Source organism: Acipenser ruthenus, chromosome 4, assembly GCF_902713425.1.
Source record: "Acipenser ruthenus chromosome 4, fAciRut3.2 maternal haplotype, whole genome shotgun sequence".
Taxonomy (NCBI): domain Eukaryota; kingdom Metazoa; phylum Chordata; class Actinopteri; order Acipenseriformes; family Acipenseridae; genus Acipenser; species Acipenser ruthenus.
In genome coordinates this window covers 104,317,159-104,461,337 of record NC_081192.1, presented here as the reverse complement: position 1 = coordinate 104,461,337, position 144,179 = coordinate 104,317,159, and the positions used below count along the sequence as shown (strand labels likewise).

Below are 144,179 nucleotides of genomic sequence, written 5' to 3'. Positions count from 1 at the left end.
ATCAGACTGTAGATATATATGTTTAATTCACAGCACTGATCAGACTATAGATACAGTATATGTGTTTAATTCAGGACACTGATCAGACTGTAGATATATATGTTTAATTCACAGCACTGATCAGACTATAGATACAGTATATGTGTTTAATTCACAGCACTGATCAGACTGTAGATACAGTATATGTGTTTAATTCAGGACACTGATCAGACTGTAGATATATGTGTTTAATTCACAGCACTGATCAGACTATAGATACAGTATATGTGTTTAATTCACAGCACTGATCAGACTGTAGATATATGTGTTTAATTCACAGCACTGATCAGACTATAGATACAGTATATGTGTTTAATTCAGGACACTGATCAGACTGTAGATATATGTGTTTAATTCACAGCACTGATCAGACTGTAGATATATGTGTTTAATTCACAGCACTGATCAGACTATAGATACAGTATATGTGTTTAATTCACAGCACTGATCAGACTGTAGATATATGTGTTTAATTCACAGCACTGATCAGACTGTAGATACAGTATATGTGTTTAATTCAGGACACTGATCAGACTGTAGATATATGTGTTTAATTCACAGCACTGATCAGACTGTAGATATATGTGTTTAATTCACAGCACTGATCAGACTATAGATACAGTATATGTGTTTAATTCACAGCACTGATCAGACTGTAGATATATGTGTTTAATTCACAGCACTGATCAGACTATAGATACAGTATATGTGTTTAATTCAGGACACTGATCAGACTGTAGATATATGTGTTTAATTCACAGCACTGATCAGACTGTAGATATATGTTTTGTTTTCTTCTCAATGAAATATAAATACAAAGTTACACGGATGAAGGCAACACTAGTTTTGCATTAAGAATTCTGTTTGGGTGTTAGGGGTTCAAGAAGTGAAAGAGTAAACACTGTTACAAGTAAATCACTTATACAGGGCTTCGAAGAAAAAGAGGAAACCAGAAGATCAAGATATTGCATTTAATGTATTGTTATTCTTTCAGTTTGCATGCATTTTAATTATTTGTTATTTTCCTGTATTTAGAATGTAATTGTAAATAGTTTTATATTCATGTTTTGTATATATCGAAGTAAGTACCTATATATGATTTAACACTGCGGTGCATCATGGGTATTTTACATACCATGTGAGAATTTCCACAGGTATGGCAAAGATCATCTGAACCCGTTAAAAAAATAATTTAAAAAAAAGCTATTGCAGTTTTTGGGACATCTGATCCCTTAGCCAAAAAAACAAAACAAAACGAAAACAAAAAAAAAAAACACTGTATTGTGTTTGAGATTACATTCTTCCTTCAAGATTTAGACATCCAAACAGGGATTCTGTTTTTTTTTTTTAAAGACTTGCATTTAACGTATCATTACGTATAATTATGATACATAATATACAGAACATTAAAAAACAATCACAATGCACATTCATTTGCCGTGACAATGAAACTATATCCCCTCACAATTAGTACGATTTGCTCTAATTATGCTGCTGTTGAAAAGTGCTATTAAAATAGCCTGCTGATTTAAATGGCTCTCTTCACAGTATGAAATGCTTTCCTAGAATTACAGTCACAATATATTTAACAAACATGAACCAATGGCAGTAAAGAAAGAATGTGACCTTCTCTTGCAATACCAGTAGACTACCACTAGGGAAGAACCGTACCCCGTACTGTTCTGGTGTACTGGCATCTAAAAACGTTCTGTCTCAGCTTTCTATATCAATCCCATACTTTTGAATCTCATGTGTGTACACACAGGGGTGTGTTATTAAGGGGGAGATTAAGGCCTGCATTTAATATTTTGATTTAATCTAGGCCCAAATCGAAATGATGCTGCTTTAGCTAAAGTGGAATAGATGTTGGTTTTGAAGCAATATATGCTTATTCACAAAGCGCCATAGAATGGGAGGAGAGCTATAGCGCGGTATGCTTTGTGCAGGGACAGGAGTTACCATTCCAATGAATCAGGCCAACTTTTACTGAAATAAAGAATGGGCTTGAACCCCGTGCAAACACCCACGTTAATAAAAGCAGTTCACCCAGATACGCATATAGAAGCATATAGAAGTCTACTAGCCCTTTCCTGCTGTTATGGATAGGGTATTGGCTAGTTTGCGCTTAAATTGTATATAAACACTAGCAATTAATATTTTAGCTCTGTGTTTATATATATATATATATATATATATATATATATATATATATATATATATATATATATATATATATATATATATATGGTCTCAGTCACTATTTACGCTCTGTTAAAATAATTATTCATGTGTCTTTTTAAAGTGTTTTTTTTTTCTGCAGTTTACAATTGGATAATCTATAGTTGTGTTTCGTGTACAGCGGTGTGGGATAGGCTTAAAGCATGGCACACCAGGGGAGACTTGGGGTTTGATACAGTAAAGTTCCCTTAGATCTCCCGGTCTCCTGCAGCCAGGTTGAAAAGGTGGCGTCTTTTTCCCTCAGCTTAATGTCCATTTTATATGTTGTTTAAATGCTGCGTTTTAATTTAACGCGAATCTATTCAAGTGAGCCACCTGAGTGCAGCCTCGCACTGTCTTTACAAAAAAGGGCGTGCGTTGCCTAATCCGGGTCATATAACGCAACAAGCAAGGAACTGCAAAGTATAATTTGTGCTTTGGCTTAAATGTTTGATTTAATACCGAGGCATTATGCTGCTTTGTCATTTTGTTGTTTTAATACTACATTCATCCCACATTAGCTATGGGGATACACATCATTTAGATTGAATCTGCCCCACATACATCTCGATTACACGTTTAGCGATCAAACACATTTGTACATGTATTTACGGAACAGTTTATAAGCTGAACATTAATAAAATACCACATCACATCTATGTAATTATATGTGTCGTTTTTAAACACGCACCTAAATACGCCTAATTTAAACAATGTACAATATAGTTCTATACATCTGTCGAACAATTTGAAAGTTGTAAGAATACCCCTTTTCACTCTCTTAAATAATGACAGCTAAATGTGCAAGTCATCTGCGGATTAACCATACAAAATAAATTACATTTTTGTTTTAAATAGTTTGAAACAATACTATAGGATTATGTTGTCAAAACATCCATGCATGATCCAGTAGCTGGTATGCAATGAGTGTAACGCATTCCTATACAGTGTCTTATTATGGATAGAAGTGTATTTTGGGAAGGCTAAACAGATGTAAATGAAACCATCTCATCACTAGGTGTTACAAAGGAGACGCAAGGTACACAAACGTTCTTAGAATCTAAACGCCGTTTTTACTTTACAGTGTATCTCCATCATTTTCAAAACGTGTAAACAAACCCTTTAAAAACGCCACGTTTAATTGCAAAGTATTCTGTACAAAAAAAAAACTGCATTTATTTCGACTTAGCCAACTCCACATAATTATAAAAGTAATCCCCACAGTTAACTTGTCAAAGTGCTGAGATAACATCTCGACCATCCTTTTAGATTATGCCCATAGGCAAGAAAACGTATAGAACAGAACTGTGACGAATCTGATGAATGCTTAGAACTATGCAAATCACAATTACAATAAAGCGTTACATGGGTAAAATAATGATACAAAAAAACATAAAAATGTATCCACTTGTCAAAACAGTAAAATACATATTAAATATTTATTTTCTTTGTGTGTGTGTGTGTGTGTGTGTGTGTGTGTGTGTGTGTGTGTGTGTGTGTGTGTGTGTGTGTGTGTGACTTTTTTGTTATCTTTCCTTGTGTTTTCAGAATTAATTAACATTTGTGTCTCGCTGTGTGTATTTCAAGCGTTAAAAAGCTATTTGCAACTTTAGTTACTTAACTTGAGCTCTGACTCGCCTAATCACTTAGCAGCATTGCCTGTATACGGTATGCTGACATAGAAACCAATACAGGCCAGCACTTGAATTGCATTTTACCACTTCTCTTTTTCTCCATTAAAGTGAGGATTATTGAGACCTTTAATCCTCAGCGTGCATGTTGATGCTAATAAATACGTCCCTAAGGTTATATTAACTATATAGCTATCCCCATGTGAAGCAAAATACAGGAATCATGGCTTCACTATCTGCTTTATGTGTGTATCATCTGTGCCCACGGCTTGGAAAAAAGACTGCGCAACTGAATGACGTTGACACGCACGCTGTCATATTTTGGGGGAAAAATGTTTTCTTTTTGACAGGATAACTATCCAAAACCATTGCGTGGGAGTAAAAGAAAGTAATTGATCTCAAAAGACATTAAATATTGTCATTCTTTTATTTGTAAAATAATTGTTATGAGTAACGGTGTATATTAACAGGAACCCCCTGTTGTAAAGATAAATACACAAAGGCTCCGCTACCGTTTAGACTTTAGGATTGCTAAGGGAACTTTGACAGTATCGCGGTAATTACATTTTAAAGGAATTGACCTATTTCAGAAAGGTCAATTCCAGAAACCTGTCCGCTATAGCCTCTCAGGCCCTCTTCTTGCAGAGCTCCTAGCTCCTGTGGTAAGCACAGTACTATGTACAGCCTGGTCTCTGCAGGGATACTGTAATACACATTGCCCTCCATGGCTGTGTTTGAGTTTGGCATTTACACGAGACTTTGCTGATGTAAAAGTATGACATTGTAGGCTGCGGCTATAGGTAGCGGGCTAATATAAGAACACATCCCTACATAACGGGTATATTATTGGTGTTATAAGTTAACCATTGACCATATGCACATATATTTAACACTGAATATTGAATATAACTAAGTGCATCAGATGTTTGCTGCTATAGTTCTGTAACATTGACAGTTTGTGTTTGGAGAAAACTTAGCATGGTAGTAAACGCTTTGTAAATATGGCCTACGTCAAGGAGACAAACGTTTTGGGTCGTGCCTTCGTCGTTTCAAGTAAGTTTTACCTTAGACTATATGACTGTTCTTGAAGGCACGGGTGAAAAGCATTGTGTTACAAGCATATAAATGAAGAATGCCTAGTTACAGTTTAATTTGAAATGTATTTATTTTTTTAATTCTACACTGTTTTACAATGTACAGCTTATATGGGCAAATGTTTTGCATCACCATATACCGGTAATTAACTAATTTTGCTTCATAAAGGTGAATGAAACCTGCTGAATAATGTTACATTAACATATTGAACTACATACAGTTTTGTAGTTTTCCATATAGGCCTATTTAACGAAAAACTGGCTTCCGGTAGACTTTGAGATATCACTTTGTAGTTTATTGATTACATGATGTTAAATAAAATATCTAAATTATGTTCATAATATATATTGTTTTAATGAGTTCTCAATCTTAAAATTCTAGGTGATAGCATGACAAGATGTAATGGATCATGTGGTCTCCTCTATTGGTGTTAACAGCGGATGATCAAAATACCGCCATCGAGATAATTCAAATGTGTGTACCATGGTTATTAAAATGAAACATCTCACACTGCAATCTCAGTGCATTTCTGTCTGCAAAACATTGAAACCGGCGGGAAGGTTATTAGTGATTTGAAGGACGGCGGTGTGTAGATATTTAGGCAGATGACGTTTATAGTTATATATATATATATATATATATATATATATATATATACATATATATATATATAAATTGTCCGTTAATGAAGATGAACTACTTGCCTAATCGATGAAAATCCACGGTTCAATACAACCCAGTAAATTATTTGACATCTCAATTGCGTATAAAAGTATACTGTTATAATGATCAACTGAAAATATCATCCATTGGTAAAGCAGGACAATTAGTAGTACAAGCGTGTTGCCTTTTATTTGGAAAGTGATTGACAGTCAGGCACGAGCATATCAATTAAACCAAATTGCAATTGACGTGGAATGTGAATGAAATATAATTATGAAGGCATCTTCGCTGACACACAGCCTAAAGGTATTATTCATTGCAGTAACATTTTAGCAAAGGGATTTTCAAGAAAATATAACCCATGAGAATCACTTTGAAATCACATTGATGTGCGGCACAACCAGCAGTCTTCTGTATTTTCCTTTTTAAGTGAACTAATATCAAGCAACTGAGATCGCAAGAAAAATACATCGTTATTCTTTGATGTTATTCAGTGTGGAAATAGTTATCATTTGTATTATTTATACTTTCGTATTAAATATTGTTGGCCACTATAAGTTATCCAATTAGGAAAATCACAGTTCTGGCTGACTACATTTTTTGGGTGGTCAAAGTTTTATTTAAAGATTATTTTTTACAAACATCAATCATTAAGTTTGGAGTTAATGTAAGGTTAACTTCAAAATATTCGGTATTTTGCCGGCAATCCCACAGTGTGACGGAGGTATGTACAGCCTTTATTTACTCGGAGAACCAACACAACATAATTCAGTTTCCATTATATTATTACAGGGGGGAAACCGAGTCATGCATTATTCATTGAGAAACATCTGTGGTGTATGTATGATGACACAATATGTGGTGTTCACAGAAATCAAATAAACAAATCATAACAAGATTTTAAAAGACAAAGTATTTATAACCATTAAAATATGATGTATTTTAAACCCATATCTACCAAACAGACATCATTTAAACAGGATCAACGTAATAAAAAAATGAAAATATCACATACAAATTTAGCTAAATTGTTTATCTTCCTGTTGTTCTTGCCACAGTACCCTTTACAAAAAAAAAAGGAAAAAATGACAGCAGCATAAATGACCAGGCTTTTGGCTGTCAATGAAGCCATTTCACTAAACAGCGTCTCCATAGACAGAAGCTGCATTCAATTAGGTTTATCTACAGAGCCCTTAATTGCGGAGATACAGCCGCGTGTTAGCAGCGCTGAGACAGGGTCGATTAGAGTCTGTATAGTTGCATCCCGCAGCAGCCTTTGAGAGCGGCTCCATTCAGAAGGGGTTTATCTACGCCAGGGCGATCAGGGGGATTAAAGAGTAATTAAAACCTATAAATTATCTCCCCCAAACATTTTTCAAAGTGTCCACTCTGCTGAAGACAAGTCTCCGACGCTTCATTTACCTTTTCAAAGAAAATCGGATCACAAAAGGGACAGGTTTCGGAATTGGAAACCGATACTGTCATCATTAACATTTAATTAAGAAGACAGTAATGCATCTAACAATGGAAAACATTAACACCAGAAAATACTTTTTTATTCCTCTTTTCGTAGACACGTGTTTCAAATTTCACTGGCAACTCAAAGGCTAAACGTAGAAATAGTATATATTTTAAAGAAATGAATTCTGATTCAGATGTGTGCACTGCTCGTTGTAAATAGCACGACCCATGTACCCCGAAAACATTAGCTTTTTTTATGAGGTCTGTACCTGATCTTTCCCAGCCTGTCTCCTTGCAGCAGAATTATTTGGGCAGCAGAACCTACATGCTAGAAAGATCAGAATGCACCACAGGATAACTCGTTTCATGAAACCGTTCGTGCTCCACTAGACCCTTTGTTATCGATGGCAGTGTCATAGGGGTATCGGGGCTGTTTATCTGTTTTCTGCTTAGGTTTTGTCACTGCTGTTGTTGGTGGCGGTGTTTGGTGGTTTTAGGTTAGACTTGTATCATATTTATAATTTAATATATTAGTAACTAAGGATGAAATTGAAAATATTGTGTCCACTTTTACATTCTTTTTGTGTGTTTGGATTCGTTTTTCAAACACTACTCAAACACAGGATACAATTTGACTTACACGCCCATTCAAAATACAATAAACAGATCATGCATAACAATACAACTACGACGAGAGATTTGTAAATTACAGCGTATACCCTGCAAGGTGCTTTATTGATAGCCTGCATTTTGAAAGTACACCAAAATCAACTAGCCACTACCCGTCAGGAATCTATAGACCTACAACCTAAATAAATACTGTAAGGTCCTTTGAGGTATTTATTTGTCACCTCTTTTCAAAATGTACCCAATAACTTCCTGTTTAGTAAACATAAGATGCAAACGGATCCAATTAAAGAGAATTGCGAGAAGGCTTCAGCGGGATACTGAAATTAGCGTAAACGCCGGTCAAATTATATCTAATTAGTCTATTAATTTCCTTTCCAGACAAATGCAAATTGGCCCATACATTATTCTCTAGTTATTAAGAGATGTTATAATCTGTATAGTTCAGAAAAACTACCTTAAATCATTACAAAATTACAATAAAAACTGTTCTTCCTAAGTGATAATATCGATCGATTATAAAAAATAAATAAAAACATTTTTAAAAAAAATCCATCAAAACACTCGGGGAAATCGTAACCTTTTAAATTAAACTCTTCGGTCCAGCTTTGAAGTTCCTGCCTTTTTAAAAGGCCTACGTGTGAAGTTGGCAGGTTTTGAATGACCCCTGCATTGTAATAAAGCTGATATACAGTGACTCATTGGACCAGATCCGTGTAGTGATCTCAGCGCTATGATCTGTGAGCTGGCAAAAGCAACAGCGTTCATTCACAAATCCTCTTGAATGCTCAGCCTGCCATCCTGGAAGCCCGAAACCTAAAGCGCGGAATTGATTGTGACGTTTTGCATGAATATTCTATTAAGTGTTTAGGAGTTTGTGAATGTGCATCAGTCACTTGTATTATAAATATATACGCTGACTGATATATTCTACGTTATATATATATATATATATATATATATATATATATATATATATATATATATATATATATATATATATATTATATATTTCTTAGCAGACGCCCTTATCCAGGGCGACTTACAATTGTTACAAGATATCACATTATACATTATTTCACATTATACAGATATCAGATATCACAGATATCATGTATATATATATATATATATATATATATATATATATATATATACAATAAAATAATTATACTGTTTTACAGCAATACATTTGCAACAATATAATTATACTGTTTTACATCGGTATATATACAAAACAGTGCTATACATGTGACATTGATTCTGTGAATTTGCAATATAATATAGCTGATTTTATTCAGTATTTGTAAATAATAATAATAATAATAATAATAATAATACATACATACATACATACATACATACATACATACATACATACATACATACATACATAATAATAATAATAATAATAATAATAATAATAATAATAATAATAATACATACATACATACATACATACATACATACATACATACATACATACATAAACATACGATAGGCATTATTTATTACTGATAACACCATTTGACAGGCTCCAGTCAAATATCCACATTGCCTCGAGGGTGATACATATTTATAATGCCCCTGGAGGTATGCGCAATAAAATGGAAAATATGATTCCTGAATCAAAAAGTGTTTTACTTTTGGAAGTGTTGTTGATAGTAATTGATTGCATAGTTTCTGACTAAAACATGAACATGAAGTGTCCTATCTCCAGTCCTTGCTCTACTGTCTAGACAAAGAATACATTTACAGTCTTGGAAGATGTTACTACCATTTAGGCAAAAGTAATGCCTTGTGCCACTTTCAAACAACACACATACAACCGACGGAAACTTAAAGCAAAGGCTTTCAACAGCATGTCGTTGACAGTTGTATGAATGAACATGCTCTATGGTTTGGAATCTAAGGTGAAAAGCACCAACCCATATTTCTACATGTTCACAAACTAGATAACATCACAACTCTAGGCCATTCTTTTCTCGCGTGATTTATCGTTGTACAAACAGTTCATTGTATTTAAAGTGGCGAGAGATCAACACATTGGGTTGCTGTTCTACCAGAGCCATTAAACCAATGTAAGTGTTTCCATTGATTTCTGGTCTGTGCTGGGCATTGTTTAGAAAACACCACCCTGAACGTTGTTTTAAGCAGCAGGGGGTGCAGCTTGAGTTTTCAACATGTTCAGAGCTGTGTTAAGGACAGGATTCATGTGTTTTTTCTTGGTCTGGTCTATACCATGGCATGAAGTTGTTTTCATTGCTTGAGTAAGATAATGCAAATAAAAGGTAGCAGGGTGTTGACAGTTTCACTGAAGTGCAGAACTTGGTATAGGCGACTCAGCCAACAAAGAGAAACGATGACTGAATGCACAAGTATCCGAAAATGTACCAAAGCAAAACGTCAATGTGCCAGTCTTGTGAAAACTTTAGGTTTGGATTATCACTGCCTGCGACCCAACTTTCCTGGTTCAATACACAAAATAGCTTTGTTTCGCTTTAAATACAATGTCATTTTTAATTTAAAATGTTTGTCTGTTTTATAAAACTGATCTCCAAAAAAATGACAAAATAATTGTCATCATCCAAAAGGCTTTTATACAATAGATAGAATTTACTATCAATCACAGAACACGGTTGTTGTTTTTTTGTTTTGTTTGTTTGTTCTTAGGTTCAGTATATTTAGGCCTAACCATTTAATTCATGCCCTTTCCAAAATAATGTTATTTTCTTACTCCCTCTAGCCTGTACTCAGAATATAACTCTATTTGTTGTCATTTTCTACTATCATTACTATAGAAGCTACGGCATGTGTGATATGAAACTTGTAAGAGTATTAGTAAACTCAAACACAGAAACATTTAATGGAAAGCTGTGATCAGATACCACATACTTATTTGACAGATTCAGAGCAGTAGGCTATTATAGGAGGACAAACTTGTATTTAAAAAAATACATATATTGGTTTTCAAACTGAAATGTAAGCGTTGGCCACCTACTTGGGAAGTTCTGAACCATGAAAGACAGCAGTGAAGTTAGCGTATCCAGACGCGGGACAGACCGTTCATTCGAGGAGGCCTGCTTGCTTTCGCTTGTAAACGACTCTGAGGTGTAAATCCCCGGAATTCCGCAGAATGAGCTGGCTTTGGGAAACTCTGCTCGAGGGATCTAATTTCTATCGTCTGCACTGTCTAAACACCCCGAAACGTATAGAGTTGCTCAACTCGAAGCCACAGCGGACATTGCTGTGTCTAGAAGGATTAAAAAGCTCGGAAGTGTGAAAAACCCAAGAAAAGCTTGTGTAACTTAAGTTAATAAAAATAAAATAGCTTACCAAAACTTCGACTTGACTGCAGATACGCCCTGCTGTACACCCGCATACGCTATGTCTTGACTGATGTATGTTTAAATTGTAGTGATTGAATTTAAAATGTTAAATAATAATAACACACGGTTTTGCAATAGCTCATTACACGTGTTACTGTGTATTAACAAGGGTAAGTATACGTCTTTTAATAGCGTTTAATAAGCAATAATAGGCAGCATCTTATAATATGTGTATGTATTATGGGCACATACATTTCAGAATGGAGGCATGTTTGCATTCTGATGTAGAAATCTCTTCTCTTTCGTCGCATTAAGATCAATGTTAGGAACATGTTTGTGTGTGTGTTTGTTTTAGTGTCTGCTGTTTATAAATTTAGTACAGGTGTTGAACCGTAAGTGTACTTTATTTCAGTGTTGTTTTTTAAGTTTTTGTTTTTTTTTCCTGGAAAGGTAATGGAACGGGTACGATTTCTAAGAAAAATCACACTTGCGTTTTGTGCGATTTGACTATGGCATTCTGCAATGTCTAATCAATCAAAAACATTTTTAACATGTAAGTGAACACAGGTAGACATAAACCCTACCATATGTATTTAGACAAGCACTAGCCCGTGTTAATATTGCACAAACATCACGCTACACCCTGCTTAACAACCTTCTGGCTTACCAAAAAAACAAACAAAAACACCTAATGACCGGTAGACTTATTCATATGTAGAGGCCTATTGTAAAATGTCCGATCTGTTTTCATCTGAAAACGCTCCAACCCATCCAATCCAAATAATCATTCATTGAGTTCTACAAAATGGCAGCCACCTTGACTAGCACCCGTGTTATTGTTTTTACTCTATTTTTATTTTTTTATTTATTTTTTTGTATGTTGTTATACCGTACTACGGTATACGATGTGCAATGAGTTAAAGAGAATATACTATCTAAACCGTGTTAGGAGACCCACTGCTGGGAGGGCCTGGAGTGGAAGAGATTTCAGCTCTCGCAAAAAAAACACAAAAGTGATAAGGCGCGGTTTCGCTCGATGTGTTATTATTTTATGAGTTGACTATTTATATTTAAACTATTTTGAGGAACTTTGCAATTATTATTTGATTTTATAAAGACACATTAGAACAAGGGTCGTTTAAATATATATATATATATATATATATATATATATATATATATATATATATATATATATATATATATATATATATGGATCGTTTTGCTGCTTTGAAAATGTACACAAAGTAAGAGAAACACATTGCTTCTCCAAATGCCTTTTCAAAGACATGGGACAATTTGAACGCCAAAGTAGCCTACTGTTGGTAAGATGGACACTATAGGTGTATGGTAGTGTACTGTAGGATAGTTCTTATTGTTTCCTGTGTGTTTAGGAGAGGGATGGCGGATAACCAGCTACAACAGATGCTTTGAAGCTGCTTTTATGCATATGTGGGTGACATCCCTTAAATGTGTGTTATAATAATTAAGTAACTGTTTGATGTGACTGAAGCGCTTCTCAATGAACACCTGCGCTGTAACTTGTCCTTAGCCAAAGTGGTTAGGAAGTAGGGTTATATCGGTCAAGCAACCCAGCCATGCATCCACCTGCACTAAGACCGCTAATGACATGGGTTTCATTCAACTGAAGTGACAGGGATCATGTCCATTTAAATACGCGACAGGTATCATTTCCATTCTTTGAAAATGAATCATCACAACGTCTATATTCAAAGACCTTTAAGGGTTTCTATAAGGCCAGCTAATATTCACAGATGCTTAGGATATTATAAAATAATGTATGCTTTATTAATCCCGTGACTTTAGAAGAAATGCTATTTAAACAAGAAGGACACGCTTTTTTAGTTACCGTTTCAACTATTATAGAGAACAGTTGACCGTCATATAGTATATACTTAGTAGGCCCTACCGATACATGTTATTTGTTGCAATGTTGTTAAATTGTCAGATATTCTATGATCCAGCGATGTGAATATATATATATATATATATATATATATATATATATATATATATATATATATATATATATATATATATATATATGAATGGGCTATGCCATAATGACCCTAAAACATGTAGAGTTTTTGTGCGAACAGAAATATGTAGGCTATAGCCATGCGTTTCTCTATATACGCACATACATAAGAACATAAGAACATAAGAAAGTTTACAAACGAGGAGGCCATTCGGTCCATACATACACATGCGTTGTTTGTGTGAATTGTTTTTGTTGTAGGTTGACCTAAATTATTATTTTTTGTTTTACTATATAATTAAATATAATGTATATTTATCACTCCAAAACCCCAAAAATAAACGACTGTTAGAAACACAACTTTGATTCTAGAATACTGTAATATGAAAAAGTGTTGATTTTCTTTTCTTTACTACACACTACACCTCTGCGACTAAATAGAATACAATCAAATAAACAGTTAAACAAACAACAAAAGAAATGTTATTTTGTAAAGAAGTCGAGAATATTCGAATAGATCAAGTACCCAAATATTCGTATTGCTAATTATTAAAATGCGTGTTCCTTGAGCCAATTGCAATTCTGGATTCAAAGTAAAAATGCAAGTTGACGTTCCTTTTGAGTTTTCCCCCACATACAGAATGAAATGAGTGTAGAACACCGATAGTCTAACTGAGAAACGGTGCTGATAACTTTATAAACTGTGATTGTATACGTCGTGGAATGATCAAAACATTTCATTTAAACTGCGCAGTATGGCAGGTTATACTTTCCTATAATTGCGAGTGTATCCACAGGGCGAGGCAGGACAGGGTTAGAGGGCAGGTCTTACACAGGGCGGCTTGTCTTTACAGATATCTAGCATCAGAGCAACAATCACAGCGTGATAATGGCCTGTCTAATTACCTTTCTTACTTCCACTTTCCATCCACTATTTACAGATACAGGTAGCCGAGTTCCGGGGTAATAACTCATGTGCTACTGTGGGGATTTTCTGATAGCAAACACAGCTCCATGTGTCTTAAAACGCTGTTGTGTTTAACACAAGAGTCTATTTAAACACTAAGCTGTGTAGTGTTTATAAAGCCTACGACATCTATGGAAAAAACACGAGTTAGACATAAAAGAGTTACAATACTAAACAGTTTAGCTGCCTTTAAAAAATTATTACACTTGCCAGCACATTTTTTTGGATTTTTTTCTTTAAACGTTACCAACTTAATGTGATTTTGTTTCCATGACTTTGAAGTGTGTGCCAATTAAATATATATTGCAATTAAATGTATTATCTGAATTTTTAAAAAATATATATTTATAAAACTCAAATGTATTTTACAACTTGACATATAGGCAACACACATTTGATTAAATGAAACATTTCTTTTAATTAAACCAAATGTTGTCGTATTTAAAATTTTATTTGCGTAACTAATACCAGAATAAATAAACAAACAAATAAATAGCTTAATAATTACTCGTTTATAACATATACACTCATTTTGAAATAAACCAGTAAATGAAACCTGTACTATTAAATATTTCATATGAACAGGCCTGATCACTGATCCGCACTGCACAGGGCAAACGGCAAACTTCTTTGTTTGAAAATATATTAACTCAATGTAAAGAAGCAAAGTCCCGCAAGGAAAATACCTGATGTGTGAACACTTCGCAACAACTCCAAGAGGTTTAATTATAGGGTTTTAACACGCTAGAGCAGCCAAGTAATTAAAAAATGCCACTTTGCAGTCAGCCTAAACGCATAGGAGCGTCTTCAATTGCAGCACACCATTACCTCATGGTATAGCCTGTTTACAAATACATACTGATTTAGTTTCACTTAATTCCTTCTGGTATTTACACATTATTTAACCGAAAATATTTTTTTGAAACAAACATGATTAATCGCCAGACTTCGTTTACAATGCCGTTGATGTGTCACTGCTGAGCGCTACGGATATAAACCATGAGAATTGAAAAGTAACTTATTTCATATCTAAGGTCTAATCAATTGTTAAAACCCCGATAATGTCATGTCAGGTGATGATACAACCTGTTCGTTTTTGTAACATTTTAAAAAATATGCTGCTGTTTGTGTTTACATTTTAAACGCTGCGAATCATGGCTTAGTCATAATTGCAAACATAATATCGTCATCTGTGGTCATCATACATTACTGTCGGGTATATATCGGAGTGTTGCGCGGTGTCCCTTGGGTCTCTACGACTGCAGCAGTCCGAAAAATCCTGTGACTGCATTCACATTCCGAGTAACACCAAGCAAGTGGTGAGGCAGGTTGGTCAGATGTAAAAACAAAGAAGTCATCATCTGTCCATTAAAAAGCATTCCTCCTTCTCAATTAGGCACCCACGCCAGTCCATCTGCAGTGTCTTTAACAGAGAATGCGCATTCGAACAGAACACGTCACATACAGCCGCATGGCTAAACATGGATCTAATTCATATCATTATTGATGTTGTTATGTGAATGAGTGTAAAATCCCGCGTACAGCCGGAGTGTAAATAAGGCTAGTGCTTTCTTCTAAGTTGCTTTCTGTTTTGTCTTTGGCGCTGCGCTGTATCATGTGCACCAATATCACAACGGTGTGTTTGCATCACTGGTTTCTATTAAGGAAGCACGGGCCCCTTTTCGTCACTTTCTCAGATTCAAGATCAACCAAGCACAGATTCCCCTCAGCACAAAGTAGTCTTATCAACGAGCAAATATGCTTGTGTTTTTGTTTTTAAAGAGTAAGAGAGGGAATTTGTGGTTGGATAAAAAAAAAATGCTTTAATGACACTATAATAGTGTCTAAATCAGAGCGCGGTTTGCAGATGCCCATACACGATCCATAAGTGGTAGAGGAACAATTTTGGATAAGTATGAAACTGTTAATTTATAGATACTAATTTGAAAGGAATTGGTATAAAACAAAATATCAAGGGTAGCGATCAAAAAAAAGCTGGACAAAGTTCCAAGCTGTCCCCATGAGCGTTGTGTTTCAATAGACGGTGTGAGCGATAGCAGGAATGCTGCTTCATATTGGAAGAGTGAACGATCAAAGGCTCCTGTCCAGTAGTTTCCATGGGGAACAACTCCAGTGTGAATTCACCACATTTGTTACCGTATTTATTTCTAGTCTTCACCCTTTTATTTGGTAGTATTTGTATATTTAAAATAAAGATGGCTTAAAAGAAACATGCAGATATTATCATAACATTTGGGGAAAATTACAAAAAAAGAAAAAAAAGAAGCAAAATGAAGATTGTAAAATATGCCCCCCCCCCCCCCCCCCCCCCTTGCTGCTCTCGCTGTGTATTCCCACCTCATTAAATAATATTTATGCAATATATGTGCAGGGGATTGTGGGTATTCCCTATTCTAAACAACCTGATCATATTCGGATTCTGTTTTGCATCACTGCAGTAAATAAGACACATATATTTAACTAACGATGGGCTTGAGAACAGAAAAATGCAGACCTGCAAACGTATTATTGTTTAGAAGAACGCTGTAGCTTTAAAAAAAAAAAAAAACGGGGGGAGGGATGCGACGTTGAGAGTGCTGTCATTTACTTAAGTGTCATTGTGTCACGTGGTGAAATCCTTTCGACTCTATTGGCTAAAGGCACGTGTCTAGGATACCGGAGTGCAACGTCACCTGGGGGACTCGTATTAGAAATAAGAGCACAAATCCAGAGTGAAAGTATTTCAGGATCAGTTAGCACCTCTTTATTTATCCTTAGTTTAGTAACTGCAGCTCATCCATTGGATTGGTTCAGAAAACGGTAGACAGACTTGGCTTTACTGAATGGTCTTTCTAAAGCAACACATGAAGGGTTAGTCCAGGTTGGGATTGGAAGAACAGAACTATGAATGTTCTTTGTGAGAACACTTTGAACGGAGTGACCGGTGCATAACAATACTATTCCACGGGAAGGAGTATTTTGTTGCTTTGCTGAAAAGCGAAAAGGTGTAAAAAAAAAAAAAAAAAAAAAAACCGGACGGAAACTGCATTTTTACCGAAACTGGAATTTGATTGTGCACTTCAAAATCACGAAAAGGCTTAAAGAAAAGACATTGAAAACTGTAGCAGTATGGAAGAAAATGATCATAATAACCGAGAAGCGGACCGGCAGGAGTCGGGCGATGAGTCCAACAGAGCCATCATTCCACTTCTGCAAGCGCCTGGGAACATGCAGCTCCCGCACCGTATTACCAACTTTTTTATCGACAACATCCTACGACCAGACTTTGGGCGGAGGAAAGAGGGGACCTGCACCCGTGATGAGAGTAACCTCCCGGGGAGAGAGAACCACAGCCCCTCGGCTCCCGGATCTGGGCAGATAGGACTAGGGACTGTAGCGGGTGAAGGGACCTCTAACCCACACTATGTTAACGGGGCAAAGAAGGGCGAAACAATGAGCGGAGAAGCCCTGAAAGCCCGCGGTGAAAGTGGTGATCAGTGCCAAAGCTCAGACTCGGACAGCTCCCAAGCCAGCTCGACTACTCCTTCGCAACCCATGCTCTGGCCAGCCTGGGTCTATTGTACTAGATACTCGGATAGGCCGTCATCAGGTAAGAGTTCTACATACTGAACACAAGCAACTATGGAAAGCTGGCATTGAGTGTGTGTTACCACTTCCTGACAATTTTAATACATTCCAAAAAAATAAAAAATAAGAAAAAAATAAAAACTCAGCCAAACACGGATTTCCTGAAAACGTGAGTTGTTGTTTTTCGTATGGTAGTTTGCTAGTGCACCTGACAAGGAGCGCTGTTAACATAGAAACCTCGCAAGTGTTTAAACATATAGCCATCACACTCGGGATATATATATATATATATATATATATATATATATATATATATATATATATATATATACACACACATACTCACAAATTAGAAAACACACCACATTTTACCACAAAAAAAAGAAAACAAATACTACTACTACTACTACTACTAATAATAATAATAATAATAATAATAATAATAATAATAATAATAATAATACATTTTGAATTGTATTTGTATTAATTAACAGCCATTGTTTAATTTGTAGCCTATTGATATTATTTGGATTATTTTTTAAGCTAATTTGGACAACGCCTTCTAGGCAATCGTGAATTGTAAACATACCTTGTTATAGGTTAATGTTCCCCATAAACACATGGGCAGGGATATTTGAATTGTATTTAATGTTAAAAGTCGGTCCGCCATGTAAAGAATAAAAGTGACTCCTAAGAGCGCGCCAGTTTGTCTTGTTGAAACGTAGCAGTTTTTTCAAATGATTTGAACAGTTTTGCATATTTCAATAGTACACGCTGCATGCTTTCTGCTTTTCGTCGGAGACGTGCATTGATAAAAATCACCCCGTTATTCCCAATAGGTGGATAGTATTCTAATTACTTGTGTGTTTTTGAGCAGACTACTAAATTCAGTGTGAATAACAGATACCACAAGCAAAACTTATCGATTGATTGATTGATTTAGAGACACTAGTTCGTATACAATAGCCAATAACAAACATATTTTAAATGTTTGATGCTTTATTTAAAATATGTTTTCCTTATTATATCGTCTTTTTTCATTTTATATAAAACATCTGATAGTTTTAAGTTGGTTTTCAAATGTATTTCAATCAGAAATAGCCTATACATGTTTTTTTTTACTAGCAATACATCCAGCGGATTCTGTGTGTATATAATAATTAAAAGAATGGTTATTTCTTAAACAGACATATTAGCAATCTTTACAGTATACGTGTTTCACTATTTTGGATAAACTTATGGAGTTTTAAAGGGGAATTACACATTTGCGCCATTGTTCTCCTTTATCCTTTGTTAATATTTAATTAGCATATTTTGTGACAATAGACTGGGCCTTCAACTAAATATATGTTCATGTATTTAAAACAGATAACCCGCAAATTATAAATGAACCTGATCTTGCAATGTTACATTATCTATTTATTTAAAACAAAAACACTTGCGTGTTTTTTAAGGTTACATAGAAAATAATAACACTTAACGAATTACCGAATCTGCTCCAAATATTTTAATTCAAGGGGGTTCATGTGGTATGTTATCACATACATTAGATAAATCGCAGTTGATCGTATTATATTTTCAACAGAAAACATCTCACTTTGATGTATACACCCCCATCCCCTCTGGTTTGGAAGCAGAACTTGTTCCCCTCGATTTTATTAGCCGTCCTTTGCAAACACGAGCTCGAGGATTAGGTGTCAGCATTTCAGAGGTTTGACAAATGCTTAACAACCCTTACAAGAAGGAATCGTTTTCAGTTTATTTGTTTTTATTGAAATCAGCGCGTCCTAATAAAGACAGCATTGAGGTGTTTGCCTTGTGTGTTTATGTTTTACACCCCCCCTCCCCCCCCCCCAGTTCATATTTAATACGCGTTTATAATTTACATGTTATATTCTTGTTGTATCAAAAGATGGTGACTTTCAATACAATTTTGAAAACAACACGTACTTATAAGAACAATGTCTAAAATAGGCACTGTTATAAGGTAATGTTACAGCGAATTCGTTATTTAAAGAACACAATTTAATAAATATTTATTATGCAATAGATAGATAGATAGATAGATAGATATATAGATAGATAGATAGATAGATAGATAGATAGATAGATAGATAGATAGATAGATAGATAGATAGATAGATAGACAGACAGACACTTATTTACTTCCACTAAAAACATTCGAGTCGCTCTACAGACGGGCTTTTTTTTTTTTTTTATTGTTATTCATTTCTGTACAAATGGTTCTATATTGTCTCCCAAGTTTTCCATGCGAAATGCAAGCTTCAAATTTATACAGCGATACGTCTTAAAGGGAGTTGCAAGCCCAGCCTTTGTGGAAGCCTATGTATAATTTAGGGAGCTCTTTTAACCCCCATAGGCCTGCTAAATCCACAACTAAACATACGTATTTCTACTTTCCGTCTTACCCTGCAAATATGTCAGGAAAGAAAAATATCCCAAGTATAGAGACTTTGGCAAATAAAACAATGAACAAGGCGGCATGTGAAATTAAAATTTGTAATCTGTTTTCAAATGACAAAACGTTTACGTGTTATTTGTGTACGTCTTTATTCAGTACAATCACATAATTAAACAACTGTATTGTTCTAGTCATAAAATGTAAATATTATAATAGTATATGAAGGAGGGCCTACTATTTTTAAATCACTAGGTTTTTGTAGTATTCATTTATTTCTTAGCTAATATTATGCATGTGTTGGTTTATTTCAATTTAATTTCACGCCAGGGTAGGGCGGTGTGTAGATAAATATACATTTAGGCCTACTACAAGTTTACATGACCAGAGTGACGTAAAAAAATACAAACGTAGTCCGAATTAGTCGTATATGCTCTGCAACATTAAATATTAAAGATGTGTTGCTGTTAACGGAATAGTTATAACACACGTTAATAATAATAATAATAATAATAATAATAATAATAATAATAATAATAATAATAATAATAATAATCACGTATTAATATAGCTTAACTTGTGTAAGGCTGTCCCAAACAAAGTGACGGCAATGTAAGGCCCAACAACGAGACCGTTTGTAATTAAATAATAGAAAAAGAAACATTGACATAACTGTTAGACACATGTAAAACCAACAATGAAACATGCTTTAACATGTATGTTAGTTTTCAAATGACCGTTATCTATCCAATTATATTGATGCTGAGTAAAAAGCATAACTGACTTTGATCTGCAGTAGCCCATTATTTAATTACTGTATTACTGTGTTTGTTTATTGTTGAAAAATAAAACCCTAAAGTTTATTGTGTTTTTAACCACAGGGCCCAGATCTCGTAAACCAAAGAAGAAGACCGCTAGCAAGGAAGACAAGCGGCCCAGGACTGCGTTCACAGCGGAACAGCTCCAGAGACTGAAGGCCGAGTTTCAGACAAACCGGTACCTGACCGAGCAGAGGCGGCAAGCTCTGGCGCAGGAACTCAATCTGAACGAATCTCAAATCAAAATCTGGTTTCAAAACAAACGAGCCAAAATCAAGAAATCCACGGGCAACAAGAACGCACTGGCACTGCACTTAATGGCACAGGGCCTCTACAATCACGCCACATCATCAAAAGAGGACAAATCAGATAGCGATTAATTTAAAAGAAGAATGACAATATACAATGCAATAATTTAATAAAATAAGGGCCAGTGTACAAAGTATACCAGCATTAATAATTACAAAAATAAAGTGTATTAGATATAATTCTGCAATATTCTGTATACAAGTATATCATTGCAGGTAAGGTGTTGTTAAAAAAAAAATGTTTTCAATATATGATTTTTTTTTTTTTCCAGAAAGTGTACATGTTAAAAAGTGTTTTAGTTGCATTTTATGCCAAGCGCGTTTGATGGGCGTTATCGTTTAGCCACATGTTTGACAGTAAAAAATGAAAAAAATAAAATAAAAAATAAAAAACCCAATATTGCTAAAGTCCAAAGAATTGTCCTGCTGCATCCTGGCAAACTGTGAATCTAATAGAATGCTAATGTTTGTTCTGCAATGTTGTTGTTTTTTTTTGTCTGTGTTTTTTTTTAAGGACTTAAGCAAGAAATATGATATGATTATGATAAATCAATATTTGTGATAACCCCAGACTTAAACAAAATGTTTTTTAAAAAAAGTGTGTCCCATATAAGAGCGATTATAACTTTTTAAATCTTTATAAACATATTTTGTATTCCAATAATATGGTAAAAGGAAAGAGTTTGGTTTGTAAACTAGTTTAATAATGGAGTAAATAAGACTTTGCTACCAAATGTATACGTTACAAATTCGGTGATAAACATATATGTTATTTTGATCGATTTCATATTTACACGTCTGTACATCTTGTTTACAATAGAAATTGCATGATCGTCCTATAGCTTCAATTTCCAATTGCCCGATTGACGTGCTTATTTCTTATGAAATATCCGTGGGCCAAGCTTTTTCTTGTCCCACAGAACGAGCAGTGATAACATTAATAATATAATGGTCCGAGGCGCGCTACAATAACTATTTATATTGCTTGTCAGCAATTGAAAACAACAGGAAGCACAAAGGAACGAGGGCCTGGAAAGACATCAGCGCTGTCTCTGGTTACTTCGACAAGGATAAACAGCGTTAAACGCCCCGAGTCACGTTTTCAATGTTACATAAACTGCAATGTACAGGAAATCAAACTTTTTTTAAGAATTAAAATACTCACTGGTCTTCGGAACACACTTCACTGTAAGGATCGTTTTAAAATCAATGTGTGCAGTATTGCTATAGACAACAAGACAGCACAGTCATTTACTGAGGAGAGATAACATTAACAGCGCGCAGTCCAAGTGAGCCTTCCTGTTTGTTATAATGTATTTTATTCTGGGGTGTTTGACTGATTATTTATCATGCAATAAGAACTTCTTTCTGTGAATGAAGACGCTGGGGCCTTTGCATGGAAGCTGCATTTTGTTATAGCTGGGAAAAAATGAACGTGTTTATGAATAGGATTCTAGGTATTTATGATGGTAGTCCAGATGAAGGTTTAAATTGCTAGACTATCCATACCAAATTGTGGACGTTTTGTGTGTGTGTGTGTGTGTGTGTGACTTTACATGTGTTTGTATATCTGAAAAGTGTGTATGAACTTTAAATCCACCAAACTAAACACACTTTGCCTTAAAGGTTCCTTTCAAAGACGAACTTTTTTGTATTTCTTTACCATACCGAACTGTGCTAAGAAAACAAAACAAAACAAAAAGTATTCTGTTAAATGCATACTTGTAAGAACAAATTGCCTTTTATTTTAATAGCTGGTACGACGGAAACGAATACAGTGAAAAAAAATCTATAGAGAAATATGTTAAAATATTTGTGTTGAATGAAACGCAAGGACATTTTATTTTATGTGTTTATGTTTTAAAGTATGCCTTCTTATAAAAAAATATAATAATGTACATAATTTGTATGATGTATGTTTTAATTGTGTAATGAACTGCCTCTCATAACTGGACTCGCAAATAAAGCTCGAACGTTATTTGCAGTACATTCCTCTCTGTATTTTCTTGCAGTGGGAAATACATTTTGATAACAGTTCAGCCCTATGTGACAAGCTGAAAAACTATCCGTGCTTTAAAATGTACTTTTCCTACTAAAAAAAGCTGTAACGCGCAGTAAAGGTGCTATATGTAACGCTATTGCTGTTCTCGAGTACAGATAGGACGCTATTGTTTGTTTGTATAAAAAATGTATAAAATATTAGGAAGCAATTGTAAGAAAATATCACGAATTTGTACAATTGTTTCGCCATTATCAAAATATCAAGAATTTTACAATTGTTTTGCCAAGAGTTTTAAATACATTCCGTAGTTCCTATTTAAAATTTCAAACGTGATTCTTTATTGCCACAGTTTATATTTATAGCATACAAACATGCAAGCAGCGTTTTTTTTTTGTTTGTTTGTTTTTTGAGAGTGCATAGTTTCAGGTCATCTATATTCACAACTCCCCTCGTTACAAATAATAAATCATAAATAGACTACTGTTGTTTACGTACGTATTTACCATTACAGCTAATGATAGCCTATTGTATTGGTAATTACGTAGGTTCTTGGAACCTTCTATACAGTATATGTAATGGTATAACCATATAGGCAATTCATGGATAGTAGATCTAATTAATATGTTAACCATTGTGTTACAATGTGACACGCCATTGCTTACTGGCGGCTTTAATGTGATACGGGTTCTACCTATTATACCTAGTAGGAAGTGTTTACATTGAAATATCTTACATAATATCAGATTCAAACATAAATATAGGCCTGTAAAGTGGTGTCCAAGGGAACAGTGATACATGCCTCGTGTTTAGCGTCCCGTGACAACAGCGTACTTGAATAGGGAAGACACAGTCGTCTATTGTCACACACAGTAGTACTATTTTTAACTTAAAATGTCAGCAATCTATTACTTGTTGTTAGCAGATTGTTTCTGATAGGTCCATGCAGTGAAAACAGAAGAACGGCACATATAGCACGTGTTTTAATAGGCTGTGAACAATTATAAAGAGCAATTGAAGGCTCCAGTTGCATTATGTAATTAGGCTATTGTAATCTGGAGCTGCAAATCATCTTATCGAAAACAAGTGAACATAAAGAATTACTCTTTTTTCTCATTAAGAAACATTACAGAGTGACCTATATACCAACTCTGTGTAGGACCACAACAATATACATACATACTTATACAGAGAGACAAGACAGATAGACATCAAATATAACAAATATATGTGCAAATGTTATTGTTGCGGTTCATGATATAGGTTATACAATATATGTGGTTATTGAAAATACATCTACAAACACATACATGCAACATAATAAGAATAACAACTTCGGGCTCTATGATAATAGGCGAGACTAGTAGTGTGTAGCATACCGCATTTATTTAGTAAAGGCTTTGTGAACACTTCCGAAGGCAATAGGCTGGGATATTCTGCTTGCGTTCTTATTATACACTTAAGCTGCGGGCAGGAGTTTCGCGTAATGTATACTTGTTTTTCTTTTCAAGTCCTATACATTCTCTTGGTATATAGGACCCATGGTTTGTTTTTGTTGATACCAGCGAGCAGCTTTCCAACTGTTTTAAAAGCAAGACTGAAACGATCAAGTTGACAATACTGTATAATCAATAACATGTTTAAAACACAGGATTCATTAAGTAATTAAAACGTATGTTCTTGGGTCCAGTTAGTTTTGTAATCAGTTAATAAAGAAGTGAACCCCTAAATGAATTTCCTCATGCTGTTTCCCTCCTCAATAAACACGAAGTAAATAGTAGCTCCAGGAATTTTGCACTTATGAGAATATGTATCTCATGTGCGGACCGATGACGAGTTGAATCAATAGGCCTACATAATTGTCATCAGAATGACAACGTCCGATAAACTATATTTAAACACTGAAAGCCAAGTGTGATGATTTCGTTCTCATGACAAGTGAATTATACCTTAGCATCTTATGTGGTGTCAAGTGTAAGATATATTTAAAATGTGTGAACTAAACGCCGCTAAACATAAACACGCGCCCGACAATTCATTGTTTGTAGCCTATGTGATAACCTTGCAGGTGGATGTCGCATTTACAGAACACAGTGTGAGTCTTGTGAAGGAAACCAGAAATGAACGTGCACCGAAATAAAGTTTAAACAACAGGCAAGCATGACCTACAGCTTTCGGTACAGGCATGTTAACGTTATGATATATTTCAAAGACATTAAGAAGTATTCAATAATCCATAAACTCAAGAAACTTGGGAAATAGGCACCAAAATCATGAAAACTTAACAACCACAGCATTGAAGTGACCGTTATAAAGCTATACCACTATACCAGAATGTACGTCCAGAATGGAAAGCCTATCTCTGGAAGCTTTGCCAATGGTTATTATTAAATCTAAATACACGTGACCATGTTTACTCATTACTTTCCATTCATTTAACAATTTCAGTGTATGAACTTGTTTTCACTTCATGAGCAAGAACAAAGGCGCAGCTGTGTGTATACAAACGTACATTTGAATGTAGATGCAACATACAAAAGTTATTTCAACCACCGCATTCATTCCAAGCGTTTTAGAAGTACAAGCGGCAAGCCTGTTATAAATTGCACGGACATTATTTTTTACCTACAACAATACTGTATTTGAGGCTTTATTATTTCCTTGCTTAGAGCAAGAATATTATGTTTGATATCCCTGCACCAAGTTCAAGTTTTATTGGCAGTGAATCTGAGGAAAGTTAGTAAACTGCATGCAGCGGGTCTGCATGTTCACTTACGAAGCTAATTACCGGCAAAATATGTCATCCTATTTTGTCAATCGCGTTGTATATTACATTTTAAACAAACGTAATTGGCCTGTCTTCAGTATAGTGTTGTTTATTATGTGCTAAATTGTTTAACAAGAACATTGAACTTAAGCTACCATATTGGTGTTTTTGTTTGTTTGTTTGTCTGTTTGTTTTTTACAAATTACACATTAAATTAAAATTAAACTGAAACTATATTAAATCCATCTATAAATGAACTGGTATTATTACTATTATTATTATTATTATTATTATTATTATTATTATTATTATTATTATTATTATTATTAATAATAATAATAGTTTAACAAATGTTGTACAATCAAACATGTCTGGATCTCAATAGGGTTTGTTTATTATTGTCGAAATGTCTTCAATAAATGTATGCCAAAGCAACATAAGTGGCTGAGTTTATTATAATAGTGTTAGCCAGACAAGTTTACCTGCCCGTTGTACAATTTGGAAAAGTTGTTAACGCAGAATAGATCTGCAACAAAAGCGGCAGCCTGCGAGTACCATTTCCCAGCATTGACCTGCTCTTCAATGCTAAAAAAAATCTGATCTGCATTTCTATTCTTGCCCAGCTTGTATGTGGAAGTAACGCCCAACGGCCACTGACTTGAGGAGCTCCGCAGAGAGAAAGGCCTGTGCCGCTCAGACACTCCACTCTATGCGGAGTATGAATGGAGTCTGTGGCCTGGAGACCCTGGTGAAGGTCAAAGCCTTCTGTCACAGCGGCAGGTGGTTCATTTCCTCTCCCGCCGCCCGACAGCTCGACACCTCTGAATTCAACACTGGCTTTTGAGGAATCTCATTAAAACCGTATTTTAAAGTTTTCAACTCAAAAACATGTTTTCTTAAAAACGCGATTAATTAGCTATGGCAAGTTTATAAGCCCAACACGTGTGAAATTGATATTGGTGGAAATTATTTGGATCCCCCCTCCCCTCCCCCCAAAAAATTTTGGTTCAAGCCTAGTGGCTTTCATGTTTGTTTTGTTTAGTTTTGCGAGGTATTTTCATTCTCCACTGTTTTTGAAATATTTTCTCAGATGTAAGCCAATATTGATTAGCCACAGCCCATTAAAACGTTCTATCAACACCAGTTCTTTCTTGGCATAATATCAGCATAGGGGGTAAGAATCTTTACTCCTAGCCTACATACCTAAGTAACTTTACCTACAATTAAAAAAACAACATCAGGATGATTGATGGCCTGCTTTTAATTTTATACATAGTGAAACGTTACAAAGGGGTTTATTTAATTCCCCTACAACGATGTTTACAGGCTTCATTATGTACCAACTGAGATACTCTGTTTCTAAAATCTTTTCTTTTTTATTTCACATAGAAGTGCTGAAGTATGAAATCTTTTCTACAAAATTATTATTATTTATTTATTAGCAGACACCCTTATCCAGGGTGACTTACAATTGTTACAAGACATCACATTATACATTATTTCACATTATACAGAGATCACATTATTTTACATACAATTCCCCATTTATACAGTTGGGTTTTTACTGGAGCAATCTGGGTAAAGTACCTTGCTCAAGGGTACAGCAGCAGTGTCCCCCACTGGGGATTGAACCCACAACCCTCCGGTCAAGAGTCCAGAGACCTAACCACTACTCCACACTGCTGCCCACTATCTACACTTTAAAATAAAACAAAAACCTGAAGAATTTTTACACGACAATTCCACGTTATCATGAACTCCATATAAAAACTGTTGTCATTAGGTAAACTGAATAGAAATGTTTTGCAGAAAAAAAAGGTTGTGAATCAAAAACATCTTATCAGAAAAGCACTGATGTCTCTTGTCTGCTTTGAACACAAAAAGCCATCCTGTCCCCTCCCCCACTGAGTTATTTATCCATAGTTTTTAAATGCTTCCTAGTCAAACTTGAATATGCAATGAAGCGCCGGAGCTTTGTGGCGGAAATATAATTAAACTGGTGAAAGATGTAAAAGGTGAAGAATGGGGATGACATCAGGCCAATTTCACACTTGGCACTCAGATGGCCGGGCCCAAGCCAGGCTCTTGCCATGCAACACAGATCAAAGCACACTGCCACTACCAAAAAGGCAAAGGAGATTTAAGTATGCTAATCCCCAGGACAAATATATTTTAATCTTGTTAGAATACAAGTTAATGCTGCAGCTCAGTGGCTGAACTGTGTCAGAGTAGAGAGATCCACTTTCCAATAGTTCTGAATGAGGTAGACCTCCTGGTTCATTCATATTGAATTTAGGTAATTTTTATTAAAAAACAAAATAGTCCACCATCCAGTCCACATCCCCCTTTTAAAGAATTCATTTCATTAAAAACACCAGCAGGCAAGTTAAGTGCCTTGTTTGAAACCCCCACTAAGGCACATAACATGCATAGGAAATGAGTGTTTAGTGGTCCAGTTTGTAGAGCTCATACCAGCAGCACCCTGGCAACCCTTGATCTGTCATGTATTTACATTGAAGCCCCGGACTTTGAGAAGAGGCTGTGCATACAAGGAATTATCTAAAGTTACACATACAACATTGTGAAATCAACAACAAATCACAATGCAAGTTTATATGGTCACATTGATGTGTATCGATAATAACATTGATTCACATGCATATAATAGAATATTCATTTGGTTGGGGTGTGGGGGCACAGCTAATGCTTTTTCTTGCAACAGATACATGCACACAGCTCCATCTTTAAATTCTCGTTTAGCTCACTATTTTAAGCAACACAATTTCAACAGAAGAACAAATGATGTTAATGCAGTCAGCTTTTTTGACAATCAAGAGCAGTTAAACTTTGAATGCAGATTTACTACACTTACAAACCAAATCCTGCTACAGTACCTACACTTTAAAAGCATTGATATATTTGTAATCTTGTTTTTTGACAATTGGTATTTCTTCAATGCAAATGTTTCATTTTCATTAAAACTAGTGTTCAAACTCTAAGAATCTGTAAATGAGTTTACTTTTTATACAAGTATGGCTAGATCCTTTATAATACGTGTATATTTTCTGTTCAGTTATTACCTGATCAACTCATTTCTCAACTGCAAAACCAAATAGTTTTTATATCCTCCGTCATCGCATGCACAATTGTACCATGTTAAGTTTCCTATCTATGTATCTATTTTATAATGCATATATGTTTTTTTTTTCAGTTATGGCAGGGCAACTTCTCGAACTCCATAGTTAACACAATCTGATTTAAAATTTCAAAAAATAAAATATAAAATGTGTGACCGAAGGGGTTACATCAACAGCATCTCAAACTAGCATGCCATATTCATCATCAACCCTAAACATTTTCTGATCTACCTTCGAAATAGGATAAAAAGTGATGAAGCGAACAGTTGCAACCTCTGGTCTTAGAACAATGCTTTATAACTAAATTAAAACATTTGTTGAAGCACAATATCCTAATGACGTTATTTTCCCTGATGATTTGGCTTAAGATATTCTACAGGGAAATTAGGCCTACCTGAAGAAGCAGAGCAAGTAAAAAGGCTTCCAGAAGAAACAGAAGCCGTGTCAGTATTCCTATGCAGGCACAGACAGGGACAGCCACGTGAACACAGAGCTGTGTGTTTGTAGTTTCAGTAAATGACCAGGTCCCATCCAGTTAGCAAAGATCATTAACCCCTTACTGTCTTTGGCAGTTTGGGGTTCAAATATATTAAAGTACATACTTTCGAGATCTAATTCAAAAGTCAAGATGTTGCATCTTATTTGTTTGTTCTTCTGCCTGCTCGTTTTCACTGTGGTGTATGAAACACGGCTATAATGCACAGTCATGTAGACTTCTGTGTAACAAACCTCTGTTAAAAGCTTTCCCCCGGAAGTTCTGACAGGCAAAATATACCATTGGCTTTTTAGTTAGAATCTTACACTTGTTTACAGGCCTTATTCAAAGGAATACACTTACAGTGGAAGTGCAGTTTTGTACTAAGGGTTTAACTTACTACTCTTTTAGAAAGTTTAGAAAATAAATTTAAATATTTTATTCTAAACATATTGCAAGTCTTATATTAACATTTACACACAGGGAAATGAACCTGATTGAAAACAAAGTTATATATAATACACTACAATGATAATGTATTCATTATAAAATTTATAAAATGTGTTCTGGATTTTAACAGCTGTTGTAAATTCCTGCTAGCTAAATTGACAACCAAATTCTAACCACTAAACTAAAATGAATGCATTATGAAAACATAAAAAGGAAATGTCTACAGATCGTCTTACAGTCTACCTTGAAATATGATTTATTTTTCAAAAAGAAAATAAAGCTTAGAACACAATCACGATTTCTCAAAAAATACAAAGAAAATCACATTTTAAATTAGAATTGTATTTAAAGGTTTTTTTTAAAAAATAACCATTTGTTGTATCTTTCTTAAATTTGTCATGTTATGTATGGCACCATTTTATTAACTTAAAACTAAATGCATTCCATTCTGGTATTTGAAGGTTCTTTAAAACACTAAAGCATTGCCAATTGGTTAAATTATTGCAGCCTTTTAAACTTAAATGAAAGATGTTTTACGATTAATGGACTTCCATGAATGTAAAGTTTAAAATGTCCAAAGCTAGCAATCATTCCAAAGCAGCAGTGTTTTGTGAACAACGGGATGAACAAGTTAACCTTTGCATTGTTATTATTCCTCACCTTTCTTCTACATTGCCCTTTGTTCCTCGACTATGACCTTATGAGGACATACTGTGTCAAGTTCAAAAATAATAGGATCGTAGTTTCCCAGCCTCTTCAAATCAGCTTTTGTATACAGAAAATAAAATGTACATTTATTTATGTACAAAATAAAGGTTAGACTTCTTTTCTACAGTATTATAATCTCAATCTTTTTTTAAACACATATACAATTAACAGCGTTTATCAGTACAACTAGTATACTGCTTTATTTATAATGATTAAATTATTCACAAACTAACACTCCTTTGCTATTGATAGTATGTTCAATAACTCTTGGCAAGTAGGAAAATGCTACACTGACTGAATACCAAAGCCATTTATTGAATTAAATAGAGCTCAATGATTTATAAAAGGATAGTAAAATAGCTCTGGCAAAATTATATATCCAAGTAAAGCACAGCAAATAAATTAAATGCAGCATTCATTCATTTATTATCACGGTACTAATAATGTTTATTGCGCAGTGTAACAAAGTTTACTACAGTGAGCATCATTTTAATATTCTCAGGCTAAAAATGATGGCTTACAGTTTCAATTTATCCATGTAATCCAGTTAACTATAGTCTCTAAATTAGCTCACATCATGGGCCCTATTAAAAAGATATCCTTAAATGAGAGTGCAAGTTAAATGCTTTTTGATAAGAAGCTGTAAAGTTCTCTTTTGGATGTAGGGTCCCTGTTTGGTAGATGCATTTAATAATTAGTTTAAACAATCTTACTTGCAGGCTTACAATATATTAGTTTAATGTCTCATATTTTTCATCAATACTAGAGATTTAAATAAATACCTGTTTAATAAGGTTTATTAAATCGTAAGCATTAGTATGGAATATACAGTTAATAAAAAAACAAGCAATCTAACAAGTAACATCAGTAAAGACGAAAGCCCCTGTATTTGTCTAGTATTTTTTTTTTTTTTTTTTTTACTTAAAATAACTGTTTTAAACCCCTAATCATTAGTCCTAGACCATCTTATAAGCTGTATTGGAAAAACGATAGTTATACATAATTCTTTATGTCATGAAACATACAGGTTAAGAATTAAAATCCTTTAAATATTATGGCAACTACAGACATAAAACAGACAAAAAAAAAAACACATTTTAAACTTTTATTGCATGAACAAATCCAAGTTCTTTATATTTTTGGACATTACATACAAGTCTATAGCCATATGATGTATCAACTAGGTCAGCAATGACACTGTTTTCATGGTCACGTTGCTTCTCAATATCATAATCATAACCTAGTGGCTAAGTTTAAAAGCAGAAAACAATCAGTTTTTTAAAATTAAAATTATTTGTTAAAAAAAAAAAAAAAGGGGGGTTGGTCATCATTGGAAGTCCATTTATTTCTCTTTGCAGATATTTCTGCTTAAATGCTCGGGATCATTTCCAGTACAATACCTGTGCATTACAGTTCAGTGTGGAAGGCAAGAGAGTCTTTACATAGATCTGAAAGAGGAGAAAATACACATAGATTAAATATATGTTAATATGAAATAAATAAATAAATAAATAAATAAATAAATAAATAAAAATATTCACAGGGTTAATAATGAAACAAATGATTCTCTATTTTGTTCTATTTGCATTTTGTTTGAGAACTCAAGCTGCATCAGGTGCAAATCAAGCGCAGTTGGACTTTCTTCAAAGATATTTTCAAATAAATTAACCATCATTAAATCAATTTAATGAGCTTTGAGTTAGTAGACAATTGTGTAAAACCAGGCCTTGTACAAGACAACACCCACAATGTAAATATGGCCAGGAAAAATGTAAACACAAATGCATGGACTAGGCATATTTAAAAAGAGTGGCACTATCAATTTACCAATGTGCATCAACCAGAGCACTAAAACACTGACTGGATACTAAAAGTCATGGCTCCCAAATGTTTGCTCTTTGATTTAACCATTCATAAGATAAATCAAAGCTCATTGCATCAAACACCAATGACGAAATAACACATATCTTGAACAAAAAATATTGATTTTGTTACCCCCCAAAGAAATGCATGATATTTCCATAGAGATAAAATATTTACAAGCAAGTCCCATATAGAGTGCTACAAATCTTACATGTAGATTCATATTGTTACAGCATATGTTTTAACACAATATTAAAATGTTAGAGTTCAATATATTAAGCACAATTAAAATATGAAAGACGACTGTTTACAGAATCCTATTGAAATATATAAAAAAAATTACACAGGGTTCTCCAACAGACTAGAAATATAGATTTTCATTTCTTCTGATAATCTGTGGACCTTTACAATGTATTGGTTTCCCTCCCAATTATATAAAACAGTTATCTGTGTACCTGGTATGTCTGAAACTTGAGTTCCCTCCCCCAACAGTACAACACAACTACACTGTGACAGCAGTGCTTGTCACTTTGAAAACCCTACTTCTGTAGACTACTCTAGAGAAGATGCATGTTAAACACAATATAACCTCCCTTCTCTCTTACCCGTTTTGAAGTTTAACATGTTCATTTAACAGCAATATGTTTTATCACTGTTTTACCACCAATAATAATAATAATAATAATAAACAACAACAACTTCAGGCAAATATTACATCTTAAATGTTATTGAGCATATCTATTTTAAGATTGTGTTTTACAGAGTAGAGGAATTTGATTACATCCTGGGTCTCAAAACAAATTCTATAAATTTTTTTTTAAAAAAACCCACCACACAAGAATCTACAACCCTGTACAATCACTATGCTAACTGGTATTCTTGTGTTACTACAGACCCCTTTTCATTTTAATGTATGAAATGTTTTTTTGATATTATAATACCAATTGTGATTCAATAAATGTATATTTTCCTATAAACTTTTTTTTTTCTTTTTTTTTTTTTAAAAAGGTGTATTTTTAAAATCTCGCTGGGGCAAGAATTTGGGCATTATGCTAATCTGGGTTGTTTACAAAAAAATGTTATAATATATATTACACGCACTGTATTGTTGGTCTCCTAATTTTAATTAAATGAATTGTGTATAAGATTGATTTCTTTTTCTTAATTTACTAGGACAGATGGTCATGGTTTTAAACCAAACACAATAAGCCAATATTTGGATTCCAGCATTTATAGAGACTGGTTTCTGGTATGAAACTGCTAGTTCTTTCTCCATAGCAATACTGCAGCAGGGAAAAAGCACAGAGCTCAAAGAGAGCACCACCATTGCATCTGAAACCGTACCTGATATATCCCTGCACAGCTTATCCACCACATGGTCTGCCTCTTGGGCGTATAGTGAAATGATATCATCTTCATACTCTTCTACTATGCTTTCACACTGTGAGGGGAGAATACAAATAGACAGATTTACACACTGCAAACCAGTGGAGGCGAATCATCTTCACAGGGTTACTCTGAAGTGCGCCATTGCACACAGAGGGCATGTCTTTGCAACCCGCTGCCATTTTATTTATGGAGGAATGACTCTGCAGCATCAACAGCGTGCTGCACAAAGTTTTCTAAAACATCTGAAATAAACGTGCTCAAAAAAAAAAAACACACACACACACACACACACACCTTAAATAAATAAAACCATTAAATCCAGAAACAGGAAAAACCTCAAACTCAAAACGAATAGGGCATCATAGTGTATTCTATTGCATTGACTATTACTGACATTATCTTGAGAAATCGGTCTAGTCTGAAGAATGAAGTGAAAATGAAGTGAAAGGCCCTGAGACACAATCTTGTATGCAATTAAAGGCTGGTTGAGATGTTCCAGTTTCCCAGCATTAACAATGGTAAATTACAGCACTCTTTTTGACTGTTATCCACCATTTAAACTAACCAAGAGGATATCGAAACAATTCAAGAAGAGTTCTCAAATTTGTGTAAATGCTGAAACAAAACAGCGTATCCCATTTTAAATTTCTTTAAGTTTCAAGTGATAAGTAATGGTTTTATTCCTATGGATGTCTGCTTAAATAGTAACTATGGTCCTTATTAAAATATATACTTTATCAAATTAGCAAACAGAAAAATCTTTATAAGACCACTAGGTTAGTGGACAAGAATTTCCTCAAAAATCTAAAAGTTTCTTGTTCTTTTGGAATGCATATTTTATGTTATCTTATGTTTATAAAAGTTAAATTAAATTCACTTCTTATAATTAATTTAATATATTATCTTCCCGATTTATAAATCAGATTACAATTGTTATTTAAATTAAATTATTTTAAATATATGCTAGATTCAGGAACACATTTTGTAATAAATGCTTGAAATTAGAAAACTCAATTTACCCATGTGTTATTACAAACAGTGTATTGTTTTACTCAACAGACGTATGTTTTGCAATGAAAGTTTGTCCTCACATTAACAGAGCTGTACCCTTATACCATGGTGCCAATATGGGTATTAGAAATGGTGTATTGCTTGTTCAAAAGAAAGCCAGAGTTATATAATGGTTACATTTGGTCATAAACATTCTTAAGAGTAATACTGTATTGGAAATGCATGTATAATTTAGATCCATCAAACAGTACAACTAAATACTAAAGACAATGTATATTTTATCAAGCCACATTAAATCAGTCATTTGAAAAAAAAAAAAAAAAAAAAAAGGATACAGTATTAAAAAGATGCATACTCAATATAAAATCAGGGGTCTCAACCCAAAAACAAGAAAATAAATAAACAAACATCCTTACCGCAAATTTCAAAGACTTTGAAGAATCTGGTCCATCACCAAACTGAAAATGTTGCAGGTTTCCCAGCATACTTTTGTCAGGATCACCATCCCTTGGAGCAAATCTCTTATACAGTTTTTCTTTAGTCTCCGGGTCAACATACAAGGAATAATCATTCATATGATTGCAAACCTCTTCCATCAGCTCAGTTAAATGAGTCTCTGACCTTGCAAATGGGACCTTGGCGGAAATAAATATATATAACGATTAATAAACAAACACATCATTAGAATTAAGATTTAAAAAAAGACACTATTGTTCCAGTCATTTTGTAAACATATATTTATAGATTATATAACTTTAAAATCCATCACTATGAATTGTATGTTCTACCTTGATCTAAAACTGTTGAATATAACAAATGAATGCTCAAACGTCCAGAAAGAGAAATTATTATTATTACCTTAAATTAATTCTCTACACACTTTTTTTTTTTTTTATTAAAGAGATGTGATCACTCCCCAGGGTTAGCACAAAGAAAATAAGTTTCCAAAACGTCACTTCTCACAGCATCTACCAATTCAGTTTGCATTTCTGAGCAGCTGGGTCATGTCTCTGCCCCCTCTCTTTTTTCGCAGAATTTGTGTGAAACATCCAGATACTACCTATACTCCCAGTGTGACTCTCTGAGCCAACTGCACCAAAGGTCAAAGTGCACCCCTTCCCCTTGGTAGCAGGACAAAAAAGTGTTCTGTCGTCTAGACGGGTCAAGGTGCAAGATGCCCTTGCCCTGGTGTCTTCCCCCCGGAAGGGGGTGTCAACTGGAGCAAAGTGCAGGGTAAACAGCAGAGATGCATCCGCTGGCCTTTGAAGGGGGTTCATCTCAACCCTCCAGTGATCAAAGTAGGAAGTTCTCATGTCAACCCTGGTCACAGGGGCTGGATTGCGGATGAACTATTTCTGCAATGTAGATATATCTAGACTCCATTGTCTTCTTTCAGACACAGTATGGACCCTTCCGGTCCCAGTGATTACATTATGGGCGCATTTTCACATGCGAGCCTCATTTCACAAAGAGGTCTCTCCTTGCTTCACTACCATCTGGTCACAAATCAGATAAAGACCCCAGCTTCAAAAATAAAGCATTGAGTCCGAAATTTAGTTTTATTAATTAATTATTATTTATTCTTTTTGGCAGCAATGAAACAAATAATATTTTACACTTTTTTTACTGAAAGATGGAAATTAAATTAAAAGACAATTCAATTAAATTGAAATTGCGATTCATTAACAAACAGATTAAATTGTTTAGGATATGGATATATGCATAACCAATTTAAAAGATACAAATGTTTCTTAAATACGGCACATTTTGTTAAAATTAAAATTAATTTTCATACGCGGATATACAGATGCAGTGAATGTTTACATTTTCCCAGATCATAAATTCCTATAAATTGTTAACAGCATAATTTCATATTTTCCTTGCAGCTTCCAATTTATTTGTACTGCATCCTCTATTGAATTTTTAAGATCATGAAATCCGGAAAATGGTTGTGAATTAAATTCTTCTCCTTAACAGTCTGAAGGTTTTGAATAGGACCTGTCAATAAAGAATTTCCAGAGGAATAAGAAAGGGCTTGGATGTCCTCACACAGCAGAAAAGGCCTCTCTGAGATACTACCCTCCATTGAATTCTCATTGGAAAGGCAGCCATTATTGAAACACAATAAAACAATCCAGAAGAGCATTTTATGTAAAATGCAAACCCCCAATATAAATGTGTTTGTTCTGATTAGGAAACATATACAGAACGGTTTTACATAGATTGCAGATTAGTAACTACAAATTAATAAAAACAAAGACGTTGGTAGAGTATTATTTCTGCTTCAGAACGAGTGGTTTTTATATACATATGCCAGATTTAATTGTCTAGTCAATTTTAGCCATTTCTCCCACAATGTTATTTTAATATGAGTACTAAAAAGAAATTCAGTAATAAATTAAGAAAGCTTTAAAACAAACAAAGAAAAGTTTTTGGTTATGTCCTTAATATAACACAGAAAGATCTCATACAAGAACAGGGCATTCATATTTATATTACACTCTTACATGCCAATATAGAAAGAATATTTGCTGCATGTGTCAACAATGAGGATATTTAGGGATGCATTGCTGAAGCACAACTACTTTGCTGTAGGGTAATTCATGTGGAATATATGAATACAGAGTCTCACTCGGGGATTTTGGGAACTATAATTAGCATTTATTTCAAACTAATCCACTATGAGGAACAGTGTATAAAATGTCCTCATATAATATGCAAATCAGATCAAGTTTATTTTTATTTATTTTTTTATTGGCTGATATAACTGGACAGAAATAATGTTTAAATTCCAGAGAGACGTATATAACATTTAAAGAGATTTCAGTCTGTGCGTGAAGTTAACAAGAACGGATGGAAACGCCTGGTGCTACAGAAGAAGATTAGTTTATTACATATAACATACTATACAGATATATAACTAATTTCATTGCGTTTGCTGAAGGGATTTATGAGCAATACTTTTTCTCCAATATACATTTATGATCAAACAAAATGCAATAGTCTCTTGGGATACAGTCTACTGTACAGAAGTAGTACATCACTTTATCACCGATACTTCCTGACATGAACTACAGGGTCCATCATCTAAATGAAGTGTCACATTCTATTTTCATTCACAATGATTCAAATATTTAAATAATAAAAGCAAGTCAGCACTATGGACTGAACACACTCTTCAGTATTGGGCAATGCAAACAGGAACCTGGTCCACTCATATAGCCTGTGGTTTCCAAAGTAACGGTCGTCAGCACTTGTAGTCTGCTTTTAATGAAACCCCCTGCAGCCTTGTAAGCATAGAATATGGACAACAAATCACAAAACCCTTCATATTGTATCATGCCATAGGTACATATAGATCTCATTTTAATGACATTGCCTTGTTGATTTATAACCTCTCCATTTTTCTTTCTTGCAGTGATAGTCCAACAACTACTGAAATACCAAAAATGTAAACTGAAATACAAGCACCTGCGCTTTCCAATAATATCAAAAGAATGGTGGCATAGAATCATCTATCAGTTCAAATCAAAAAGGGATTAGCGCCACATCCAACAGGAAAGACCATTCATTTGTCATCAAGGGCTCTGCCTCTTATTTCATTCACCCTTATCTTCTGGCACTACTTTATCAGTAGTTTCAATAAGAAAAATATATAGAACTGCACATTTTAGACTTATTCAAAATGTTGTTTTTTTTTGTTTTTTTTGTTTTTAAAAAGGGAGCATTCAAAGTCCAAATCTTTGACTCCCTTGAATTTTTCTGCCAAACTTAAGCGCAGAAAAAAAAAATAAAAGGTTTAGAGTAGGAAATGTGACCATGGCGAGAAATTCACACTTGTCCAGAAGCCAGTCCTAGGTTTCAGAACTCCACTTGTTTACGTATATGATTGAAATGAACAGTTGCCAGAAATTTGAGCAATAGGCCCATGCAAAATGTACTCTGAAATCATGGCACTTCTCACAGCATGAATAAATCCCACCCGAGCCTGCAGGTTTACTAATAGGAGTTGTTCATGGAGCTCTAGCAGTGGAACAGTGTATTTAACAAGGGTCTGATTGCACAAACCTCCCTCATTTAAATAATATACCTCATTAACAGTAGTGCTGAAAGCCAGGACTGAGTGCAGAGCTAGTGTTAGTTTCTAACCAGTTTTTTATTTTACAGTCAGCACTTGGATATCCGTTACCCAGATACACGTCAGTCGCATTTTACCGCCTTTGTATTAAGAAGAAAATCAATCCTCATTATTATTATTTTATATATATATATATAGATAGATATAGATATAGATTATATATAAAAAAGAGAGAGAGAGAGAGAGAGAGAGAGAGAGAGAGAGAGAGAGAGAGAGAGAGAGAGAGAGAGAGAGAGAAAACCAACTAAAGTACATGGAAGCTTACTTATTTTAAAACACAGTCCATTCAGATATGTATTTGACATTGTATCTGTGTTCCCTGAAAACGGACAAGGGTTGGAACGGGCCAAAATGAAATAATCAGATATGTGTCACACTTGTAGGGTTATATATGCGAGTCCCGACTGTGTGTGTGTGTGTGTGTGTAAATATATATATATATATATATATATATATATATATATATATGGTATTGCCTTTTTTGATTAGTGTATTCCATTATATTAATGTTAGTATCCTGGATTGAGAAAGTCATCTCATTTTCATATGTAAAATGGCCTGACTGCAAAATTAGTTTATAATGTTGGTATCTAGAAATTTTGATAATTTAGAAATTATTTTGGTGATGTCACGATCACGCATGGCAGCAGAAATCCTTAAGACAAATATTTTAACCCCTAAATGGCAGGTGAATATAGTTGATTCAGTCAAAAATTCACATATACTTGCAATTAATAATGGGTTCAACAAGAGTTCTGTTTTACATTTGAAAAATACCATTAAGCATGCTTAAATAAAATAAAAATAGCAATCAAAATAAAAATAAAACACAGAACAGTTACGAAACACTAAGGACATTCTCCTGAACAAAAAAAGAAGATATAGCTTTATGTTTTCAGTTACAAAGTAAAAACAGTGATGTTTATAAAAAATATACACTTCAAACCAACTCGAAATGGGATAGAAGCTTACCTTTGGGTGTTCTTGAGGTGCATCAATAAAACTTTTTTTAGTGTTAATTTTGGTTTGTACACATCGCCTGAAAATAAAGCCAGGCGCCATATTTCTATTGCTGATACAAAATGGATCCAGTAGTTTTGGAATTCTGCCCAAATGCATGCCGTCATCAAATCGGCAAAAACACACTGGTTTCAGAGTTTCTAAACTTAGAAATAATGATGTCGACCAGTTAGAAGCAATTACAACCCATTTCTTATGCTTCAAGGGAACTACAATGAACTCTGTGTCTGCAGTTAAGAAAAGACTGAATAAAAAAAAGGAGAGAAAACTTTTGTTCCACACAACACAATTGATGATGGGTTACATGTTTTTAACTGTAGAATTGGTAATACTAAATGCCGATATTTGAGTCCTCACGCAAAACATGTGGACCCTTATACGGTGATTGAGTCTGTCCATTTGTTTGTCATACTATGCACAATAACTGCCTGATTTTATATCAATCTTCCCCAAACTTATCATAGAATCCTAGCCCCTAAAGGACATTTCAGATTTAATTTGGTTATTTTCCGATAAACGTTAGACTTTATATGAATATTTTAAAACTGTTCATGCACTCCATAAAAATACATCACTTTACACCACGGCCGTCTAATGAGTGTGCACAATACATACTGCAGAGGGCAGTAGAAGTTATTAAGTTACGTGGGGTCTGCAGTAAACTTAGTTTATTACACACCATCAAAACCAATCAGATCGTTCCGTTGGAGTGGGATATGTCACACTACACTACCAATTTTGATTTTTTTTTGTGTATGAAATTGAAGCTGAATAAAATATTCCATCACTTACGACAACTGTCCAGACTATTGCAGAACACAGCAAAGTAAAAAGCAAAAAGATTAGATTTATTTACGTATCTTAGAAAAATATGAATAAATGAAACGTAAAAACAACTTTATTTTTTGTGTTTGTTTTTTAAGTAATGGTATATAATTAAGCAATGAGTTGTTTAAGTACAGTGAACATTCAAAATTCCAAAACGTGGAGTGTTTGTCCTTGAGAACGCCCAAAATAAATGTAATGTTGAAAATACACCAACAAGCGAGTGTGGAAAAGAATGCTCCAATGCAATTGTTATTTTGATCCAGCACAAGGCTGTAAGAACATGTTACTTTGCATGAACTCTGACAGTTTGCTTCATATGACTAAGTCCAACATACTAACCTTAAACAGGTTGACTATGTTTTATTTGTTTAGTCTGATATTCTGTGTATATGTACTGGACCAAAGTAGTGCGATTCCCCTCCTGCCCCTAAAATACAAAAAAACCCTGTAAAGCTTATATTCATCGTTCTAACCGGGGCCTGTCCAGAAACATTACACCAGCTGGAGTGACGTTTGTCCTTTACTTGTTTTTTATTTTTTTATAATATATATATATATATATATATATATAGACACACACACACGTCAGAAATTCAAATGAATATAGTAATATTAAAATTAGCCAGCTCATGTGGCTGAGAACTATACCAACCAGGGTGTGATAAACATACACAGACAGGCAAAAAACTGAACCTGTTATCCTTGTCTGGAGCAATCAACTATAATGGAGGAGGGCACAGACAGCTCCAATTACTGTGTTTGCATCACTGGTCCGCCCACTGTAACAAGTGAATCTAGTACCAACATACTTATACTGGGGTGACCTCAGAGGGAGGAGAAAAAATAAATAAATAAATCAATAATGTTTCATCCTCTGTATAAAAGGAATGTATTAGTACATTTTTTTATTGGTTTTGATGCTAATTCTGCATCTGAATTCTTTAATAGTTTTTTAGACATTTACATATATTTTGTACTTCAAGTTCAAAAAGACCAAAAAAAAAAAAAAACACACAAAATAAAGAAATTCACTTTTATCCCAGAGGATGTCAATGCAATTTATTTTAGAATTAACTGCCCCCCCCCCCTCATTTTACTTTACATGCTTGCATAAAATAACTTGTACCTTACTGTGTTTCTGGCTTCCATCTGGAGCAATTCTAAAATTTCCTACTTGGATTGTCTTCTTTGGATCCACTTGTTTTATGGAGTAGTTTAGCTCCTCAACTATTGCCCTGCAGGCTAAAGAAACAATGCAAAAAAAAGAACGAACTTTTAGAACAAAACGCAGAAAAGAAACTAAGCATACATCACCTGTTTCAAGCTCTTATAGTGTAAATGAACATACTTGAAGTACAGCAAGAAATGCAATTTTTCAATATTTTATATATATAATTAGGCAAAAGAAAACAATGCTGATTGAGTGATTGAGGCTCCAAAGTTGTGCTTTTTCTCATGTTTTAGTTTCTCACTGAATCGGAATCAGTGTCATTATGACAGAGTTCCCAGCCTATGCACTGTAGCAGCAGCAACCCCAGTAAAACAGCCACAAAGGGGTGCCAGGTATTTTGCTTATTAGCCAGATACAGTAATGTACAAAATGCCAAGCTTTAGCTGAAAGCCCTTAAATGTGCAAATGAGCTAATATACACATGATCTAATATCTGACTTCAACTCTTGATTATACAACCCAGAAAACAGAGCGACACTACCACAAACAGCTGAGAATTAGGTCAAACCAGAAATCAAAATGGTTTGTAAACATGAATTACAATGGAAGGAAAAGAAGTGTGGTCTGTATGACTATTGATATGGACAGAGTTTAAAACAATGTAACAGTGAAATGATGCATTTTTAAAAGTGTAAGTTGAGCGATAAAAATCGTGCAATGCACAGTCTCAAAGCATGTGGTCTGCATCATCGATCAAACTAAACATTTTCCTAGTGCTAGTGGAGCATCTTGGCACTTTTTTTTTTTTTTTTTAAATTAGGATGTAATCAGAGTGTATGGTTGTTTGCACCACTATAATATACATTGCTATCAGTGCAGTTATTTTTGAATTCCTTATGTGAAAAAAAAATGTTTTGGATCTTCTTCTAATGAGTATGAAACCTACAACATATCTTAATGGGTCACTAAATTATAACATTTAAAATCAAGGAAAATGTATTTATACAGTGTTAAACCTTTTAGTAGCAAACAAGTCACAAGTTCGATTGCAAATGCTTCATACAGGATAGAGTGTCTTAACCCTTTAAGGTACAAGGGGCATACTGTATGGGTCCCACAAATAAAATCATGCTAACTTTCATATTTTTGCAAGGTGCACAAAACAGGTTTAATATTTCCCGACAGGTCCAAATAGTCAGTTTCCTTGTGATACCCAAGTCACCATTTTAAACGCTCAATTCCTTCTGTGCAGTACCTTAAGGAGGTAATGACCAGATATACTGGTACGACCCAACATTAAAAATGGTTTTAGACCAATTCCTATAAATTGCTTCTCCTCCTGCATGCTGTACTATTAGTGAAACGTTACAGCTGCAGTTCCTAAAAATACCGGCATATTACTATGTTATACCGGTATGTTAACGAAGGCTATATGCACCTGGGATAAAAAGCTCCCATGTAAATCGGGTCATTTTCTTTAAACCCTTATCTATTTCAAGGTAGAAATCCATAACTTATTTTTTGTAGAACCTAATCATCATTCTGTGTGATAACTAGCAAGTGGGCTTCTAACTACAACTACCAATGTTTAAGTATTGTACTTTCACAGGGGAAAAGCCTTTATAAAATTTTAAATTTTTGAAGATTTTATCCAAGATATTGGTGCAGACCTGTGTCAAAACACAATGTCCATTGAGGTCATACTAAAAAGGTTGCACAGTACTAAAATGTAGATTTATAGACGAAAACAAAGTTGAAGCAAGGAAGTCCCTGGTGAAAGCAAAACGCAGCTTAACTGTAATGCATGTAAAATGGACTGTTCCACATTATGGAATAAGCTTTTGTAAATTGTCTATTGGTTGCTTTTAGAAATGTCTGATTTTACCACGGACCAATGGGCCTTTGCTTTCAGGCTTCTCAACTTCATTACACATTCATTGCATTTAATCTGCTTGACTGGAAATAAATCTAATATTTTCACTTACCGGAACAATACAATACTTCGTCTTTTTTCCCTTCTACTTTTTTAGAACAAAGACAGAGTACCATTAGCAAAATACCACATTTCATTATAAAGGACTCCATTCTGCAAAAAAAAAAAAGAGAAAGAAATTAGCATTGTGGTGGTTGCATTTATTTTTAAATGTTGTGTTTTTGGTAATGTCATTTATATATATGTTAGATAACCTGTTAAAGTTAAAACAATTATTTTCTCTAAAAGAAAAATATATACAGTACTGTGCAAAAGTTTTAGGCAGGTGTGAAAAAATGCTGTAAAGTAAGAATGCTTTCAAAAATAGACATGTTAATAGATTATATTTATCAATTAACTAAATGCAAAGTGAGTGAACAGAAGAAAAATCTAAATCAAATCCATATTTGGTGTGACCACCCTTTGCCTTCAAAACAGCATCAATTCTTCTAGGTACACTTGCACAAAGTCAGGGATTTTGTAGGCATATAGTCAGGTGTATGATTAAACAATTATACCAAACAGGTGCTAATGATCATCAATTCAATATGTAGGTTGAAACACAATCATTAACTGAAACAGAAACAGCTGTGTAGGAGGAATAAAACTGGGTGAGGAACAGCCAAACTCAGCTAACAAGGTGAGGTTGCTGAAGACAGTTTACTGTCAAAAGTCATACACCATGGCAAGACTGAGCACAGCAACAAGACACAAGGTAGTTATACTGCATCAGCAAGGTCTCTCCCAGGCAGAAATTTCAAGGCAGACAGGGGTTTCCAGATGTGCTATCCAAGCTCTTTTGAAGAAGCACAAAGAAACGGGCAACGTTGAGGACCGTAGACGCAGTGGTCGGCCAAGGAAACTTACTGCAGCAGATGAAAGACACATCATGCTTACTTCCCTTCGCAATCGGAAGATGTCCAGCAGTGCCATCAGCTCAGAATTGGCAGAAAACAGTGGGACCCTGGTACACCAATCTACTGTCCGGAGAAGTCTGGTCAGAAGTGGCCTTCATGGAAGACTTGCGGCCAAAAAGCCATACCTCCGACGTGGAAACAAGGCCAAGCGACTCAACTATGCACGAAAACACAGGAACTGGGGTGCAGAAAAATGGCAGCAGGTGCTCTGGACTGATGAGTCAAAATTTGAAATATCTGGCTGTAGCAGAAGGCAGTTTGTTCGCCGAAGGGCTGGAGAGCGGTACACGAATGAGTGTCTGCAGGCAACAGTGAAGCATGGTGGAGGTTCCTTGCAAGTTTGGGGCTGCATTTCTGCAAATGGAGTTGGGGATTTGGTCAGAATTAATTGTCTCCTCAATGCTGAGAAGTACAGGCAGATACTTATCCATCATGCAATACCATCAGGGAGGCATCTGATTGGCCCCAAATTTATTCTGCAGCATGACAACGACCCCAAACATACAGCGAAAGTCATTAAGAACTATCTTCAGCGTAAAGAAGAACAAGGAGTCCTGGAAGTGATGGTATGGCCCCCACAGAGCCCTGATCTCAACATCATCGAGTCTGTCTGGGATTACATGAAGAGAGAGAAGCAACTGAGGCTGCCTAAATCCACAGAAGAACTGTGGTTAGTTCTCCAAGACGTCTGGGCCAACCTACCTGCCGAGTTCCTTCAAAAACTGTGTGCAAGTGTACCTAGAAGAATTGATGCCGTTTTGAAGGCAAAGGGTGGTCACACCAAATATTGATTTGATGTAGATTTTTCTTCTGTTCACTCACTTTGCATTTAGTTAATTGATAAATATAAACGATTAACATGTCTATTTTTGAAAGCATTCTTACTTTACAGCATTTTTCACACCTGCCTAAAACTTTTGCACAGTACTGTATATCTATATATCTATATACTATAACACACAATTCTCATGAAAATGTGATTATTCCTTATGTGCCATGAAGTGTAAAAAAATAAATAAATAAATAAAATAGGTTGGAATATTCAACACAAAAACCAAGACAAGGAAATACAAAAGATCATTATTTCAGCAAGTTGAAACACAGTACTAATGAAGTGATCTGGCGAGGCTGGCAAATGAACAGATCAACATATCAGTGCAAGCAAGCGATAATAACTTGTTCTGTCACTGTATTTAAATTCAATGTGAGCACACCCCACTGACCAATCAATCTGCAGCACGTTCCACAGCTGAAATGTATACTGCGTTACAAGAGTAAAAAACAGCAAAAATTAGTAAAAAAAAAGTTTAAGTTTGTTGTCAAACAATTTTCACTATTAGGACCAAAAGCAAATGAAAGAGGTATTGAGATGAAAAACTTCTGCAAAGTACATTATCCATGACACAAGCATGCATAGGAATCCATTTTGATACTATTTTTGTTTTGGTTTATTTATGTATTTATTGTTAGATGGCCTTTCTTTTTATTGTTTCATAATTCTCCACATATAGAATTGCCAATAAATGTTGGAAAAGCATATTTAATAAACAGCAGATTGCGCAGAACAAGGCAGCAGTATACAGTGGGTCTCCCTGTGATACTAATGACTTCCACTACTACCAGAGCATGCCATTTGGCGTGCATGTCTACCATGGAGGCAGGTGGTAGATTTCACACCCCAACAAATCACAGGTTCAGCTTCCAGTCATTACAGGTCTCAGACACAGGTGCAAACAAAACCTTTCTATTAGTGCAGGTGGATGCACTAGCACCACCTATGGAGTACCTACAGCCGTATCTCTGTCTCTGAGACTGCATGCTTTCCTTGCAGCCAATTAAGCAGTCTGCTCCATTCACACATCCCTTCTAGGTCTCTGATAAATCACCTTGTAGGTCATGCCTCATTACTGTCACAGTATTCAGTACATTTAATGCCACCTGGAGGAACTACACTGGTGCAATTGCATTGGAGGCGTGGACAGGTTTAATTTCAGCAAACCTGCTAAACGGCCTTGGAGAGAGGCTGTACTGATTAACACAAGTAACTCATAAAACTAATTAAAAGTTGTAGCTGCAGCGACAAAGACTGTACTTGCATGAAGTGGCCTATTAACATTTAAAATGGCCCTTTACAGAAAACTATTCTTTAGCATTCGAAAAAAAAAAAAGTAGTATATTAATCATATAATGATCTAGTCATGATGTACAGAGAAACATTCTGGGGGGGGGGAGAAAGATATGGAAAAGAGAGAGCCAGGTATCTAGCCATGCTAATGCACCTGCACTCTGCTCTACAGCAGGCAAGCACTGGCACATGTGTTTGGACTGAAAATACTGAATACACAGTTTTTACTTATGATACATATTAAACGTGACTACGAAATCTACTTACTGAATATATTACTTGAATACATTATTTAAATAAATGTATTATTATTATTATTATTATTATTCTCTGGACCTATACACGTCGTTTATATACATTTCGATATTGATAATTGCTGACATATACGTAATGTATAGGCGCGTTATTATTACTTCAACTAAAACATATACATTCGTACAATAACACAACTTACCTGGGCTGGTGTGACACAAACTATCGCGAGTCTGACAACACAAACTTTGGCCACTGTAAATAAAATTATAATGAAAACAAAAACGCTCTTTTTTTCAGAAACAAATCAAGACATATGACAGCGTCTCCTTCGCGTCTGTCTCGCTCTATATATTTGGAGACCTATTAACTACATTTCACAATCAGCAACCGGTCACAGGCGTGCTCTTCTCCTGCGCTGCCACGATGTACAGGAAGTGTAGAAACTGACAACTAAAAGGGCCAACAGAATTCCAAAGCAGCGGCAGGTAACCAATTAAAATGAACAAAAAGCGGGGCTTGTAACCAATTGAAATGAACAAAAAGCGGGGCTTGGTGTCGTTAGTAAACTATCAAATGACCCGGATGCAGGCAAGTTAATATTAATACATGTATATGCTTACGTTTCGAATGTAGGTCTAAAAAGCGTCACTTCTTTCGACAATTAGTTTATTTATTATTCCAGAATATTAATGATAGTCCTGACCAAGTGCTGAACAAGAAGTACAGTATGGCGAAATATATCTTAAAAACAATGAGGTTTCAAGTTTCAGTGTCGAGGAATTGTATCAGTCCCTCCCTGGAATATATGCAGACACGAACAAATTATGATACGCCGCAGAACAGGTTTGGTTAATTAATGGAACGTGGGTGCTTTTGAAAGGAAAGAGTGAAAAAGTGTAAAACGACGCTTGGATTTTAATGTACTGAATTCTGTTGTACTTGTTGACGCAACGTTACTGTGGATTTCCCGTTGTGTAAGCCTAGTTTTGTGTAATTATACAACTTACTGGGAGCGTGTGGCAACTGGTAACAACACAGCCTCAGCTCCAGATCCTTTCTTAAGTTTGGCAGAGGCTTGTTTTCAGTCCAAAGTAAAGGTGAACCATTATTAAGACATAAAGATAACACTTTATATAATGTACACATAAATAATGACACTTTACAGCATGTTATTGTTATCATTATTATTGTTACCATTATTATTAGTAGTAATAGTCGCAGTGTGATAGGTATTATTATTATCAGCATTATTAATAACAATAATGATGATACTAATAATACCTGCCATCCTTTGGTAAACGTGTAAGGTGATGATAGCTATACATACCAAAAAGGACCACGTTAAAAATGAAAAAAGAAAAAATAAAGACTTTTTTTTTATATATATATATAAAGTTAATAAATATATACAGTCGTGTATATCAACGTCTCAAACGATTATGTTCTTGCTGGACACTCACCCAGTTGACACTACCTCATCTGTGAAGCGGTGCCCATGGTAACAGATTGTACATCGTATTGCTATGTACTGCGATGCTTCCTGTGAGCAGACATACTCAATTACATCCCTTTCCAGCTGGATGACTGAACATCCAACGCCGTTACCGTTACGTGAAGTGTATAATGCATAGGCCTATAGCACTGCGTTAGAGGGGATTAAACACTTAAACAAAACATAGGCATGTGACTGTACCCGACGCCAGCACTTTGATACAGTAACCCTATCTGTGACTGTACCCGACGCCAGAACTTTGATACAACAACCCTATCTGTGAATGTACCCGAAGCCACCACTTTGATACAGCAGCCCTATCTGTGACTGTACCCGACACCAGCACTTTGATACAACAACCCTATCTGTGACTGTACCCGACGCCAGCACTTTGATACAGCAGCCCTATCTGTGACTGTACCCAACGCCAGCACTTTGATACAACAACCCTATCTGTGACTGTACCCGATGCCAGCACTTTGATACAACAACCCTATCTGTGACTGTACCCGACGCCAGAACTTTGATACAACAACCCTATCTGTGACTGTACCCGACGCCAGCACTTTGATACAGCAGCCCTATCTGTGACTGTACCCGACGCCAGCACTTTGATACAACAACCCTATCTGTGACTGTACCCGACGCCAGCACTTTGATACAACAACCCTATCTGTGACTGTACCCGACGCCAGCACTTTGATACAACAACCCTATCTGTGACTGTACCCGACGCCAGCACTTTGATACAACAACCCTATCTGTGACTGTACCCGACGCCAGCACTTTGATACAACAACCCTATCTGTGACTGTACCCGACGCCAGCACTTTGATACAACAGCCCTATCTGTGACTGTACCCGACGCCAGCACTTTGATACAACAACCCTATCTGTGACTGTACCCGACGCCAGCACTTTGATACAACAACCCTATCTGTGACTGTACCCGACGCCAGCACTTTGATACAACAGCCCTATCTGTGACTGTACCCGACGCCAGCACTTTGATACAACAGCCCTATCTGTGACTGTACCCGACACCAGCACTTTGATACAACAACCCTATCTGTGACTGTACCCGACGCCAGCACTTTGATACAACAACCCTATCTGTGACTGTACCCGACGCCAGAACTTTGATACAACAACCCTATCTGTGAATGTACCCGAAGCCACCACTTTGATACAACAACCCTATCTGTGACTGTACCCGACGCCAGAACTTTGATACAACAACCCTATCTGTGACTGTACCCGACGCCAGCACTTTGATACAGCAGCCCTATCTGTGACTGTACCCGACGCCAGCACTTTGATACAACAACCCTATCTGTGACTGTACCCGACGCCAGCACTTTGATACAACAACCCTATCTGTGACTGTACCCGACGCCAGCACTTTGATACAACAACCCTATCTGTGACTGTACCCGACGCCAGCACTTTGATACAACAACCCTATCTGTGACTGTACCCGACGCCAGCACTTTGATACAACAACCCTATCTGTGACTGTACCCGACGCCAGCACTTTGATACAACAACCCTATCTGTGACTGTACCCGACGCCAGCACTTTGATACAACAACCCTATCTGTGACTGTACCCGACGCCAGCACTTTGATACAACAGCCCTATCTGTGACTGTACCCGACGCCAGCACTTTGATACAACAACCCTATCTGTGACTGTACCCGACGCCAGCACTTTGATACAACAACCCTATCTGTGACTGTACCCGACGCCAGCACTTTGATACAACAGCCCTATCTGTGACTGTACCCGACGCCAGCACTTTGATACAACAGCCCTATCTGTGACTGTACCCGACACCAGCACTTTGATACAACAACCCTATCTGTGACTGTACCCAACGCCAGCACTTTGATACAACAACCCTATATGTGGCTGTACCAGATGCCAGCACGCACACATCATCTGACTTGTGATTGTTTTTGGTTTGTTTTAAATTTGTACAGCCTCTAAGGACATTTCAAAAGGATCAGCTTGACTCAGGTTTTCCCTGAGGTATGTATATGCACACTAATTCCCTCACAATTACTGTCTGTCAGCACCTCAACACATACTGCAGCTGATTTGAATCAGCACCCCACCAAGCACTTAAACAAATAAACACAAGCCACTGGAGAAAGGGGGAGGTCTGTAGTGATACAGGGAAGATACAGTTAAAAGTGTCTTCAGATTATTGGTGGTGCTTTAATTATAGCGTCACTTATATTAAAGGGGACTACTCATCAAGATGAAAGATGTAATGTGTGCAGTAGCCTTCTGCCAGTGTTGGTTTCATAGTGTCTCCATTGAACATAAGAAGAGTGATCATCCCGTTCCTATTAACTAGATGCTCTCAAAACTTTGTCAAGTCAGGTCTTAAAGGATCCCAATGATTCAGCATCAACAGCACAGCTAGGTAACCCATTCCATAAACAGTCAATTAAGAATCCTATTTGTTTATTCATTTATATTTATCATACGCACACATGCATTTTTGTTCTTTAGAGAGATCCCAAGACAAAAATCATAATTATAATAAAATAATGGCCATCAGTTATAGTATAAAGTAGTATGAAATAATAATAATAAAAACAACAAGCAACCAGGTAGAAACTACAGGATTAGTTAACCTTGATTTTACCAGCATTTGTTAGTGAAAAGATGCACCAGAATATAAAAACTGTTACAGGAGTTTTTCATGTTTCATCTGTTCTTAGAAATGAAACCTATACATGCAGAGCCGACTGCCTTCCAGCTGGTTGAAAATGCTGCTAAAGAAACAGCTGTTAACATGTTAATATTTTATAACCCAATCTCTTCTCCTGTCTTATCTTAATGAATATTAATGAACTGTATGTTAATAGAGATCCCTGGAATGCCCTAGTAAGACATGTAAATAGTTGTGCTTTATCAAGAAGGATACAGTAAATATTATTAACTAAAACATAACAAATACAACCCTACTGTGACCAGGACCATAAACTAAATGAGTTCTAGAGTAAATAGCGTCACATGTACTGCTTGGGTGTGTGTTGATTTCCTTTTGTGGTGGTTTGAATCTTCCTGACTGAATGGTTTCTTGTTTTCTTAGTTTCTTGTTTTAATTATATCTCAATTTGTGCATTGTTCCTTTCGTACTCTCAAGGTTGTCTAAACTGGGAAGCTCAGAGTTCCCTCTACACAGAAATGTGCCGTCTTGCTTTGATGCAACAAAGGCCTTCAAAGGTGTTTCTTTAACCAGGATAGAACCCTTGAGATATACATCTCGTTTCAATAGGGTCCTGGAAGACAGCATCAGGAAGGCATCACAAGTAATTATAAAATATACCGGGCTGTATTCATAAAGCACTAGTGTGCCTGTAAACGTGTAAATACTGGCTTACTAAAGCTTTATCTCTTATCTCTTTAGGGAGGAAACATTCTATACAAGTGCCTCTTAGTTTTAGTTTTTAAGGTGTTGTGTATATTTTTGTTTTTTATAACACTTTACAGCAGGTGTAGAAATTTTTTTTTTGTGCCAACCATGTCCAATTCTGTCACATTCTGTATCCAATCAATTCCATATTATGGGTTCATAAACTTAGAAGAAAGAGAAAAACAACAACACCAATAATAATAATAATAATAATAATAATAATAATAATAATAATAATAATAATAATAATAATAATAATTTGAACATTCAATTGTACAATTTGGATCAAATCCATTATTTGCAGCAAGACATTTCAAGAGAATTCTGATGATACCTGCTGATCTTAAAATGACCAGGTTTTTGATTGATCTAAACAGTGGTGAACCTAAGAACTGCCGTCCCTTAACTCAATATCCTGCTAGTGTTTTCCACCAGGGGTAATGTATCAACATCACTGACTACATTAAAATTACAGTGGAATTTTGAGGCAGGTTTACACATTTCAGAAAAGCTGGTTTCATTAACTCTGGTATTCTCTGCAATGCTTTTACATAAGATTGATGTTCTCCACCTCCTGCTAATGTACTGTATCTAGCAGTGGAGCAGCGCAGTATATATCCCAAAGCACAGCGTCCCTGGCACTGTAATGCCTTGAACAGCACAGTCCTGCTTCCCAGTTTTCTGTTACAGACTGAATGACCCCTGTTTTTGTACTCCTATCCTCTCCATCTACACAGACTGGATCTCAAAGAATAGAATGCTATCACTAGATCTATCGAAGAACCTTCCCACTAGCCACACAATCCACATTGCATTGTTATTCCTGTCCGTAGGGAGAAACATAATGTAACCGATGAGTCACAAAATCATTTTCCAGTTTTATACAAAAAAATCTAAGCATCCGTGCCGCCTTCAACCTGCTTGCCACTCGCTTTGCTAAGAATAGAAAAGCTAGAATGCTACTGTCACTATACTGCTGCATTGCAACAATCAAAGGTTGGAAATGTCATCTACCAACTCTGGTGTAGCCCAGGTGAGCAAAACAAGCATTAAAGTGGCAATGTCTGATGTACAGTTTTGAATGAACACACATTACGGCAAGCCTGTATGTTCATTTTAAAAAGTATCTGGTTAGTTAAGAACGGGAATGAAGGCATTGATGCGACTCCCCATGGGCAGTGTGGATTGCGTTGCTAGTGGGAAGGCTCTTTCATAGATCTAGTGATAGTATTCCATTCTTTATGATGTGCAGATGGAGGATAGAGTACAAAAAACAGAGGTCATTTAGTCTATAGCACAAAAGTGGGAAACAACAGGGCTGTGCTTTTCAAGGTATTGCACTGCGTTTTGGCGAGAGTCATTATTCAAATTCCATCATGATAGCCATTAGTAACATTAAAAAGTGAATTACCACGACCCATTATTACCCAATGTATGCACATGTAAAAAAAAACGTTTCACATACAAACAGATTCCTTTATATATCCCCAGATTATGATACCCTCAATAGCGTGTTGAAGTACTGTATGTCCAAATTACGTTTCATCATAAATGAGTGTCTCTCTAGATATACGACATGTCCAGGGAGCCCAAAACATTCTGGTGCCCCATTCTCTCTTACGACTTTCTACAGTTTAGCATCATTGATAACTTTTTAAAGAAACTGCTGCATGAGCACCTACGAACTGCTCTGATTGTGTGTGTGATGATTTTAAGTTCATGGTGTGAAGATTTTAAGTTTTTGTCTTGAAACAGTCGTGTGTAAATGGGTTGTTGGCTTTTTCTCAATGGAGACTTTCCCTGGTTAAAAAAGATATAAATAAAACTAGTATTGTACCAAGTGTATAAAGAATAAGAGACTTGCACAACAGGTAAGCTTTATGGAATGATTCTGTAGGCTACAATCCCCTAACTGACAGTAAGTTGGTCTATGTTTCATTGTCATGTCACATGAATTCAATACTGATAGCACTAGCCGAGTCGGAAATCAGCACAGACAGTTTTGCTGCAGCATGATCCACCGCCGGTCTAGGGTTGCTGGCTTTAGTTGTCCTTGAGACTTGAGTACAGCCTTAGGTAGCTCTATCGGATTATATTCAGGAATCCTCCAAGGCAATAACTGTTAGCTCATCCAGTATCTTACCTACCTAAATAGGGTTTGGCAAGTTTTTCAATGTAGGATCTGAAATCATGAACCAAACAGACTTTCTCCACAAGGCAGGACATGATGAACCAGGATATTGTGATGCTGTGCTTCTGTCATTTGTCTATTCATCTTTGCCAGATCTCAAAGTGGTTGAAAAACAGCTACAGCCCATGGTAGAAGCTGCCCTGTTTCCAGCTCTTATAATCTCTGGGAAACAGCAACCTTTCTGCCTCTTCTTGTTTGGTGCTAGTGGCTGTTGACTGAAATCCAGACGCCAGGCTATGATCACAGACTAACACCCTTAACACTGGGGTTTATTCACTTGAGGCTGCACATTACAATAAGTTGTAAGTGCACATACTGTATGGAGCATGTCTGAAGAGTATTAAAACACAATGGGGGTTGACTTGTCATGGTTTCCAAACCAATATAGAAGAATGAGGTCCAAAAGCAGTTGAAACAGTTTCTAAAGTCTGTTTCACTTTGTTTTTTAATTGCATTCATCTTTTAAATTCCTTTATGAGGAAATGTCACAGTTGTCTTAACTGATGTGTTCTTTTTGTTGTTTCAGTTCACTTTGTGTATCATTTATACTCAGAGAATCTTAAAGATAAAGATGAACTTATGTATATTAATGAATCCTACACATGTGGTGTTTCTTACATCCACTAGGGGCAGTGTGTTGCAGGGGCACAGGCTACACACTTGTGTGCCAGCTGCACTTGGAGAGAGGACATATTTGAGGATGTGATGTCTGAAACAGAAATGGTATACAAAGTGAATGTAAAGAACAACAAGAACACACTAGTTAACCTTTACTGCCCAGGGTATGTTCCCATACCCATTTAATGCATATTCTCAGTGTCAGGTATATTGGACACTGGGCAGCAAAGGGTTAAGATAATAAAGCTGTGATATTTCATATTCATACCTATACCAGATGTTTGCTGGGAGAGTGTTGGTCACCACTTCTCAAAACTGACCTCTAGACTAATAGAAGTTCATCAGATTACATTGCTCAGCATGACACTTCCGTTGTAAATGACACCAGCTGTAACCGACTCTTCTTGCCTATTGAATGTTAACAAATTGGAAGCTTTATTATACTGCACTGAAAGAATCAATCTCATGAACAGGTGCTGCACTTGAAAACCAGTGAGAAATCACGCTGGTTTATCAATCTGGTATTGAAAAATAAAAAATAATGCTGGCTCAACTTGTGATCCTCTGATACCTTTCAGTATCACAATTCACTGCATGTCTTACTCCAGGAAAGTCCCTGTATACTTTCCTAAATTAGAAATCGTACTTCTTATCCTCTTTATCCTCCTGGCTTACAGGTGTTGACCTTGAAAGGCTCTGAAATGGCCTCTGCCATGGAGCAGATCACGCAGCGCGTTGAATACCGAGGCTGCGGTTCACTCCTCCGCTGTGTGTTTTGCCTCCTCATATTCTGTTTTTGTATTTGTCTGGTCCTCCTGTGGGTTTCATTTTGGTTCAGTGGTCTTGGGCAAAGTCCCTTTAGTCGAGGTTAACGAACTCTAAACAATACCTGAAGCCCTCTGGGTTTGACCCAAAAGCCCAGAAATGTATCCAAGGAAAGGAATACTGACACTGAGTAAATTACTTAATGCCATCACTCCCTATAACCCTAGAGCTCAGGGTCTTTCCATACTTTCTGACATGTTCTTGGGTTTAGCAGGCTTCATGTTCGACTGATGCATTGATGCCATGTGTTATAGAAATGTTACAGAAAATAGAACTGACTCGACATAATGTACTGGCATTTTGTTCTCCCATAACCTTGCATGCCTTGCTAAAGATAAGGAACCGCAAGATGCCTACACTGCAGCTGCGGCTGTGAGAAAAAAGGATGAGCCAGACGTGTCTTTTTGCACGTATACCCAAACCACCCATCCTTTTTATCTGCTTGCTTAGTTTTATGCCAAGTATGCATAGTTATAAGTTTTCTCTTATATGCTAATACCTGAATCATCATTGGCTAACCCTCTGCCTTGCTGACAATTTTAAGGTATATAAGAAACTGATCCAACTCTGTATGTTGGAACACTGCTCGATGATTATCTAGCACCCTGTGTGCTGAGAGTGTTCTCAGTTTGCAAACTTAAGAAATAAAGGCCTGTGTGTTTGGAACTCGCAGTCTCTCTTCCTTTATTAGAATTTCCACGACAATTCTTGGCGACCCAGGTGGGACGGCTAGCTCCGTTTTCCGATTGCTCCCGGGGACTTTGAGGTTAACCGTGCACGGGGGCTGCTTAGGAGTGGCTCAGGGAACCACACTCTGAAATAGTTTCGGAGGTGAAGGACCCGCCTTGAACCCGGCTGGGAGCATCGGTGGACGGATACGCCGTACCGAACAAAGACAAAGGGTGAGACTGGTTTTCCTCATACATAAAATAGACCAATTGGTTCAGGTTCTGGGAACCTGATAAAACCCGTTCTGGGAACGGGCTGCGCAGAAAGAGTTCTGGGAACTCTATTGTCTAGAGGACAAAAAGATAGACCACGTGGTTCAGGTTCTGGGAACCTGATAAAACCCGTTCTGGGAACGGGCTGCGCAGAAAGAGTTCTGGGAACTCTATTGTCTAGAGGACAAAAAGATAGACCACGTGGTTCAGGTTCTGGGAACCTGATAAAACCCGTTCTGGGAACGGGCTGCGCAGAAAAGTTCTGGGAACTTTGTTGTCTAAGACATAGAAATCCTGATCCGGAAACAGGTAAATTAAGTGATTCGACTGATCTATGAATAATACTAATAAGTAATTACAAATGAAACTAGTTAAAAAGATATCGTATGAAATACCAAATATGGAACTAAAAATAACAATTGAAAAAATTAAATGCACAGTTTTAAAAAAAAAAAAAAAAAAAAAAAAAAGGTCATACTACTAGTGTAGTTGATCAATATACCAAGTGCACTGTTGGATGGTCAATTAAGAAAAGTAATTTTTCTGTGCAGGTGGTGCAAATAAAAATAGGCAGTGATATAGTGTGGACGACAGATAACCGTGTGAATGAGTGAGTGAATGAGTGTTATCTGATAATTGTGTGTGTGCGCGTGTGGGTTTGATTACAATGAGGTCAAGTAATAGTAAAAAGGAGGTCTGTCTCCCGGACGCGCTGGTTGGACCGGGACGAACGATGGCTGATAAATGGGGTCGCGGTGTTGTAGACCAGGTTGTTCTGTGGCATAAAATAGCTGATTTTCCACTAAAAGCAACCCAGAGTGAAAGCAAGTTACAAGAATGTAGAGAAAAGTTAGAGTTTGAGAAGACAAAGAAAGAGAAAAAGACTGGGATGGTTATAGGAAATGAGAACGAGAAGCAGAAAGACAAACAGCATTGCAGGCTAAAAGCATAATGGTAAAAGCAAGTCAGAAAGATAGTACTGAGGAAGTGAAAAAAAAAGACAGAGAAACAGAGATTACGATGAGGAAAGGGACTGCTCCCCCCCCCGTATTGTGTTCCTGTTTCCACAGCCCCTGCTCCTGCTCCTCGGCCCGACCGGCCCGTCCAGGTCCATCAACAGCCTCCGCCCACAGCAGAGAGTCCGCTGCCCGCACCTCCGCCTCTGATATCCACCCCAAGCAACCCGACAGGTTTCCAAGGCGGTTCCCGGTGGACTTGGTCCCCTTGGTCGCCCCCTGGACTGAGCTTCTTATCATCGCCAGAATCCCCTGAGACATCAGGATCTTCCAGCACGCTCACTACACGGTTGGGACCAAAAGGCAATCTGAACAACGCCATTATCATGGCCCCCCTGACAGCGTACTGGCTGCCAGAGGTCCTGATTCAGCGCACCTGGAGACAAGATGAGATTAAACACATTGCTAAAGACTTGCCCGACCCTAAGGATGCAGTTCAGTTCAGCGAGCAGATGACCCGTCTTGAGCGTCAATACAAACCCTCTGCCGCTGAAATAGGGCACATTATGCGATGCAAATTAAAGCTTCGCTGGGAGGACATCGAAGATACTTTTGACAAAAATCTGACGTGGAAACCGGCAGGGGATGGAGAATATCAACCGCAGTTTGAACAGTTGCTGGACAGATTGAAATGACAATACCCTACTAAAACCGATTGGGATGCTATACATAGAGCACACAGCACTCCAAAGAGTCTCTAGAGGAATATAGACAAAGATTGGAGACGTGCTTTCGCAAACACAGCGGACTCCGACCAGGCACCGATGAATACAACAGTCTTTTAAAAGCAGCCATAATAAACGGACTCGTACCTGCCCTCAATAAACAGGTACGGATGACATGCATTGGATGGGAGACGGCTCCCCTCATTACATTGCAAGCACGCTGAAAGACAACAACAGAAGCAAGAGAGCAATCAAAAGACAAAAGCTGAAAAAGAAGGAGTTAAATTGCAAGCAGCTCAGCTGGCTTATTATCAGGGCAAAGGACCAACCCGAGGCGGATACCAACGCGGACGGGGCGGACGGGGGGTAGGGGGGAGCGGAGGCGGTGGCAACAGAAACTTCCACAACCAGGATAAAGACACTAGTTGCTATAATTGTGGCCAGGAAGGACATTTTGCTAGAGAGTGTCAGAGACAGCAGCAGCAACAACAACAAACCAACGAGAGTAACTGGCAGAGCGCTCCCCCACCGCAAGTATCACTATACAAACTGAAACCAGAATGAAACGAGGCAGGGACAGCTGACACCAAAACAGCGAACAAGCAGTACGTGCTAACTTTTTCTAAACCTCAAGAAGCCCCCACCGTTGATCTCTTCGTGAATGGTGAGTCATTTGAATTCTTAATTGATACTGGTGCTGCAATGTTTGTCATAAATGCTAGAACTATGCATAACCCAATGATATCAAATGAATCAGTAAAAACAGTGGGAGCCTCGGGAGTAGTATTGAGGGAGAAAATTATGATGCCTTTACCCGTACATATGAAGGGAAAACGTTTATGCATCGGTTTATTTTCTCAGAATGCTGCCCTTGCAACCTAGCGGGACGAGATCTACTATGTAAATTCAATTGTGAAATTAAATGTGAACAAAGCGGAGTTACCGTCTCGTGTCCCTTGATGATGGCCCAAATGATTGAGACCGGTAGTTGGTTCTATTCATGGGATATACAAAACGGAGGTGAATAAATTGAGGAATTATTTAAATTGGCTCGACAACATTGGGGTCATGAAACTGGGTTTATATCACCTTATGCCTTACATTGCACTGCCCTGTACTCACCTTTATCAAGAGATTATGAATTTGAGAGAGAGTGGTTAGCACAACCTCCATCTAACGAAACAATTACGTGCAGCGCCTTGTATATAGGTTTACGCTTTTGTGTTGCAGCCATTAAACTAAATAGCGATCAGTTTTTACTTTACCACACAACTGACTCTGTGCCACGTATAAGCATAGCAAAAACCGATGATGTAGAGTGGAAAGATACTGGTGTCTGGCTTAAGTCTGTGTTGCAGGTGACTGACTGGCAAATTGAAGACGGGTTCAAATTCTCCCCCAGTGCTCGCGCTGTTTGCGCTCCTTTCTTTTGGGTCACGCCTGTCCAACGGGGAATCCATGGGGCAGAGAACCGAGATGCGCCCCCTGAGGAAGCACTGGGAGGCACGTTTTCACCCTTGCTGATCGGCCTCCCCGATTCTCTATGGGCAAAAGATAAGTATGATATTGGCCTTATGAAAGGGGCAGAGCCCCTAACAGTCACACCAAAAAGCACACACCGGCCTAGCCGTGCCCAGTATCCTCTCAGCAAGGAAGCACAGGAAGGCATTGCTCCTGTGCATGCATCTTTGGTCTCTAGAGGAGCTATCGTGCCCTGCCCAGACTCGCCTTGCAACACCCCGATTCTCCCGGTCCGCAAAGCCTCGGGAGAATGGCGATTTGTCCAGACCTCAGGTTAGTAAATGACGCGATACATGCAAGGGCCCCTATTGTGCCAAACCCAGTTACTGTTTTGTCAGCTGTTCCCCCTGGTGGAAGCAAACTCATACAGTATGTGGATGATTTGCTTTTGTGTTCTAAAACTCAGCACGCATGCGAAACTGATGCAAGAGCTCTTTTAGAGTACCTAGCTTGTAATGGCCATAAGGTATAAAAAAAAAAGCTGCAGCTCGTGTCACCATCTATAAAATACTTGGGACACGATATTACACCGGAAGGCAGGAAATTGGGCCTGGAGCATGTCACTGCAATTCTGACACTGCCCCAGCCTGCCACAAAAAAAAATAAAAAAAAATAAAACACATGATGACGTTGCTAGGTATGGCTGGCTACTGTAGAGCTTGGATTCCAGATTATGCTGCAGTAACTCAGCCCCTAGCTGACTTGATACATGGCCATAAGATGACTATGAAAGACACAATTGACTGGACTCCTGACGGACTAACTGCCCTCAAAAAACTTAAACAACTCTTGTCCTCTCCGCCCTGTCTTGGGTTACCCGATCACTCTAAACCTTTTAACCTGTTTGTTTGTAAAAAGGGAGGATTCATGTCAGCAGTACTGACACAAGAGCATGGGGGAAAACAACGTCCTGTGGCTTTTTACTCTAAGCGCCTTGGTAACGTAGCCTGAGGGCTAGTCTGTTGCTTGAGAGCGGTGGCCACCGCCACTGAAGCTGTGCTGGCTAGTGCTGACCTAGTTGCAATGTGCCCTCTAACTGTACATGTTCCTCATGCAGTACATGCTCTCATTTCACAGGCCAAGACAGCACATCTGACTCCAGCTCGTCTATTACATTACCAGAATGTATTAATGACCATGTCACATGTTGTGGTAAAACGCTGTACTGTGCTTAACCCTTCTACACTTCTTCCTACAGAAGCCGAGAGCCTCACGATGGAGAGCCTCACGATGGAGAGCCTCACGATTGCACCACCTTAGTAGAACAGGTCTGCAAGCCACGACCCAATCTTACTGATGTGCCCCTATTGAACGCTGCTGTATGTAAATGCCAGGCACACACTAACGCTTCTGATTCTGTCTCTCAAGGGAATGCTGTTGCAGATGCTGCTGCTAAAGCAGTGGCCGCATCAACTCAGGCCCCTGTGCTCCAAATGGTGTCATTACCTGCCTTAACTGAATATGTATTTTCTTTACAGGATGTAGCTGACTTACAACACAGTGTGGGACCTGCCGAGATAGCTCTGTGGAAAAACAAATGCTCTTATGATTCTACTCATAAGATTTGGCGAGGACCCACTGGGTTGCCTGCCCTTCCCCGTTCATGTTTCCCTTATGTAGCTAAGTTGGCACACGGCCAAGACCATGTGTCAAAGGGAGGGGTGGTGAATGTTGTTAACAATTTTTGGTTTGCTCCAGGTTTTTCTACATATGCTAACCAATTTTGTGCTAAATGTGTGATTTGTATGACCAATAATGTAGGCCGCAGCACGCCCATGTCCGTATCAGCTCATCCGAGGCCGGAGGGCCCCTTGAACATGTCATGATGGATTTTAATGAATTAACACCTTGCCAAGGTTACAAGTACTGCCTTGTGATAATTGATGCTTTTTCTAAATGGATTGAAGCATTCCCCTGCAGACATGCCACAGCTATGGCAGTAGTAAAAAGCCTGATGAGAGAGATTATACCCCGATGGGGTCTGCCACCTAAATTGACATCTGACAATGGTTCTCATTTTGCGAACAGTGTGGTACAGAACATTTCTGAAAGCCTACAAATTGATTTACGCACACACTGTAGCTACCACCCCGCAAGCGGAGGCTTGGTGGAGAGAGCGAACCAAACAATAAAAACTAAACTAACTAAGCTCATGGCTGAAACAGGGCTCTCCTGGGTTACAGTATTGCCATTGGCCCTGATGTACATGCGTGGACGCACGCACAGTACTACAGGGCTAGCACCTCATGAAGTGTTAACGGGACGCCCAATGCGGATGCTGAACACACCTTTTCCTCAAAATAGGCTCACCCTAATGGGATGTGAGGATGAAATGGTAAAATATTGTGCTGCTCTTAACAATGTTCTGAAGTTTATTTTTCCCAGGGTAAAAGCTGCTCTAACCGAACCGAAGGAACCGAAGGCTCCACAAGCTCCTGCCAGGGGACTGGGTGATCATCAAAGACCTCCGGAAGCATTGGCATCAACAACGCTGGACAGGTCCGTTCCAGGTGCTCCTGACAACGCAGACAGCGGTGAAAGTCGCTGAACGATCAACCTGTATCCACGCAAGCCATTGCGGAAAAGTGCCCTATAGCCCGAAGGAAGATGTATCGCCCCCTGGAACAACGTAGACGGCTCGGATGGCCTTGGGGACAGTCAGCTTTGGACCCCCAGAGTCCTGACTTATTTTTCTTGGCAGCATATTAACTGTGTTTCTCATCTGGCTCTTAACTGAACTAAAAGATAATAAAAAAGAGCCAGATACTACAAACCACAGCTACGCTGAAAATCGCACAGAACTCAGAACAAAAACAACATTGCACACATGGAGTGTAGAACATGATTGAAAACATGCGGACAATGGTTGGTGGGAAATGCTCAACCATACTGTACGGAACACTTTGAACATTACTGACACTGGTTTATATATGATGTAGTGATATTGTTGTTGTTTTTGCTTATCATAACTTGTGTGAAAAAGTTATGTACTAAAACTGTTGACACTGTTTTAAACATGCCCCTGCTTACTAATGATGACCAGTGTAATGATTCAAATGATGACCCTTTCAACAAAATGGCAGATGACCTGATGAGTTAAGATAGTGGGGAAAATCTGCAAGCGGGATACGTTGGGTCGTCACTTTGTTCATATTACACTACATGTTAAACTTTGTAAATCTCGCTTTAACTTGTACTATTGTGTGTGTTTGAATCCATTTTCTGAATAAGGTTGAGACAAAGTCTCAAAAGGGAGGGAATGTTATAGAAATGTTACAGAAAATAGAACTGACTCGACATAATGTACTGGCATTTTGTTCTCCCATAACCTTGCATGCCTTGCTAAAGATAAGGAACCGCAAGATGCCTACACTGCAGCTGCGGCTGTGAGAAAAAAGGATGAGCCAGACGTGTCTTTTTGCACGTATACCCAAACCACCCATCCTTTTTATCTGCTTGCTTAGTTTTATGCCAAGTATGCATAGTTATAAGTTTTCTCTTATATGCTAATACCTGAATCATCATTGGCTAACCCTCTGCCTTGCTGACAATTTTAAGGTATATAAGAAACTGATCCAACTCTGTATGTTGGAACACTGCTCGATGATTATCTAGCACCCTGTGTGCTGAGAGTGTTCTCAGTTTGCAAACTTAAGAAATAAAGGCCTGTGTGTTTGGAACTCGCAGTCTCTCTTCCTTTATTAGAATTTCCACGACACATGTAAATTGATATTGAATTGAAATTTAATTAAATTGCAGTGTATTAGAGATGACTAGTAACCATTTTTCAAAGTTTTGTACATAATGTAACACTTGCAAATTGAAACTTGCAAGGATAAAGCCAAAGGCCAAATTAGTTTAATGAAATATCAGTTAAAATACTGTTTGAAATGGTTTCTTACAAACTTTCTACCAGTGATTGTAATATATTCTAAAAAATGTCCTTTTGCCTCTGCACTTGCTTCAAAATATCCTACAGGTCCCTGGGACTGGCATACATGTATTTCAACAGGGCTCAATTCAATTACCTTTTACCTGAGAAATGGTAATAGAGTTGCTTTGGAGCACTGGTTCATTTTCAATTTAAATAAAGTCAACAATATGCAAAACATTGGCACCTGGGTTGTTTTTTTTAAACACAAGCACAGGCAGAGCCGAGTGAGACAAACTGCTGTGTCAAGAGTGTAAGACTTTGTTGTTTTTGAACACAGGCAGGGAATAATTTTCCAAAAAAACGTGAATATAAGTACCTGCAAATTGTGTGTGTCTCCTTCACTTTCTACCGTACACTACAATATTAATTTGGCTGTGGGCATTGTAAATCATTTCGGAAACAAAAATGCCAATATTCATTATAAGGCGAAACACTTATTGAACTAATCATGGACCCCGACAACTGCATTATAACAAGGTAGCACTGTAATTGTTTGGGCAGGGCAGAGCCATGCATGTAAACAGGGGGCAGGGCAAAGCCTGCTGGTAAATGCATTATTTTGTGTTTCATGACCAATCCTCGTCTCTAAGTCCATTCGGTAATGGTAACATTTCGTACTTGAAAGGGAACGTTAGGTTAGTATCGTAACCCTGGCTCCCTGAAATAGAAATGTAATCATTAACCTTCAAGGTCGCTGCGTCCATGATTGCAGCAGGCTTGAAGGAAAAATGACTCTGAGATCTGTGAGTGCAATCCTTTTAATACCTCGGGGACGAAGTCATGACCGCGCCACTGGCTTGGTGAGCAGCTTTGGTATTCAATATTCAGGTAAGTACACATTCGGTAATGGTTACATTTCTATTTCAGGGAACCAGGGTTATGATAATAATCTAACGTTTTTTTTCCGATTAGGATCTAGGTTGGTATTGCTACTGTATGTGTGGAAACTGGAAGAACCCAGGAGTAGGCCCTCACATGCTCCTTTCCTACTGCCTCCCCTATTCTGCTGTTTGCTGGTGTGATAACTAAGCCTTTAATACTAGAAAAGATCCAAATGATATTCAACACAAGGCAAGGGGGCAGTGATAATGTGTGTCGTGCTAATGAGAGGTATTGTAAGAAAATGTGTTTATCACAATTAGGGTTGGGGTCAATTCCTGTTTTGCAATTACAATTCCATTTCCAATTCCTTTTTAAAATAAATTCCCAATTACAATTCCTTTGACGGAATTGGAATTGATATTTTAGAGACATAATAATTGCTGTGATTGTTCAACTGCTATCATTTGAAGCCAATTTAACTGATTAACAGTGACTTCTATTTAAGTAATGTGTTGCCACTGTGTGAAGCTAATTTTAAGAAAATACTGCTAATTGCAATTTTGATCAGTGACGTGTTGGAATTGACTAAAAGGGAATGGGAATTGAAAAACAGGAGTTGACCCCCAAACCTGATCACAATCCATACATTTATTAAATGTTTGTTCAGGTTTTCTACATATTCACAATGGGATGCATCACTCTGAAATCACCAGAACCAGGGGTCACTTCACAAAAGGCTGGGGGGCAAAGAAGGCATTTAGGGCCCCCCTCTCCATAATAATAAACTCAGCAACAAACTTAAAAAAGTGGCATTGCATGAATAAACCTAGTGAAGCAGCGGATATCGGCTAGGCTTCATTTTTGCAAAGATATCAACCAGGAAGTCAAAATCAAGGTTTTTGTTTTTTTTTTTAAACCAATGTTTCAGTTGCCATTAGAAGCAGACCACTCAGACAAGGATTGGTCATGAAACAGCTGACTACAATTTTTTTTCTTCTAAGTCTATTTTGTTGCCTCTGATCAGAATACAGCTTTGTCGACATTTTTGACAACCGAGTATTAACAATTGAACACAGTATTCAATAACATTTCCCACGTGTACATCCATGTTATGAATGAAAAAAGAAAAAAAACGTAAATGAACATTCAAGCAGAGCATGACAAGAAATGTCACAAAATACAGTCTTTAGCTTTAAAAGTTGTGTCAAAATAAACCCTTTTTCATTTAAATAGATAAATGCTACGCTTCATTAACACAGACCCTGTATGTATGCAATTGTTGTACCCCTGAAAGGGAATGATTGAAATAATCAAAACGCTGCGTTGTGTCTTTGCTGCAGGAGTGATTTTATCAACAATGAAATACAAGTTTATAGTCATTTCATTTATACAGAAAACTACATGCTTACTCTACACCAGTAAAATAGCAAGTATCCTGTTAGAGTTGCACCAGCTCAAAACGAGAGAAAATAAATACCGGTGGCGCGAGTTTAGCTTTTCGATCCCCACTTCGACTCAGTCACTACATTAGTTGAATTGGCACTGGCTATCATTCAGCAATTTGAAATCATCTTAGTTGCTGTGATGTGATTAGACCTTATAAGCGAAACACTTACTGACAAGTTCGCAAAACACATCATAAACACTTGAGCAGAATTATTTATAAAATGTACCTTTCTCTTTTGCTTTTTGTAACACAACAGCTGCTATCATTAATTTTGAATTTCAACAAATGCTAATTATTGCGATAACTTGGGAGAAGCTGTTGCTATGGCGTTTTTTAGGCAGAACAATTAGTAGTCAAATAGACAAAGAGTAGCACCAAAGCTTTTGTCAAGAAAAAAGAGAATGTTTCATTCAACAATGTTACACTGTCAGGCTAGTCTCCTTTGCCAGCCTCAAGTCCACCCTGGACTTCTTCACCAGGTACAGTCCGACAAGTGCATGCTGCGGTACTTGCATCTCACTCTGACACCAATGGCAACCGCAGGCAGGCGCATCAGGGCGAGGCAATCCACACACAGGCAGAGGGTCGGACTGAAAGATGAAGAAAAATAGCTAATGAGAAAAAGACCTAGAGAGAGATAGAGCTAAAGACAAGAAAGAGCTAAAGAGAAGAAAGAGACGACTAGTAGAAGTGTGAGCAAAAAAAAACAAATAAAAAGTTTAGCCTTGAAACCTTGCCTTGCGTCCTTCTTGACACCGCCACTATATATATATATATATATATATATATATATATATATATATATATATATATATATATATATATATATATAGTTTTTGTAGTGTGTATTGCATGACTGAATTGTTTACCTGGCATGGCGAATCCAAGAGTTTTATGACAATATAATTTAAAAACATGTACAAAAAAACACCATGAAATACTGCAAGAAGCCCATCATTATTGAGACCTCTTTATTTTCAACTTTGAAGTGTTTTGCTTGGAGGTCTATGGCATACTGTGCGCTATAGTGAATGTTTTCTGTTGCTCTTCAAATGCACATATTTTTTACCTGACGTGTTCATTTTGCCTGTATGGTGTCCCAGGTGTCTTGCTTATTTAGCGTATTTTTATAATCTGGACAAGAGGTATCATACAGTTGAGGGCATTTTTGCATCTCAAAAATCAGTCTTTCGTTCGCTATCTCTCACTACATCGTGCACGTCACACAACAGCACTTCAGTTGATTGGTCTAGATGGAGATTTGCCGAGCGGTATTTTCAAAAAATCGCTCTGGTTTCTATCCGCGCGATGTTACACTGCACTAACACGTGACCTGATATTCTTTAGGAGGAATGCATTATTTTACATGTATTAAATTCAAGTGAATACATTATGTTTCAAAGTCTGGTTTTAAAGCCTGCCTGTGAATTGTAAGCTGCTTAGAAAAGAGGCGTTTGCATCTCAATGAGTATAATCCGGGATAAATAATATAGTTAGGTCTTAACTGATGTCCATGAATGTAAAGCTAAATGTTTCAGACAGTCCTTAGCATGAGTGTGTTTCTGTGTAGGCAAACACCATGTTCTCAATAGAAGAATGAGATTATTAATCTTTGAAGCTAATGTCTTTTTCTTTTTCGCTGTAGTGTGGCAAAATTCTCAAAAACAACAGCACTACATTTTATAATATGCATGTCAGATTGTTGTGAATAATTTTATTTGGAATTTGATAGCTATCAGTCATGCAGTTCTGGTATATAGTTTGGTAAATAAATACACAATGTGTATGTACTGTATACGTCTCTATATATAACTCTTCATATCCATATTTACTTATCATATTGATCTGCCCATGGAGTGGGAGAGTCCATTTGCCTTCTCCATACCTAGGATATAGATCTTTTATTTAACATCATGTAATCAAAGAAACTACACAATTATATCGTAAAGTCTACTGGAAGCCATAATAGTTCTACAGTACTTCATGTTAGATTTTGAAATGTCACATTTTTCAAAAAAACTATATGGGACAACTAGAAAGCGGTACTTTTGGTCATAGCTGTACAGCAGGGCTGGCCAACCCTGGTCCTGGAGAGCCGCTGGGTCTTCTGGATTATGTTCCACCTGCGTTCTCAGTTACTTAATTGAACCAGTTATTTTCTTCATTGGACATCATTAACATTTGTTTCCAGGGCCCTGTTTCAGAAAGCGGGTTTAGTGAAAACTCAGAGTTAGTTGACTCAGAGTTGAAGGAAACTCTGGGTTTTCGGTTTCACGAAGCCAGTTCAGCTTAACTCTGAGTCAATTACTATGGCAACATACTCCGTGAAGCTAACCTGCTCGCTAGCAGGTTTTCTTCAACTAACCCTGAGTTTCTCCTGCTCTTTAGCTGAAGCATGCAGACTGATGGAGGTGTCAGACATGGCGTGTCCTTTTCTTGAAGAGCCAGTTGATACTGAAGCACAAATACTCCGCAGAAATCTCTGTCGGGAGAAGGTGATCAGACCCCGCTTGGATGTTTTATCATTCCCTGATGATCATCTGTTTTTGTTTACGTTACCGTTTTTCTGCTCAATCGATCATTCATCTGAACAATATTCTCAGCCCTCATATCGTTCATATGACACATCGTGGACATGCTCTCAGTTCGGAACAAATTCTTTGTGTTGCACTTCGTTTTTCTCCCAACGGGAGTTTTCTATATAACATCGGTGACGCTGAGCATATTTCCAAGGCAACTGTCTGTCGGGCTGTCAGAAATGTGACTCTTGCACTGAAACGTTTACTGTACACTTTTGTGGTGTTCCCAAGTCACAGACCTACAAGACTCATCAAAGAAGAATTCCACAGAATTGCAGGTATCACTCTAAGCAATAATTAATTTATTTAGTATGAAGCTTTGAGACTTGAAGCACTAATCAGTTAATTTGATATATTTTAGGGTTTCCAGGTGTGATTGGCTGCATAGATGGCACTCATATTCCTATCACAGCTCCTTCAGTAAATGAAGGAGATTTTGTGAATAGGAAGTCTTTCCACAGCATTAATGTGCAGGTAGGCCTAAATAGTAGACTTTAGCATTCCAAATGAAAGATACTTCACAATACAGCTAGTGCAGCTAATTACTGTTCTGCACTGTGAAGATCATATGCGATGCAGCCCACAACCAGCAACGTGGAAGCAAAGTGGCCTGGGTCTGTGCATGACTTGCGAATGTTTAGTGAGTGTACACTGAGCGCTAGATTTGCCCGTGGTGAGTTTATATATATAGCTATATCCTATTATAATCAATATTTAGTTTCCTCCTATTGCAACTGAAAATTTAAACTGTATCCTCGTATTATCATAAGAGAGTTCGATGGTTACCTGCTCGGTGACAGAGGGTACCCCTGCCAGCCCTATTTGCTGACCCCTTACCTTGATCCTGAGCCCAGCCCACAGCAACGTTATAACTTGGCTCAATGCAGGACACGAGCCAGGGTAGAGATGACCATTGGGATGCTCAAGGCCTGGTTCCAGTGCCTTCGTAGGCTCAGGGTCACCCCAGAAAGGGCATGTGACATTACTGTGGCATGTGTGATTCTCCACATTGCCACAATTAGAGGAGAACAATGTCCTTCTCAACCAGTGAACAATCCTGATAACGATCCTGACCACCCCGCTGACGCACGAGATGGAAGAGCAGTCAGAGACACAATATGCTACCATCATTTCTGACTGACCCATCACCTCCCCAGTGTCAAATAAAGACAATATGCCTTTCTTTTTATTAAGTCGTCTTTATTTCCTGCAAGTACAAATGCAGTACAGTAGTTAATATTTTTTATGTTGTTCAAACAAGTAAAATCATCCACCTGTGGGCACCTCACCCACCTTTAACTGATGTTCCAGCAGTTGTATTTCTAGTTTTGCCTTTCGCATCTGCAGCCTTATGTGGTCCATTTCTAAATTACATTTTTCAATTTGTTTATTTAAGTACACCTTGTACAGCTGTTTCACAGGGAGCTATAGGAACACAAAAAATGACATTGAATTTCACAGTGCCAGGTCTACTTAGTTTCATTGTAAGTCATGGGCCAATGCTGAACAACATCTTACTGAGGTAAGTTGTGCTGTGGAGGTGGATGGACCCTCTTCCTCATTGTAATTTCCAGAATCTTTTTCGCTCTTAGTGAAAAAGAATGTGCAAGTTTTATTATGGTACAACACTATCATCAACTGTTAGATGTTATTTTTAAGGTGTGAACCTCAATAGGTCTCTCTGTATCTTCCCTCTCTGTGGCAGCTGACAAGGTGTCATCATCATACTCCTGTAATGAAAATTAACAATTTTTGTGTTCTACTTTAACCCATTATGAAAAATCTGTGGAGTATTAAGAGTACTTACAACTGCATGGAGGTCTGTTATGGCAGAAGGCTCCACCAGACAGATTACACCATCAGATGAAGATGAAGATTAGACAGTTAAATTATAACTTTACCCAGAAAAGTGCCCCACCTAATTTGAATTTTGTTTTTACAACAGTGTGCAGGCCACATCACAATTTTTCAAATATATAACTCTTGAGTCACCTTAAAATAGATTATGATGTCTGAAGGAGTAACAGCAGTCAATTGCAAAGAATTGTACCACTACAAGAAAATCAGTGTGCCAAGTTGTGTCAAAAATGGATGGGTGGGCGTCACTGAGCTAACACTGGCAAAAGGATGAGTATATATATCATTAATTTGAATAACTAACCTCTTATGTAGGCCCTTGTGTCCTGGGGGGTGGTTGGGTCAGATGAGCTTCCTCCAGAGATGCCTTCAGCAATAGGTTGCCCACTGTTTTGACTGAGGGCCATCTCTTCAGCCTCTGTGAGTGGTGGTGGTGGTGGACCCCCACCTGTTTTTTGGCCCTCAGCCTTTTTTCTATTGGCTATAATGGAGGTCAAATTTGACCGTGTCCAGTAAGCACAAATTTGGAGACTTGTATGTATAAAGGCATTTAGGTGTTACTTTCAAATAGCCAATATTAAATACTGGCAGTGTTGGGATGGCTGAAAAATTTACTTTTTTTTTTTTTGCTTAGAAAATTTCACTAACTACTTAAATATATCACATGTTGAATGTAGCCACTGAATGCGGTTTAATTAGGTAGGGTAGGCTAAACAACATCACAATTGCTTGTAATGAAATTATACCTTACCTGTTTGAAGTATATTTTTATATTTCATCTTCAGTTGCTGCCAAGTACATTTTGTGCCCGTTGGGTTGCACCTGCATAAATATTAAACACGCACACACACACACACATATATACATATTATATATACACACACACACACATATATATATATATATATATATATATATATATATATACACACACATATATATATACATACATATATATATATATACATATATATATATATATATATATATATATATATATATATATATATAATAAATGTTGAATAAATGGAACACTTTTCTTTCTTTTCAATTAATACTCAAGCATTGACTCGGTCAGCAATTTTCTGCCACGCCAGCTCACGTTGTTTTGCTGCTGCTACGGTATTGCTTTTTTTCTTAAATATATACTCGTATTCTGCATACGCATTCATTAATATTTCTATCTCCACTAGGGAGAAGTAGGAGGTTCGAGCCCTTTTTTCTCCTGTTGCCATGACGAATCAGGTTATCTGCGTTCCTTTGATGAGGGCTTTTTATCTCCTCATGCACGCGCTTTACTCAGGGTTAACTTAACTCAGAGTTGATTGAACTCATTGTTATCACCTGTTCTGAAACCGAAAACTCTGAGTTTGACAACTCAGAGTTAGTCAACCCAGAGTTCAGGTTTAAACTCAGAGTTTGTTAAACCTGCCCAGGGCCCAGGTCTTTAACCATAGATGATTTACAGATTTACAGGACTGTGGCTCTCCAGGACCAGGGTTGGCCACCCCTGTACATCAGCATCATTCCAGCCAAGAGCTTGTGTCAGTTTGTTTTTTATTTTACACTGAACCTTCAACCACATCTTAAAATCACTATCGGAATACACAAAAAGACAATGTCAAAGTGAGGGGGGTTTATTTATTTGATTCATATTATTCAATCGCAGCAAATAATTAAGTTACATTACACAGATTTTATTATTTTATAAAACAACAATAAACAAGGACCAGTCAATCAATAAACACATACAATCAAATGCACTCTTGTGAACTTGCATCGCACAAACATGTAACCTGCGTCCATTGTCCTATTACTGGGTGCCTTCAGCAAGACCTTTTTCCTAACCTTGCCTCGTACCGGATATTTCATTGCTTAACTGAACAGCTCTTCGCTGAAGTAATTAAGGACCTATCTTAAACAAGTTTGGATTGTTGTGAAACAGCCATCCCCCTTCCCAAGAACTGCGCACGCTCGACAGACTGTAATGCACCGTCCCTCTCCCAGAATACACCGGGGCCAGCAGCATTCGGCCATGTTTAGATTATTTTAAAACAGCAGTAGAAAAATATACACAAAGCCTCGAATACGACTGGTTTTTGGTTTCCTTACTGTTCAGACGGCATTTTAATGTATTCTGGTGTTTAAGACGCCCTCCAGTAAAAATGGCTGCGAGTGCAAAAGGTATGGCTAATATTTCAATACAATATTATTTGTAAACAAAGGTGAAGACTTTAAACGAATGACCCGAGTGGCGACGGTCTCAAACAAGCAGGGTCAAGGCCTAGCGTTCAGCAGACAACTGAGCTCAGTTAGCGTTGTCTTTCGGGCATTCGAGCTTATGGTCGTTTAATAGTTAGTTTGAATGTTGTTCAACGTAAAACTTATGCGATGTACATTATGTGAAAATATTTGCAGGTTGAGTTTAGTTTAGCTACTGTGCGCGTGCATTGCTAGTGCTGCATTCTGTACAGCCGCACACAGTGATGAGGATTACAGTATCCTACTCGATTTTGACTCGTTTATATTTTTATTTGCTGGTTGCAGCCGGACTGCTTGAATGTTAATCTTATTTTTTATAGCCTGAATGGACCCTTCTTGTCGCTTGTGGGCTAATGGAAGTTTTTTGCACATTTTTTTAATTATGTGGATTTTGACACTTGATACCTGGTCCCACATATACATTAAAGTAACATTACCCAAAAAAGAAAAGAAAAAAAAAAACAGCGTTTGCAGAGATGGAAGTAAGACTCCCATTGCATAGCAGTTTGATCCATTCCCGGCTTTACTATACGTCTAATAAGATGCACTTGAGCGTCTAATCAAGCTCGTAGTAAAACCTGGAATGGGAGACACTGCTATGCAAAATGAGTCTTATTTCCGTCTGTGGTTTGCTTTTCATACAGTGCAACTCATTCCTCAGCAATACTGTACAGGCTTTTCAAATCTAGCCAACAACTAGTTGCTCTATTTACAGATTGAAGCTCTAGAAATACTACTGTGGAAAGAGTATGTATGTATGTATGTATGTATGTTTAACTTAATGATAACTATTTATTTTGTTTTGTCAATCAGCAGCCTAGACAGGGCTCCAGACTAACTTTTCTGGAAGCCAATGGCTCCAGGTCCAAAAAAGAAACTGGTCACCAAATACAACTGTTGGGTGCCAATCTAAGAGCAATTTGGTTGTTAACTTGCTACCATATTCAACTGCTTAACATATAACAACTTGTTAAGACACTAAAATTATATTAAAACAGTAGCTTATGTTAGTATTGTACTCACTTGTTGAATAGGTAATCTATGCAGCTGATGACTGCAGTAAACTCTGCATTTTACATTTGAGATATTTTGCAAAGGTTGTGTAGGGAATTGGTGACTGCACCTCTAATTGTGTCCTTTTGTATGGGAAATGGCTTGCTGCAGCTCGCATGCTCAGTGTAGTGGAGGCCTAGTCTGAGAGCATGTAACACAGCCAGGTCTTATTTTTTTTATTTTTTTACTGTACATTTAACCTTTTATTGTTTCAGTAAAAAATCAAGTTTCAGTGAGGCTGTTCTGTTATTTACTAAATTAAATATAACACAGTAAACAGTCATATTGTAGATATTTTCAAACTATTCTTATTCATTGTTATAATCTGAAAGCTAAGCTTAATAAATGGCAGTTTTTCGACTGCAGTCAAGTAAGCTGCAGTGTATGTATATATATATATATATATATATATATATATATATATATATTTTTTTTTTTTCCTTTTAGAGACCGACATCATAGTGCATTCATAAATATTGGAATTGGTGCAACGTAATCATGTTATTGTTTGGATCCAAACAATTTCTAATAGAGTTGTGTCTCTAGTTGCTGTAGCTGAAAGGGCACTGCGGCCATAATGGCCATGAATAGCCCTACATTTTGAGGGACGTTGCGGCAATTAGTGCATGGCCGTCGTTCATTTCGAGCCATATATATATATATATATATATATACACACGCACACAAATTACAGGACATGAGCAATTTCATTTACCAAGGTTTGAGAATTCTTTAGATGTTTTGTTTATAAACCTCAGCGGTCACCCAAACTAATCAATCGATAGTGCTGGTTTTATCCAAGGTGCTTGCTAAACTGGCCTTGTTTTTTGGTTTAAGACGCAATGTAAGGTAATACTTGCTGGTATTATTGCTTATAAGTTAAAAGTTTAGAGTGGGAACATAAGGGGAACCACAAAACAGATTATTTTTTCAGTACAAGTGAATCTGAGCTGCATCTTGTCTTAAGCAGTTACAAGTTAATTCAGGTTCACTGTGCATGCCGCATGCAAAAATGTTACGTTGGTGATCCTGAAAGTGTCAGAAAACAGATTACTCTATCTGTTTTACAGATGATGAGTTTGATCAGTTTGACAAGCCAGGGGCTGAAAGGTCACGGAGGAGAAGAACTGGAGCTGAGGACATGGACAGGTAAAGTAACATCAATTACTTAGCATAAGCAGAGCGGGTTATTGTTGATCATCTCAGTTCATCAAATTCGACCCATGTGCCTGCATGTTTAAATTCAACAGTGTGGCCTTAATGGATTTTTTCCGCATCAAGGACTTGGGCCAAGTTCTTGCTAAGTGTCACGTTGTGTCTAAAATATGAGGCTTGAATCGAGTACTCGGGGAATACGACAAATCTCTTCAGATCGACAGTACATTAGTTTAGGATCATCATCACAGTTTAAGACGGCAAAGACAGATCTGTCAGCCAGTGATGATAACGTCTACTGCTCGCTATCTATAACCTACACAGAAAACATGAAATCATTCAAAACTATTTTAAGCATCTGTGCACGTCAAAAACGTCTATATAAACTAAACTTGTCTCATACCAATTAGAGGAATCCTAATGATTAATTCAACATGGGACTTGTAGGCTATACCTATTATTAGGGAGCAAGGTGTTGCTTGGCTCTAGACGCAGAAGGCTGTCAAATTAATTTCAATTTTCAAGTATTAACAGTAGAGCACAAATCAATGCCTGTCTAGTTATTTGACAGGTTAAAAGACTGAAATTTGGGGAATGATTACTTGACAATGTCCAAAATGTTTTTGAGACCAAGATTAAATCGAAATGAAGGCACTGCCATAACAACTTTAAAGTTTAACTTTGGCAGCATCATAAACTTTGATTACATTTGACAGGACATAACCCCTGTATCTAACAAAACTTCCAAGTAATTGTCCACATGCTAGCTTTCTTTTGTTGTTGTTGTAATAATTGATTTAATGCTCCAACTCAGATGAAAGGATTAAAAAGACTAGTCAATTAAATCCATTCGTTTTTTGGGGGATTTTTTTTGTAGCAGGTGACGAGTATTTGTGTAAAAAGAAACTTGATGTTACAGTTCTGATTGTCATGTCTATTTTTATTTTTACAGTGATCTTGAATACGATTTGCTTGATGATGATTGGCTTTCTACTAAAAAGGTACGTTGCTGTGCAATTCATTCGCCAGCCTATGTGATGGTGCTCAAAGATCTAGCATTTACCAGTGGTGTTGGGAGCAGGGTAATACAGTTAGGTTCTGCCTTTTCAGTAAAGCCTTCTCTGCCCCCAGCTGGCAGTGTCTTTGCCTGCAGCAGCTGCAGTCCAGGCAAAGCTGTTTGTGCTGTGTGGACTCCAGATGCTCTTCTCTTAATCTGCTTGCTACTACAGTATCACTCTGACACTTCTACTTTAGGAGTAGTTATACCTGGCCTTTTTAAATTTGTATTTATTTGTTTATTTGACACAAACTTCACTAGAGCCAATATTTTCTACACAGGGTTTTAGTCAAAAATCCTATTGAAATATGCACCTTATGGACAGCAGGGACGCTACGTATTTAAAAGATTATTAATGTTATTATGAGACCCAATGTTATGGGAATCCAGTTATTCAACAGTGTATATTAGTGTCTTAATTTATTTATTTGAACAGACCCCATCGCATTAAAAAAAGCCTACAAATTAAAAGCTAATTTAAAGCAAGGATATATAAAAAATGTAAATGTTAGTTTGATCATGACTGGCTCTATATTAAGGCCCTGTCCGCACTACATAACTGATCTTGAGAACTGTACTCGAAACCGTACTAATGAATCCAGCTCAAAGGGTCCACACTGAAGTACCGTTTCATGTTTAGTCAGGCTTAATCCGTCCACACACCATTAGAATAGTTCAGTTACAATTCCCAGCAGAGCAAAGAACCGTGGAAATGAATACGATAGTATACCACCATGCACTGTATTTTATTTTCAAATAATGTGTTATGCTTCATATTAATAGAGGTGCATATTGCTTAAAAGAAATGAAACAAGTATTTTGGAAAAAGTAAATGTGAACACACAAAAGTAGGGCTTTTATTTTTAATCGTGACGTCCCTTTAAACAAATTGAGCTGTTTCTGATGCAGTTAATTACAAAACAGTCTTTGTTTTAAGTTCATATCTTGCCTTTGCTTAATTCTGGTCCCCTTAATTTTGTTTCAAGCAGAGCTGACAAATTACGTGAATTGTTCATCCCCGATCCTACTTTTAACTGACGTTTCATTTTTGAAGTTGTCTAATTTAATGTTGTGTTTTTGTTATTTTCCCCACTAGTTTAACGGGGATGTCCTGACTTTTTTTTTTTTTTTTTTTTTTAAAGAATAAAAATGAATACCAATTGCGGAGTGTACACTGATAGCAAGTCCTTCAGCCGCCAGTATTTCTCCAAACATACCACAAAGCATTTTGGGATATTGGAGGATACACACAAAATGTAGTTCAGTATTACGGCGTCCACACTTCTGTCAAACCGCACTACCTGATGCAATCTAATTTAGAACCGGACTCAAGGCTACCTCCTGAGGTGGTCTCGAGTCCGGTTCTCAAGTACAGTCTTAAACGCTGCGTAGTGTAGTCGCTAACCGTATTTAGAACTTTTAAGCCGGTTTAAAGGCAACTAATACGTTTTAAGGCATAGTGTGGACAGGGCCTAAGTCACATTGTCGGATTGGTGTTGATTGGTACTCAACACCAATCCGAGTAAACGAGGGAGATTTTTGTTTTGTTTTTTATAATTCATGCTTTAAGTGTTTTTTTATTCTGTTTTATCTAATATCCAGTATGTTAAAGGGAATTACTTGGAAAATGAATATCAGCACAGACCTATCCTTTACACTGTACAGTAACTACTGTATAAACACGAAGGCCAGCATCTATATTAACATACAGACGTGCTCAAATTTGTTGGTACCCCTCCACAAAAAACAAAGAATGCACAATTTTCTCTGAAATAACTTGAAACTGACAAAAGTAATTGGCATCCACCATTGTTTATTCCATATTTAATAGAAATCAGACTTTGCTTTTGATTTTTTATTCAACATAATATTGTAAATAAGAAAACAAATGAAAATGGCATGGACAAAAATGATGGGACCGCTAACCTAATATTTTGTTGTACAACCTTTAGAGGCAATCACTGCAATCAAACGTTTTCTGTAGCTCTCAATGAGAATTCTGCACCTGTTAACAGGTAGTTTGGCCCACTCTTCCTGAGCAAACTGCTCCAGCTGTCTCAGGTTTGATGGGTGCCTTCTCCAGACTGCAAGTTTCAGCTCTTTCCATAGATGTTCGATAGGATTCAGATCAGGACTCGTAGAAGGCCACTTCAGAATAGTCCAATGTTTTGTTCTTATCCATTCTTGGGTGCTTTTAGCTGTGTGTTTTGGGTCATTATCCTGTTGGAGGACCCATGACCTGCGACTGAGACAGAGCTTTCTGACACTGGGCAGTATGTTTCACTCCAGAATGCCTTGATAGTCTTGAGATTTCATTGTGCCCTGCACAGATTCAAGGCACCCTGTGCCAGGCGCAGCAAAGCAGCCCCAAAACATAACCGAGCCTCCTCCATGTTTCACTGTAGGTATGGTGTTCTTTTCTTTGAAAGCTTCATTTTTTCGTCTGTGAACATAGAGCTGATGTGACTTGCCAAAAAGCTCCAGTTTTGACTCATCTGTGCAAAGGACATTCTCCCAGAAGGATTGTGGCTTGTCAATATGCATTTTAGCAAATTCCAGTCTGGCTTTTTTATGTTTTTCTTTCAAAAGTGGAGTCCTCCTGGGTCTTCTTCCATGGAGCCCACTTTCGCTCAAAAAGCGACGGATGGTGCGATCAGAAACTGACGTACCTTCACCTTAGAGTTCAGCTTGTATCTCTTTGGCAGTTATCCTTGGTTCTTTTTCTACCATTCGCACTATCCTTCTGTTCACTCTGGGGTTGATTTTCCTCTTGCGGTCGCGCCCAGGGAGGTTGGCTACAGTTCCATGGACCTTAAACTTCTTAATAATATTTGCAACTGTTGTCACAGGAACATCAAGCTGCTTGGAGATGGTCTTGTAACCTTTACCTTTACCATGCTTGTCTATTATTTTCTTTCTGATCTCCTCAGACAACACTCTCCTTTGCTTTCTCTGGTCCATGTTCAGTGTGGTGCACACAATGATACCAAACAGCACAGTGACTACTTTTCTCCATTTAAATAGGCTGAATGACTGATTACAAGATTGGAGACATGTGTGATACTAATTAAAGAAACTAATTAGTTTGAAATATCACTATAATCCAATTATTTATGATCTTTTCTAAGGGGTACCAACAAATGTGTCCAGGCCATTTTAGAATATCTTTGTAGAATAAGCAATAATTCATCTCTTTTCACAGCTTCTTTGCTTTATTCTATGACATACCAAAGGCATGCAAGTATACATGATAAAATAGCTTTTAATTTCATCACTTTTCAGGAGGAATGAAGCATTATTTCAATGAGCTGTAAGGGTACCAACAAATTTGAGCACGTCTGTATATATTTCTATAACGTCTGAATAACTATTAACACTCCTAGTACTGATAAAATAAGATGGTTTGTAGAAACCCTTACAATGTAGTCATTCTTTTTGCACAGTCTTTGGAATAAGATTTCAAATCCCAAGCAGTGAGAGTGCTTGAGACCCAATTGAAATGCATTTGTCTGCATTTATTTTCAGTCATTTGTGAACAGTACAGTATATCTTCTGCTGGCCTGCATGACAGTTTGATGTGCCAGTGCTTAATCTGATGTGGTCAGAATGAAATTCATCGCTGTCACTGCTGCTTTTGTTACCCATGTTGACATGAAACCCTAATGCCTGTGTATCTTTGTAACCTCGCCCTTATCATGTGCTTCACGCAATATATATATAACTTCCTGACATTATACAGTTTTACTACAATACTCTTTTAACGTGATCTTTTTATGTGATTTTGTACCCATTTGATTTTGATTTTAATAACTTAAAAAAATAATAAAGTAAGAACTGAATTGAACCCATGCATTGTTTATGATTTGTGTATCCAGAGGTATGTTAGATAATCATTTTTATTCCATATCTTTTAGTGATTCTACATCAAGTACTATATTTTAAAATGAAACCTTGTGACTGACAACTTGACTTGATTACACATTAAAGATAAAATAGATTGTGGTACATATACTTCATTGAAGACTATTGTGGAATATTTTTAAGCAAACAATGAAGTGTCTTATAATAACAATGACAAAAAAATAAAATAATCAAAAGATGCAAGAATGTAACAAGGTTATCTGCGTTCAGTAAATATTCATTTATGTTAAAAAAAAATACCCAAAATGCTAATTAAATCAAACCTAGCCACACCCAAATTAAGACTGATGTTAGTTAATGGAGAAATGATTTAATAACAGGCCAGTGCTTCTGAGATGTTCAAACTAATGCAGTGAATCCCCTGCCCAGGGTTTGAAATCGATCCAAGATGATGTAAAAAGAGAGAATTTTCATGAGTGTTAAATGATCAAAACAATGCAGTTACTATATCAGAGCGCAACATAACCGTGGTAAAACATTATTGGCTATAAAACTCTTACAAATAGCCAACAGTGGGGGCTATTGGACTGCGATGTATGTAACAAACAGTGAATTTCTAATGGTTTAGAAAAACTAATCTCGGTGATGGTGCAGTACAAAAATAGTGATAAAGATGTGATTGTGAATTAGCGTGTACAAGAGTGATTTAATGAGCAAGATGTAAAGCTTGGTTTGACCAGTTTGTGTCTTTGCCATGATTATCACCAAATCGTTTAAATGATTCACTCTGTATATTGCAGGTGAGTGAGACACTTGGGTGCCTGTCACAGTAATTTTGCTTGAATAAGTAATTTATAATGAAGTAGATTTGTCTCCTGTCTATCTATCTATCTATCTATCTATATAAAATGTATTTATTTACTTATTTTTGGTAGCTTCATGTAACCCTTTTTTTGTTTGTTTTTAGAATCCATCTGACTTTTCTGATGAAGAGTTGAATGATGACCTTCTTCAAAGTGATGATGAAGATCAGAACATGAGGTACACGTATACATTGTACCTGAATTCTAGGCACTTTTCTTGGCACTTCCTTGTATTTTCAGTTTGTACAAACATTTGTACAGCCCCTGATGAGTCCTGGCTCACTGCCATGAGTAAGAGCTGTGGGCTTCTTCCCAGACTACTGGAAAATGAAGTTGTAGTGCACTTGAGTACACCCCCTGCCATGTTGGAGAGCGGGATGGTAAACTAGACCACAGTCTTGTCATTCTGCGTGTAATGTAATGTAAGAGATCAGGAGCACTACATGCCAGGTACCTGCAGAACAGCAGTCACAATATGCAGATAAGTAATAGGAAGCATGGATTGCAGATATTTTATTTCTAATTGCAAACATGTATGTTTTACATTTTTGTAATTAATCTTAAATATCACAAATGAGACTTCTCCTTTAAGACTTGGGAGTGAACCTTATAAAGCTCGTTTTGCTGCTTATTACATCATCTAATTTCACCATAGAGAGGCTGCTGGTTTTCAGATATGGGTGGTGTATTAAAATGAATACATTTAGACGCATGTTTACATGAGTCGTCTATCGATGCCAATTTATAATAGAATTATAGCTTGTAAAATAATCAATAAATGTGATAATACAGCTGGGTTGAATATTTCATAATGCTCATGCTTCTGTGAGTAATTGTTTGTTTTTTGTTTGTTTATTGTGTTGTACAGTGCCCAGGGTGTTGCCATTAGCCTCAATGTTACAACCGGTCGGGTTACATCATTTGACGTTACAAAAAGTGATCTTGACCAGTCTTTGGATGAAGCAGAGTACAGAGAAAGCGGTGATGAAAATGTGGGTGTTGAAGACTATGAAGGTGGAGAGGGGTTAGAAGGAGCGGAGGGCTACCCTCAAGAAGAGTATGCAGATCAGTACGAAGCCAATGACACAGAGCTGGCAGGGGACCACATGGAATACACAGGAGAACAGGCGGAGGAAGAAATGTACAACGATGAAGTGTTAGACATTGAAATCAATGACCCTCTAGATGATGAATTTCAAGTAAGTCCTCTCTATTGTGTCTCCAAAGATAACATTGCTTTCCTGCCTAGGTTTAGGGCTGATTTCAAATCTATTTCTGTCCCATGGGAGGGGGGAAAATTAGATCCATTATCACTCTCTGCCAGTTTTTTTATCTGCGCTCTGACAAACTTTGTGTTGACAGCTTGTTTGTTGGTAGGTAATACTCTTCTGTCGGCTCAGAGCCTGCATGGAATTGTGACCTTGAGGGCTGTATCCTGGTGAAAAAAGAGCTGCTTTGTGTGGTGGAGATAGGCTGCCAATTGTCAGAGGTGGTTAATGCAAAGGCTTTTATCTGGACTTTAGACAATATCTGATGAAGTCCTGCAAAGGTGAAAAGATTATTGACCTCTTTTAAAGACATCTTTAAGGTTTTAATATTGCTGAAATGATTGATGCTCTTCTCCATTCATTCATTTTTTTTAAAACCACATAACAAGGTGAATAAAGAGATTAACTCATAGATGTAGATGGGATATCGGGTATGGTCCATTTATCATTACCTAAGAAATAATGCCAAGACCACTTTTGACAAAGATGTATTGCTTCCTTTTGCTATTTTAAGATAAGCATTTGACCTTTTCCCCACCAATGAACAAAACTGCTTAAATGTAATTTTGAAAAGTATCTGTTGTGTGTAATGGCTCTGTTTACAAGGGCACCTAAGTGCTGAGGCTTAACGTTTCTGTTTACTGGTATTTAGAGGTAATATCTGGCACAGTTTAAGGGATTAAGCCATTTTTCCTATGAGGAGGAGTGTACCCTTACTGCAGTGGGTTACTCTTACTTGCCTTTCATTGAACAGTATTAGCATGGTAATTACATCGAGTGTGTGTGGCACCTTACTTTGTCCTAATGCCATACAACTTGACATTTTTTAAATTGTATCTGTGTGTAAATGTCCAATAGAACATAGATGTTCCTTTTGTCTATCTACAGTAGCTTGTTCACTTAAACTGAAATGTTACGGGTTTTTCATGCAGAAAGTGATAAACACAACATTCTCTTTATACCTTTGTGTAATTGAAGATGTATACTCTTGTGGATGAGAATAAGAGGTATCTGTACTGTAATTCATGTAGTTCGTGTTGATCTATTTTTTAATTGTACCGATAGGTCTTAATTTATGTTTATACCTGTAACTGGGATAATATATTTCCAACACACTTGTTGAATTCTTTGTGTACACTGTTTGTGGCAATGAATCAATACCAGGGGATATGTGTAATATGGAATTGATATCTGAGATTTTCAACATCTATAAACTACAGTATTGGTTTTGTGTATATATTATGACAAATCTCATTTAATCTCAATTATGGGAAAGAACAAGTTTCAGTTACATAAATCCCTCATCACGGCTCAGCCATGGAAATAAGACTCCCATTGCATTGCAGTTGGATCCATTCCTGGTTTTACTATGTGTTTAATAAGACACACCTGAGCTTGTTACTTGTACACTGGGGGTGTTCAAGCATGTACATGTAAGGAGTCTTATTTCTATCCCTGCCGCTCTACACCTCTGTACGTTATTTGTCACACTTCACATGTATAGAGGAAACATCGACACAGAATTTGGTCCACCTGAGCTGGAATGACCCTTATATGATTGCAAATTGGATTTAGTTTTAAGTTCTAACTATCACATCATTCTAGAACTGATTTCTTGCAGATCCGGTTAGTAGTGTGTGTTTCTGTTTCTAGGATGATGACTACTCCCAGTCTTACAGTGGTCAGCAGACAGTCCTGGAGGTGGAAGGGAAAGCTGAAGAGCAGGAGACGCACGTTGCTGCTCAGGGGAGGGGCATTGAACCTGAAGAGGTAGGCTGTTAGGAAGTGTTATTACTATTGTGGGGATTTACCATCTCCAGCACATTTTTGAACTTTGATGCTTTTTGCTGTAATCATTGAATGTTACCACAGAGCAAGCTGTGAAATTCGCTTAACATTTAAATCTCATTTCAGCTTTTTTTTTTTATTTTTAACTGTTACAAATATAATACACTCACTAGCATCTATGTACACTAAACAGGTGCTAGCTTTGCTAATTGTCAAATCTAACACCAACAGTAGCTTGTTAAGCTAAGCAGAGTTTTTTTTTTAAATAATTAATAATACTGACATCAGATATAGTATGCTAATTTGGGGGAGGGAAGTAGTAAGTAGAGTGTAAACTGTTGTTGCCCATGCAGTTGAGTGGTAACAAGTTTTAAATTGCTTTCCCATGCTTGATTTAATGATTGGAGCGATCAGGGTTGCATATGGTACATTTCTGGTATGAAATGTCCATGTTTGCATGGGTTATGTCGAAGCTAAACAAGCATGTCAGTTATGACCCCTTGCCTCTAAATTAGGGGGTCAGTAAGTGAATTCTGGGAGGTCAGAATAGTAACAGTTTCTGAGGACTCAAGGATGATGTGTGTGTCTTTCCACGTCACAGTGGAAAGCAGGTGGTTTCTGAAAGGTTCATACAGAACAATGGGTATTAACAGCTCTATAAAAAAAAAAAAAAGAATGCAACACCATGTCATTAGTTTCTAGGGATGTAAGAATCTGTATTTTCATAAACCATACAACTTTATGATTAAACATGTTTTAATTAACACATTTAGAAGTTTGGCAATTGCTTGATGCCAAACATCACAGTTGCTGTAAAGTTGTACTTGTAGCTTGTTTGCAGCTCATGTCTATGTTTCAGTATTCAATGCCTTGTCAGGTAGAGAACGAAATGGAACAGGAGGTAGAGGCCAAGGAGGAATCTGATGAGGAAGAAGATGAAGACGAGGAGTCCTGTCGACTCCGGTTTAAAACTGAACGAAAAGATGCAACAGTCATACGACTGTCCGACGCAGCCAGTAAAAGAAGGAACATTCCAGAAACCTTGGGTATGGAAAATTAAGACAAATAGTTTAAAGTCAGGGCAAAAGCAGTTCACTGGTTTGTTTTAATGAGTATTAAATTCCAGTTTAAAGTGTGAAATACAGCTTTAAGTCAACTACAGTTTTATTGCAAAATACTTTTTTGCACAATATCTTTGTCTTGTTTTAATCTGCCCTGGCATTGCTGTGTGTGTGTGTGTGTGTGTGTGTGTGTGTGCTGTTTTCATGGAACATGCTTTCCCCACCATGTCATTTTTATTTGTTACAATATGACTGAAACCTTGGCTACACCAAACAGCAAGAGTCAGAAACTAACATGTGAGGCATGTTACAGCGGAATAAGGGAAACAACAAAATAAAATCTTACTTTTGTAAATGAACTTCAGTTACAGAATATTGTTGAATCTGAATACAAGGAATTATCTTGCTAATAAAAAGAAAGAAAAGAAAAAAAGACATGTCTGTTAAAGTATTACATCTCCCAAGTGTGAAATTTTGAAATAGCTGAAGGAAAACATTTAACAAGCCAATTGACATTTCAGCTAAAGTTACAAATGCAATTTCCATTTTGTCACATTTTGGTGACCTTGTGTGACAGCTTATTTCTATTGGAAGAAAGCACTTCTTACTTACTGATTAAAGGTGTCGTCTGAAACCATTCTATTTCTGGGGTAGTAAAATTAATCTTGACATTTAGTGCAGGGAAAATAATTGCTGATTCAATGTGTGTGGAGAAGAGCTTACTGGACATGGTTTGAGTACAGAAGGCTTCTTTATTTTTTTTCCCCAATCATATTTCAGTTTATCTTTGTCACTGCAAAAAAGAATAAGGATATAGATTTAAATGTATGTGGTTGCTATACATGTACAAGGCAACTTAAGTATATATGTATAAAAAGAAAGAAATACTTTTTTTTCTTCATTAAATAACCACCAGACATACATGAATGGTAATTTGTCTTTTTAAAGACTGCCTGCCACATGTTGTCTCTAATCTTTACCCTGTTTGGTTTGAATTTCAGAGCTTTCTGAAGAAGCTAAAGCAACACTGGTGGACTTTGAAGAAAAAGAGCGTCAGCGCAAGCAGGGTCGCTTTGGGGGATGGGGGAGAGGGAGAGGGAGAGGACCTTTCCCTGGCTATGAGCATGGGGATTTCAGGAGAGATGCTGGGGGCAGAGGAAGAATGAATGAGCAGAGGCCTCCATTGGTGACCATGCCAATGTCTTTGCAGGTAAAAAAAAAAAAAAAAATGTATAGCTCTAACTCATTTTCTGAATCGTGGGTTTCTTAAGTGCAAATGTTCTTTGAAAAATGTGTATCGATTTATTGCTTTCCTTATGTGATTAGTCATGGCTCATGCTTTAAATTTATTTCGAGTTAAAGGAGTGCATTTCCTATTATATTTATTGCATCATTTACTCGTTAGGCAAGTGTTTCTAAGGATATACAAAATGTAAAAATATTTATGCAGTTTAATGCTAAAACCCACCATGGATATCCTTGGTGATATTTGCCTTTAATATAGACTGCTGTTTGATTGCACGATTACATTTTGTCAGTCTGCTTTTGTCCTTCTCTTGGCATGTCCTTTTGGAACTAGTGTTAGTTTGCTTTTGAAAAAGTCAATTAAACAAGGTCTTTGGCCCTCTTATCCGTGTTGATATATGGATTATACTAAATAACTTGGCAGTAGTCCATTCAGAAAGCATTACATGAAATTAAATTTGTACTTTGCCCAGGATTTAGTTTATTGTGCCATTTTTTGTTATTATTAAAAATCTATTAGAGCATATAATCCGTTCATTTGGACTGTTCATGCACTTCCCAATGCCTTTGAAGGGAGTTTTTGTAAACTGAGAGAAATCCATTTTGGAGGCATTTTGTTCACTTAAAAAGAGATTCTTGCTCACACAGAAACATTTATTGTGGCTTTTAAGTTCTCGACGGTGGCATGATATGGAGTCATTTTTATATACTTATGTAAAATTTTCTGAAAAAACTTTATCCTGAGTGATCAGCATTACTCAAAGACCACGTGCTTTCTTTGATTTGTGATTAATCATGGGCAAAATACTGTTTTTTCAAATTCTTTTTTTTTTTTTTTTGTTGTAACAAAACAGGTCGGTTATGATTTTTTTTTTTTTTTTATCAACTCTTTTAGCTGTTCAGTAAAACCGAAATTAAATGCAAGGCACCTGAACATATTATTGCACACGTTTTAACTGTGACAAATAAGCTCAATTCAGTGTTACTGCGTCACTCATACCAATGTATTATACAATTAGACACAGTGTAGAAAGAATACAAGAATGTATTAATAGACACAAAACTTTTTTATGTATTAATTTCTTGCTACCCCCATTGTAGCCGCGGTCGGTTGTAAGTTGCAAATCACGTCAGAGTAGAACTGCAGCTCGTGGTATTTTTTTTTTTTTTTTAACTTCTAACTTCAACTTTTCACTTAAGGTGCATTTTTTTAACAGCTGAGTGTTTGCATTTGCCTGCAGTGCTAGTAGCAACAGCACCGTACTCGGGGCTGTCAGAATTAGTCAGGTAGGTCTTGACATAACTTTTGATTTGTTACTATATACAAATTAAGGGATATTAATATGAACCAGCTACATGCAGAAAAGTGTGCAGTGAGCTCCTGAAAATGCCTGCTGGCTTTGTGCTAAAAACTGCAAATGCTTTTTCATTGTACAAAATACTAATAATAAAAAAAAGAAGGTTTCGGGTTTCTATTTTGTCTGTGTCTTTCGGTTTGGAGTTTTATGCAAGTTTCGGTTCTGGAAAATCATAACCATTGCATCCATAAATTGGACATTTAATAGAGCCGGTATCAAAACTTTTTAGGGAAATAATGGATCCCGTTGGAGATCTGTTCAGGTGATCCATTGTTATATATTGCTTTAATAGTAATGAGTTTTTGCATACTTTCAAAGGAGGGTGTGTCAACGAATAATCATTTTCCTAAGGAATTATCATACTTAAATGCTAAAGTGTCTGTACATGTTCATATCTGGTGGCCTGGGCCCCCATGACAGGTTCGAAAGGTTACAGTGAAGGGACTTGTATCCTCATATCTCGCAGCCTCTTCAAAAAAAAAAAAAAAAATATATATATATATATATATATATATATATATATATATATATATATATATATATATATATATATATATATATATATATATATATAAATAAAAATAAATAAATAAACAACTGACATAACCACCCATTTTATTATTATTATTATTATTTATTTCTTAGCAGACGCCCTTATCCAGGGCGACTTACAATCGCAAGCAAATACAAATACATTCAAGTGTTACAATATAAGTCATACAATAAGAACAAGAAATACAATAATTCTCAAGTGTGACAAATCACAATTCAATAATACAGCAGATAATAGTGAAAGTTACATCAGGATATGATTAAACCATGCAGTCAACCGCCAGAATATATGCTTTTTTAGTGGAACTCTTTGGTACATCTGGCAAATCTGTGAACTCTAGCTTTTCTTGCATACATTTATACAGGCAACTGTTAATTAAAATGTCCTTTTTTTTTTCTGAGAATGGTTGGATAATTATGCTGATATGCACTTCATTTTAATTAATTTGACCTACTTGGTAGGTATTTCAAAATACCGCAATTTCTAGTGCTAAACATAGTATATTTTACATTATGAATACCAAATCAGGAGTGAATTAACCCATTTGAAGTATTCCAATCACTTTTTCCCCATGTGTCAGGCCAGTCCGTGTTGCAGGACAATTGTGGGTTAAAACCGTCTTGATGTCAGATGGGTTTTCGGAATGTGATTTTGAAATGGCAAGACTAAAATAAAGCATTATGCAGGATCTTTGCTTGCTTGTCTTCTGTTCCTAACATTGTTTCTGCTCTTTGTGACGAGTAGATACGAGCTGTCTGACTCACGGACATTTATTAGCTGCTGTTTTCAGTTGACCTGTTCTGTTCTGTGTTGCATGGTCTCATCTGGAGTCGAGCTTAATAATGCACACAGACAGCTCAGAAGAAAGTCATTTCCTGGGTATACCAGAGCTGGCCTTTGCTCATCTATACTTTAAACACTTTATATAGTGTAATATATATATATATATATATATATATATATATATATATATATATATATATATATATATATATATATAATGTACATTTTATTGGCTTCTTACCTCTATGATGTTTCCAGTAGTCATGTTTTTGTAATTTAAATAAAAAATACACGTTGTTTATGTACATGTAATTGATGCTACTTGTGCTATATACTCTAAGCTTGCATTGCAGTAGCACCTTATTTGCAGCCAATAAAAGAACTACAGCTGACTTGGGCAAAACAACACTTTATTTAACAGTCACCGTTCCAAGCAGGTTATCAACCACAATTTACTACTACTGAAAATAATAATATGAACTTACGCTTGTCAATTGATCCCAGAGATTGGCTGTGATCCAGTACATCGAGTTGCATGCACAGTTTGCATTCAACTTTTGTTTAATGTGCTTTATACAAATCAAAAGATTGAATTTTGTATGTGTGTGTCATTTAATGTGTGTTTTATAGTATTTACATATTGTTATTTAATGTGTGATTTATAGTATTTACATATTGTCAAACGGTTTCTGTTAACAGAGAAAAAAAACAAAAAACACAGTGCGTGAATGCCGCCTAACGAAACTTCAAAGATTTAGTACTACCTTTGAATTCCTAGCTAGCAATTGAACTTTTGAACACAGCCCTAGTTTGTAGAGCAGTTAGTCAAATATTGTGCCTAGTACTTAAAAACAAATGCCACCCTTCACACAGAGCATATCAAAATTGAATTCAACACAATATTTGAGTAATTGCAAAAAAAAAAAAAAAGTTACTTCCTCTTTACACAGAAATGTCACAGTGACAGATGTAAATATTAGATATCGCTATCAAAAGAAATTAGTAGACAGGCTTGAGGCAAACAAGATAAACCAGTGATTTATGGAATGATTGTATCTGCTGATTTTATTTTATAATTTATTTTCTAAATAGCACACACCCTCTAGGATGACCCACTATCAGCAGCTGCACCATCAACAGCTACACCACCAGCAATCTCCCAGAGGCCATTTCCAGGAGCAGGGCCAGCAGAGACAGTCCCCTCAGCCTCTGATACCTTCCCATCCATACCACAAGTCGTCTTCTCCACAAGGAGCACTCGTTCGTCCACAGGCAGAAGGGTCCTCACCTGCACATTCTCCACAGCAGCCCAAGAACATTCATATCAACCCGCACTTCAGAGGCCCGGTTTCCTCTCCTGCGCAAGGTCGGATAGTTTGTTCTTTTAATGAGTCGTGTCGATTATGAGCAATGTGTAAATCGACCTGTAGCTTCTGATTACATCTGAAGTACATCAATTTACATCAGTTCCTACAGGGCAGAAAGGCATGTTGTATTGTGCCTGCAGTAATGACTGATAAAGGGGGAGGATTTTTCTCATTTTATTATTCCTCCCTTCAATGAATATAAACCTAAAGGTAAAGCCGTAAAACAAAACCAGCCTTTTCTGTCGGTTTGCAGACATTCGCTGATGCATTTTAGCAGTTAAAACTTATCAGACCTAAAGGTTTATTTTGTCTGACCCTTCTTTTTTTGGACATGCATTCTCTATGTAAAAATGTTATTAACCCATCCAAGCTCAGTGTTTGTCTGTTAGTATTTAATTATTCATTTGTGCAGTTAAAACATGTTTGCTTCCTTTTTGACCACCCCAAACCCCTCTCCCCTCCTTTAAAAAAAAACAAAAACACACAATTAATGTGCAGTGAAATAAAATATATTTGTGCAGGAAAGGCTGAACTGTAAAGATATGTAATGGGCTCTTCCCTCTCATTGCAGTGCCCTTGATGCCTGTGCCAAACCAGCCCAGGCCTGCTGTGGTTCCCCAGAGATTTCCAGTGAGTAGCAGCTGCTGCTTCTTTTCTAATATGATATGGATTGCATGTGTCTTTTGTAAAGAAATATTATTATAGCAATTAATTGACTGCCCTGGCTAAATACTGTCTGAGAATCTGTAAACATTGATATGCGAATGCACAACTGGAAATGTTTGATATGAGCTTTAGGCACTGATGGGTTTCGGGGGGTTTAGTTAATGCTGCTTGCAAGTGAAGTCATGGGTCGGCACATAAAGCAACCTGCAAAATCAACCATGGAGAACAAAGAAATTCTGGAGGCTTTTTTTTCTTTTCAAATATATGTCTTAAGCAAGAGCATATATCATAGAACAGTGGTGGTTTAAAAAATAAAATAGTAATTACTCCAGCAATGCTAAACTGTAAACTGATTACTCTATTTGAAAACAGATTACTAAATCTGCTGCAAATGTTCTTACCAGCTAACGATGAAAGGCATCAGGTGTTGATTGACACATCCTGGGAAGAGCTTTTTGTAGTGATTTATGCAAATCAGGTTGAGCAGAGAATCTGCAGCAAATTGCATTTTATTCAGGTTATGGACCTTGCAGAAATGAGCTTGAGGTTTGTACTTAGAACTGCACTTTCATTTCGAATGTTTGCTGTTTTCACAAAATGTTTGCAAAGCCCAGTAATTACGGCAGCCACAGATAGCAAAGGAATGATGGGCATTTTCTCTTATCGGATCTTTCTGCAGAGGAGAGCAGATGCAGCATTAGATCCCCCCAGCTGTCAAATGCTGTCAGGCTGGCATTGGGAAAATGCAATTTAAAATGCAGGTGACAAAATACCCAGCAACTTCCATTTGCCAGTGGGCATCTGATTAATCATAATTAGCATACATTATCATACTATCACATTTAATCGTATAAGTAGGTTCCCATCTGCAGTTGGGCTGTACAGTACTCAATGTGTTGTCTTGGTAGAGACGAACCCCGACTTCCAAAATGATTTCCTTTAAATTTGTTGTCTGCAAAGAACTAACAATATTTGTCAGTTTTCCAAAGCATGAAGTAGCAGAAATATTCAGTAAGTTCTACTCCTAATATATGGTGCAGGAGTGCTCAAATGTGGTCCTCTAGGATTTTATAGATATTATTTAATAACCTGATTAAGACCTAGACGTGGGTTAAAATGGTTACATTCTAGGCTACAGGTTGGACAAAGACAGGAGGCTGCTGGATGTTGAGAGCTGGAATTGGGCACACTGATCTAGTGTATGGTGAAGTATAGACCTGATGATTTGAGGTGTTACTCTGTAGTAGTTTAAAATAATAGTGCATTTGGTGACTTGCAGGTAGGTTTAAAATATTTTGTTTGTATTTGTACCTGAAGACTTGTGAATCACAGTGGTACTTTCCGATCCAGGGTCTTGTTCCAAGCATTCCCTTAATTATTGCATTGAGCAGTCCAGAGCCTTGTTCTTACCAGGTGTTTGATTGTTTCCTTGTACCCAGGTGTTAAAACAATGAAGGGTCTGGATTGGAATGGACTGAAAGAGCCAACAAGTGATTATCACTGATGCATCATTACAGGATATATTATTTGCATTTGCTCCCCTTCAACCATAGATGACCCCCTGTTTTATTGCAAATTTAATTACGACATTTGTCTCATAGCACCCTTTTGTGTGGTGCCTTATCAGTTGACTCCTGTGTATTCTTTTTAAAATGTATGTAGGATTAGAAATGAGAAGGCTGCTTCGTTATTATCAAATTCTGGAAATGTCTGCAGTATTCTATAAGTATTTAATTAAAGTCTATTGTGAGTATGAAGCTGACCTTTTAAAAGAACTGATAAGATGTACAATAGCTATTTGATCCTCTTACTTGTCTAGCGCTTAAGGTAGCCGATTAACTTTCTTAAGCAACTTATGTAAAGTTTTAGCTCTGTTTTCATTCCCAGCAAGAGTCATCAATTGTGGATGAAAAGATGGATTAAAGCTGATAACATCAAGTAATTAACAGAAGGTGGGAAGAAGTAAGAGCAGAATTTGCGTAAGGATCATGTGGTGAATAAAGGTTCATTTCTTAACTGAGAGGGATATTTAAGAGGATAAAATAGAAAGCTAAGTGGCTCCTTATTTCTTGAAAGGATTAGAGGATTGTTATCTTTTTTTCTTTGAGAAGGTAGATGGGATTGCTCCTTGTGTATGCGAGCATCATGTTCAGTGGGCTATTTTCAGTGTATAATCAATGCAAGGCTTGAAATTAGCAGTCGCCAGAAACAAAAATGCTACAGCATGTTTCTGTGTGCTGCACATGATCTGACAGTCAGAGCTTTTCTCTACTCGCCAAATGTAGTTGCTGTCCTGAAGGATATGGATATGGTTCAGAAATGTGATAGAATTATGAAACTGATACCTAAGCACAAAAACAGGAAGTAAAATGCATGTTGTTCCTGCTCTGCTTAATTTTTCAATAAACTGTGTAGCTTAACTTACTGTTTTTATATCTACTGAGCTGTACCAGCGAACCTTACGTATCTGTAACATTAAATATATGTGACAGTGACCTTAACGTTGAGCTCTAATATGGCTTTCATATTTCATTTTGTGACACTAAACATTAACTACTTCCACTCTTATCAGAGTTCCCAGCTGGAAGTGTTTGCAGGAGCCTGTACTGTAGGAGCACTCCAGGACATTAAAACATGACCATTCAAAACCCTATTTGTAGATCTGCACTAGGCATTTGCTGTTGATAAAGGCTGCCACACACCGTACAGGATGCAATTTCTCATGGCGTGACTCGACACTTTTGCTACAAAATGATATTACACACCAGAGGCAACACTGACGAAATACCAAGTGTAACTGGGCTGATTTTGTATTTAAGTCATTGACAGGTTTCCTGTGTAGACAGAAATTGAAGATATTTTATATTAATGTACAAAATAATCATTTTTGGTACAAACATTTACAATTACTGTCTTATACTAGGAACCTTCATCTAGTGAAGATGCTTGGGATGTGTGATTTACAGGTATCGATATATTTAAATAGTTATCTGCAAGTCACACACCCCAAGTCCCAAGTATATCCGGTTCTTTGGGAATGTACATGATAGTCACCTTCGTAATTCATAAATATAAACACTCAATTTAGCACCCTTGGGTAAAGCATTTTCAGATTCTGAATATATTTGAGTATGTAAAAAAAAAAAAGAGATTCCATGCAGAAATACTTCTCACTAACTGATAATCTGCCAGCAGGCTTTACCTGTGTGATATGATTTTGTAGCAGACTTTGCCACACATAAACATGTATACAGTAATCTGTCGCATATCCGACTGCGGTGGGACCAGAGTAAGGGCGGATATGTAAAGGCGGATGAATGAATCCTGTTTTAAATACCATTATACACAGCTGTAATAATTACTATATCCACACAATTATTGTTTTGAGATTCAGCTTTTATTAGGGATCTCCCCTAAATCCCTTGTTTATAAAGATACAGGGTATTAATGCTTGTGACAGGGTAGCCGTCTGCCGTGTGGATGCATGCATCGCTGCCGAGTGACAGGCAGGAGATCGAGACAGGTTGAAGTTGATACGCCCCGCTGGCGAACAGGATTTATTCACATGTCAACACACTGAACAGCTCACATGAAACTACCAGCAATGGCAGCGCATGGAGCACATACAACACAGTGTATGAAAACTTTGGTAGGATCTACAGTCTGAACTAATCTTCTCTGTTGCTGAAGTTGATCATGGTGGATAAGCAGTTAGGGTGAATGTGACAGGTGGATACACAGCAGATTACTGTATTTATTGTTTCTGTTTCTTTTCCAGGGTCCCCCAGAATTCCAGTCGCCTGTCCCTGGAAACTTTAATCAGCCCCAAAGGCACCATTCCCCTGAACCCTGGAGAGGACCCCCGCAGCCGCAAGAGAGGGAGCCTTTCTTTATTGGAGGTAAGCTGAATACCACCTGCATGTTTGTCTTTGTTTCTCTGGCATTTGTATGTATATCCAGAGAACTGTTTATCCAGTTGTGGTGAAAGTGGGATAGGACATTGATGATCGATCGCACACGTAATTGAGAGTAACACATTATTAAGCGTATAGGAAAGTAGTGCTGCGATGAACATGTGTTTTCATGTAATCAGACATTATAACACTGCATTAAAGTAAACAAATATCCCAGAAGTTAGAATGAACTCCAAAACATTTCAGACAAAAACAGTACAGTAGACGGTTTTTTCTTTTAATCCCTGCCATTGTCGTTTCTTTGCGATAAAAAAAGTGGCCAAAGACATTTTCATAACGCAATAGGCTCACTCATGCCTTTTTTTTTTTTTAAGTTGAAGCAAGTGAAAACTTCCAAATTTTACTTGAATAAACCCTTGAAATAAAATAGCAGAAAATAGGATTACGACATAAAACAAATGCAAAACATTGATCACTATACATAACATTTCCTTTGCAAGTTGGGCCAGTGTTAGAAAGCTTGAGGTATTTTGGAGTGATGTATCTGCATCTGTATCCACCGATTCTGACTATCTTCCCAAATCTGAAGCAGCACCTGTGACTTTAGTAGAGATCACTGTTTGGCAGCTTGGGTTGTGTGTGCATCCTAATCTGGACTGTTTACTTCTTTCTGTCAAAAACTTTTTACATGGAGGATCAAGAGCATCTGTTGACATATTAATCCCACACATCACAGAGAGCTCTTTTTTCACTTGCCATTTTAGAAACTGCCATACTAATTGTGGCAACGTGTTAAATTGGTGCAAGGCAAAACAAGTGATGTGCATTTCTCATTTCTATCAATTCAATAATTTCTAGAGGACACGTGCATTGTGTTTGTCTTGGACTATGTGGATGTGTCCCAGCAATATTAGAAAGTGGCTGTCCATCCTTCTCTACGCACACACTTAAATTACTATGATCTACCTTTTCTCTACAGTTAGAGCTCTAATTACGGATTCCTGTGAGGGCTTTTATGTTTTAGTAAATCTGCAATTGCTACAGCTTCTACAACTGCTTGGATCTCAAACAAATTTTTTTCGGATTCTCCTGAGGCAAAACCAAATTGTGCCCTTTGCTTTGACCTGTGGCCTCGAATGACTGCTATAGTATATGGTCATGACTTTTTTCCCCCCCTTGGACTATAAAGATCTAACGCTTTGAATTTCTGCCTCAACACAAAGTGTTCCATGCTTGTGTAAGTCCAGGTCGTCGTGGGTATCAGAAAAGAGAAGTGAACCCCCTTTTGTGGCAGTAATTGTACAAAACTGCTGTATCACCACCATGTTGTCAAACTATTTGATCAGTGAAACAGTTCTTGAGCAAAGACATCCCTAGTACCTGTGACCAATTATTTGTGATACTTCATTGCTGTATTTAAACTAGAGAATGTTAGTTTTTATTTCAGTTTAATACTGAGAACATATTTCATTTTTATCAGCATCCATTATGTGCCTATATTGAGTAAGCTGAGCCAGTTGTGACTCATCTGACACGCACTGAATGGTACAGATGCTTGTATGCACTTGAAAGCAAGCAATTTCAAAAACAGATATTTTACCTTCTATAAACCAATACCTGGAATAGATAAACTAACTGAAATATCATTTTTTTTTATTGATGGCTTCCTTTCTTCCTTTATCTTTTTTTTGTGTGTTTGTTTTATAAAAGCCACAGATCTTTGGACACACTTGTTATGTAGGACTCTTGACATTTTCAACAGGACCTCTGAAATTCAGAAAGGTGGGTTCTAGACCCTTAAACCAAATTCTGCAATATTTATTTTATTAATCAAACAATGTACATGTTTATTTTGTTGTTTTGCTTTAAAATAACAAAAAAATGAAACTTAAAGCTGCCCAACATATGTTGAATCCTCTATATTCTAAAATGAGTAGATACTATAGTTTTTCTGTGAAACAAAATGTAAAGCAGTGAGTTGCATATTTATATATATTTTTTTAGGGCTATGGTCGAAGGTTCTTTCGCTAGCCAGGAATTCGAAGGTAGTTCTGAGCCTTCGATGGTTCGTTGGGCGGCATTCACGTACTGTCCAGATTTTTTTTCTCTGTTAACAAAAACCCTTTGACAATGTGTGAATACTGTAAATCGCTCATTCTTTGATGTGTATAATGTCTAATACTTAAACAAAAGTTGTTATATTAAAATCCACTACCAGATCGTTATACTTTTTAACACCTCTTTATCATTGACACTGCTGCCATGCATTGGAGCAAGGTAGGGGGAGTACCTATAGCAGCAATATTGCTTCAATAAAATATGTACTAAATACTTCGTGTACAAGAGGTAAGAAGTGTTATGGTAGAAATAAGTCTGAAACATCAAATATACGCTAACACTAATTTTTATTAAAAAAACTAAGCAGAGTAGGCTAAGGCACCACCCCTTTTATAATAAATAAACAAACCACAGTTGAAAGGTCACAGCACAGAGGCTGACAGTGTCCAAGAAACGGGCTTCAGAAAGATTCAGAAAAAAAGGCAAACGAGTAAACCTCTCGTTTATCTACAGTTTGCAAAAAAATGTTTTGGAGAAAATGAGCATTTATTTTTAACAGACTAGGGTGGGACCAGGGGAATAAATGTTTTAAAGATACATTGGGGTACTCTGCATTGTGCAAAAAAAGTTGCATGTAAAAAAGTGTAAGTATTAATTAATCCTTATTTTATATAGGTTGCAACCCTACTTTTTGGGTTAAATAAATTAGCAAGAGCTGTATGTGAAGATCCCAACTGAGGGTCACAGTAACATCCGGTTTGTGTTTGGAACATGAAACTGTTCAACAGCTGAGAACTGGAAAGCATATTTTTTTAAACACTGTTTTTTCTTTTTTTAATTTTGTAAACAAGTTACAAGCAATAACAAGACACATTACAAGAAATTTTATATATTTTATTGATCATCGTGATAATCAATTACACAACAATTATCATCCAACACTACTGTATATGCATCAATTACGTGTACATAAACAGTGTTTTTTTATTTAATAAAAAAAAAAAACGTGATTACTGTTCTATATAACGTATTGTTAAACTACATGTTAATGTTTTATTCCATTTATAAGGATTACCTGTACGATAATAGAATTTTCAATTAAATATCTATTAAGTAGCTATGGTGACGTTACCAGTAAATTATACAAATTAGTACCATGGAAGGTTCAAACCTTCCTTTGGTTATGTGTTCCGAACCTTCAAAGGTCAAAGTGTACCCTTCGTTACAGCCCTATATAGTTCTGTAATTTAGTACAGTGCATTGTAAAATCTATGTGTTTGGGTTTCCTGAATGTGCATGCAAAGCTTGTGGATTTTAAGTGTATTTTGGGTTGCCACTGCAATGCCTGTCTAGGACACTAGAATAGCATGGCATACTACTTCCCTGTCTAGCTAGGTAGCAGCTAAAAAAGACAAGAAAAAAGTAGCTAGTTGTGATCAAGACGAGAACTTTTTATTGTACTGCTCTTGTATCTGTACTGTTTACTAGTCAAGTCACTGAATACAATAAAGATCATTCTAACTGCTAAGATCTTTATTCACTTCCCTGTTTCCTTTCTGGATTTTGGACTGTTGTGGTTGAATTACTGATTCCTCTCAGTCTTCTGTTTACCAGGACACTTTTGACAATGTGACAATATATCTCGGGAGACTTCTCCTGGATGAAACCATCTTTAATTAAGGAACTAATTTATAATTAGCCTTTATGCCTAGCTGATGGTAATGCATACAATATGTACACATACTGTATGTTTCATTGTATTCAGTGCAACAGAAGTAGAGATGTCACATTTGATAAACTGAAGCAGAGCAATATGGCACAGCGTGTTTAGAAGCATTTTTGTTGTTCACAGAGCCAAGGTTCCCAGGACAGCATATGTTTGAACAACAGAACCCCCCTCCACTCATGAATAACAACCACCCTTTGTCTGGCCAGAATCCCATGCCTTTTAACCAGCAAGGGCCTGGTTTTAACCAGCAAGGGCAACAGACAGTGTTCCAACGTGAAGGACCCATGAGGCCAAACCTCCATCCTCCGGGTCCCATGGGCATGTCTCACTTCAATCAGCCCGGACCTGCCAATCCCAGACCTTTTATTCCTCCGAGACAGCAGTTTCCACAAGGCCCTGGGCAGCCCTTTCCACCACCACACATGCAGCTTGGAATGCAGGCACGCCACAGAGTAAGTGAAGCAAAATAAATCATGATTGAACAGTGGTAAACAAAGAAAATACTTGTTTGTTATTTTCTTTGTTATCATATATTGGTCAAATGTTACTTCTGGAAGATTTTTGTTACTCCAAGTTAAAGTACATATAGATACTTCTAGCTTTATCCTTTTATTGAATGGTTCAGTTGCTCCAGTATATATAATCATCAGTCAATCAATGTTGGGATTGTCAGTTGTTCCTAGTAGTGATTACACCTGCTTCTATAATTTACCAAGAAGCATTTGGTTCTGACAGATTTGAAAGGTCACAGTATCATAAGATTTCTCAAGAACCAGGAACACGACTACAGCAAAACCACACACCCCTGAATGATTGCAAACACAAAAAGGTAAAGAAGTGGTAAAATATATATAAGAAAGAATTACATTTGTATGTCTTCAGGAATGATGTACCTCTTATTGATCTGTTCAGGTAAGTATTTAGTATACGTGCCATTCAGGTCTTTTTTTTTTTGTAACCTTTAAGTTCCAGTAGTAATAGACTGCCCTCTAGTGTTTGTAATTGACACAGCAGGGGTTCTCCGAGCTATGCCTCTGTTCTAGAAGTCCTAGAATTTGTATCAAATTCCACACCATTGTTGTGCTGCAGACTACTATAAAAAAAGTTAAACATTGGAGGCAATACATTTTTTTTTCCCCCAAAAAATTGTGTTGTTAGGGCAATAGCACTAGAAATAGCATTGTATTGTACAAATAAATAAAAGTAAAAGAAAATAATGATGTTGAATTGATTTAATGGTATTATATAATCTCTAAACCACTGTGCATACATATTTCATTTTGGTTTAGCAGCTCAAAGTGAAGAGCAGATGAAAAAAATAAAACGCAGAATTTATCACGTCAGCACATTCCAACTGTACGAATGTGTGATTTCGATTGAGTGGATTTCAATTCTGATATAAATGTAGTGGTGGGTGAAGCAGGCGTCTGGTGATTCTGCCTCTGGAGTGCGCTCTGTGCTGCTCATTAACTTCGCTGTTTTCAACTTGTCATATCCGTGAAGTACAATCTTTCTGCATTATTTAGAAGAAATGCTCCGCTAAACACAAATAATAATCACAATACTCGTACTTTGATTTGTTTTATTTATTAGGCGCGGCTGTATTTTTAGTAACAGAAATAGCGGCTGGTTGGTTCTGTGTTTAAAATGGATACATTTTTCACTTGCAAAAGGAAGAAAACACGAGTTTGCATAAAGTTCAAAGCTACAAAGTCCCTTTTGGATCATTTTTATACTGGCTTTGATAAAAATAAAAAGTTTCATTGTTAGATGTTATATTAGAGGTGCAGTCGGCACCCTAATTTCATATTCGATTATCGTATAGACATTTATCAACGATAATCGATGCATTGATGTTTTATTTTTCAAAATAAACAAACGTTAGTAGTTTTTTTTTTAACAGAAGATAATAACTAAAAACACCATTGTGCATAAATTGAACAAAAAAACATGACTTTCATTCAAAGTAGAACTTCTGATTATAAAAAAAAAATAAAGGTCTTCCGTTTAACAACTGGAAAGAACATGCATGCGTCCGCATCAGATTAACATTGTAATAATAAATATGTGTGCGTCCGCATCAGATTAACATTGTAATAATAAATATGCGTGCGGCCACATCAGATTAACATTGTAATAATAAAGAATATGCGTGCGTCAACATCAGATTAACATTGTAATAATAAAGAATATGTGTGCGTCCGCATCAGATTAACATTGCAATAATAAAGAATATGCGTGCGTCTGCATCAGATTAACATTGTAATAAAGAATGTGTGCGACTGCATCAGATTAACATTGTAATAATAAATATGTGTGCGTCCGCATCAGATTAACATTGTAATAATAAATATGTGTGCGTCCGCATCAGATTAACATTTTAATAATAAATATGCGTGCGTCCACATCAGATTAACATTGTAATAATAAAGAATATGCGTGCATCCGCATCAGATTAACACTGTAATAAAGAATATGCGTGTGTCCGCATCAGATTAACATTGTAATAATAAAGAATATGCGTACGTTCACATCAGATTAACATTGTAATAATAAAGAATATGCGTGCGACTGCATCAGATTAACATTGTAATAAAGAATATGCATGCGTCCGCATCAGATTAACATTGTAATAATAAAGAATATGCGTGCGTCCGCATCAGATTAACATTGTAATAATAAAGAATATGCGTGCGTCCGCATCAGATTAACATTGTAATAATAAAGAATATGCGTGCGTTCGCATCAGATTAACATTGTAATAATAAAAAATACAAATTAACAAGTAATTTCTGAACTATAGTTGTTCAATACTGTTTACATTTTATGTCCAAAAGCAAAGCAATTGAATTAATCTCACAAACCCTGACTAATGTAACTATCGTACTAAATTCAGCTTCTTTTTCTGTAATATTGCCATATAATCCAAACACAACATGCTTTGAAACAAAAGGTAATTGGTAGATTTAATAGATACAAAAAACAAAACCGTGTTGCCTTAATTTTTAAATAAAAAAACTTGAATACTTGGCCTACCGTAAAACTTCAAATAATTGCCGGGTCTCAAATAATTACCTGTCTCTAATACGCGCCGGGTCTGCTGGCAAGTATTGTAAATAAACGCCAGGTCTCTGTCATTGCCATTGAAGCTGAGAAAGATGAGGAGGAGCTTGAGCGTAATGAAGTGACAGCGATGAAAGTGACTCTCAAGATTAATAAATAATAATGATTTAAAATGGAATTTAAGGTAGGCCTACATGTAATGTATATTTGTTTAAATCAGTTATTACATTATTAAAAGTTTTGATCTTTTTAAGCGTTCTGAAAGTAGGCCAGATGCAAACCTCTTGGCGTATTTTAATGTGTTTTGTTGTATTAACAATGTACAAGTTTGAGATTAAACAATACATTATTTTTGATAATACTTATTGCTTTTATTGTTTATTTTTAAAAACATTTTAGAAGTTTTATTATTATTTTTATTATTATTATGCTGATTATTATTGTGCTGAAGCATTGCCTACACGCCTGTGTTCTGATATCTACAGGGCTTTTTCCTTTTACAATGTCATTTTGTTATAAAACAAAACTGTTACGTAGTTCCCACTGACACACAACCTTTTAACAAAGTTGCTGGAGTGTTTAAATTGAGTTATGATGTTGCTACAAGGTTGTGTGTTAGCGGCTTCTCAATGACCGCATGAAGCATGTGAAGCTAGTGATCTAATATAAACACTGGTCTCCAATAATCGCCGGTCTCCAATACGCGCTGGGTCAGCTGGCAAATATTGTAAATAAACCCCGGAGGTACTTCTGTTTTGTCTTATCCAACGCGTAATGTAGGCTTGAAATGTGTATCCTAGCAACGCGCTAATCTATCGTACTAGCACTAGAAGCAGCGCAACCACACTCAAGGTTTTAATGCAAACCAGCAACAGAAGACTTAAAACTGGGTACTAATTCGATGCAATGATTCACCAAAATGTAATCGAAACGCGGAAAAATTTAAGGACAGATGATCAATAATCGATCCATCGATTAATTGTTGCACCCCTCATTATAGTTTTATCTTGAGGTTAATGTGTTTTATATTGTAAACATATAAAATGGCACACAGTGATGCTGAGATAGGAAGTAAATGGTAACAGGGTAAACATTTGCAGTGCAGACTATTTTTGATTATTTATAACAACTTTGCCAAATAGAAAGCAAATATGTGTGTTTCCAAAGAGATTCCTAAATACTGTCTTTTGATTCTGTGCACCCAAAGACTTATAGTTAAATGTTTTAAGAATTACTGTTTGTTTGGTATTCTGTCCTAAACCAGCAGTTTGTCAGTCCCAAACTGTTGTGACATAAATTATATCAAATAAACGGCAAAATAATTAAATGTGTTAATCAGATTATCCTGACTTGTATTGCAACTGTGGTACCATTCAGTGAGCGACAATTGTAAAGGGGTACTTGAGCTGAAAACCCCTGCTATAAGCCATTCTTTTCTTAACCTTTACTAGGAGCGAAAGTTTTTTAAAAGAAAAGCGAATCTGTTAATTAGTGTGAATTCCTAATTGTGTCGTTTTGTATTTAAGGGGCCGATGCACCCTCCTCCACATTCTCAACCCTCACACCATGAGCAGCCAGCTCCACACCATCATCATCATCATCAACAGCAGCAGCAGCAGCAGCACCCCCTGCACTACAACCACCCAGGTCCACAGCGCCCCCTGCACCTCAACTCGCAGCCTTACTTCAGACCTCAGCTACAGAACATGCAGCAACAAATGAATCTGCGAATGCAACGCCCCCCGCTCCGCACAGGTCCAATAAAACCCAGACTTGTAAGTAACAGGGTTTTAAAATAACCAATCCTTTATTACAATTGAGAAGTGGTCATTCCAACTTTAATTGTGCATTGTAAATGTGGTTGTTCTTTTTGGGTGATCGTGTCAAATCATCCAGTTCCCAAATTTGATCACTGTTTTATAAAAAATATTTTTAATTAAAAGCTCAAGCAGTCTTAATGCAACAGGAAACTTAACATTTCTCTTTTTAGAGCAGGTGAAGTTTTAATTTTCATAGTTTTTTTTTTTTTTTTTCCTCAGAACACACTGCCTCAATCTGTAAATAAGCCTCCAAACCAGCAGGTACAAGCTTTGCCTCCGCGCAACAGTAACCTGCGTGAGCTCCCTGTAGCACCAGCTAATATGAACATTCACAATAACCGTCCGATGTCAGCTCCTGCTGCGCAGGTGAGGCCTGTTGCCAGGCATATGCAGAATGTCAGGTCAACATCCGGAGCCAAGGTGATGCCTACTGCCAGGCCCCAACTTGCTGCCAGGCCCCAAATTACTGCCAAGGCCCAGTCAGTTCCCAGAATGGCAGCGAAGAATGTGGTCAAAACGGAGACTCCAGTGGCACAGCTTAATCCTCCACAGACAAGTGAAGTGGTCAGTTTTTTCCCATTAATCATTTTGTGCATGGTTTGCTTTACAAAAGGTATGAGTTACGCTGCACACTTTTATTTTTATGTTTTAACACTTTCATGTTCATTCCCGTATAACATAGCTGTCTTGCAGTTACAAGCAACATGTTGCAGGATAGACATTTAGAGTTCAAATGATGTCATCAGTTTTTTTTTTTTTTTTTTTTTTTAATTCACACCAGCTGCAAATCTTGTTATCTTGGCTTAGGTTATCTTAAATGGTTGCAATCTTTGTTTTGTTTTTTGTCTTCATACAAATGCGGTTTGAGTGTCAGCTTTTTGTCCTCCACGTTTGGTTACTTAGCAGCTTTGTAAGCAGTCCAGCCCTTGGGAAATGGATGTCTCCCTCAGCTAGTTACAGAGGTGACTTAAAGCTGAAGAAATGGCATTTAAACATTCTGCAGCACTGCTAGAATGTTAATACTAGCTTTAACAGCAGGTAATGGATACTCTTGAACTCAGTAAATGAAGTTCAAGGTCAGGCAGATTGAGTGAGTGCTGGTCATTAGACCTAATTATTAAGTCACGAATGAGATGGATCTCTGAGAATGCAGTTAGGAAAATCAATAGATCTAGTCAGAGTTGTTTCAGGTGGTGTTTCTTTTCAGTGTGTGGCCTGTCAGAAACATGACATTTACATTACTTTTCTTTTGTTGTGTTTCTTGCACACCTTGCAGGCTTTATATAGTATGTTTTATTTTAGCACTTTAATTCTGTTATGAAGGTTTAACCCTTTCAGGCATGAATTATTTTTGTCGAGCTGAAGAATGGGAAATGAAGTTATATAATTAAAAAAGGAACTCCTTTATTGAGTATACGTGACAACAGGATGAAACCTTTTTTTTTTGTTTGTTTTTAAACCATATATATTGGTAAATGGGATTTTAAAGTCCTATCAGTAATTTAAGAACTCAAAACCCCACATATTGAAAAATAACTTGTGTGATTACAGCGCAGGAATCTTTGGCCTCAAACATCAAAACATGTTTTTTTCTCAGTTGTATAACAGTAGAGCTGATACAGTATTTTTCTTACTTGTCTTTTTATCACTGCAAAACAGAACCCTTATGTTAACATACGGCGCTAAGATAAAGTGGGACCTTCGGTATAACCTCTATTAAGACATGAAACACACTTGCCAGATTTTTTATTATTTAGTTTTAGCACTAAAACTTGTTGCATGGCTTTGTTTCCTTGCCAGGCAAGCTTCTGAACCACAGTAAATCCATTTGGTATTTACCTTTATACTTTAAACAAATAAATAGCACTGATGAAAATGATATGTAAACACAGAAAAAGTGTTTTTCTAAAATTGTCTGTTTTGTTCCTTTTATAAGAACCCGGACGAGGATGAAGAAACAAGGGTATACCGTTTAAAAATAGAAGAACAAAAACGATTAAGGGAGGAAATTCTGAAACGGAAGGAGCTCAGAAGACAAATGCAGGCTGGTGTAAGGAAGAAAGAACTGCTAGAACGCATTACACAGCAGCCTCAGCCACAGCTAGCAGTACCACTACAGACACCACCACCACCTTTATCACCCTTCGTACAACCACCACAACAGCAGCAGCAGCAGCAGCAGCACCAGCAGCAGCAGCAGCAACAACAACCACACGCATTGCAGATACCTTCAAATGGCATTATGCATACACCCCAGCCTGGTGCTCTACCCAGGCCAAACATAAAGAACCAGCTTCTGATGAAAAAACCACAGGCTCCAGGGTTTGGGGTTCAGCTGCAAAACGTAAGACCCCAGCAAGCCGGGCTCAGTCTACAGAGGAGAAACGTGAATCCGCTAATTCCGAACAGACCGGGCCCCCAGTTCCAGACCCCGCAGGCTCAATCCAGACCTGCAGTAGTGGCAGCTGTGCCAGGACTGCAGCAGAGTGCTCGGGGGGTGTTTGGACAAGGCAGTCCCCAGGAATTGAAACCTGGTGTGAAAAGGACTGTAATGCAGAGATCCAACAGTGGGAGCGGAGATGGGCCACATGTTGCTGCCAAAGTCAGGATGGTCAAGCTATTAGGAGCGGTAAGTTCATTTTTTAAAATTATTTTTTATTCACTTCCAACGATAATATTGCATCAAATCTAAGTTCTAGATTTCTTATCGTCTGCTTTTTTTGTGTTTTGATACAAATAGGATCATGTCAAATTTAATGACAGTTCATTGCCTCGTTGTTTTTTTTACACAATTAAAATTGGATCCTACTTGTGTAACCTGTAACTAATTGGTTAAATGTAAGTATAAAAAAAAGTAATAACAAAACAAATAGGTGTGATGTAATGATATGTTTGAATTTATGGTAGAGTAATTTGAATCCAGCTAGAAAGTTTCAATTACTCCATATCCTCTATGGATCTTACGTGGTAACACGGAGCTGGAATAAAATGTGATTTAGACTATGATTAAAGTTACAGAGCACTCCATTGCATATGATTGCGTTTTGGCTTGTCTCCAACTATACGATTAGATTTTGAAGCCCAGCCACATGCTCTGAAATCGTTGGTTCCATGTCTTATTCTTGTATATATTTTAGTTATTGTTTATTTATTTATTAATGTATTTATTTATTTAAAAATGATCTAGACAAGATAGACGATTTGAAACACCTTGTTCCAAGAGTGAATTTAAATGTTAGCTATCCTATGAACTCCTTTTCTTGCAATTTGTTACTTTAAAAAATTGTGCCAAATTTTGATCTGAGTACAAAGCAAATTACTTAATCGGCCCAATTATTACCAGTTATTTTTATATACCAAGTTTTTAAGTGAGGCATTTCAGAATGACAGATTTTTTTTCTGTCCAATCAGACTTGCTCTAAAGGAGGATAATGCTTTTTTGACCCAGATGGCCTTCCATAGAGATCACTATGCGTGCGCGCATGATCTGGTTTGTTTACTCTTTGCTATCTAAATCTTTTAAATAGAAGCTCAAGAGCTGCAGTGTTGATCCTGTGGGTTTTTTATTTTATTTTTTAATATATAAATCTCACATCACACAGAGCGCTTTTTCATTTGCCATTTTTGAAACTGTAACTTAGGTATTTTTTACCGTTTTGTAGCAAATACGAACATCTAATTTTTTGTATCCAAATACATATAAAAAATATGCGCTCAAATATTCGGATATTTGTCCCAGCACTAATTAGAAGGTCAGTGTATTTCCTGAACCAAAGCAGGAGGCGATTTAGGGAGGACTCAGCTGACTTAGCAGTGTTCTGGGTTTGTTTTGCTGCTTGTTTGATACGTCACAAGATGCTTTTGTCTGTATGGTGATATTAAAAATGTCTGTGAATGAGGTGAAACAAAAGATAGCACAGGGTTTATATCATGTAGTGGATACTAGTTCGAGAGGTAAATCAGAAGTGAGGAATTATTCTGGAATCATAGTGAATGAAAATAATGAACATGTGACTTATTCGTTGCTTGTAAAACTCATCGTGTTTGTGTACGACACCCACAAAACTGGTACATCATCTGTGCAAAAGCACAGGTGTAGCTCCCCTTTCAACCGGTGGCACAAATGTATTATACCATTTTCACACAGAAATGCAGCTACTGTGCCGTCTCAAACGTTTTAACGAGTGTGTAAAATACCCTTTCACACAGCATGAAATTGCGCAATCAATGCCGGTGTAAAAGTCATAACCCTTTCACACAACCAAAGAGATCGTGCGAGTACAACTTTCAAACCTGTCAATCAACAGATTGTTCTCATGGCAACAACAGACTGTTCACTGACAAGACCTAACACATGCACGCAGTGCTTAATTTGTAAAGAGGTGCCGGGGCGCAAGCAATGACAATAATACCGACCCTAAGAAGAGCATATTCAAAATCATAACACGTTTATTTGAAAGAGTATTGTACGTACTTGTGTTAGATGTTTACAATCATGTATTCTACATTAAAAATAAAAAACATCCAGAAGGAGGATATTGACGAAAAAACGCACCCCAACCCACGGTTTGCACTATTATATCAGCGATGTGTGTGCAACAGAAGCTGCTGGTAGATTACAAAAATGATTAATTAAACTTAGGCTAGGTAGTTGTTAACTTAGTATGTTTTATTCTCTATTAATTAAATTATATTCATTGAAAAAGGCAGAGAGAACCAGATTATTTTTTTATTGTTTGGTTTAATATAATATAGCAGGCTAATGTTCCTATTGAAGTAGGCTACAATATATTTTTTTTCATTAAAAAGTTGTCGTTGTTCTTTGTTGAAATTAATGTTCAGCTTTCATATTTTGTGGTGTACTATTCATTTAATCAAACCAAGTAGTGTAAGAAGTTGCTTGTATCGTTCATGACGTTTTTCAAATCAAGTAAGCTTATTTGTGTATAAAAAACGAGTGTCATCTTACTTAAAGGCACTCGAGCTGAAATCGTAAAGTAATTTAAAGTAGGCTACGAACATGGCAGCAGACTGTCTCTCTTTAACGCGCATGCAAGAACTTGCAGACTTAATGCAACTGTGTTGAGATTTTAAAAAGAAAGCATTTTATGAGATTTTTAACTATAGGTACCGGCACTGTGACTCAAGCTCAGGCACAAATTAAGCACTACGCTATAGTGACGTGGCATGTTGCCTTTGAAACCACACCCACTATAGCGCTTCAGTGGCGGTATAGCCTTTCACACACGCAGTTCTGACGGTTCAGTGCCGTCTCTGAACTACCTCGCGAGGTGGTGTATAGCCTGTATAGCCTGTTGTATAAACTCAATCTGTGGAGAATGGTAGAGATCTGTGTGTGTGAGAAAATCAGTCGGCGCAGGCAGAGGTAAAGGACAAACACTTGTGGGTTCAGGTTGGGTTGCAGGTCTTATAAAAGCAGGTCGGGTCGCGGGTAAGAAGACGGTGTTGCAGCGGGTTGCGGGTCCGGACCCGCGCAGGACTCTGACACAAACATCATCGTTGCTTTTGATGTGTTGTATCACCTAATCCCCGGTGTTTCTGGTAGCTTTATTTACATTTTATTTTTAACCCAAATTGTTTTATTTCTCGTTCGTGGTATTCACTTCAAGAAAAATTCTGAATAGTCAAACACATACTATGCCTCCAGCACAACTGCTCTGCAGTAAGAGTGCTGTATATGGTACTGGAGATTTATATTGTGCTTCCCGGTCACGATATAAATACATAGACATTTTAAAGCCGTGAAATAAAAATGTATTGCAATAAAAATAGACAATAAAAAGTCAAGCACTTAATAGAACATGTTAATCGTAATTTGTGATTTAAGTAATCATGCATCATGGCATTCTAAAATTCTGTATCCTGAAAAATAAAATAAAAAACAGTAATCTAAACATTTGTTTTATTGCATTGCAATAAACAATAGTGAGTCATTATTGCAAACATTGTCAGCAGTAACATATTTTAGCAATTTAATTTGTTCAAAAGTATGTCACCTGTTCAATATGTAACTAAAGTCCTAATAACTGCAATAAATATATTTGGTGTAGTTTAAAGTAGCAGCGGTGTAATTTATATGTTTAAACCTAATTTATTTCAATGAGCTCAAGCCTCTAACCATTGTGGGCATAATGCAGTAAAACCCGAACTGTTGTGTTGATAGAGATAACATAGTGTCAGTTTTAATAGATGCTTATGCAGTAATATCGGTAGGCTGAGGAATCAATGGCAGTACCTTTGACAGTGAAGTATAGCCTTGTTGAAAGGCTGATTCACAAGATGCTGCTCTGGGATGCTGTTCTGCTGTCGTTCTCGGCAGGCTGACAATGTTATCTTTCCTTTCAGTTTTGAGTATCAAATCACTTTCGGGTGTACAGAAATTAATGTCACCCGACGACATGCAATTAATCTTTTACTGGGTGTCCATAATACCTGTTTAGAAAGAGGTGCCAGTTTGGTGGATTTGGATTTTGGAGCTTAGCCATAGATAAGGCAAATTAATTTTTCATCAGGAATAATACAGGCTAGCAGGACCACAAAGCCTGAGGAGAAATGGAGGGGGAATTTGTCAAGTGTTGTCATTCCAGTATAATGCTGCTTAACGTTTGATAGGTGTAATCAAGGCTTGTGAATTCTATAGAGAGGGATTAATCAATTTGCACTCTGCTGAATGCAGGTTGGTGATATCGCTGCTTGCTGGGGCTGAAGAATGAAAATAAGATTTGATCTGTCAGATTTTAAAAGGACTTTCGAAAGATTCTTTCTCGGACCATATCAATAGGAATTTTAAGTGACTATAAATAAAAATGTCCTTATACTGAATACATCCATTAACTGCTGCTATAGCACAGAACCTGCATTAAAACAACAAATGAAATGATTGAGTATATCATTTGATTGAAAATGTTGTTTACTTTTGCCACAATTTACCAATTTTTACTGAAATATTTTTACTGAGAAAGTAAACATTCAAAAGATTTGTCTGCTTAGAAAAAAATGTCTTTTAAGCTAGATAGATAGATATACAGTACTGGCAACAAATGATTTACAGCAAGACTAGGGATGGGCATCACTCAGACCCTTACTATCTTGGCATCCCTGAATAGAGAATTGTCTCCTCTTTTAAAAAGATGCTAAATATTTGAATGAGCAAGACGTCTCACAAGTCAAATGGTACCCTGAAATGTTCTCCTTTTTCTAGGAAGCAGAACAACGGGTGATAAGGAGTTTCTTTTGCCGGATAACTTCACTTTGACTACTTGCTCACTAAATATCTTGGTATCCGTGAAAAGATAATTGTCTCCTCTTTAAAAATATGCTACGTGGATCATATTTGGGTTACCATAGCACTTGTGGGAGAGCTGTGCTGAGCGATTATTTAAATAATCAACGTGAATACAATTAGTAATTTTGATTAATTATTTTTTTTCATTTTAATAATGCAGAAAAAAACAGTAAATAAAATAAAAGGCACCCCCACTATATAGTAGATGATATTCTGTAACATTAACTCTCCAGTACTGGTTTAGTTGTTTTACTCTGTGGATGGTCTCTATCTAAAATAGCAAGTTTCACTCAGACAACAACACGACAACATTAAAATTACAAAAATGTGAAAATCTGACAAGGGACAAGGCAGTTGTGGAAAATAGTAATACAACAAATATTCTTGTCACTCCAACCTACTTGGAATTTTTGCTGTATGCTGAAGTGGAGCAAAAATCTTTGAAAGTCAACTTATTAACCTTATATGCAAAAATATTTAACAGATACTATTCACTTAAAACAAAAGTCTGTACTGTGGGTCTTTTTTTTTTTAGCATTGCAAAAATACTGAACTTTTTCTTAAGTGAGCAAAAACAATTCTTGTTTCCTGAAAACTGTGTTCGTTATTTAATTGTGTTGTCACATTAACTCATCTTAGCACAACACAACATGTTGAAAAACAAACACATTATGCTAGGTTGCTATGTAAAAACACCAGCATATCAATCTGGCTAGGGCTAAGGCTGGCACGTTTTCTTGTCACAATAGCACCAGCTGTTGAAAAAAGCCTTTTAGATGGAGCAGAGGTAGCAGAGATACAGAGAAACAGTTTAGCTAGTTTGGCCAGGCGAGGAAGGATGCATACTGTTCTTCCACCCACTCAAAGGCTCAGTATCTTTGACACTAGCCTTCTTGCTGATGTACTACTTCTTTCTGCAATGCTTGTTCTTCATTACTTTCCTCAGAAGAGCTGTCAGTGCACTGTCCTTCCATCATAAACATCCTGCCTAGCACCAGTTGTGAGTGACTTAGATCAATGGGTTCATCTGGCTCTGCCTCACTATCATCAGGGCTGTTTTCATGATTACCAAAAATGTCACCAGCATCACAAGAAACTGCAGCAGCTGGATGAAGGATGAGGCTGTTGTTGAGAACTTGCATTCCAAGAGTGAGGTGAAGAATTAACCTCTTCTTCATCTAAAACATTTCTTTTGAGGTCTGCCCTCATGCTCTTCAACATCAACAGCATCATGTGTTGTTGAGGAGGATGAGGGAGGTTGATGAAAACCTGTGGCTGTTCCGACAGTGTCGGCCCTGGTTGTATCAATTGCATTGGTGACACTAGCAGTGTAATGACTGGATGTATTCACGTCATGTCCATGAAGACAGAGTGCCCTCTCAATCTGCTCTGTGCTAACATTGCATGATTTCCTAACAAATCTAAAGTGTCGGAATCAAGGATCTAAGATAGCTGCTGAAATCATTGGACTCTCCAAGTCTAGTCCAGAACTGCTGTCAAGGATGCTGATCTTCCATCTCTGGTCCAGCTGCTGAAGTGCAACTCTCTTGAAGTTTTTAATGGCAGAAGAGTTTTTCACAGCAGGATCCATTAAGGAGCTTACTGACTTAATTAGAGATGACACAGCAGAGAGAGAGATGTAGGTTTCCCCACTCAGGTATGTTGTGGCAGTCTCAAAAGGCTGCAGAACACTGACCAGTTCATTAAGTAAGGACCACTGATTTTGACTGATCCAGATGGTGTACTGCCCTTGCTGATTACACAGTAGGGTCAGACAGCAGTGCAACAATTGGCCATCTCTGCTCCAAAGTCACTTTATCATGTGAAGGCTGCTGTTCCAACGTGTTGAAACATCCTGTAGCAGAGTATGCTGGGGTGTTTCCATTTGCTTTTGCCAACTCACTCTTCTTGAAGTGCTCTACAACTGATCGGGCAGCACCAATGGCACATTGAATTGTGGTGTTTTTCAGAGCATTGTTGATGGTCAGCTGTAACGAATGACCTGCACAGCTGACACTAAGCCATCCATGCAGACAACTTCTGTGCAACAGAAACCACATTGCATCCATTATCTCGAACCAGTGCAACAACTTGAGCTGGACTAATCTCAGATTTCTTTAGAACCTCTTCGAGCCAGGCCACAATGTTGTCCCCTGTATGCCTCTCTCAGTGGTTTTGATGTTAGATTGATAGTCTTCATTGTCCGTCACAGACAGGTAAGCCTCCGTTGCAATGATGGTCCAGATGTCTGTAGTCAGGGCAATGCTGAATGCTGTTGCTAACTCCCTTTTTATAACATCAGCTGTTGCAGAGTACTTTTTTTCTATCAGCTGGGTAAAATACTTTCTGCTAGGCACTTGGTAGGAAGGTTCAAGAAACTGGATGAGGTCATTAAATGCAGTTCCCTCCACCAAAGAGATTGGGCGCAAGTCTTTCACTATCACTCTCATAATGGAGTGGGTGATGGAATTGACACGCTCTATTGAACAGGGTTTAGAACGCGTTGCATATCAAAGTTGACCTTGCTTTGGCTTTTTGCCTTTGCTATCGCCACTACCACAGAACAAATCGGAAGCAGCTGACGGACTCAAGCTGCAGCCTGTGATGGTGTCTGCACACTGTGATGAATTAGGCTGCTGGGATTGAAGAGGAGTCTGCTTCACTGATGGTTGTGAACTGTCAGTTGTGGGACATAAAGCTCCTTCCCTGAGTGTTGGGGGGGGGGGGGGGGGGGGGGGAGTTAAAACAGCAAAATTATAGTTTACAATGTTGCAGTAGTCTTGGCTTAAAATATATAGCCTAGCTGCATTAAGCCAGTATACCAGTGCTGCAATACAGAAGCTAACCCTATCATGTTTGCTAACCATTATTTATTTTTAGTTTAAACTACACCTATATTATGTCAAAAAAGATAGTACTACTGCTAGTTATGGAATTGTTTTTAAGATGAAAAATAAACACTACATAATAAAACCAAAAACTATATATTTGACAAGTAATACAACAGTGTATATATATATATTATATATATATATATATATATATATATATATATATATATATATATATATATAAATAAATAATCTGATCAGAATGTCAGGATGCCTTACCTTTGAACTTGCTCCAGCAGTCAAACCTCTTGAAATCGTTTGGAAGTAAAGGCAAATCAAGTCCGATAGCTAGCTCATTTTATAGAACAATTATTAAAACTCAGCTGTGGAGAAATAATAAATATTAAACAGGTTTATATAATTTGAAGCTATTTAATTAATTTTGAAAGACATTTAAAAATGGCAGATTTTAGTTTTTTTATTGTTTATGTTTTTATTTTTGAGCTTTTAAAATCATATAATAAAAGTATAATTAACACTTCATACAGGTAATAAGACACTAACTGTCCAGAATCAAGCTTTAAAAATAAAATAAAATAATAATAATCCTTGTATCTGGAGTAACAACGATTGGGTTTACAAAATCCCAACAATAAACAAACAAAATTATAAATAGTGTTTATTATGCCATAAGCTAATAGTGCTGTAGAGGATTAAAACAGAGTCAGCAATTCTATGAAGTTTTATGGTGCTGGTAAATGTCTAAGATTAGACTAATACTTGGTGTTAACACTTACACAATAACAGATTAACATTATTTTTTATTTTTTTTTCTATTCAGTAGTAAAATGACGGGAGTGTAGCTGACTGCTTTATTCAATAACAAGAGCGAAATGTATAGTTTATTTTCATGTGCTAAATGAACACGTAATTCCTGTTTTTACAAAAAAAACCAAAAAACTGCATTTGACAAACATAGCATCGTACTATATTTTATCGACAGACTTCTTATGTGAATAATATTACTTACCAAGTGAGACAGTTGGGTGCCTCCTTTTTAGATGCTGCAGAAAAGCTGTGGTGATATTTCATCTTTCCTTTGCATATGCTGCACTTAACCTGTGAATTGCTAGGTTGGCCAAAGAAATCCCACACAACGCTTGTGTGTCTGGTGATTCTCGCAGTTTTCTTGCCACTGGGCCTTCCACTTCCATCACTTTCCAAACTCCTTTTCTTTCCCCGTTCTTCTGTACTAGTAACAGTCTTGCTGTGTGAATCCGCCATATTGCTGTGTTCCCGCTTGCCTCTCTCAACACGTCGCCACAAAAAGGTTTTCCAGACTGTTTTGTTTCATTAAATTCTTCGCCCAATGAAAGCGCTTTGCTAACATAACATCATTGTGGATACTGTAGGCTATAGAGGATAGAGGTTCTAAACAATATTGCGACAGTGCTGCTGCTTGTAAAATAATAACAATAAAGTAGTACCGACAAATTAGCAAAATCATGTTTCGAATAGTGTTGCATGGGTATTATTGAAGAAATAGGTCTGACTTGCAATTTGATGCAAACAGGTTTTATTAATCTAAAAGAGAGAATGGATAGTCACAGGATAGCTGAAGTTAAAAACCTCCATCTTAATTTTTTTTCTATATATTTTTTTTTATCTTTTATTAATATATTGCCTTCACTCTCAACCAAATCAGTAATACCGATCTGCTGTTCAGTATTCCTGCCAAGATCAGACCGAGTGAACAGCTGATCGGAATTATTTGAGAACGCACCTGGCGTGAATGTAGCTAATATATGAATGCATGCATATATTAAGGCGATTACTCGAATACCAAAAAAGATTGTCGAGTATTAAAATAATCACGATGACTCAAGTAACTTGATTAATTATCCCAGCTCTAAGACTGTTCATTAAAATCTCTTGCATATTTTTAAAAAGGAGACAGTTTTCTTTTCAGGAATAGCAGGATATTTAGTGAGAGAATTATCAGTGATTTATCTGGATGCAAACTCCCCATCACCACTTGTACTGCTTTCCTAGAAAAAGGAGAACATTCCAGGGTACCATTCTACTTGAGGTATCTTGCTCAATAGTAGCACATTTTTAATGAGGAGAGGGTTGTCTATTGCATATTGTGAATCATTTAACCGCTTAACAACCGAATATTTAAACACTTTACATGTTTATTCATTTAAACGTAGATTTACAGCCTTAATTTGGACCGAAGATGGTGTGCAAGCTGTGTGTAGGAGTGTATGAATTAGTCTCCTAGCCAGTGGGTGGCACTGTCTCCTGTTCCCTTGCTGCTGCTGTGCTGGAGGTTTGTTTGCTTGCTGATGTGTCTGGGGAAGCAAAGTCCACTTCATTTCCATGATAAATTGAGTGTTTTTGTTTAAAGTATCTGTCATCACTACTCAGAACGGACTGTATTGTGCCAGGTTCATACTCACTGTCGTCTTTCTTCATTATACACAGGTATTTTTTCTAGGTTTCTGTGCTCTCCGACCTCTGTTGGATACGATTTTACCACAGTTGGTTTCTTGGATGCGTTTTACATTTTCTTGTTGACTACGTTTGTCTAGCATCGGTGTTGGCTGGATGTTGAAAATGGTACAACATGCTGAGTTTGTGAGACAAACGCTTTTTGCTCGAGCTAATCTTGATTTGGTTTTTGGCATTTCCATTTTGTTTGTCTATTGATGAAGCAGAACAAAAACAGTTGAGACCTACCAAACAAGTTATTCCAGGGCCTGTAATTTGTTGATGCTTACAAGGTTCTAATTAAGGTTTTACAGTAGGAGGTTTCACAGCAGGAAGCTGATGCCATATGTAATGCAGGAAGGTCATGAGGACAGAAGCACATTGTGGGAGTGTGAGAGGGGAGTTTAGTTCTGCTAGAACTTGACCATATTTCCTGCGGAATAACTAGCTTTCATTTTCATATGGGAATAACAAGAACAACAAATGTTTGCTAAATATGTGGGAATGCGATGTAATGCTTCCGCATTGCAGGACTAAAAGGGTTGATCTAACCCCTGCCACTACTACAATACAGCCTAGATGTATTTATTGCACTGAAGAACAATAACACCTAGATCATGGTTATAATAAATGTGTTTATTTTTTAATGAATCTCATACATTTATTGTATAGAATTTATTGGTAGTCTAACTTATTAACAAAATGAGTTTTTTTTCTTGAGTCTCTTTGTTTTGGTGCTTTTCTCTGTAGAGAAATGATTTATTTATGTATTTATTTAAAGATGTGTGGAACTGTTTAATCCAGTTCTGGACTAGGAGGTCCCAGATGTAAGTACAGGTTTACAGTATCCTCTGACCAGTGGGCTTTGGTGTTTTCTCCTCAGGGGGGAGAAGGAGTTGTCAGTGCTTATCCAGTGGGGCAGCTTCAGAGGGGTCAGCTACCACAACAGCAAAGACAGCAGTCAGCACGAAAGGTCACGTTGGGAAAGGCAACAGTCCAGCAGCAACTGAAACAGCAGCAAACGCAGTTTTATCAACCACATCCAGAACCACAGGGAGTGAGAAACAACCTTGGAAATCAACCACAAAATAGGGTGAGTTATTTCAGAAATATATATTATTTCAGAAATATATATATATATATATATATATATATATATACACTGCTGTGCAAAAGTCTTAGACATGTTGCATTTTTCTACTCTGATGCATTATGAGCATCAACAATTTACTCAAAGCCTCCATTAGTGTTTTCTACTATTATAACAACCTTGAATAAAGAAGGAAAAAAATTGAGTGAAATAGCTCGCATCACTCGATTTTCAAGGTGTGGTATCCGAAGCATAATCAACAAGTACAGAGAAACATCTGTAATTGACAAACCCAGGGCTGGAAGACCCAAAAAGCTGTCTTAACAAGGATGAGCAATACTTCAAGATAATATCCTTAAGGAATAGAAAGAAGACAAGTGTTGAATTGACAACAGAACTGGCAGAAGGCACAGGTGTCGTTGTCCATCCATCAACAGGCCAAAGCACCTTTGACCATTGTTCCATAGTCCAATTTCTGTGTTCTTGTGCATATTTTAGCCTTGTTACCCTTTCTTAACAGAGGTATTCTTACTACACTATATCCTTTAAGTCCTGATTTCAAGAGTGACCTTCGTATATTTGATATGATGTGTAACTTTTTTTTTTTTCTCATCCACAAAAGCAAAGCTTTTGATACAAAAGATTTTTCCTAAAATTCTTTGTTTTCAAGAAATTTCTTAAAATTATAAATTTCCATTGGGGTATGTTGACTACAACTGTAGGTATGTATGTTTCATATTGCAATTGTGTTATATTTCTTTTGTGTTTTGGAAGACTTCGATATTGCCTATCGAGATACGTGTACGATATCGATATACCATGTTCATATTATTGCCCACCCCTAATATATATATATATATATATATATATATATATATATATATATATATATAATATAATTTGTACACTTTGTTATATGCTGTAGTGATATTCTTCACCTCTGATATTGGAGGAAATACAAACTATAACCATATTTTTTGCCCTTGAATTTTAAGTCATTGTGTTCAGTCATGGGGCGGGGGTTGTATTCTAGGATTTTAAAGACTGAATGCATTATTTCATGTGGACATTGGTTATCAACCGTCTGTCAGGTTGTGAATTGACAAATGTATAAAGTGCTTCATTTCCATAGGGGCACTGGCGCCTGTCTGATACCAGCTTTCTGTTTATTCTAAATTCCCTCATGCCTTGTAATCACCGCAAGCTGGACTCAAACTGGCACAGAAATTGCTTGCTTCTCCTGGCAGGCTGACTCCCTTTACTCTGCATCACATTGCTCTTGTCTCTCTCTCTCCTCCCTATACTTGTGGAAATGCTTCAGTGGTTGCACAGCAATCGACCTTGCCCCACAATGCCTTGCTGAATTGATGAACCTTGGTGTGATGATGACAATCTAGTTAGACTGATGTTTGGAACCCTTTATCTAGGCATCGCAACCATTCCTAGTCCCCTAGTCCGTCCTAGGACTGGCCATGTCCTCTGCTTTGGGATGCTCTCTCCACTTTGCACTTCAGTTCTTTTATATATCAAAGAAAACTGTTTCTAAACACATTTGTCTATGCTTGCACTTTCCCCACATTTGCTTCCAGTGCAAACACCATCAATTACAACAGGCCTGACTTGGATTGCCAGTGTGTTAATGATCTGCTCTGAGTGTTAACAAGGAGACCTCTCCTGTGGAAAATGCATTCCATTGGTGGCAGATGTAGGGAAGCTACTTTAAATCCTATTCAGTTACCATTATTGAATGCCATGCGGAATTGTTAAAACGAAAGGACCTTTTTTTTTTGAAGAAAAAAAAAGCCAATAACCTGCTATGTTTTAAAGTGCCTGTTCAAAACAAACGTGGATATTTATTTGCTTCTGCTTTATACTTGGCATCATACTGCTTTTAATAGTTTCTTCTGTCTAAATGCTATCAGACAGCAGAAGGGCGAATGGAATTGGCTGACTTGCTCCCTGACTTGTGCTCTCGGCAGGTTGTTATGCAGGGGCGAGGCAGAGCAGCAGCAGGCCAGATGGGCCGCGGCCGCTTGATGCCAAACAAGCAGAACCTGCGAGTGGTGGAGCCTCAGCCATGCGGCGTGTCAATTGAAGGGCTTTCTTCATCAACTACTGATGTCCAGCTGAAAAACCTGCTCATGTCAGTGGGACCCATTCAGGTAGGTCACCTTTTTTTGTCTGCTTCATGCTGTCAGATGTCTTTCAGCCAAAGAAGGTTGATGATAATATCAGCACAATTTACTGTGAAACTGGTTAACCCTTTTATTCAAGGTCTCTCTCTCTCTGTCACACACTTCAAAACAGAAAGGCTATGCTTTTTTAAATTCACCCAGTTTGGAGCATTAATACTGTAATGCAAGACCTCTGCAAAACCTGACAATTGTAGCATACTGTTATTTATTTTTTAATTGTGGATTCCCAATGTTGTACAGTACACTATTAATGTAAAGTTAGCTAGCTAGCACTGTACAGTACCAAAAAGCATATGTGATGATTGTAACCTTGTTTAAAGATGCACAATATATTTTTAGTTTACAAAGAAGACAAGTCCATTACTTGAGTAACTGAAGTATCTGGCTGACTCCAAAAGGAATAAACCCAAGAAAACATTTCAGTTCCCAGTGCAAAAGCCCCTTCTTTACTGCCTGTAGGTCACAAAGCATAAACCTTTGTAATCTGGACACTTACTGTACAGCAGATCCAGAATGTGGTTTAAAGAAATAATACATTTGACATTGTATAGCTGTCTGAATGTATTTATATATTTTTTTCACACTTGCCTCAACACACATAATTGAAAGTGAATTGCTTAACCCTATGGAACCTAGTGTTTTTCCATTAGAAATGCATATGTGCCTAAATCCATCCCAGCACTAAAATTAACTGTAAAAGTAATGGACCATTTTAATTCCCTCAAAATTGTACTTGTGACCCACATGAGAATTGTTTGAAATAAAAACAAATTGGACACCATTGGTAATAGCCACATTGGCAAGCAAAACTTAGTTGTCATTTGCCACTTAGTGCATTGTTTGTAATACAGACCCAATTGAAAATGTATTACAGGGAGGGTCAATGGTGCCTTTTGACACCCCTACCACAGTAACAGTACAAATCAGACTCCCCATTTTTTTTTGTTTTTGTATGTAAAGCTTCTAAAAAAATGATGCAGCATCATACTCCTCATTTCCACTGCTAATAGAAAAGTGACTGAATGTACCATTCTCGTATGCCTTGGATTTAACAAATGTATTACCACAGGCAGCAGTTGCAGGACTTCGCTTTATAACATTTAAATAAATTGCAGCTTCATATTAATAGCTTTGCTGTAGATTTGTGTAGACGTGTAAGACTATGCATTTCAAAGTGCTGTCTCGAATGCTGCTGAAGTCCCTGATTTTATATATTTTTTCCACTCGTGATATATAAAAAAGGAAATTTCTTCACTTAACGGCACCCCAGTGTTTTTCTTCAAGATTGGAGAATAAGAAAGATACATTAAAAATAAAAACATGTTTGCTACCGCAGCATTCAGTTTTACAACGCATTACAAAAGCCAGAATATTTGTAACCTCTCAATACAAACACAAATCACTGTCTGTCTCTCTCTCTCTCTCTCTCTCTCTCTCTCTCTCTCTCTCTCTCTCTCTCTCTCTCTCTCTCTCTCTCTCTCTCATCGCCAGTCCTTGTGTTTTCTTTGTCAAGCAAGGCACGGGCTACAGCACTATAGCTTGGAGGCAAACAGAAGGACACTTTGTAGCGGGTCACTTGTTTTTTTTCTAATAAAAAGGACTTGTCAAACACTTGAACGGAGCGTTTGAATTATCTTTTTGACTTGAAAAACAGTGTGTCCCCTCTGCTACAACTGTGCATTAAATGAACATTAAGTGCACTATCTGGTGCAGAAATCATGAAGTGTAACTTCATTTAATGTCAAAAAGTACAACAGGATACAATGTACTGTATTGCCACCGTTCACATTATTTCCACATGGCTTTTTAGCAAAACTTTTTTATAGACCCTTTCGGCACTAATTTTCCTTGGGTATTTTCCATAATTTCAGCACTGTGTGTGTGTGTGTGTGTTTTTATTGTCCTGAATGATATATCTAACTAATAAATGGGCATTTATCCAGCAGCATAGAAAACCGTCATCTGCTTTCTGGGTTTCTGTTTGAATGAGTGACTTGTTTTTCATAGTCATGCACATCATGAAGCCCTGACGAACAGACTTTTATTTGACATATCTGTGTGTCAGTGTTTTTTTTAGTGTTTATCTTAATTTAGTACACTACTTCGGATTGCGGGACTACATTTTTGTTTTTCCAGCTTGAATATATGCTGACCATCAAAAGAAACGTATCACTTATATTTGAGCATCAAAAGAAACTTCTTTATAGTTGGATAAAATTCACTAGATGTGATCGAAAAATGACAAACTCTGTTTTAGAGCTGGTGCAGTGACTTTGTATGTGCTGATTAACAATTGACATCACGAAGATGCTGCAAAATGATCTGTTGATCTCGGGCAGGTGTTGTGACTCTTGGTCTCCCAGTTCGGTATAACCAGTCCCAGAGTGTGTCTGGTTATACCGTCTCTCCAGGTTTGAAATTGCTGGCTGTGAGCACTCAAGACGGCGAGCCACAGTACGCTGCCTTAGTCCAGCCTGCAACATGCCGATTGCACGAAGATGCTGCTCTCTTGACAGACGTGGCATGTTGTTGTTTTTTGTTGTGATTTTCATTATTGCTTTTATTCAAGCTTGCAATTCAACAGCTGAAATCACTCCATATCCAGTGTCCAATCAACTGTCTCACTAATTAGGTGATTAAGTGCATCTGCTTCAGTCATAGTCACTCAAGCGTGTCATGGTCCAGGATGAATGATCGAGTGATTAAAAAGAAACCAAAAACATTTCGTCAATGTCCATCACTTATATACCTTTATATATTTTTTTAAAATAAATGTGTTACAATAGTGACACTTGTGTCAGATTTTTTTTTATTTATTTATAGTTTTAAAGTTTAGGACATTAAACATAATCTAAAATTGCTAATGGTTGATCTACATTAGGTCATCCAAATCTAAGTGAAAATTGTTTCCATAAAATAAAATTGATAAGTTGTCAAAATAAAGTGTAGAATTTAGTTAAATGCTGCTGGTTCTCCCCAGGTATATATTTTATATGCAATATGTAATAACTTTTTTTGGTGCATTGATGAGCATTTAAATTATTTTATATCTTTCATCTTAGCACAAATATGTGGGAGAACAGAGAGAAGCCAGTGCACAGTAAGTGGAACAGGATGAGGAGATCAGAGATTTAGTGAAAAGAGATCTGACAACTTAAATGTTATCTTATTTAATTAGCTTGTTGCTAGATGAACAGAGCACTCTATGAATGACATTAGTCACTTGCTGTAAGAGTTGAGCTCAGTGGTAGCTTATATCAGGCATAGTAAGACGCTGTTTATTTTTCTTATTAATATTTTTAGATAAATTGATAAACCTTGAAATAAAAGTACAGAATGAATGGGGGCAGTAAGTTTTTTTTAATTATATACTCTCTTTTTTTTATCTTGTAATAATACTTTACCTCGGACTGTAACAGCAATGAACACAGAGGGCAGGTATGCATCAACCATACCCTTCAGCGTTTTCACAGGTTTTGTAAGAAGTATTTCCAGTAAATCCATAGTTTAAAAAAAAAAACACATTAGAGAATTAACTAAATTAAATGAATGTGTGTCTGTATCATCATCTTCAGCCTTTTTCAATCCGCTGCTGGATGAAGGCCTCCCCAAGATTCTTCCACAGAAGCCTGTCTCCTTTCATCCACGTTGCTCTACCATGTTTCCTAATTTCATCTTGCCATCTTCCTGGAGGTCGTCTTCTTGATCGCTTCATATCTCTTGGGATCCAGTCTAGTATCTCCTTGGTCCAGCGATAGTCTGTTCTCCTTGCTACATGTCTGATCCACTGCCATTTCAGTTTTTGCGTTCTTATCCATTCCTTCTTTTTCCTGTCTTCTCTTGTTATTCCCAGCACGCATCTTTCCATACTCCGTTGAGTCATTTGTAATTGAGTCATTTTTGCATTGAGGGTCCAGGTTTCGCATCCGTAAGGTAGCACTCTTGAGGCATAAGGGTAGTGTCCCTTTGAGAACCATGCTTAATCCAAAGACACTCCAGCCCATCTTTGCTCTTCTGTTGATTTCGCACATCTGGTTCTCCGTTGCCAAAACTAGCTGTCCTAAGTATACGTTGTTATTGACTTCAAGCTTGACACCATTGACTTCAGTTGCCTGTGGAGTGGTATATATTGAACATGACTTGAGTATATATATTGTGTGTGTGTATGTGTGTGTGTATGTGTGTATATATATATATATATATATATATATATATATATATATATATATATATATATATATATATATATATATATATATATATATATAATATACATACATACATATACACACTACTGGTCAAAAGTTTTAGAACACCCCCATTTTTCCAGTTTTTATTGAAATTTAAGCAGTTCAAGTCCAGTGAATAACCTGAAATGGTACAAAGGTAAGCGGTAAACTGCCAGAGGTTAAAAAAAAAAAACTTTAGGTTACCAAAAACTGAAAAATAATGTACATTTCAGAGTTATACAAAAAGGCCTTTTTCAGGGAACAAGTAATGGGTTAACAACTTACAGCTGTTCTGCAGCAATGGAAGTAAATTAAGCCTTGAAAGTTGATGCTAACAATTCCTACAGGTGTCCCAACTTTTGTTGATTACTTAGAAACCCTGTCTGTATAAAAGCAGTGTTGGAACAGACTGTGTTACTACACCCTCTTAAGCATTATTTGGACAGTATTGTACTGCAGGAAGTAGTGTATTGCTCTCATAATGGCGAGAAAAAGGCAATTAACAAAGGAAGACAGACAGACCATTATAACCCTTAACCCTTTGCGGTCCATTTATGAAATGCGTGTCAGGCACGCCAGGTCTAATTTATTTTCACACGCGCAGCTAATTTTAGACGCGCTGTTTAAAAGTATTCTTTTTCACAGTCAAACAGGTTTAAATGGCCCTGCATATCAACAAAGCACTCACTAGGCATCTCCAGCCCCGCCCCACCCTTTCGTTCGCTATAGCTTTCACCTATGTAAGAAATAAATAATAATAATAATAATAGTCGTACATACCAATCAATCATCTCCTGATCACTCGTTTTATCACCAAACTCCTCAATAATGCGATCCAAGTCATTATTTTATTTCTATAACATCTCAAAAAAGCTCTGCAAATGTTCGTGTTCTCTGTGCGCTGATTCACAGGCAGCCAGCTTGTTTACTTACGACCGCCCCGTTATCTGATACCAGGGCCATGTATGGCTATTCATGAGAGACGCCTTTTTTTTTTTTCGACTTGTCTCGGCTCCTGTCGTTCCCACTCGCCCATTGAATGGTTTTCTCGACTTTTTCCGGAGAAAAAACGACTAAAACCCGTTTTTTGCGTTTCTATAATGATGTCGGACAGGGTCCGACAATGGACCTGATAGGAATAATTGCAATGTCGGACCAGGTCCGACAATGGACCGCAAAGGGTTAAAAGTGTAGGTCTTTCCTTTAGAGAAATTGCAAAGAAAGCCAAGGTGTCAGTGAGTACAGTTTCCTACACCATCAAAAGGCACTTGAAAACTGGAGTTTCTGAGAGTCAACAGCTTGCGTGATAGGCGGCTCACAGGACAACAGCTTCAAGCACAGCTTAACACTGGTCGAAGTAAGCAAGTCTCAGTTTCAACTGTGAAGAGAAGACTTCGAGCTGCAGGTTTGACAGGTCGAGTGGCAGTAAGAAAGCCATTGCTAAGATGGCAAAATAAGAAAAAGAGGCTTGCCTGGGCCATGAAGCACCGCCAGTGGACTACTGAAGACTGGAAGAAGGTCTTATGGACCGATGAATCAAAATTTGAAATCTTCGGTTCATCACGCAGGGTTTTTGTATGCCGTCGAGTAGGCAAAAGGATGGTTCCTCGGTGTGTGACACCAACTCTCAAACATGAAGGAGGAAGCGTGATGGTCTGGGGCTCTTTTGCTGGATCCAGAGTCGGCGACTTGCACAGAGTGAGTGGCACCCTGAACCAAAACTGCTACCACAGCATTTTGCAGCGCCATGCAATACCCTGTGGTATACGCTTAGTTGGTCAGGGGTTCATCCTACAGCAAGATAATAACCCAAAACATACCTCCAGGCTATGTCAGAACTACCTTAGAAGAAAAGAACAAGACAGTAGGCTTCAAATCATGGAATGGCCAGCACAGTCTCCAGACTTAAACCCCATCGAGCTGGTTTGGGATGAACTGGACAGAAGGGTGAAAGCAAAGCAACCTACAAGTGCAACACATTTGTGGGAACTTCTGCAACAGTGTTGGGAAGAACTTTCCGAACAATATTTGATTTCCATTGTAGAAAGAATGCCACGAGTGTGTTCGGCTGTTATATCTGCAAAAGGTGGCTACTTTGATGAGTCAAAAATTTAGATTAAATTTTGTTAAACAAAACGATTCCATGATTTCTTTTTTATCTCCAATTGTTTATTTGTTTTATGCTTTAATTTCAGAGTACATTGAGACGTTAAACTGCGTAAATTTCAATAAAAACTGGAAAAATGGAGGTGTTCTAAAACTTTTGACCGGTTGTGTGTGTGTGTATATATATATATATTGTGTGTTTATATACACACAATCATATTAAATGTTGGGAAGGAGAAGATTGTCCCCTCCTAGCACTCCCTATTTTTTTTGTTTTTAATCCAATCTTATTAGGTTTTGTGATACTTGGTTATTTCAGTTTTCAAATATTAAATCAAGAAGTTTTCAGGATTTAAAAACGAGATTTATAATCCATCTCAATATGGGAAGTAGAAGTGTTGTATTTCTAAATTGCTGTGTAGTTTGTTCACCTAGATTTTGTGCATTTATACAGTGCAGGTACAGTATGTGCATACTTTCTTGGTGGTGCCTATAAGCCAGAATGATGTCAAATCAAGCTTATGCCGCCTTTGTTTAGTAAGAAGTGCTTTGACACCTAAAAAAGATGGGGATATTGACCTCGGTAATGATCATTTCAAGATCAAACCCTGCCCCTGTTGCCTTTCTAAACACAGGAAAGGGGCTGCTTGACAAGGCTGTGCTCCAGTCATTGTGGTGGTGGGATGATTCATTTCTGTTTATTGATTTGATTCTTATCTGAACAGCAGTTCATTGTTGATCTCTGCGCATCAGCATTTGTAGGCCCTCTGTAGCGATGCAGGATGTGGATAAAATTAGGTTTAGAAAAGTATTATTGTTAAGGCAGCTAGCTGGACTAGCTCAAACCTACGCCTTCATTTTAACTCCTTTTTTAATTGAGGTCAAAAGACAAATACTAATGTGTTAATTAGCCTGAATGTCTCATCACACCCCAAACTGTTATTTCTTTACTGGTTTGTACCCCAGTACTGTGTTTGTAAATCTTGTTTTCAGAGAATTATAGCCACAGTTTTTTCAATGATTTATTCAGAATCCACACTGTTTCTGTCCTATAAGCACTTTTAAATGTTTTTTTTTTTCTATTGAAAGCGTTATTTTATGGGACAGAGGTGATTGGTTATTTTTTTTATTGAAAATGTTCTGATTTTTGTGGAAAAGAGAAGTTATGGTTGGAATTGCTGATTCTCTGATTTTTTAGGATATCATGCTTAAATTATTATTGCACTCAACTGTAAAAAAAAAAAAAAAAACAGCAAAAAACACGTGTGCACTTAATAATCTTTATTGTATACTTATAACTATTCAGTTTAATAATGAAATTCATTTATAAAATCTAAACCAAAATCACTGCATATATTCCCAACATTATCACCTGTCACACTTTTTTTTATATATGTAAGCAGTGTTGTCTATTAAAATATGAATCGTTTCACTTAGATTGTTATAACTGGACAAAACAGTCAACATCGATTCATAAGCCATTATGTTAAGTCATTGACCAAGCATACTTCTAGACCTACAGTAAGTCATCATCTAACAAAAGGGATAATTTAGAAACAAGTTGTTAAACTTAATTTTTTTTTCTTTCTCAATTACTTTATTGTTTAAACTTGCCTTACAAAACACAATTCTGTTAATAAACAAAATAAATGTGTTAAAGAAACTGTTCTACCTAAAAGGCATATACTGTATTTACACAAGCACAAGCACAAACACAAGTACCATTTCAGATGTAGCGAACCTTTTGTTCCAAGTTCTGTTGCTCTAATAATACATTTAACACTTTTCTCTGAAGCTGAGGGAACACAAAGCCACTTTTTCAGGAACAGTGGCTTGAAACCTGGTTCCAGGAGTTTGAGGCAACTTTGCTGTATCAAACCTCAAGTCTCCGCTGGTGTGCCGTACAGTGGTCTGAAACCTAGTCCCCTGAAACCAAGTTCCAAGCCACAAAGCGGCTTTGTGTTCTCTCGGCTTTGCTCAATTAAACCGGTAACTTACAAAAGACAACTACTAATAAAATACACTGTACACTACTTTTCAATGCAATCCTATCACTGATGCTAAACATTGTACTACTGTTCCTGAACAGAGACTCGCACTGCATTTAAAAAGGCTGTGTGGTCCAGTGGTTAAATAAAAGGGCTTGTAACCAGGAGGTCCCCGGTTCAAATCCCACCTCAGCCACTGACTCATTGTGTGACTCTGAGCAAGTCACTTGTGCTCCGTCTTTCGGGTGAGACATAATTGTAAGTGACTCTGCAGCAGATGCATAGCTCACATCCCTAGTCTCTGTCGCCTTGGATAAAGGCGTCTGCTAAATAAACAAATAATAAAGAAGTGTTTCAAGAAAAACTACCAATACATATAGACTTTGAGGTGAATGTTTGTTTTTTCACGCGGTATGGAATTGCGTTGCAGTCAACTATATTATAATATTCGTTCAAAAAGTAAATGAATTAAATTGACTAAACTAGGTAAGTTTACATGTCTGAAGGTGGTGAAGTGCAATATGGGGCATGGCATTGACACGGGGCAGCACAGGTTTGCTTCTTACTGTTGAAATGGGTTTCCATTAAGGTATTTAGAAAACAAATGGACATTGGTTTAAAAATGTACGGGACTGGCATATTTAGTTTTGAATTAAGAACATCTTACAAGCCTTGATAAAGGGTTAACCAGATCTGTGAAATGCTGCTTGTTCTATTCTGTTTTTTAAGGTCATAATTAAATGCACACTCCAGTTCAGTATTTTAACTTTCCTCTCCACAGATGTTACAAATGCAGCCACAACTAAGGAAAGCTGTAGCAAGATTCAACAATCCACTGCATGCTACCACCTTCCAGCAGAGGTTCCACAGGTAAAAGGGTTATTATATGTTCACTCATCATCATTTTTAGTTTTATGGTCTTTCTGTTCCACGGTGGGGAGGGGGGTTTGACCAAGAGTACCGATATACCTGTTAAACGTCCAATAGCGCTTACTTTAAATGCAAACTTTCTTTACATATTCCACAGGCACATGATAGATTTGTCGCATATCAATGTGTCGCTGATAAATGACTGATAGATCACCGCCATGCACACTGAGCCCTTGGAGTAGTTCAGATGTAGCATTGGAGTGGAAACAGAAGTGTCATTCAAAGAAGATCACAGACAGATACACACCAATCTAACACTGTCACGACGCAGGCTTGTGGCATATCAGGACTCTGGAGTCGTCTTTCAAGAGGAAGGGGTGTTCATCCATCGCACTGAGGAAGAGAAACTTTTTCTACAGATGTTTTTTTTCTCTTGACTCTACTCAAGCTCTGATCATTAGTAGAAACAGACGTGCATATTAATGCCAGACTTTGTTGAAAATTGTGACATCTATTTACCAGCAATGACTTAACAAGGAAGTCAGATCAAGACATGCTTTCCTTAATACAAAAAAAAATACTTTGATATTGAATAACACTAGATAATGGTTGCTCTTACCTTCTCAACATTTATAATCTCTCGTTAATCAGAAATGAACTAGTCTTATAAAAGAAAACCAGGTTTGTAGTTTTGGTAAGGTCAGACCCCTTAGAAATATCAAAGGTGGAGAAAAAAGTTAGGTTTTTTTTGGTGATCTTAAATTCCTAGTTAGCACCAGACCTTTCTGTTCTATTAGTTGAAATCTTCAACAAAACCAATTGGCTTGCACTTTTACATTTGTGCTTGGCTGCAGTGCTTTTTGGAACCAATAGATGGCAATATCGGATCACTTCCTGCCGCCTTCTATTTTTTTTTTAAATTCCATTCATGAAGTATTTTTAAACAGCACCATCTTCTGGTTCAAAATGGAGATGTGCAAGCCAGACTACTTTTATTTATACAAAAAGGACATTTTACTTAAGCTTCCCAGGTGGATATTTATTTGGTTACATTTCTAAATGGGAGATGGTACATTTAGCCTAAGAATACAGCGTTTAATAAGACAGTAATCTTTCTCAAAATTGGATCGAACGGTGCTTTGTTTGGTTTTTGACATGTCAATTTGGCTAGTATTACAGCATCTGGACAGCTGTACAAAGAGTGTTTCTGTACCGACTAATTTAAATGTGTCTTGAAAACAGCATGGCATATAGTGTTCTATTTTGAACGTTGCAGATGAAATGTGGACTCTTCACGTATAGTGCTGGCATTGCCAGTACAGTATTTCTGGGATGTGTGCTGTGGTAGTCTCTAGTCTCTGCTGTTTGTTATCATTTGAAAGATTCAATGCTCATTGGCATCCTATTTCTTGACCATGATTTTTGTTTGTGTGTATAATACTCTCCATATTATTTGTGCACTTCCGAATGGCCGTGCTTCCTGATTTATTTACTTTTCATATGTGGAGGTGTCCTGTTAAGTGTTTTTATAATGACCAAACAGAAGTTTTGAAATTTGCCATCTGAGTATAGTTATTAAATTGCCATGCAACTATAGTAGTTCAATTGTTGGCTAGTTTTGGTATTGTCTCGAAGATTGTCAGTTTTGTCTTTAAATCCGAGCAAGATAATTAAGAAAACATAATGCATCAGGATTTCCTTTAGCTTTAATTTTCAACTGTTTATTTTACTTTTGTTTTGTACATGTACAGTAAATAACTGAGGCTATTCTTTGTATAAAGACACATTCCCTAGGCCTGTCATCGTAGTTAATACAAATACAAAATAGTAGAGGTCCCTAAAGGAGTCTGGATTTTATAATGTAATGCACCACTGATCTAATGAATGCAGTGTTCCACAGTGTTTCTCTGCCTGCATTACTTACTTTACTCTTCTACTATTTAAAATAGAGAGAATCCTACTAGAACCATTTTAGTACACATTTTACAGCAGTACATGTTGTGGACAGGTACATACTGTAGAGTGACATATAGGTCTATATACGACATTTGGAGGCTGTCCAACAAATGAACAGGAAACATGTTTTTTATTTGTATTTTTTCAAGTGACATTGTGTTTTTTGCCACTTTGTGTTTTGGAATAACACTTTATGTAGATGTAACCCAGACTTCTAAACTGCAGAAAGAAAACCGCGTCTTAAATATGAATGATGTTGTGCATAACGAAGCTATTAATGTATGACTGCTAACAGTTGTACATGCAAGTGTATTTGAGAGACATGGATTCTTCAAGTGAAGGGTTTTTCAAATTAAATATGTGGACCACTGTATACAGCTAAGGATAAAGGGGAATATTTGACTTTCTGTATAATTACATATCTTAGTTTTTTTAAAGTTAGAATCATTTCGTTAGCTTTAGTAGTGTTTTCTTCCTCTGGTTATTGTGGTCTTCACGTTAGTGGTTTTGTGTGTTTCTTCCTATGATTTGAATTTGTTGATTCTGGTCACACCCACTTGGGCTCTGCTCTTATATGTTCTGAATGCAATAGGTGTAAAGGAGGAGGCTGGTGTGCTGATCAGCATACACTCCAGGGCAGAGGAGAGCCTTTACTAATAGGGCGTGACCCAGATCAACAAACAAGACAATCCGAGATAGAATAGGGACATTACTCCAGTTCATATTAAAAAGGGTTTTAATGTTATGAATTGTGTAAACGGTGTGTTCCAGTTACTTTGCTCTTCCCAGTGGGTTTTAGTGACAGCAGTGTGTTTTCAGTAGACAGAGCGTGTCAGTGGTACAGCTGGACATAGTGTGTGTGTGCGACAGAATGTGAAAAGAAAATTACTGGTGCTCGATCATTTCAAACCTGTCATTGATTCTGGCATGCATACATGCTGCTCTTTAGAAACGAGAGAGCAACTTTACTAAACTCAGTCAGCATTCAATATGTTCAGTTCTGTGTTGGGCACTATCAGACCTGGGTCAGTTATAATGATAATTCCAGTTTACAGCACAATTGTTTGCTGGAATTACAATTGCAATGCTATTTTTCCATTAGTTACCATTATGCTGCAGTAGCTGTAATTCTAATTACAATTACACTAACAAGTTACTTCAATAGCTACACACTAACAGGTTTACTCTGTTTATTCTACCAAGTAGCAGTCACAGGCACAAATAGAAATACTATAATGTTTTTCAAACAAACAGGGTCACAGAAAGTGGTTGACAATACGAGAAGAGTGTTCGCATGCAGCTGTGAACGATTTAAGCTTGGAAAGTGATGTAATTTGAACTGAAATTGTTAATTGTATGGTTATAACAATTACAATTATGCAGATGGGCACTGTATATCTTTAGCCTTATTTAGTAGCAAAGATAATGTTTGTCTTCAATAAAAACAAACTCCTCCCTGGACTCTGGCATCTTATGTATGAAACGACCTAAATACTTTGTGCATATTTATATAAATAAATAAAATTAGGCCCATGTTTCGTGAATACGAAATGCAAATATATCATCCCAATAATAGCTTTGTTATAATCAATTAAGTGTTGTTTGTTGATAGTTGTACAAGATTACAATCGTTTTATTCCTTTCAGAAATGTGGGTTGATAATAGAGAGATTTTCATTGGAGGTCATAGCAGATGTGCAGTCCAAGCAGCAGTGTTTGACTTTGGTAGCCAGAATCATTTGTTGAAAACTTGATTAAATGATTCTGGAACTATTTGCAAATCATAAACAAACTGCAATATAAGTTTTAATTTGTTACTGACTTTATTTTTAACCCATGAAAACATACTGTTTTTTTAAACCGGTGCACCGTGCTATGTGCAGTTACCACACAGGGACACATGCAAATACTGCAGATACAGATATTTCAAATAGATATAGGAAGTTTTATCAGTGTTCATTTATTAGTTTTAGTTTTACTGAAACCTGGCTCAATTCCTATAAGGTCTGCAGCAACCATGATCAGTTTATTCTTTATCATGAAGATGAAAAAAGTTGGAGAAATTATTCTCTTACCATGTAAATATAAGCTAAAAAAAAAACCTTAGGATTCACATGCTTAGACATTTGATTGTTTATTTGAACATTTAGTTTACTGTAATGTGTATTTAATCTTTAATGGATGCAACTTCCTTAGAAGTTCATGTTGTATGTATCACACTTAATTTTATAAAGATTATGTGTCACGAAGTACATTTCACTGGTGTATTATTTGTATTTACGTTTCAAAATACTTTTTACTCAGGGTTCAGAGTAATGGGTATGTGGAGCCAAATGCATATCTCCCTTTTAAATCAATGCTTCTGTTTCTTTGTATGTTTGGTAGGTTGATCACATTGTCTTCTGCTAGTAGTAAAGTAGGTTAATTTCTTATGTTTGTTTCATATTGGTGCATTTCTAAAGAGGTTAGAAACAAAATGGTCAGTGTCATGCAAACAGGAGACTTTTCACATATTAATAAGTGCAACTACATGTTCTATAGTACAAATTATCTGTTCCTATTTTGGTATCAAATATATTCAAATGCATATTTGATATATTGATACAATATTATAGAATGGGGTTCATTTTTAAAAGGCGAGCAATTTTGTTGAGTCCTTGTTTATGAGGTTAATTAATGGCATTCATTTGGATGAAAATCAAAGTAAGTTTTAAGGTGTAAAACCTACTCATTCCTTTTTATGAATAAGAGGTGCAATTATTTCCTTAACATAGCAAATGTTGTGTGTTTTTTTTTTTTGTTCAGAAAATGTAAATATTTAACGCTAAATACAAATATTTTATATGTGTCTTAAATGGATATTTTAATTGGTACACGAGTACATTTTGTGTATTTGTAAACCTATTGATACGACTAATTTTTTAATCTGAACCGTCTTCGACTTGAAGAGCTGTTGCTCTAAACTGGCTAGTGGCAGCTAATACTCTAATAAAGCCTTACTGTTCTGGATTTTACATCAATTTGCGTTTGCACTGTTAGTACGACTTGTAGCTGTTAATTAATGATGCATTCTATTTTAAAAACAGTACATATAAAAGGAGACATTACTCTAGTTAATATATTAACACACTTTTCATAAATACCAAAAACTTCTTGAGTTTTTTTAATCCATTTCGTACTGTTGCTATGACCCTGCATATTTGTTTCTTTGTTTTTGGGTACTTTTGAATTCTTAAGAAATGCACCAGATGTTTTTCCTGCCCTCAGACAAGGTACTTTTACATGACTAGGGAAGTAATGATAATCGTTTTGTGGCTCCCCCCGCCCCCTCATTTTAAAATGATCCCATGTTATAAATCTGTTCTTCTCTTATCTGGCGTACAGCTTTCACATCTGTCAGAATCCAAGCATGCTCATGCCATACCCCTCATTTAAAGTGAGCTGTGCTGTGTTTAAGAAGTGTCTGTGTGTTTTGCTGTTCTGTGTTCCATTGCATACCTGTAACATTCTGGCTTCACATGCTCCTAACAAAGCATTACCAGCATTAACTAGTGAGGTTGTGAGGAGGAGGGGAGGGGAGGGGAGGGGAGGGGAGGGGAGGGGAGGAGGGGGGGGGGGGGGAGAGAGGGAAGAGAGAGAATGTTCCTTCACTTGTGGGTTAAAGTTTACAAAATCTTCCATCCATAACGTATACAGCAATTCACCATATTTTAATCTTTCTTTAAAAAATGGGGGTAAACATTAAGGTCTGTAATGATTTAACATCATTTTGTTTTTATTGTTTTTTGTATATTGCATTTTTTTTGTTTGTTTGTTTTTTTTAAACTGACTTAAATATGTTTTATGATATCTTCAGCTTTAGGTATTAAATCCTGTGGATTTCAAAGAGGTATATTCAGGTTAAACAAGATAAAGTTACAATGTTTGTAACTCATCTGAAAAGGTAACTTATCATAAGCATGTGCTTGTGTTTTAAAACAGATTCATATTGAATCTTGATGTAGCTTTTATAAAATATGGTTGGGAAGGATCATTGTACATAACCATTTTATGTATTTTGGTATAAGCAGATTTCTTTTTTTTTTTTCTATAGCTGATTTGGGTTTTTATTATTTGGCATTACAGTTTTGTCATTTTTATATTAACACATGAGACCATGAAATGTAGTTTTATTGAAGCCAAATCAAAATGACATGTTGGCGTTTCTTATTAATGTTATGTTATTGGCAACAGGTAGAGCTGTGAAATTAATTCTCTAAACGAGGATGGGGTGTAACATAGTTGTAATATAAAGAATGGTATATATGGTCATTGACTTTCAAATCTTTCTGCTGCTTATCAAGTTTACTGAGGAAGTATAACATGTCTAATTCTAGCACAGGCTTTTAAGTGTGATATTGATCTGTAGATGCATTTATCGGTATAAATGTGTTATATAAAATTAAATTTCTATAATAGAAATGAACATATCTTAAAATATAATTGCTTACTATAAAACATGAAGCTGAAATGCAGAAGTGATTAAGTACCTGATGAGAAATAAGATCCCCTCTCTTTAAAACGTTAACTTTGTTCTATTTTATTGTAGAACTGTTTCTGCAGCGAAGGCAATTGCAGAAATAATTTCTTTTTTTTAACTTTTTTTTTTTTACAGAAAGATGGGAGATACCCAGATTACAAATGTTCATTTGAATTCTTATTCTTTTTTAAAATGACATTTATTTTAAACCCCACAGGTGTAAAGATGGATTTCAGACAGACTGATCACAACTAAGGGTTGCTGCAGGTGTCGTGTGCAGACCCAACTTCACCCTTGTTGGAATGACATTAACTTCTATCTTTTATTTTTAGGAATGACAGGCCAGACCAAAGCCATTCATTCATTTGTGTGCGTGTGTGTGTTTATTTTCCTATAGATCTGAAGATTGTGGAGGTCCTGATCCAGCAATAATTTAAAGACCAGTTATTTTTATTTCATTTCTACAGTACAAGCTGCTGTTCCACTTGATGAATTTGACCTGTCAATTTAATTGCAACACTTGTATTCAGTGGATGGCTTAGCTGTGGCTCTCCCTGTCACTGACTTGGTCCTTCCTAACCAGAAATAGTATGCAGATCCTTACTTGGGTTATCGGAGTACTGATAGTTTTAGGCTGGTGTTATGAAGACTACTAAACCATTATGTATTAAATAGGTGCCTGGATTTCTGTCGTTTGTTAAAGCAAATGGAGGTTTGCGTAGCAGAGACTGCATCTGATATTGTTCCGACCATCAGCATTCTCTATCCTTTCCCATTGTTTTAAAAAGTGAGAACAAATTGCAAGATTTTTTGTATTGCATTTAGAATTCTAAATGTTCATTGAAGACCATTATTCCACTGATCTCAATGAGATTTTCTACCTGTATGTGTTAACAGTATAGAAATATGTAAATATGTAAATGCAGAAAACTTCAATTGTTACTTCTGTAAATGAACATTTTATTCCTGTATACAAAATATTTGTTTTTAATAAAATGCATTGAAGTAAAATCCTTGTGTGGATGTGTTTGTGTAAAGTTGCCGATCTTAAGTTCTTCTTCAATGGTCTTGCTGTCAGTCAGCAGAATTACTTGCTTAGAATGCATCTGAATGTTAAAATGAAGCGGCTCAAGAGTTTAGACAAGATAGTGATGGGACTAATTGGGGGGGGGAAAAACCTTACAGGGTCACACAGCAAGACTGTATAAGTATAATTGTATACTGTAAAGTATATTGCAACGAAAATATTTGGCGAATCACACCCATAAAGCCTATTTTGCTCCAGAAATGTTGGTGACCTGTTGCTATATACGAAGTATGTATTGTTAGTGGAATTTGATTTTCGTGCCAAAAATGTTTTTATTTTTATTTTTTTTCCATATGTGAAAAACGCATAATCAAAGGCTTACAAATATGTATGGCTTTGCAGTATACCACTAATGTGTTTTGTTTTATTTTTATACTTCTGTAACATATTTTAACCATTTACTTGTAGGAACATCATTCCTAATCACTAATGTTATACGTTTGAAACCCACAAAAAAAGTTTCATAATTAAGATATTGAAAATTTTACCAAGTTAATCACATCAAGCATGTTGGTATGTACTGGAAATTCACTATAAGTAATGTAGTACCTGGTTATTTCCCACAGTGAAATATTAAGTCATCACATCAATAAATATCCTTACCCTGTTTACACCGCATGTGGGACAGCATTTCCAGGTTAACTTTCATCTCACAAAGCCCAGAGAAATACTTAATGAAATGTGTTCGAAATAGACATTACACAACACGTATTTATAAAATGGAATGGAAGTCTACACACACAATTTCAGGCATGTACTGTACAAAAAATACAAAGCATGTAGGTCGTTTGTTGTTTTTTAAACCAGAAGAGAATTGCGACCGTCAGCAGCTTGAGAGAGTAGCTGTCCAAGGTGCTGCAGTCCACTAGTCTGCAGCCTGAACATTTCACACTCCAGTGCTGAAGTATTTTATCTTATTGCATGTTGTGCCCCTTGCCTTTTGTGTGGTTCTTGTGTTTCCTGTAAGTCTGTTTTAAGGGACCCGAGTTCAGAAGCTGCTCTTCTGTATTCCTTCACAATTCATCTCACCAAAACTATACCATTTGGTTGCTATATGCATGGAAAATACAATGTTTAGAGATGATCCATATGTTTATCACATAGAGGAGAAGTGCTGCAGCTTCACAGTTAGGAGCTTTATAACAGAAATTCAGCGTTTCAGTGGGTGTTTCATTGCAGACATGATAGGGCTAAATAAGCAGAGGCATCAGAGAGAAGCTCGGGCCTGACTCGCGCTTGAAAATAATGAACAGTATCACAATATCAGATCTCAAGACATCCCCACCTAATTAACTTGCCTGATAGATACCTGTTTGTATTGGGTTTTGTTTTGTATGTGGTAAAAACTACAAGTTGCATGTAAGGAAAGGCTTAGTACATTTTCTGAATTAAATGAAAACAATACTAAACATGCTATTAAAAAACAGCCAACAGAGGGCCTCCTAAATCACAAATTGAGCAATTTCCAAAGCTGCCCTTTACCCAGCCTCTAGGTTGTTTTTTTTGTTTTTGCTTTTGCCGCAGAAATCCAGTTATTTAGAAACAAATCGTTGCTTACCACTGCTTGGATTTGCAACACTAGAGGCTGAAGTAGTCTATTCCTTATGCATGTCCTGTAGCAATGGAAATGTGAGCCTCCAATCATTGGCTTGGAAGCATGTCTCAGACCTGCCCTGAAGAGGGTTACAATCCAACCCATCACACAGTGCCCTTTCCTTAATGTATTTATACATTCATTTATTCATTAATAATCTGGCAAGTCATTGCACAGCAAAAAAAACACATTTCTTAGTTTTACTTGTTTTTCAATGGTTTATGTATAAATCAATCAATTCATACGGTTATTTCTTTTAGAGCAGGTGTACTGTATTTAGGTTAGTAGACAATGTTCTAATGCTGTGTAATATATATATATATATATAAATATTTTTTTACACACACACACTCCGCTGGGAAAACCAGGTGTTAAAACAAAGACTTCCGTGTCACTTACAGATTAATATAAATTATGAAACTTGTATTAATAGGATACGTATGTGCTTATAGCAATTAAAGCAGTTGCAGTTTTACCTTAACCCTTTAAGTGCTATTGTCCTCATTTGAGGACAGGCTTCATTCATTTTTAACTGGCATCTACCTGTTATTTAAATTCTCTCTCTAACGATATTGTTATGATAACTTGCTCTAATTTTGGTAACTACAAACATTAAGTGAAAACGTAACTTATTTCTGCAAATATTTTATGCTTAAGAAACTGAAGCCTAAAAGTGATAAATTCTTTATAAAGCATTATTTCAATGAGCTGTAAAGGTACCAACAAATTTGAGCACGTCTGTATATGTTGAGCTTCATTAAAGCTCAGTTTTCTATGTTGAGCTTCACAGACGACATGACATTTCACTGCTCTGACTATGGCTTGTGTTCTGATTTGTTTCAAAGAGAAATGCATTTGGTAGTTAATGAGTTAATTACTATAACAATTTTAAATTCATTGTTTTGCTGTTGATCTTTTTCCAGACAGATTAGGCTCTCAAGAAGCCCATTTAGCCATGACACCGGAAGTCTGAATGTAGCACTTGATTTCCTCTCCCCACTCACTCACAGAGACTGGAATAAAACCCCACCTGATCCACACCCTGGTGTGAGTGGGCAAATCACAGGCAATTTGCCCCTTCCATAATAAATGTATTACATGAGCCATTTACCTGCTAACGGTAACACAGGAGGGGAACTTGGGTTTGGTGTGGCGGCAGGGAAAAATCACACAGCTTTAGAGATAGGTTTACGAATAAAATGGTTACAAATCCTAAATCGTGAGGGCTGTGTGACACAGTTGGTTAAATATTGCACAGACAATTGAATAGTTCCATTGTCAAACGTGCTTGGAATGCATTGCCATTTGTAATGACTTTCTGAATGTGACCCACAGCACTATTTCAATAGGTCATTTTGAGTAGCTTGAGAGAGAGGTTTAGCTGCCAGAGTGGGTACCACAAAAATATTTCCAATGGTAAATTTCTAACTTAATTGGTTATGCTGTATGGACGTATTTTGTTGCACAGTTAACGAGCCAAACTTTAACTTTGATGTTCTGGAAAAGGGGACCTACCTTATCTGGACTAATACTGACACCTTGTGGACAAATAGGGGAAATGACGCCACGATACCCAGATTCGCCACCAGGTGTCACTTTCAGAGAGGATAACTTTCCTGGCAGACGAAAGGTGTCACTCTTAATAATCCAAGAATCCCCAGTTTTTTTAGTCATGTACTTCAGTGTTTAGATCTGGGTTTGTATATACTGTAAATTTAAGTGGTTCATGAGACACAGTATTGTTTTATGATACACGTGGTTTGTTTTTATATGTAGAACAATCTTAACAAGCTCCATGTAGGCATTCTTTATAGACACAATACTTTAAGTAGCATGTCATGGTAGTTGTGATCTCACCAGACTCTGGAGCCCAAAGGATTACAGATGTTATCTTGCAGGTCCGCAGGAATTATTATTATTATTATTATTATTATTATTATTATTTGTTTATTTAGCAGACGCCTTTATCCAAGGCGACTTACAGAGACTAGGGTGTGTGAACTATGCATCAGCTGCAGAGTCACTAACAACTACGTCTCACCCGAAAGACGGAACACAAGGAGGTTAAGTGACTTGCTCAGGGTCACACAATGAGTCAGTGGCTGAGGTGGGATTTGAACCGGGGACCTCCTGGTTACAAGCCCTTTTCTTTAACCACTGGACCACACACCATGCATTGAATCAGAGCACTATTGTACTGGAGCAGTCCTGGGTGAGACCTACCCTTCAGTATAATGCCTTTGTCTGAGACTGGTTCAGAGATACAGTATCAGCACATTGTAGTCGGTTCAAAAATGCGCCCAACTGGAATTTGGATTCATGTTACAACAGTGTTCTCAGCTGAAAGTGAAAGCTTCCTTCCCCTGTCTGTCAGTTGAATAAATACAGCATGACAGAGCTTGTGGCACCCCTTGCCTGATAAGTATCTGGGTGTTTCTGAATAGAGGAACACCTTCTCTTCAATTGTTACAGAGCATCCTGAAGTGCAGGACATGCATTGTGTTACCTTTGTGCTCCGTGTCGTTTGTATCTTAATGTTATATTTTAAACATAATGATTTTTAAATGTTTAATTTCAGGTCACGGGTCATATGTCAACTGGGCAATACATTTCTCAACATTCACTCCGTAGCGTTCTCCAGGAGAACAAAATTACTTAAGGATCGCAGTGCATCCAGATCACGCTCTCTCCTGCAACAGTGCAGCTTTTCTGTTCCTAGGAGGAATCATGAACGGGATACACTGCGATGTGCAGAAGAGCAAATCTCTGTATCCTGGTGAACATTCCCAAGTGAAAGTTGAAAAAAGTCATTCCCAATTTGATTCACAGATGTGTGTGTGTGTGAATACAAACAATTGGGATTTTATTGAAATAAAATAAAAAAAAATACTGCGATATGGACAGCACAGGACACAGCAAAGGTCAAGCAATGTGCTTATTGTTTCTTCCGCAACATTTTAAGCAAGTTTATCCAAGATATGTCCAAGTTTAATGCTGATGAGATTTGAAGTTCTGGATGAATCTTCATATTTACACATTTTAATGAGGAAGTGCAGTATGACTTATTTTCTAAGACTTGTATTTATGGATTTCCCATGATCTTTCAGTTAGTTATTTAAGAATGGATGCTGTAATTAAGGTACATCACATTAAACAGCATTTGGATTCAAACAGCACCCCCTATGATCCACAGTGCGAGTTGTGGAACACATCATTACACTATAGGGAGGTCTGTTTTAATAGTGATCTAAACACTTCTGCATTTCAACACCTTTTATCAAGCAGATGGAATTAAAAACTGGAAATAGTAAACTGAGAGGTTTAAGGCAGCGTTACTAATCCCGATCACTGTTTCAAAGCTCTATGACTAATACCCATTACTGCTCAGTCCTGTGACAGAAGAGGATGGCGGCTCCCGAGTCCATTGATTGTAGTCCAAGGTAATGACTACACATCACTAGTTACAATCCAGAAGGCAAGGGCAGTCATCAACTGGTCCAGTGAGCATCAGAACAAAAGGGGAGCCTCCCAAATCCCCACCTTAACCCAACTGAATATCTATTGGATAACACACATCCACCAGGCACTCTGCTGTGTGTAAGGGCTGGGAGCACTCAGAACAATCACTGGAAAGATGTTGTGCACGCATTGATTTAATACCAGGATGTGTAACTGCAGTCCTGTCCAGGCATCTGGTCAGCCAACTGTCATTGGACATGCTTATGTCTGCTGTTCACACTAACAGAGAAAGCTAGTGTTTAAAATGATGTATCTATTATAAGGCGGTTTGCTTCAAAACAAGCAGAAGTTTATTCCAAAAGGGAACATTAAGGGCCCTATTCAAAATATACAGTAATATCCACAAAAATAAAAGCAAGGTAATCCCTTTTTGTTAGGAAGACTATGAGACTTAAATGCTTCCTAACAAAATTGCTTGTCTAACCAAGTATTTCTCTTGTTAGCACTGGTCTCCTTTTTATTCTGTTTGCTTGTATTCTATACTTCAGTTTTGCATGTAGGTTAAAGACAGGCGCTGAATGACTTGTAGTTCAGAAACGCTCCCGTGGTCTGGCTGCAATCAGACCAGATGATGTAAAGCAAAGGTACCAGGATACAGCTGGGAATCTGTAGGGTTGTTGAAACATTATCCTAATAAATAAATAAATAAAATATAAAGAAATGAAAGATTATCGCAAAAGAAAATGGGGATCAGTTATAATTTTATTAAAGCTAATATAAATAAAATGAATTTTAAAGCATTGATTAGTATTTAAAACAAGCTTATAACCCATGGTTATGGCAACATTTTCACTAATGTTGTACTAACTAATATTATTATAAGTAAAGCTGTCCAGAATTAGTGCTAATTGGGGTCTGTGAAACCAGGTTAAAAAACAAACAGTTTGCACATAAGAAAAAGCCATGATTTGTTGTTATTCTGTGAAAACCTCGCAAGGCCCTTCTGTCAGAGCGGATTACTGGCAGGGTCGATGGAGAGCTCCGAGCTCAGGAATTATAATCCTTATGGGAGGCAGAGTACCCTTGTGGTTACAACTGAGAACCACAGCCAGGAGCCAGCTTAGCCACGACTGGGACAAGACATTTTTTCCTTCCGCAAGCCAGTGTCTCGCCCCATGGTAATAACTTGGATTGAGCAAAATCTCACTGGAAAATAATTACCCCAAAACAGTTAGCAACTCTGAGAGACACACTGGAAAGGAATGACCCCAAACAGTTCTCAACCCTGAGAGACACACTGGAAATGTACATGCCTAGGACAATGCTCTTCATCTCAAGTACCAGGCATGAGAATGGCTTGAGAAACAAAGGGAATTGAGTTCTGATCTCAGCCTGCTTGGATGGGTCTAGAGCAGGGATGACCAAGGTAGGCCTTTCCAGTCCTGGTATTTGTTCCAACCCTGTTCTAAATTGTTTAATCAAACCAATTAAACCTGCATCCCAGACTCCTATTAACTGTTAAACCTGGCATGGAATAGCCCCCAGGACCAGGATTGGGCACCCCTGCTCTAGATCACAAAAACTGTCATAGTGAATGGTGCCCACGAACACCTATCCATGGATACTAGCAGACTGCTGCACTCTATGTCATCCTTTCCTTTTTAAAAAAACGTCAAAATAATTCCATTCATGAACAGCGCTATATAAATGTAATCATAACGTCAAAACGCTCAATCAAAATACAAGGGACAAATCGCATTGTAAATATTTCCAATCACCAAGAGAAGAGGGGTGCAAAGCATAACTGGAGTGAGGGTAGGAGGTTCAGAGCTTGTTTGGTGCAGAACAGCCATGCTTCTAGATTAGCAGAGCAATAGTATGGATGGTTCACAATGATTTGATGCACTCAACTCATGTTGGGGATTTTTCAGGGACCACTGAGGAATCTGTTCTGAGGCACCATTAAATAAATCATTTATAAAATACTGTGTATTGATCTAAACACTGATATCAACTGAGTAGACCCCTGTTTGTAATATGCTACTACCAGCAAACATCTTTAACGCTGCGTTGTTGAAGTCAAGGTTTTGTTATAGAGGGTTAACCATCTTCTTGGATAAAAAGACGTCTATCTCCCAATGAAATGAAGATCGGTGGGAAACCGCTTTCAAATAGCAACCGGGCCTGGGAATAGGGGTGGGGCAAATACTTTTTACTACTCGGTAATAACGGGCCAAAGCATTTCACACTTGAAAAAAAAGCGCTCTCATTAGATGGGGATCATTCCATTCTGTTCCATTGCTACCATGTGGAAAGCCTTCTGTTTCCCTAAGCTAGCAAAATCCTGCCATTTGTTGTGGACGTCTTTTCCTTCTCTTGGAACGCCAGTATTTGAGGCATTCATTTTCTGAGCTATACTGATTTTAGCTTCATTTGTTACATTGGTTTTCAGCTTGCTAAATAACATAGATTTATTAGCTTCTACCGCATTCACAAGTATTTCTATTTCAGTTTTAGTAAATACATTTTTTAAAAATTATTTTGCCATCATCACAAACACGTTTCTCTTTGTATGCTTTTTTTTCTATGCAAACAAGCATACACTTCTTTGCACCACGTGTGTTTCAAATGGATCCACGATGCCCTTCACGATCATTAGTTAAGTTGGCGTTTCACGTGGGGCTTTGGGAAACGCGCTTGGAGATCTACCGTAAACAGCTGAAGAGGCTCGTAAGATTAATCTTGAAACATCACGTTCCATCGCTATCGGGAAACGACCCCCAGAACACTGGGAATGTTCCGCTGGGTT

The 144,179-nt window shown here is 36.9% G+C and overlaps 3 protein-coding genes and 1 pseudogene across 5 annotated transcripts; 3 read left to right on the top strand and 1 right to left on the bottom strand.

The window, feature by feature from the left end:
• The first annotated feature begins 16,741 nt into the window (after positions 1-16,741).
• Positions 16,742-23,148, top strand: LOC117399273 (homeobox protein engrailed-2b-like). Its single transcript, XM_033998360.3, has 2 exons — positions 16,742-17,638; positions 20,917-23,148. Exons 1-2 carry the CDS (start codon positions 17,158-17,160, stop codon positions 21,231-21,233), a joined length of 798 nt encoding a protein of 265 aa, XP_033854251.3. The 5' UTR covers positions 16,742-17,157; the 3' UTR covers positions 21,234-23,148.
• Positions 23,149-31,788: 8,640 nt separating this feature from the next.
• Positions 31,789-47,828, bottom strand: LOC117399693 (protein canopy-1-like). 2 transcript variants are annotated; one of them, XM_033999030.3, is made up of 7 exons: positions 47,586-47,828; positions 46,230-46,267; positions 44,103-44,203; positions 42,073-42,188; positions 35,377-35,595; positions 33,905-34,001; positions 31,789-32,145 (listed from the first exon to the last, which is right to left on the bottom strand). In XM_033999030.3, the coding sequence occupies exons 3-7, from the start codon at positions 44,200-44,202 to the stop codon at positions 32,105-32,107; spliced, it is 573 nt and encodes a 190-aa protein (XP_033854921.1). In that variant the 5' UTR covers position 44,203; positions 46,230-46,267; positions 47,586-47,828; the 3' UTR covers positions 31,789-32,104. The 2 variants fall into 2 exon arrangements, with proteins under 2 accessions (XP_033854921.1, XP_033854920.1); XM_033999029.3 differs by lacking the exon at positions 46,230-46,267.
• Positions 47,829-68,708: 20,880 nt separating this feature from the next.
• LOC117400114 (putative nuclease HARBI1) lies at positions 68,709-70,004 on the top strand (annotated as a pseudogene).
• Positions 70,005-72,647: 2,643 nt separating this feature from the next.
• Positions 72,648-132,960, top strand: LOC117400222 (RNA-binding protein 33-like). Of its 2 annotated transcripts, none has more exons than XM_059023321.1 (19): positions 72,648-72,908; positions 75,110-75,188; positions 76,147-76,195; positions 81,080-81,153; positions 81,844-82,174; positions 83,897-84,013; positions 84,891-85,077; positions 86,094-86,302; positions 90,124-90,397; positions 90,970-91,028; positions 94,843-94,963; positions 98,889-99,217; positions 103,355-103,603; positions 103,868-104,212; positions 105,585-106,277; positions 117,162-117,371; positions 119,348-119,530; positions 128,668-128,756; positions 128,914-132,960. In XM_059023321.1, the coding sequence occupies exons 1-19, from the start codon at positions 72,890-72,892 to the stop codon at positions 128,960-128,962; spliced, it is 3,666 nt and encodes a 1,221-aa protein (XP_058879304.1). In that variant the 5' UTR covers positions 72,648-72,889; the 3' UTR covers positions 128,963-132,960. The 2 variants fall into 2 exon arrangements, with proteins under 2 accessions (XP_058879304.1, XP_058879305.1); XM_059023322.1 differs by having other exon boundaries at positions 72,652-72,908; positions 84,909-85,077.
• The last annotated feature ends 11,219 nt before the right edge of the window (positions 132,961-144,179 follow it).

Coding starts and splice junctions, on each gene's coding strand:
- LOC117399273 (XM_033998360.3), top strand. CDS start 17,158: ATGGAAGAAAATGATCATAATAACCGAGAAGCGGACCGGCAGGAGTCG. Junction 17,639..20,916: donor CTCGGATAGGCCGTCATCAG/GTAAGAGTTCTA, acceptor TTTTAACCACAG/GGCCCAGATCTCGTAAACCA.
- LOC117399693 (XM_033999030.3), bottom strand. CDS start 44,202: ATGGAGTCCTTTATAATGAAATGTGGTATTTTGCTAATGGTACTCTGT. Junction 35,596..42,072: donor GAAGCCAGAAACACAGTAAG/GTACAAGTTATT, acceptor ATTTCCGCCAAG/GTCCCATTTGCAAGGTCAGA. Junction 34,002..35,376: donor CAAAGTCTTTGAAATTTGCG/GTAAGGATGTTT, acceptor CTCCCCTCACAG/TGTGAAAGCATAGTAGAAGA.
- LOC117400222 (XM_059023321.1), top strand. Junction 86,303..90,123: donor CCATGCCAATGTCTTTGCAG/GTAAAAAAAAAA, acceptor TTTTCTAAATAG/CACACACCCTCTAGGATGAC. Junction 128,757..128,913: donor TTCCAGCAGAGGTTCCACAG/GTAAAAGGGTTA, acceptor CATATTCCACAG/GCACATGATAGATTTGTCGC.